The sequence below is a fragment of the Notamacropus eugenii genome, chromosome 2 (assembly GCF_028372415.1).
Source record: "Notamacropus eugenii isolate mMacEug1 chromosome 2, mMacEug1.pri_v2, whole genome shotgun sequence".
Taxonomy (NCBI): Eukaryota; Metazoa; Chordata; class Mammalia; order Diprotodontia; family Macropodidae; genus Notamacropus; species Notamacropus eugenii.
In genome coordinates, this window is record NC_092873.1 from 59,025,863 (window position 1) to 59,168,752 (window position 142,890).

Genomic DNA, 142,890 nt, shown 5'->3' on the forward strand with positions numbered 1-142,890 from the left:
GACCTTTAAACTAAAAAAGATACATGAGGGAGAAGACTGTCTTGTCAATCTCCAGAAATAGATGCTATAGAGAGTAGCCTTAAAGAATGAAGAAGAGAAGTTAAGCCATGTGGAGATTCACAGGAGACAAAATCTGATAAAAGAGCCAATAGTAGCCCTTGGCCTGGAGTGTCAACATACAAATGCCCAAAGCTGGGCAACAAACAACAATAATTTGGGCTTCCATCAGAAGAGGACAAATTTGACCCCACTGGGATCACTGAGGATTGGAGGAATAAAATCTTTCACTCAATCATGACTTTGGTTGGATAAATGTTATTCAAGAGAAATAGAATAGGATTTCTAAGCAAGATGACTGCCAGAAGAGCTGCAGTTTCTTCATACCTACTCCTTTAAAAACTTGAAATTTGTACCAGATTGAATAATGATCAAGAAATTCAATGAGATAATACAGTAAGCAAGTTCTTCCACCCCAGAATTGTGTGTGTGTGCACACGCAAGTGCACACACACACACACACACACACACACACACAGAAGTCTTTGGGCAACAAAAAAGGGATCATCAAATCCAGCTCTATTGCAGGTAATCAACCCAGGACTCAACAAGAGACTGTATGGAAACATGTTTAACCTTTAAAGCTTTATGTCTGAAAGTAGCAACAGTGGAAGGTTTCCTCAATAAGTCCCTAGGATGGTTAAAAAAAAGTCCTAGGAAGCACTAGAAGCTGACAGTGACCAGTTTGGTGTGGTGCTGGGAAACCCAAGGTTCAAGGGTTCTGAAGTACCTTGCCCTCTATCCTGAGATGCCTTAGAGAGCCCTGCAGTTCCAGAACTGTGAATCTCAAAGATCCAAGGTATCCTAACCCTGGGAGGTAGAAGCCAAGGAGAGACCAAACTGAGCCACACAAAAGGGCAGCAGGGAGCATAGCTTGGCTCTGGTATGAAGTCCCAACTCAGGAACTAAAGTTGGAGAGCTGAACATGTCAAAGAAGACTCTAAGCAATATTTTAAAAAATGCTAGATTTTCCAAAAGGAAGAAAGAATAATCCAATAACAACTCAAAAAAAGAATTACCAAATAACTCCAAAAAACAAAAAAGCAAAAACTTAGGAAAATGATATTTCACAAGGACAACCCAAGAAAAAATGAGGCAAGAAGAAAATGAAATTTAGAAAGAAGCTCTGGAGGAAAGAAATGGAGAAAGAATGAATAGTGTAGAAGCAAAAGTAGTAAAAAAAAAAAAACAACACTCTGAGAAATGGTCTAATGCATAAAGAAGAGGGTGGAATCTCATTGACAGTCTCTTCTCCTATCCCTGGGGAGAAGATGGCAAGAAAGGGATTGGATAATAATATAGTCAGATGGGTTTAAAATTGATCCAATGGCCAGATTTTTTAAAAAGGTCTATTTAAAGATCAAAGGAATTGAAGAGGCTGCCAGTACAGTGCTTCTATCCTTGGCCCTGGGGGCTCCAACCATCTTGAGCTATGTTAGAAGGGCCCAGCTTCCAGGAATGAGGGGATGCCAGCCTCTCTGTACTCTGGCCTTGTCATTTATATGACTCTGTTTAGTTCTGGGTGCCAAAGTTTAGGAAAGACATTGATAAGCTGGAGAGTGTGCAGAGCAGGGCAGCCAGACTGGCAAGGGACTATGGGGTCATGACATATGAGAACAGTTGAAGGACATAGATTTATTGATCCTGGAGAAAAGAAGTGGGAAGAAGGAGGGGAGGAATGGGCAGGAGGCGGGAGGTGACACATGAGCAGTGTTTAAGGATTTGAAGAACTGTCATATAGAGGACAGATTAGACTTGCTTTGTTTGGCTGCAGGGGCCAGATCCAGGGGAAATTAGGGGAGAGAGAGGTGAAAAGAGGTCAATTTATTCAGATTCCAATGAGAACTGTTAGAGAGTAGAGTAGATTACCTTGAAAGGTTTGGGGTCCCCTTCTTAGAGGCCTTCAAGTGGAGAGGCCAGATAACCAATTCTTGGATATGTTATGATGGTGATTCCTTTGTGTGTAGGCTGGTCTAGATGGCTACTGAGGTCCCTTTTGTCTTTTAAATTTTATATTTCAGTGATAGAACAATAAGCCAAATTAAATAAGATAAAATATAATAGGGATAGCGTCAGCTTCAACATATGGGTTCAAAAAAGTCAACTTCACAATTACAAGACAGAGAAAGTATAAATATGAAAAAGGGCTGGGGGTTCTAGTGGACTGCAAGCTCAGCATGAATCATCCCTATGACATTTGTAGATCTGACCAAGGCTTTTGACACTGTTAGTCATGAGGGCTTATGGAAAATTATGTCAAAATTTGGTTGCCCAGAAAAGCTCATCAATATTGTATGTCAATTTCATGATGGCATGTTTGCCTGGGTTCTGGATAATGGACAAAGCTCTCATGCCTTCCCAGTCACTAATGGAGTGAAACAGGGCTGTGTCCTTGCTCCCATGCTTTTTAGCATGATGTTTTCAGCCATGTTGACAAATGCTTTCAGTGAGGATGAGCAAGTTATCAAGGTCAACTACCATATGGATGGCAAGTTCTTCAATTTGAAAAGGCTACAAGCCAAGACCAAAGTGGAGGAAGTGTTGGTGCATGATTTTCTGTTTGCAGATTTTCAGAGGCTGTTTGCAGCCTCTGAAGCTGAGATGCCACAAGGTATGGATCAATTCTCTGCTGCCTGTGCTAATTTTGGCCTAATAATTAACACCAAAAAAACACAGCTGCTCCTTCAGCTACCACCACATATGTGGAACCATCAATTACAACAAATGGAGAAATTTTGAATGCTGTGAATAAGTTCACTTACCTTGGTAGTGTACTACTTTCCAGGGATGTACACATTGACAATGAGGTTGATGCACACATTGCCAGAGCTAGCTCAGCATTTGGGAGGCTCCGAAGAAAAGTTTGGGAGAGAAGTGGTATTAGACTGAATACCAAACTGAAGGTCTGCAGAGCTGTTGTGCTGACCTCATTGTTGTATGCCTGTGAAGCATGGACAGTCTACCAGTGCCACGCCAGGAAACTGAATCGTTTCCATTTGAACTGTCTTAGGAAGATTTTGAGGATCACCTGGCAGGATAAGGTACCAGATACTGAAGTCCTTGCTCTAGTTGAACTGCCAAGTATTCAAACAATGCTTCAGAGAGCACAACTCCGATGGCCTGGCCACATTGCTCGAATGCCAAATGTACGCTTGCCAAAAAGACTATTTTAGGGAGAACTTGCATGGGGCAGGTGATCACATGGCCAGAAGAAATGATACAAGGACACTCTCAAGAACTTTGGATTTGACTGTGCAACATGGAAGACACTGGCACAGGACCGCTCAGCATGGTGTGCCCACAACAGAAAAGGTGCTATGCTCTTGGAGCAAAGCGGAATTGAGACAGCACAAAGTAAATGCAGGATGTGCAAATTTGGGATATCCACTCCAAATATTCACATAGACTATCTGTGCCCAACCTGTGGTAGAGCATTCCAAACTCATATTGGTCTGATCAGCCACAGTCGGACACACTGAAATTTCACTTTACAGTAGTGATCTCATTTTGGTCCTCTTCGAAGACGAAGGACAGCAATCAACCATGATGTGACAGCCAAAAAAAGAAAATGAAAAACTAAGCAGCACTGAAAGAAGCCTAGTGTCCAGAATGAAGGAGTTGATAAGCTTTGTGTACTCTGCCCTGGTCAGACCACACTGGGAGTAGCATTACCAGTGCTTAGTGCCACATTTTAGGAACCACAAATGGGGGAGGTTAGAGGAAGATGAGGTAAGACCACAATAGTGAGAGGCCTGAAGGTTATGCTATATGAGGATCAGGGGAGAGAACTGGGAATGTTTAACCTGGAAAAAAGAAGACTTAATTGCACGTAATAGTTGTTCTCAAGCATTTGAAGTATTAGCACACAGCAGAAGGATTAGACTTGTTTGGCTTTGCCCTTGAGGAAAGAACCAGGATTGAAGGGTTGACGTTGTTGAGAGGCTTGGGGTCAGGCAAAGTCACCTAACAGTGACACTCTCTGGGCTGGAGCCTCCTCATGGAGGGAGCCTCCTTGTGATAGCTGCCTCCTTACTTCTAAACTTAAAGCAAAAGATCATTTGCTTGAGATGCTGCAGTGAGAAATGATATTCACGTACTGGTGGCACTAGATGACTTCAATGGTCTCGTCCAAATTTTAGGTTCTGTGGTACTAATAACTGCACCCTGAATTCCTGGTAGTCTGTGGTTTGCAGAATTATGCTATAATTAGAGCCCTGACTCACCTCACTTCTCCCAAAGATGATGATAATAATAATAACTCTTATTTTTAGAGCACTTTGCAAATTAGTTGTAGGTGTCATTATCAATCCTATTTTACTGATGAAGGAATTAAGGCTGAGAGAGGTGACTTGCCCAGGATCACACAACTAGTTGGTTTCCAAAATAGGACTGTAACTCAAACCTGGCACTACGCCTCCAAAAATATTTGGTTTTAACCTTTGTGTCTGAGACTCTCTATAATACAAAGATCCCAGGTCTAGTTGGGTAGGAAGGTGGGTAGTTTCTTACTCTTTTGGCTAATGTTCCCCAGCTTGGAAATTTGGGGAAACAACTACACAAAACTACCCCCCAGCACAGTTGACAATGACAGAATGAATTAGACAAGAAAGAGTTCTTTAAAGAAGAGTTCTTTGGAAAATAAAGAACCTTGGGGATATTTGGCAACTGTCCCCCAAAGATTAGTGGGAGGAGTCCTCGTTCACACTGATGACTAGACAGATAATGAGAAAATATAAGTAAAATGCTGGGTAAACTAGGAATTGCTACATATGTGTTATCAGCCATCATTGCCATCATAAGTAGCGGTGGTGGCAGTCAAAGAAGTAGCAGGAGGCAGAATTCCCATCTGGCAGTATCTCCTGTAGTTCCTTAGAATTAGATGTCACTGACATGGCTCCTAGTCTAGTTCCCCAGAGCCCTCAGCGGGTGGCAGCTGTGCTGCTCTCAGAAATAGCAACAGGTCCCTGACAATTCTCACCATGAACCTCAGACGTTGCTCAGAGATTGGAAATTTTATAAATGGAATCGACAACCAGGTGCCCAGCCACTACGGTTCCTTTGGTCACAGAGGTGCGACCTGTGGTCACCCTCATCATTGAAGGGCAGGAGGAGATACAGTTCTTGGCTGATGCCTTGGGGGACTGCCTTGTATGAAGAGTTCCCCACAAAAGTGCCAATGGGGCATCCCCTGGGTATCAGATCAAGTGGTTTCGGTTGCTGCTGTTTGGTCCTCTGAATTATGTCTGACTCCTCGTGACCCTGTTTGGGTTTTCTTGACAGAGATACTGGAGTGGTTTGCCATTTAATTAGGACTGAACAACAATTTAATTAGACTGAAAACAGCTGAAGATGCTTGAACATTTAATGAAAACAGCACCACGTGCATGTAGACAGCAGTCGGAAATGTTCACATTCACTGACTCATTGGAGTTTCCCAAGGACCTTATAAGGTAGAGGCCATAGACATCATTAGCTTCATTTCACAGAGAAGGCAACTCTCAGAACTGTTAGGTGACCTGCCCAAGGTCACGCAGAGATAAGGGCCAGACATGGGATTTGAACTCTGGTCTCTGATGACTACATATCTGGCTCTTTCTGCTGCATGTGTGTTCATCCTTCGTTGCCAAAGAAGACCACGCCATCAGACAAATGATGACATGACTTGCACTTGACTTTGTTTTGAGTGAGGGAGGGCTGTGCAGGTCACCAGCCTCACTTCCCCTCCAGAGCCATCTGAATCCAGTGACCAGATATTCATCAGGATGACTGGAGATGACCCAGGATGAGGCAGTTGGGGTTAAGTGACTTGCCCAAGGTCACACAAGCTGCCCCTTCTGCTGTACTTCTTGCATTTCATTTATTTACTTAGGCCTTGGCTTATGCTTTCATTGGTGTGAAGAGCTCCCAGGGAGGAGACTCCCTCCCCCAATGCAGGTGGACATCTGTCCTGCAACTTACCCTCCAAGAGGCTTACTTGGTCACATGGTTTTTAAAAATTAATTAATTTTTAGTTTTAAACACTCACTTTTATAAGATTTTGAGTTCTAAAATTTTCCCCCTTCCCAAGAGAGCATGCAGTTTGATATAGGCTTTTGCAGGCTCACACAATAGTGTGTGTCAGAGGTGGGCTTGAACACAGGACTTTCTGATTTCAAGACTATCTTTCTATCTACCATATTGGGTTATTTCTCATATTTTAAAAGGTGGAGTGCACATTCTACCAGCATCAGCAAGGGTCCCTTGGATATGATCATAACTAGGGTGGGACAACTGATGCTCTGCCTCAGGACACAGAAATTTCCAAGGCACTGATGGTGCTTGCAATCCTCCAGCAGCACAGAACTGAGTTCAGTACCTTCGTAGCCCAGGTGAGTTCATTCCCTGCCCTATCCCACCCCACCTTCCTCTCTCACCCCCTCCAGTAGGCACCAAGCTGCAGCCTTGCAGTAAGCCCATTGAGATATACTTCAGGTGGCTCTCACTTCCCTATGCCAAGCCTTTGATCCACAATTGGCTTTTTTGTTCTTGAGATTTTCCAGTTCTTTGTTTAGAACGTACTTTCCAGGAATCCTGGTGCTTTGCCAAATTATAATGAAATGGTCATAGCAACGCTGATGGAGGGACTTATTAAAGGGTCTGGGGGGAGCAGTTGCCTAAATAAGCTTCTCGTTGAATGGGAGCATAAGGGACTGCAGGATCAGGAAGAGCCCTGAGGCAGGAAGAAGCTGAGGAAAGCAAAATGGTCAACTGGGCAACCCTTGACCTTTGTTCTAGCTCCTCCTGTCCTTGTTGGGAGGAGGCGATGAGGCAGTAGAAAGAACACTGGATTTAAAGTCAGAGGGTCTAGGTTCAAATCCCAGCTCTGCCACTTGCTAGCTGTGTGACTTTGATCAAATCATGTCCTCTCTCTGGGTCTCAGTTTCTCCATCTGTAAAATAAGGGGATCCTTCTCTTCCATCTGCATTCACACCTTGCAAATGAGCAAACATTGGGCATCAGGGCTTGATTTATTGATCTTTAGATAGACTTCTAGAAATCTATTTCTAGACTTTAGAAACTGATAGAGAATGTATTACTAATGCAGCTAAAATATGCAGTTTCTCCTCAACCCACCAAGAATCAGTTATTAAACGTTTACCAGCACATGCCTGTTTTCATCTTTAAGTCTATGACCCTGTGTCTGGGACACTTCTCAGGTGCTGAAGGGTCTAAGGCTTTGTTAGCTGTGCCCTTCACTGCCCACTTTTATTTCTTATTTGTTTTTGTTGAGGCAGTCGATGTGAAGGGACTTGCTGGGTATCACAGCTAGTAAGTGTCTGAAGTTGAATTTGAACTCAGGTCCTCCTGACTCCAGGACCATGGCTCTGTGCACTAGGGCACCACCTAGCGGCCCCACTGCCAACTTTTCCAGTCTTAATCATCATTTCCCTCCTCCCATCCATTATCTTGGTAGAACTGGCTTTCTCGCTGTTCCACACCTATACAATTCATCTCCTCTCTCCTTGACCCTCCTCCCCCAGCTTCTCTCTCTCAGCTTCCAACAAAGCTCACCTTAAGCACTGCCTCCTCCAGGAAGCCTTTCGTCATCTCTCCAGTTTTGAATGGCCTCCCCTGCCCCACCCTGAAATTACTCGTGCCCTGATTTAGTATGTTTTTGTATATGTACAGGGGCACGGAGGTGGTGCCATAGTGCATAGAGCACTGGACATGGAGTCAAGAAAGTCTCAGTTCAAATCCACACTCAGATACTTGCTAACAGAATGACTCTGAGCAAGTCGCTTCATTCTGTTTGCCTGTTTCCTTACTGTCAAATGAGCTGCAGAACTGTAATCTCCCCAATGGTAGTATTCCCTGGGTGTCTTCTCATTGGTTCCTTTCCACATTCTTCTATAAAATATTGACCTAATGGGGGACGAGCTTCTTCTATTACAGGCCAAAGGGTCTGAGGCAGGATTCAAACCCACTCCTGTATGCCCTGAACCCCCTAGTCACATAATGAGCATAGCAATACACCCTCCTAGATGGAGGATCAAGGCCTAGAGCAGGAAGAGACCTCCAATGTCATTTAGTCTAACCCCTTTATTTTACATATGAAGAAACTGAGACTGAGAGAGGAGAAGGGGCTTGGTCTAGATCACACCTGGAGAAAGTAGCAGAGCCAGGATTTGAACTTGGGCCATTCAGGGTCACTATCTGCTCTCTCTCACTCTCACTGTATGACAGACCCACAAGCAGGCCCCTTCCTTTCTCTCTGGGCCTCAGTTGCCTCATCTGTAAAATGAGAGAACTAGACCAGGTGGGCTCTATGATCTCCAGCTCCTGTGACCCTTAGCTCTTAAGAGCCAAGATTCCACTGAATCCACCCAAACCATGTGTTATAAAAGTATCCCCTTCCCCCCTGACAAAAAAGGTGAAGTATTCCAGCCCTAGCTCCCTGGCAGGGCGCTGCACATACTGCTTTAGTGACTCAATGGCTGGTTAGCAAGTTCACGAAGCGAGCCAGACAATATCTAGGCAACCAGGACAACAATTCCCAAACAAAGTTATATAGACTGAGGACACAAAAAAAGTGTTGGAACTGGCTTAGGGCCGAGAACAGAAAGTCACTCTCCCAGTCCCCGCCCAGGCTTTCCAGACTCTTGGATTTTACTCCTTGCACTTCCCACTTTTTGACTTCAAAAACTTTCTGCAGCCCCAGTCTTTTGGGAGAAAGACATGCATTCTGAGCAGAATGGAGGGGGTGCTTCAGAATCCCATTGGAGGGAAGGGATTCAGGAGCATCAGCTTGGTCCAGCAGGAAGTGGCTAGTGTGAGTTAGGAGGCCCCCTCTGGATCCAGATGATAATGAGCTCTAAATATCAAGCTTTGGAGTTGGAATTTCACACTGGGAGGATATAGGGAGCCACAGAATGCTCCTGAAGAAGGCTGGGGTCACACGCTCAAATTCGTGCTCTAGAAAACTTACTTTGGCAGCTGTGGGAAAGATGGTTTAGAAAGAGGGACAATAGATATGGGGCAAAAATTAGCAGACTCCAGGTGAGAGGGGATGATGACCTCAATAGGTCATCAAGCAGAGAGAAGAGGGCTCACAGACAGATGTTGAGGAGGAAGAATCCACAAGATGAAAAATTGATTCATTGAGGGGAGGGAGAAAATGAGAGGTCAAGGATGCTGTTAAGGCCACCCATCTGGGTGACTGGGATAACGGTGGTACTCTAGACAGAACAAGGAAAGTCTGGGACATTCCTGGGTATAGGAGAAGATCTGACCAGCTGCATTTGGGGTCTGTGTGCTTTAGACAGCTTCCTGGAGGAGGCAGTGCTTAAGGTGAGCTTTGCTGGAAGCTGAGAGAGAGAAGCTGGGGGAGGAGGGTCAAGGAGAGAGGAGATGAATTGTATAGGTGTGGAACAGTGAGAAAGCCAGTTCTACCAAGGAGGCCAGGAGACAGGCCTCCAGGTTCAGGAGCTCAGGAGGTGAGGACTGTCATGGGCATGGAAAGAATGTCTGAGCCCAGGGGGTTGGGCAAGATCACAGAGGGAAGGGGTGGGACCGAGAGGAGCAGAGGGCCCTGGAGTGACTCCACCCCTAGCTGCCAGCAGGCCACTGTGAAGAAGCACTACTCTGGAGATGACAGCTGGCCAGGCCATACCAGAGCCGGAAGCCAGGTTACAAAGGCTCAGGAAAGGAGTGGGAAAAGGGGAAATGGAGAAATGGAAATGCTTTTTCTAAGAGAACAGAAAAGTACCTTGTCCTGGGTCACACTGCTCCTTATGGGAAAAACTACGGCTAGGGTCTTAGACTTCAAACCCAGTGATCTTGGGCTTAGATCAAAGAGCTGACACAAGGTGTCACATCCTGGACTCAGAGTCAGGAACACATGAGTGCCAATCCTGCTTTAGACCCTTAGGAGTTGGTTAACTCTAGGCAAGTCACTTAAATGCTGTTTGCCTCAGTTACTTCATCTGTAGAACAGGGATAAAAATCGTGCCCATCTTGCAGGGTTGCTGTGAGGATCAAATGAAATGACAATTGTAAAGTGCTTAGCACAAGGCTTGGCACATGGTAAGAGCTATTTAAGTGCTAGTTATTTTTATTATTACTATTTCAGCGCTGAGTCAACACAGGGGCTCGTCTGCAAAGGCGGAGGCAAATGTGTCAGCAGAAGGAGGGCACTGTCGTTACTGGAGGGGGCCCAGCTCCAGGCACGCTCTGGGAGCCATATAATCAAAAAGATTTACAACAGGAATTCTGATCTCTCTCTCTCTGTCTCTGTATCTCTCCGTCTTTCTCTTTCTCTTTCTCTGTCTCTCTCTTTCTCTCTCTCTCAGTCATGCTATCCTCTGGCCACTTGGGGAGGCCTATGGCCCCCCTCCTCAGACTCATGTTTTTTAATGCATAAAATATACAGGATTGCAAAAAAATTATTCATATTGGAAAATAGTTATTAAAACATATATATTTTTTAAAAGCAAGTTCATGGACCCCAAATTAGAAAACCCTGATTAATAGTGAGAGTGATTCTCAGCATGGTAGAAACCCTTGATCACTGGTGCAATAAAAGGTCACAGAGTCACAGTCAACTGGTCCCAGTGCCTCTGTAAACAACCTCACCTCCCTTTTCTCTCTTTATTGGAACATTCTCTTTGTGTCTTTAGAGTTTCATTCTTGAGGGCTTCACATCCCTACTGGATGACTTTCCTGGTAGAATCTGAAGCTGAGACTTCTGCCCTATCCTTTCTTTCTCCACTCCTGGCAGGTCTAGGAGGAGGCTGGAGAGATTCATGGGATACATAAGGCTCAGCCTGGGGGGGGGGGGGCAGTGGAGGGGGAGCCTCTATAAAATGAGAGAGTTAGATTAAGTCACCTTCAAGGTCTTTCTCAAACTATGATCCTTTTGTTGCATTATATTATGGATTCCACAGGGTCTTGGGGATGGACCTAGTTACCTGGAGTTGTTTATATGGGAAATGAAAGTTTGTATTCTGAAAAACCAGCTTACCAATGAATAGCTATAATTCCCTTTGTCCACTGAGAACACCCTCCACACTGAAGAACTGGCTGTGAATATCTGGCCCATCTGCTCCTTTATCCCATCCAATAAACATTTAATAAATATCTACTGCCTACAGGGCAATGTACTGTTTTGCGGATAGAAAGACAACATTCACACCATCCTTCATACTCATTTAGGGCCTATGGTCCATGGGCCACAGGCTTTGAATAGGATTCCCCTAAATTGGTAGCATTCCATCTCCCACACCCAAAAGAATAATTACTTTGAAGTTTTTCTATTTTCTCTACTTATCTGTATATATCTTTCTCCCCCCCACTCCCCCATAGCCTAGAGTAAGCTGCTTGAGGACAGGGACTGTTCCATTTATGTATGCCTAGTATCCCAAATGCCTGGTGCAAAGCCTGACACATAGTAGGCTGCTTAATAAAATGCTTGTTGATATTCCCAAAGGGCTATAAAACTGTGAATACCCTTTGATCCAGCAATACCACTTCTAGGTCTGTATCTCAAAGAGATCATAAAAACGGGAAAAAGACCGTTATAGCAGTTCTTTTTGCAGTGACCAAGAATTGGAAATTGAGGGGAAGTCTATCCATTGGGGAATGGCTAAACAAGTTGTGGTATATGAATGTAATAGAATACTATTGTGCTATAAGAAATGACAAATAGGGCAGACCAGAAAAACCTAGAAAGACTTGAATGAACTGACACTGAGTGAAGTGAGCAGAACCAGGAGAACACTGTACACAGTAACGGCCACATTGTGTGATGACTAGCTTTGATGGATTTAGCTCTTCTCAGCAATGAAAGCATATAAGACAACTCCAAAAGACTCATGATGGAAAATGTTATCCACATTCAGAGAAGGCACTATGGAGTCTGAATGCACATCGAAGCAGACTATTTTCTCTCTCTCTCTTTTTCTCTTGTGGTTTTTTCCCTTTGTTTTGATTCTTTTTTCACTACATGACTAATGTGGAAATGTGTTTAATATGATTGTACGTGTATAGCCTTAATCAGATTATATGCCATCTTGGGGAAGGGGGAGGGGAAAAATTTGGAACTCAAAATCTTATAAAAATGAATGTGGAAACTAAAATTAATTAATTGAAAGAAAAAAATGCTTGTTGAATTAAATGGAAGTGAGTCATCTCTGAGCCAGAGAAGGCTACTAAGACCAACCTTCCCCTCCAAAAAAAAGGTGGCGGGAGGGGAGGAAGGGGAGGAAGCAAAAAATAATGGAAAGAAATCTTGAGTCTGTGTACGTGGGGATGCAGCCAAGTGTCTGAATCTCCTTCATCAGCATTCTGGAATTCTTTTCAGTCATGTTAAGTACAGAATTTTTTGAATGTCATTTAAGCCAGGAAGCTAGAAAGTGCCATCCTTTTATGTCATAGGACAGTAAATACAGTTTCTTAGCTACAAGGTAAACCAAAGCTTTGGTTACTCCAGGGAAAAGTAACAGAAAAGGTCAGATAGGTAGAGATTTAATTTTAGGGTTTTTTTTATTGGATTATAGTGAAGACTGGTCCTTCAAGAAGTTGGCTTTCCCACTGCCTAGAAGCAACTTTCTTCCTTGTCTTTTTTTTTTAATACACAGACACACACATTTTAAATAAATATGTAATGGAAATAGAATTGTGTGAGTGTATACGTATATACACACATATAGGTATGTGTATGTGTGTATATGTGTAAATACACATATATGTATGTATGTATGTATGTATATGCCTCCTCAATAAAAATAGTTGATTTATTCCAAGCCCAAGGTTTTATTTGTTTGTTTTCGATGGAGAGGAGAGGAGGTGAAGGTGAACTGGACAACTTGAAGTCATATACAGGACTGGCCAGGGTTATTTGGGGAGACAACCTCAACTGGGCCCTGTTTCTCATGCTCTTTGCCAGAGGCCTTTGGTCCCCAACATCTCTATACTTCGTGTTTCACCCAGAAGTCATTTTTTTGCTCTTTAAAAGTCTAAATAAAATTTCAAAATGAAGGTTATGTAAAAACAAAAAATATCAAAAAATTTAAGAAATATATTCAGTCTGAACAAAATGCCTGTGAGGAGTCTTTGAAGCCCCCTTTCCTCTTGATAGGGAAGAATTATAGTCAATATACTAATGTAATTAATTGCATTAATAAAAAGAGTCAGTCCTTGTGCCTTCAGGGAATGACCCAACCCATATAGGGAGAGGAGCCCAGGAAAGGGAGCTTTGTTCTGGGGAGATGAAAGGAGAAGAAATAGGCAAATGGTAAGATGGAATGGGAAGGTGACACCCAATCTGGGATCTAGAGGCAGCCAGGGGAGAGAGAGGGCTAAGTGGGTGGTGAGATGCTTCAGGGACTTACCCAAGGTCCCCCAGGTAGTAGGAAGTGGAAGACCAGAATGTAAGTTTAGATCCTACGATCTAAGGAGGCGTTTCAACTCAGATTTCCCTGACCCCCAATTCAGAAATCTATCCACTATGCTAATTAGAAATGAAAATTCTTGCAACTGGTACCAAAAGAGGAACAAGAAATACTGGAAATAAGCTCTGTTACCATGTTGCAAATCTTCTGATCAAAATGAAAATGAAAATTGTAGCCATGGAAATGGAGAAGGTACAATTATAGTGGAGAGGGTTAGGTGGCACAGTGCATAGAGTGCTGAGTCTGGGGTTAGGAAGACATCTTCATGAGTCCAAATCTGGCCTCAGAAACTTACTGTCTGTGTGAGCCTAGGCAAGTCATTTAACTCCATTTACCTCAGTTTCCTCATCTGTAAAGAATGGCAAAGCACTCCAGTATCTTTGCCAAGAAAACCCCAAATGGGGTCACAAAGAGTAGGGAATGACTGAAACGACAATTATGGCCGAAACAAGTTGGAAAGAGATTGAAACAAGTGAGTGGGAGAAGGAAGAGCCCTCTGTGTTTACCTCGTTTCCAGGTCCAGGTTAAACACAACAAGAAGTCATTCCATGTAGGTAATACAAGTGCCTTTGGGTGTAGGCTGAATGAGGCTGTGCCTGAGTTTGTGAACGGGTTCAGCTGCTTCAGGGTACTGGTGGAGCACTGTAGGTGTTGGAGGAAGAGGATGGAGGGACAAGCCTACTGGCATGTTGGGAGAGCAAATACTGGAGGCATTACACCAAAGGAGGTTGGGAAGTCGCCTAAATTTGCCTCTGTCTTCAGAGGCAAACCCAAGGAATTCCTCAGAAAGCACCTAGCTCCCATGGAAATACCAGAGAGATTGCTAATGGCCTAGGGCTAGTAGATGGGGCTCAGCCTGCCATCAGATGATTGATGCCAAAGTCCCTAAGCTTCCAGGCCTTTCCCTCCCAATTGTCCTGCCTGGGCAACCTGGAAGAGGAGGACCAAAGGAGCAGCTGTCCCACCTTTATCACTGCTATTGATCTTGTTCAAGTTACACTGGCCTCCTTGGATTCCAGGTCCCACCTCCAAGTCTTTGCATGGGCTGCCTGTCCTCCATGCTTGGAATGTACTGCTTCCTTACCTCCACCTCTTGACTGGCTTCGCTCAAAGCTCAGTTCAAGGCTCACCTCCTACTTGAGGCCTGTCCTTACCTTACCAGTGGGTGCCTATCCCTCTTCACTCTTTTAAATCACCCTGAATTTACTTTCATTTTTGTTTTGGAGGTTTTTTAGGGAGGCAGTTAGGGTTAAGTGACTTGCCCAGGGTCACATAGCTAGTGAGTCTGAGGTCAGTTTTGAACCCAGATCCTCCTGACTCCAGGAGGGGTGCTCTATCCACTGCACCACCTAGCTGCCTCACTATTAAGTGCCAAGCACTGAGCATTGAGGCTACAGTCACAGAAGCAGGACAGTCCTTGTCCTCAAGGAGCTCACATCCCACACATAGAGGAGGGGTGGGCGAAGTTTTGGTCTTAGATGTCCCAGGGATGATGACTGGAGAAGCAGAACAGGGGTGCACAGGGATTGGAGTGTTTACTGATTCTCAGAGTGAGAAGTGGAAGTGGGTGAAAGTCAAGCTCCCAAGTTATAGGCTAGCCAAGGAAGGGGGGAAAGGGAAGGAAGCTCAGAGGCCAGGGACTTCGCCTCTCCCAGACATAGGCTCTAGAGCCCTGGTCTGGAAGGTGGAGCAGTGGCAGCAGAGAAGGAAGAGGCTCTCTACAAGAGGAAGGAGGCTGAAATAGCAGAGAAGTAGATATGGGCACCCACACTGGGAGCTGTCCAAAAGCAAAGGGGCTGTATTGAGAGGTGGGAGGTTCTTCCTTTCTAGAGGTCTTGGAGGAATGAATGAATCAATCAATTTATTATATGCCAGACACTGGGGCAACAAAAACTAGCATACAAGACAGTTACATTCTCATAGGAGGAGACAACCCGCATAAAGCAAAACCTGGACAAGCACTGGGAAGAGGGTTTAGAGGGGATTCTCACTCAGGGAGGCATCATCTTAGTTGGTTTCCATGGTCTGCTCAGTCTCTCGGATTCTGGGATATGCTTTATCCCTCCAAGTTAATTACTAACTTCTTGAAGGTAGAAGGTCAGTATCTATTTGCCTTCAATGTCCAACTCTAACGACCCAGGAAAGAGTCCTGCACACAGTAGGCACTTGGTCTTAGGCAGAATGGTTCTGTTGTCTACTCTATTTCCTTCAGGTCAGCCTCTGATCATCCTCAAGCACCTGTGTTTGGGCCCATGTCCATTCCAATGTCCCTGTTGGTTACTTCTCTCCAGCTTGATTTCTTTGACTCACCACTCGCCCTTCAAGAAGAATGTCTCCAGGGTCATTCTGGCCCATTGGAATCTCTTCCTCTTTGGGGCGGTCAGTCCTTTGTATCTGAAACAAAATCTTTATCATTTTCTTATATTTGGTCTTATTTTTCCCCATCAAGAATGTAAACCCCTTAAAATAGGAAAGATTACCCAAGGATACCACCCCAAAGAGGTTCAAGAAAGAGGAAAAGGGCCCATAGGTACAAAAATATTCATGGCAGCAGTTTTTTGGAGGTAGTAAATAATGAGGAAGAGAGTATGTCCTTCAGTTGGGGAACAGTGGAACAAATTAGGACATATAAATGTAATAGGATATTTTGTAGCATAAGAAATGACAGATTCAGAGAAAGCAAGGAAGTCTTCACTGAACTGATGTGAAGTGTAGTGAGCAGAACCAGGAGAGTGATTTCTCCAAGAACAGTGCTACTGTAAAGGAAGACAACTTCAGAACTTGGATCAATGAATGTACAGCTCTTGAGGACCAGTGACGAAGCCAGCCATCCACCCATAGACAGAGGGTGGTGTTGGATGAGACACATAGTTTCACACAGGCTAATATGCATGGCTGTTGTGAATGAGCATTAAGATAATTTGGTACAAGAAAGGGTTTGTTTGTTTTGGAGGGAGGATGGAGGAGAGAGGGAATGATGATAGTGATACCAAGAAAAGTCAGTGAAGTTTTCTTAAAAATACACAAAACACAAAAAGGTTCAGAGGGAAAAACAGGCCAGAGCAAGTCAAGTCAAAAAGCATTCGTCAAACACCTACTATATACCAGAGGATGCGCTGAGCACTGAAGAGCTTCACAGCTCATATGTTGAATTTAGCCAGCACTTAAAAAAACTCCAAGCTGTCCACAGAGATATCCCCTGCTTCACACATAGGCGTCTTGGGATGTGGAAATGTTCATACTTGGGGGTGGAATAGGAAAGGCTAATAAAAAAAAGATCAGGGATTCCTCCCCCTCCCCCTCCCCCTTTGTATTTCTCAGGTCTCCTGATGGAGTCTTGCATATAGCAGAAGATCCTTGGTTTATTTAACTGATCCTAGGGAGGGAATGGCTCTGAGCTGAAAGGAGCCAGATGGATCCTCAGAGGACCTCAGACGTCATTTGCTCCAACCTCCACCTGGGCAAGTATCCCACTCTTACATTCCACAGGCATTTACTGAGCACCTACTGTGTGCTTGGTTGTGTGTGATGAGCTGGGCATATAAAGGCAAACTGATACACAGTCCCTGCTCTTGAGGAGCTTACATTCTCTTGGAGGAAGAAACAATGTCTGTGTAAATAATGAAATACAAATAAATGCAAAGTCATTAGGGGGACTGAAGGGATGCTAGTAACTGGGAGGTGGGGCAAGATCAGGGAAAATGATTATCCAGACTCTGCTTGAAGACCTACTGGGGAGTTGCCGGGGGAGGGGGACAAGGACCCATCACTCTCTCCCTCCCTCTTTTCCTCCCTCCTTCCTTCTCCCTCCTCTCTTTCTCTCTCTCTCCCTCCATTTCTTCTCTCTGTCTCTGTCTCTCTCTCTGTCTCTGTTTCTGTCTCCCTCTCTCTCTCTCTCTCTCTCTCTCTCTCTCTCTCTCTCTTCTCTCTCTCTCTCTCTCTCTCTCTCTCTCTCTCTCTCTCTCTCTCTCTCCCCCCTCTCCTATTAATTGGACTGCTTTGTTTTCTTTCTATTCACAGAACCTAACACAATGTCTTGCACTTAGTAGGTGCTTAGGCAACATAGGTCAATCAAATTGAATACTTTGGGACATTGCAAGAGAGATTCTTCTTCAGGTATAGTTAATTAGGATTTTATGACTTCTGAGGTGTCTTTTAGCTCTCAGACGGTAAAAAATCATTTTCCTGCTAGAACCCAGAGGAGTGTACCTAGCCCTTGCCTTGGAGTCCACAGAGGCTATATTAGAATCAGGGTGCCACCTAAATTGCCATTTGTGCAAGCCCAGTGAGTCACTCCAAGTCTGTGAGCTTTAGTTTCCTCATCTGTAAAATGGGCATAATATTCATACTTGCCAGGAGGCTGTGAGAAAAGCGCTGTTGTGTCAAAGGAGATGGAACCAATGATTTCAATGATTCAGGAAAGAGTGGACGAGAGGAGATTCCCTTTCCTCAGGCAAATAAGCACCTTCCCATAGACACATCAGCTGAAAAAGTTGCCTCAAGCACCGTGAGGCTTTCCTAAAGTCACGTGACCAGAATGTGGCCAAGGAAGAATTTGAACCCTGCCTTCCTAGCTCCCAGTGCAGCTTCCTGGCCACTGCCTCTCCTGATAGGAATGTGGGTTGCTGTTATTATTATATTTCCTATATTATTTATTATATATCTGTGATCTTATTATATATCATATATAATTATTGTTATTAACTGGGTGCCTGGTCTGTAGGGTCATATACTCAGTGAGATGCTGTCAGGAGGCCAGGGCTGGAATCCTGTCTACTTTTGGTGTCCTTCCTCCTCCGCAAGATGGGGATAGTTGTACATACATTATGTACATATATTTGTATACGTGTATGTAGGTACATGGGACAGCTAAGTGGTGCCTGGAGTCAGGAAGACTCATTTCCCTGAGTTCAAATTCGGCCTCAGACACTTACTAGCTGTGTGACCCTGGACAAGTCATTTCAGCCTGTTTCCTCAGTTTCCTCATCTGTAACATGAGCTGGAGAAGGAAATGGCAAGCCACTCCAGGATCTCTGCCAAGAAAATGGGTCACAGAGGGCTGTGCCTGAAACACTCAAAAATGCATGTATATGCACATATTTGTGTATATACATATCCACCGTATACATGAACATGTATGTGTATATTCTAGCTTGCATATACACGTAGTGTGTGGGATGAGTATATGTAATGTATATACGTCTACATTCTCGTCCTCACAAACGCACACAAAAATCTCCGTATGTCTCTATTAGGTTATCGTCCCGCATCGCGCAAGGTCTGTACGTGCATGCCTTTATGTATATGCTTACGATGCGCAGATGCGCCCAGGTCAATGACAGGATAGCGCTACAATGTATCCCAACTCTCGAGTCGGGGCTGGGGTGGGGGCAGGGTCGGGTTGAGCTCCCGTCCCCGCCCGCCCCCGGGAGTCAATCTGAAGGAAGGCCGGCGGGTTCCTGCTCCGCGCTGGCGAAGGCGGCTCAATCCTCTGCCTGCCTCTTCTCAGCCCACGCCGAGCTCTAACCTGCTTCCAAACCGCAGCCTCCGTCACACTGACGTCAATGGAGCCGGGCGCGTCCCCAGTGGGTGTATGTGGGCGCTAGTCCTCGGCTTTCCCCCTCCCTTCTCCATTCCTTGCCACCCCCCCACTCCTGAATGGATTGGTCCACTCCGCTCCCCGCTTCCCCGGTAACGCCGAAGGCTCTTGAATGAAGCCAGCCCAGGGAGCGGAAGTGGAAGAAACCATCTGGGAGGCTCCGGGGGTCCCCCGCGCGTTCATTGAAGGGCTCCGCGTCGGAGTGAACATGGTGTTCCATGTGCGTCTTATGTAAAACGAGCGACAGGTGGCTCAGCCAGTGGGCTCGCGGCACCGGCCGAGGCCCCCGCCCCGCTATGCAGATGAGCCGGGGCTGCCTCCAATGCCGGGGCGCGGGGGGCGGGCCCGGCGCGTGCGGTCACGTTTTCCACTATGTGACAGCCGCCCGGCCTCGTAGCGCTAGCGAGCGGCGGCCGCGTCGCGTCCTGTAGGTCCCCAGCTCGGCCTCCGCCTCCGCCTCGGCGTTGGCCGCTCGCCTCCCGCCGTTCGGCCCGGACCCGGCTCCTGCTCTTGCGCCAGCGGGTTGGGGAGCGTTGTGGCCGCGCTGCTGCCGCCGCCGCCCGGGGAGCCGCGGTGAGTGCGGGTGGGGAGAGGGGCCTGGAGGGTCGGGGGGGAGGGGCGCGCCGTGGGGAGGGCATGGAGTGGGGAGTCTGGCCCGGTGACGTCACCGCCCCGCGAGCTCCCGCCGGGTGCAGCGCTTTGGGGGGCGATGGCGCGGACGTGGGACGCTTGGCTCCCCTCTCCCCGGAGGCTGGCAGCTCCCCGAGGACAGGCTTTGTCTCCCAGCTGCGGGCACACAGCAGGCGCTTAATTCGTGCTTGCTGCGGGATTGATAGATGCGTACTTGTTGCTTCCTCCATCCTCCTGCAGAGTGCCCCCCCGGGGGGCAGGCCGTGCGGTCCGACCTTGCAGTCAGGAAGGTCCGCCTTCGCTTACAGCCCCAGACGAACAACGACCCTGGGCAAGTCATTGAACCTCTAAGCCTCAGTTTCCTCTTGTGTAAAATGGGGTGAACCCAAAGGAGAATCTATGTACAAGCCATAACGCTGTGTTTAAATGCTAGCCATCACTGTTGTGCGTAGCGCAGCACACAGCTGGAGCTTAATACGTGTTTGATTGGGGTCCGGGGTGTGTGTATGGAGTCAGGGGACCTGGGTGCGAGTCTCACCTCTCTCATGCTCCCTACCGCTATGCCTGGCGGCAGTTTGGAAGAGTGGCGAAAGCCCCTGGGTTCGAACGGGCCGCGAGCCCCCCGGCCCCTGGACAGGGAGCCCCTCGGGGCCGTTCCTGGTCTGAGCCTTCCCGGGCTCGTGGTAAGGATCAGACGAGACGAGGCCCGTGTAAGGTGCTCGCCAGACGTGGCCGGCGTGGGGGGGCGGGGAGCGAGGGGAGCTCTTAACCGGAGCCTGACGGCCTCAGTCCGTGGAAACAGCGCCTCCCCGGGGGCAGAGAAAGCGGTGCACTCGGGTGCTTATGCAAGCTCCCCTTGCCGTGGAATCGATTGGCACGGACACGCTAACAGTCCGACTGCGTAACCGAAATTCATAGTATAACTGTTATTTTACTCACCCGCGTTTTAAAGAGGAAGGAACCAGGATCCACGAAGGCTGCATGACTTGCCTTCTCCACGCCTCAAGAAAATGAGGAGGTTGGACTAGTCCTTCGGGGAAGACGACCAAGGGACCAGGAGGTTGTGACTTGCTCAGAGTCACAGGCTGGGGAGGCAGAACCCAGGCCAGCTTGGAAGGCCAGTGGTAAAAGTGAAAATCAGGGTTCATGGTTGCTGTGACAGAAGCAGGTGTATCTTGCAGACACAGGCAAGAACCATCTTGAGAGCTGATTCATCCTGGACCTGTTTCCTTAAGGTCCTTTCAGCTGCTGGCCTCAGTTTCCTTATCTGTAAAATGAGAGAGAGGGAAATGGCAAAGCACTCCAGTATCTCTGCCAAGGATACCCCAGATGGGGTCACAAAAAGTCAGACACAACTGACCAGCAACACCAAGCTGGAGCTGGGTTTGGGAGACAGGAGGTGAATGTGATTTAACCCTGGGGACCCTGATCACTAAGCTGGCTCAGAGGGAGGAGGGTGAGACCCTCTGGCATGAAGAAAAGAGTTCAGGGCTTGTGTTGTAGGCTTGTTTGCTTTGGCCCAGAGATGTATTCATGGCTGGAAATTGGGGTGTCCATCTAGGAACCCCAAACTTTGTGGGTAAAAGTGAATTATGAGTTTAGTTAAGATCCCAAGTCACAGAATCTTTTAAAACACCAATTTGTACACCAGAAAGGGTATGCAGAACAGAGGGCTCAATGGTTCAGTGGTTCTTTAATTCTCTGGATAGGGAGGTGTGGTCATTATCTTTCTGGAACTCTCTCAGGGCACTGACTTTGACCGGTTTCTTTTGTCTCTCTTCAGTGGACAGAACATTGAACAGTGCCTCTTGGTGGTCTGAAAACCCATGGCCAGTGTTACTTTCCTTGAATGCATTTGTGTGGCCATATCTTAAGATCATTGGGTGGCCTAAATTTATTAAGTTTAATTAAGTTGATAGATTCTGGCAAAATGACTGTTCTTAGAGTGATTTCTTGTTGAAGATGTCCCCCCCCCCCGCAACTGACACAGCAGACTGCTAAGAACAGTAATGTTCACCTCACTGATCGGCAACCAGTCAGTCCATCTAGAAACTTCACCTCCTTGGAATGAAGACTTGTGGCCCAGGAAGTGCTTGGAGGAGCTTCCTGAGGAACAGAATGGACTTTGCCAAGGGCAGTGCCATGGCAAGCAGTTCATTCGCTGGAAGTGGTTTCTTGACTCTGAACTGGTTTAATTCTTCTCTTATGTGCAGTTTTGACAGGTAATCTGACCGACTCCTGCTTCTCTTCCCATTTATTTCATCATGTTTCCCTTAACACTCTCTGTCTTTCCTGCCAAACTGACCCACTCCCCATTCTCTGACCCCAAAATCTCATCTTCTGTCTGCCTGCCTATGCCCCATACGGTACCTCCTGCCTGTTCAGCCATGACTCCTCATTGCTTGCTGCCTGCCTGCATGAAGGGCAGAGCTAGTACAAGGGCCTTCTTCTGGAAGGTGCCCACAGGACTGAATTCTTTTTGGGGTGAGCTTAAGATGCCGATGTAGATTTCCCCTCCCCAGTGGGCAAAAGGGGACCTCTTACAGAACTCTGCCCCTCCAGAGGGCCTCAGATCCTCCCTATGGGTTCTGGAGGCAGCTTCTGCAAAATGCCCCAGAACCCAAGGGCCACCTAGAATGTGCTCTGTCCCTCCCTGGGCCCCTTGACCTTTCCACTTCCTTAGCTTCCCTCTAGGATCAGTCACCTCTGATTGGAGAAGTTTTCAGCATTCTGTAGCTATCGGACCCTCTTCTTCCTCAGATGATCTTGTGTCTAAGTTTATGTATGCACATGTGAACATACATACCATTTCCTCCTCAGATTATCTTGCATGCATGTATGCATATATATTGTATGCACACTCAGGCACATGTATGCATACCATTTCCTCCTCAGATCATCTTGTGCTTGCATTTAGGTTTCTGTATGTGTGTGTATATATACACACACACCATTTCCTCAGATCATCCTGTGTGCATGTGTCTATACACACACAAGCACATGTGCACATACCATTTTCTCAGCTTATTTTGTGTGTTCCTCCTCAAGTTTTCATGCATGTATATGTATGTGTACATACATGCACACACCATTTCCCCCTCAGACTATCTTGTGCATATAAGTATGTGTACATACATGAACACACATGCATGCACCATTTCCTTCTCGGGTTATTTTGTGAGTCTTTCTCTGTGTGTATTCATACGTGTACACACATGAACATAATACAGTTTCCTCCTTGAATTTTCTTGCCTGCATGTATATGTATACACATTCACATACACACACACACACACACACACCATTTCTTTGCAGCAGAATGTCACTTTCCTGACAGCAGAGATGCCTTTTCCTTTTTTTATGTGTGACTGATGGGGGTGGGAGGGTGGCTACCTGAGGACAAACTGGTGGTTCTAGACGTTCCTGAAGGGGCTGCAGGAGCAACAGCACCCTCCCCCCAACTCTGGTCTCAGGCCTGCCCCACAGGGAGGGCCTGGGTGTGTGAACTGATCTGTGCACTGCGAGATTTGGCCATTAGGTGGCACCACAGTCATGCCTCCTACCCAATGGGTTGGTCAGAGGATGCCCAGGGTGCTTGTGCTGACTGGCTTCCCCCAAGGCTGCAGTACCCCCCAGTTCCCCAGAATGGTCCCCCTTACAAGCTCTTAGACCACTACTCCCCACACCGAGGGAGGGGTCCCCAAATCGGACCCTGCAGACCCTGCCCTCCAGTACTGGAACAGCTTGCTTCTCTGGGTCCTAAGCCCACAACACATTAGAAATGGGCAGTCTGGGTGGGCTGTTATGGGTCGGCATGTAGAGAGCAACTGGAATAACCCAAAGAGAAGTGAGAAGACCGTTTTTACAGCCCTCAAAATCATTGCAATCCAGGGGCCTCCTGGCCCTGTGCTCATCCCCTATCTCATCACTTAGTCATCTCTGGTCTACAGGGATTTATTAGGTGCCTACTGTGTGTCCAGCACTGAGCTCAGTCCAAGGACAGAAGGAAAGGCAACCCCCTCTCCCCCAGGTTCTTGTTGCCCTTAGGGAGGTCTTCTTACTGGGGAGCAGTGGACTAGTGACTATACATAGAAGATGCTGGCCTCAGCAACAGAAGCCTGGGAGGCCAAGATGCCTGCAGGCTCATTTAGTGCAGCCTCCTCCAGTTACAGGAGAACCAGGCCCCATGCCAGATCCCCCCACCATCCCCACAGTAAGGGGGCTGCGCTAGGAAGGCTGGTTAGCGGGCTCCCTAACTGCTTGGGTGCAGAGCCCCAGCATTGTCTGTGAAGGCTGCCCTGGCGCCGGGGAGCCTGGGAACAGAGCATGCGCAGACCCCGCTTTCCCTGGCCGCCCCTGGCTGCTCCCCTGGCTGCTTGGGTTCAGGGGTGTTGAGAGTTTTCTTGGTTACGCCTGTTGCGGGTTGCCATGGGGAGGCTCTGTTTGTTTATTTCCATGGGGTGCAGAAGGCCTCCTGCTCCGTGCTTTATGTACTCTTCCTCTGATCGCAGCTTGGCCTGGCCCCATATCCAGGCTCCTGCATAGTGCCTGGAGGCCTTCCTCCTCCCCTGACCACCACCTCCTGTAGAAGAGACAAGAAGAGATGGGAGTTGGAGGGAGAGCTACTGAGATGGGGGGGGGGGCCCACCCATTTAAGCAGCTCTAGAATGTTACTCTTGCTTACTCACTCTTCAGAAAATAGAAGTATTTTATTGATGCCTTGGGTAATTTCATCAGGATTTTTCTGTGGAGTAGGAGCCTCCCCTGCCCTCCCCCCACCCCATTGCCCCCTTGAGACAAAACCCAAACTAACTGGATGCAGTCCCAGGGCCTGGGCAAAGTTGGCAGCCTCCTTCTCTGAGAGGCCCCATCTCTCTTAAGCCCTTCTAGGGGCTGACTTGCCCAGCACTCTTTCCTCATTTATCTTGTTTGACTGTCTTGGTTCTCCTTATTTTACCACACATTTTATACAAACTCATCCCCGTTACTCTAAGCTCCTCAGCCATTTCTAATGGCACACTAATATTCCCTTCCATTCTGTAAGATGGGTTGTTTTTATTTTTTATGCATTCCCCAATTGATGAGACCCACATTATTTCCAGTTCTTTGCCACCACAAAGAATGCTGCTGTGAATATTTTGATCAGATCTTGGTTTTGACATCTGTTTGCTTTTTTAATAGCAGGTGATACCGCCTTTGATATCTTCTTATAGAGTCCTAGACAGTAACTCAAGTTAGTCCAAAGTAGACTGTTTCAGCCCAAATGTATGTTACTTGGAATGAACACATTTTCATTATGGTTTGTCATAGCTGCTTTACCTTCTATTTGGAAAAGACTTTTCCTCAAAATAAGATGGTCTTGGTCAGTGGGTACTCATAAGATACCTCTCTGTTGAAAAAAATAAAACTCCTGTTGGGAGGTTAGAACCAACCCTATGTTGATAGGACCTGCCTGGTGGCATTAGCACCAAAGATCTTAATGGCGGCAGAGGTCTGAGCAGCTTCTAGAGGCTTCTTGGTAATGTCTCCTGAGGATTCTGTCAGTTTCTGTGGGTTCAGCCTCCTTCTCCTGCTGCTGCCAGTTGCTGGTCACACACCCGCAGCTGCCTGTAGGGTTCCTGCAAGCACCTCACATCCAGCCTGTCCACAGCAGGCTTCTGTCTCCATCTCCAAGTCTGCTGAGGTTCCATAACTCCAGAGATGTCCTAGGCTTGCCTTCTCCTTCCCCTCCTCCAGGCAGTTCCACTATCATCATTATGTCCCTTGGATCTGTCCCCTTTCCAGGCACAATATGAGGACAGACACAGGCCCTCATCAGCCCCTCTTCTTTAATCTACCATTGTAGCCTTCTTATTTGTCTCCTTGTTTTCATTCTCTCCAGTCCACCCTCCTCACAACTACCAAGACTCATGTTCCACAGGTACAGACAGATCTGACTGAGTCACTTTCCTGCTCAAAAACCTTCTGAGGCTCCCCATTCCCATCATTATCATTGCTTAGCCTGGAGAAGATAATGCTAAGCGTAGACAGTGACTGTCTTTGAGTATTTAAGGGACCCTTATGTAGCAGTCAGGTCTAGGGACCATCGGTCAGTGCTTCCACATAATGGCTCCCTCCCTCTGTCCTGGGATAGTTGTGAGAATCCGATGAGGGACTGTGCGTAGAGCATTTTCCAAGCCATAAAACCTGGGATGAATGTTTACTACTCTTATCGTTCTCACTATTATTTGGGCATTAGTGGGGAAGTGGGACTTACTGCAAGATTATCTAATTCTAAACTCACCTTGTTAATTTGTCAGTGTGAAAATATTCTGTATACTTTGATTAGGACATAAAATGATCACATTAGGTATATGAAATTTAAAGTACTGCCTACTTGTACATGGATTGCAAACTTACTAATTGGATTGCTTTTATAATTTTAAGTTTTGAGGCAGAAGGAAAATTGTCTAGTTTTGCTCCACTGTCTTTCTCTTTGGGACCTTTTCTTTCCTCTGCTAGATCCTTTAAATTTCAGGAAGGGTCATTGAATCCTAGAAGTTGGCAGGTAGGGCTTGAAAGGGAGGGAGCATTTGGATAGGCCTGAGAGAGATCAGATGGTATATGTGGCAAAGTCCTTTTAAGAACTTTGAGAGGAGAGAGAGATGAACAAAAGGGTTATTTTCCCTTGGGTTATGAAAGGGGAGAAAATAGCATTGGTTCCCAGTGAGCCCCAAAGCCACTTTGGTTTCAAATCTGCAATACGTTCTCCTCATTGGCTTAGAGTAGACTGGCCTGGGACTAAGGCAGTGTCCGGGAGACCTGAGAACAAGCTGCTGTTCCTGTGCCAACATTCTGGGTGGTGATGATGACAGGGCAGGACCTTCAAGGGGATCTCTTTCATTTCCCTCTTTCTGCCTCGTTTGTGGACAGCAGCCTCCAAGTGCTGTATTAGAGTCTGAAAAAGCTGCTACTTTGTTTCTTTTTCAGTGTGGAGCAGTCAGAAGGTTATATGGAGGAGGGGAAGGTCCGGAGCCACAAGTGTTGGTGGGAGCAGCTTTGGTGTGCTCAGCTGCTTTTGTTTTCTCTCTAGAGCAGGGCTGGCAGGATTCTTAGTGTGTTCTGGGGAAGCCTAGGGACCTCTTCTCAGAATCATGTTTCTAAGTTAATAAAATAAAATACACAGGATTGCCAAAGCAACCAATTCTACTGATATCCGGCGATCACAAGATTAATGACAACCAGGCCATCTCCCCAGGTTAAAGCCACCATGAACATCTTCATGACCTGCATGCCTCCACCGTGCCATGCCCTTTGTCCTTCCTCCACCTTCTGACAATCTGGATTTAGGCCTGGGATTTTAAAAACTGCTGTGTGGAGCAGTTGCAAGCAGATTTAGAAAAGGAAGCAGTGTGGCTTGTCTTCGAATCTGATGTTAATTGTGCTAAATGTTTCCACATAAAACGTCTTTAATTACTCCTGGAAGAATTCAGATGTTTTCTCCTGGATGAATACTCCAACTTGTTAGAGAAAATAGGATGATTTTAAGCAGAGGCTGGAAGCTGAACCTGCCGTCCAGAGGACACCGGGGAAGCCCCAAATACAGAAAGGCCATTCAAAACCCAAGATGAGATTCAGGCCTTGGTGCTTGGAGAGAGAACTCCCTAGTTTGAAACAGCCACAAAGTTACTTGTGGCTGCTTTTCAGGAAAGAAGCAGGGTAGGACGCAGAGCAGACTCCTGGCTTAGAGTCACCCCCTCCTTTGACCCAGTTTGAATCTTCACTTTCACACCTAGGAAAGCTGTGATTGATCATTAACAGTCATTGACATCCTCCTGCCTCCTTCCCCACCTACCCTCCCTCTCAGTATCAGATCTCTCATACCCATCCCCTTTGCTCCCCTCACATGGATGCCACTCTTTATCTGGTCCATCTCTCAGTGGCCCTGTCTCTGGATCCCCGGCCTCCAAGCTGCCCTCTCCAGGGTGGTTTGTGAAGCACACACCTGGCTATATCACTCTCTTCCTCAGTAAATCTCAGTATCCCTACAGAGCTTGTGTGGCTTCTTCAAGAACATCTGTTACCTTTCCTTTTTGGACAGTTACTAAACTGGTGGGTGAGGGGAATGAAAGAGCTTGCTCCCCTGGGTTGAGGCAGAGCTTTTGATAACACCTCTTGCTCTTCTGGTGGATAGCATGGAGAAAAGTTGATTCTGTCATAGCTCCCAGAGATTGACAGCTTAAGCTCAATCACCACAAACTAGCTTGTGTTGTTTGTAAATGCGCAGAGTAGAGCTGAAAAGAATCAAGTCATGGTGTTAGAAGAAGCCTTAAATGGGGATCAGGCAGCCCAGCCTTTTGGTTGGACAGGTAGGGAAACTGAGGTCCCCAAAGGTTAAAGGTTAGCACCAACATGGGTCTGGACCACCAGGCCCAGGTTTGTGTCACTCTAGCTCCTGGCCTTTCTTGGTTGTTTCTGAAGTCTTCTGGGGCAGTGGCAGAAGCCAAGCCTTGCTTTGTTTGGCATCTCCCAGAATGTCGAGGAAAGTCTTTCTGACACAAGGGCCTATAAAAGCTTGTTAAAGGAAAAAATTCTCATTGAAGTTTCGCATTTTTCTTTCAGGTGGATCTATATCAGTTTTGACCTTTGGACCTTCAAACCCAGAATTGTACTGGTGACTTATTAAAACATTCCTTGTCATTTTCTCCAAGGTGGTAAGTTTATTTTTCTATTATTGATTAGTGATAACTTTTTAAAAAAATTTCCATTATATAAACTTTAAGGGGCATACCTCTGTTATCTCAAAAGTGCTAACAGCCTTTTGCTTTTCATCTGCTTACTTGGCTTGCTTTGGGCCTGGGGTCAGGGCTCTTCTATGACCTGGGCTTAGCAGGATGCCAGGGAATCATTGAAAGGTCAAATCACTTGTCTGGTGTCACCAAGCCATGGTGCCTCTCATTGTCAGATTAATAATAATACAAGTAGTAATGACCATCCTCATCAGTATAACTCACATTTATGGGGCATTTTCCTTTATTCCCAACAACCTTGTAACAGAGGAAGCATGAGGGTTTTTGTTTTACAAATTAGAAAACTGAGACTCTGAAAGAGTGAGAGCCACACCCAGCATCACCAGCATGGGAAGGTAGGGCAGAGTTTGCCCTCAGAACCCCTTTCTTCATGTTTTTGGCTGCTCCTCCTTGGTATTTTCTCTGCCTTCCCAAGAGGATTACTCATCATACAGTCCTGGGGAGATTTAGGAGTGTGGTAGAGTAGGAAGGTCACTCTGCCCTTTTAGTGCAGGAAACAGTAAGTTTAATGAGAAGCCAGAAACAAATCTGGGAACCAGCAGGTGATATGTCCTGTGCGGTTGGCAAAGCTCTGCTTTCTTGCCATTCTCTCATTTGAGCCTCAGAACAGCCTTTGGTGGGCAGTAGTAGAAATATCATCACAGATGAGAACGTGGAGCCTCATTTTACATTGACAAAATGCAGGCTCAGCCTCCACGCAGCTAAGTCCACACAGATGGTAAATTGCAGGGTTGGGCCCAAATCCAGGTCTTCTGACCACACTAAGTGCTTTCTCCTCCACTTTCCCTCCCAGTCTTTCTTTTTTATCAAGAAACTGCCACAAATTTCTGGGCTCACTGTTTGGGACCTTAGTTTCAAGAAGGCTCCTTCCTCATGGGGAAGTTCAGTTCCCCTGACCTCTTTGAGGGGCAATGGGAGAAATTGAGAGGAGGGTAGAGACAGTACCACCTTCAGACCAGCAGCGCCATCTTCCCAGTGCTTGCTTTGGGCAGAACACAGGGCTGGCAGAAAGAGAACAGTACCATGCTTGGTAAGACATGGTGTGTGCCTTCCTGGATTTTACAGGGGGCTGTGGTGCACAAATCCCTCTTCCATGTACACAGCAATGTAGAAGGGCCATGGAAAAGTGTAAAGCCAGCCACAGCTTAAGTGCAAAGGATAGGACCAATTGGTAGAAGGACTGAACTGGAGCTAAGACCAGAGGTACGGACCTTGATGTGTGCACCAGTCATTTTGGAAAGTACTTCCTACATCTTCTCATCTGTGGTCCTGGGCAGTCATTGCCCATGTGTGGCTGAGAAAGGATACTTGACTTGCCCACAGTTGCAGAGCTAAAGGGGGAAAGAGCAGGAATTCAAACCTAAATCCACTGGTATTTCTACTGTGCCCCAGTTTCCAGAACTTCCAGTCTAAAAGTTTGTGCCTAGAATCTTCTCCTAATTTTGTTTGTGCCTTTAGACACTCATGTTGCTTGTGTGTGCACTGGCCCCTGGAAGAGTTGGCCACAGCCATGGCCACTTGATCAGCTCATTTCTGATATTCCAGTGTTTGGCTTTCCACTCGAATTGGTATGGAGGGATGCCTCATTGTGTTGGACTGTTCAAATGATCAGCTGCTCAACAAGCATTGATTGTAGCATTTTGGTAAGAAAGAAATCAAAACTAAGAAAACTATTCCTAATTGAATCATGACCTGCCTGCATGGTGCATCATACTGTGAAGATCCAGATAAAAGAGTCCCAGGTGCTATGACCATGTCAGGAAAAGTCCTGGCAAGTTAAAACAGATAAAGTTTGAGCACTGTACAATGGCACTGTGAGAATATAGACAAGGCTTTAATTTATTAAGAATTTTTTTATCTCTTTAAACTTGCTTTTAATGACTATTTAAAATATTATCTGTGGACTTTTTCTCAGACAGACTACCAGGGATGAATATCTCTGTAGTTCTCTAGACTAGGTTTTGGAAAGCAAGCAGCCTGTTTGCCAGGATTACACATTTCTCATTGGAGCAAAGCAACTTTCACAAGTTTCATCATGCAGGAGAAAAGCTTCCAAAGTCAATTTCCCTGCTACATGGTGACACCTTACTTGTCAATTCCACAAACATCTGGAAAGCATCTTCAGTATTCTAGGAGCTGGCTTACCAAGACAGCCCTCCTCAGGAGGCCCACAGCAGCTCAGACAAGGCACTGGAAGGCGCTGCCAGGACGAGGCCAGCTCTTCTCTATCTGCTGAGACCAGGAGTCAGTGTCATCTGTGGAGCTGGCAGCCAATGACCTAGAGAAAAACAAAAGTGCCTCTCAGCCTTGGTGAGTACCCCTCCACTCTAGACCTACCAGGAGTAGAAATTGGGGAAGAAAGAACTGAGAAGCACCAGGGGTTTAGACCATCTCTCAACATGAACTTAGCTTTGGACGCACGCAGTAGACAAGCCTGGTCTTCTGAACTGTGATCCAGTACATGCTCCTGGGGGAAGTGAATTGGTGCAGTTGGGATATTCTTGGCATAAATGAACTTGAACCAGGTGACAGCCGGAGATGGAAATGGATGGCCCAGGCTCTTCTCAGAGAGGCAGAGAAGAAGCCATGGTACATCCCAAGGCAACAAGACATGTGACTCTGTAGGATGTTGCTTCACCTCATGGAGCTATATGCAATAGAAGTTTCTGCAGAAAGACCCCCTTGAAAATAAGTTCAGCGTCTATACTGTCTTCCGTTGTAGAGGATGGAGAGAGAGAGAGAGAGAGAGAGAGAGAGAGAGAGAGAGAGAGAGAGAGAGAGAGGGAGGGAGGGAGGGAGGGAGAGAGGGAGGGAGGCGGAGGGAGAAACGGAGGGAGGGAGGGAGAGAGGGAGGGAGGGAGGGAGGGAGAGAGAGAGAGAGAGAGAGAGAGAGTGAGAAATCCTATGAAAAACTTGATAAGACCCTGCAAATTAAATCAACAGGAAGGTGGATATAAGCAAAGTCAAGGGAAAGCAGGCTGGAAAATACTGTGCAAGAGGGATGAATCTGAGAGTTCGAAGACACTGTAGCCAAAAGCCTCAGCCATGTCCACCACAAAGCTTCCCTCTGCTCCAAGAATCGGAGGGCAGGCAGTCCCTGGGGATGGTGAGCATGGGTGAAATGACCAACAAGTGAAATTGTATTTTAATCCACAAGGAATAGACTTTGTTAGGGTAAAGATTAAAATTTATACAGAGCTACAAGAAAGCATAAAGATGAGAAAAAGTTAGGGGATGCAATGAAAGTGGGTCCAACTTGACCTATTTGAACAAATTATTAATGCCAAAAAGTGGGAAGTGAATGAAGGAAAGAACCTTGACACCAATTTTAATCTTTCTGACCTGGAATGCTTTCACTCCTGACCTTTGCCTACCATACTCAGCTCTCCTCCCTCCCCTCACAGTGTCTGCCTCCCTAAAATTACTTAGTTATTTGGTATAAGTTTTCCATACAATTGTCCATGAATCAAAGGTCTGGTCACTTTTCATTTGTGGAAAGAAAGTGGTTCATTTTTGTCTTTGTATTTCTGACCCCTAGCCCAGTGCCTGGCATCCAGGAAGATTTCAGTAAGTGCTGTTTGATTGAGGAGGAGGGATTTCCCACAGGGGCTAAGGTCATCTGGGTACCCAGGCATCCACCTGACTTAGGCTCCTCAATGAGATCCAACATCACCCTAAAGACTTTTGGCCCAACTACACCGGAGAGATTGAGGCTGAAGAATGATGTTGTCTAGACCATGACAGGCTGTTGTATGGACAGCTTGTAGCATGCATGTGTGCAGCATATGTCTTGGACAGATACTTTTACTTTATTTAGCTAATGTTAAAGTGAACAGACTTTTAGCAATTATTGATCACCTGTTACATTTTATAAGGGTAAATAATTAAATACATGTTAATATTAAAGTTTAATAAAATCTAAAGGAATAAACATTACCTATGTGCAATTCAGTTATTAAAGAACTCACAAAAACATTTTGATACACTATATATAAGTTAATAAAGAGACACAATCACTTTTCATTCTGTTCTTTCAAAAGCTCATTTTCCATTTTGCAGGAGAAGAACCTGAAACTCTAAGATCACCCACAGTCATTAACTACATAGCCTGGGTATGAACTTGGGCCTCCTGACTTCAGGCTGATTGGGTTTTCCATTATACCATCAATGTCAGAAGGTCATGAGAGAAACGATTACTTCTCTCTTAACAACAAATTACTGAAATAGGACTAAGGTTTTCCCCCTTTTCTATTTCGTCTTTCAGTCCCTGTAGGTTATTCAGGCAGCCTTTGAAGTGCAGGGCTGATAATGAGATGGAAAACTTAGATCTGATCAAAAAGGAATTCCAGTTTAGGTGAATTGTTGTGTTTGAGTCAAGTGGGTCTGGGGGGAAGTGGATTCCCTGTTTTGTCTAGATCACTCTGGATGGAGTAGTAGGGGCCAATAGAGAAGTTCTTTGATCAAGACTGAGTGATCAGAGTCACATCCACAGGCCCTCATTAGAATAAGCCCAACTTTCATTATAATATTCATTCTCTCATTACTTGTTAACCAATCAGAGTTGATTTCCACCCTCAGCAACACCCACTCTTCCAAGGGCATTTAAGTGTTGAGTAGGTTCCATGAGGGTGCTTTGGTTAAGGAGAGACAACCAAATAACCGTTCAGTAGCATAATCAATAAAATGATTAATTACTTAGAAACTGTCTGTTGAACTTTTTATATGACATAGACAAGCTAAAAATGCCCTCCCTGCAACCAGTTGTTTTACCTAATGTGAGAAGGTGGCATCCTAAGTAGACAAGGAGAATCAGATTGGAAAGATGTTGTTACACTCACATCGGCAGCACCAAATGCCAGATTTGGGCCACCTATGTAGAAATGGGAATCAGTGATGGCAGACGCTCCAGTGTTTTTGTGTTTGCAGTACAGTCTATTTGATCATGTCTCTGGATGAGGAGACAGGACGTGTCCTTAGCCAGCTGACCTGACTGTCCAGACCACACCTCTGTCTTGGACCCTCTTCTCTGTCTCTAATTTTTCCCATCATCTCTTTACAGATGCCTCCCAAAGTATATCTCCATCCCTAATCTCTCCTCCCGAACTACAATCCCAAATGAACAGCTGACTGCCTCTTGGACATCTCTGGATTGCACAGGCATCTCAAGACTAGCATGTCCACAGCAGAATTCACTGTATCTCTCCCCAGACCTCTCTGCCCTCCAGCTTCCAGCTCCTTCCCAGATTCACTGCCTTACAGTCAGACACCCCCATGTCCAGTCGGTTGCCATGCTGTTGACTCTGCATTCACAGTGCCTCTCTTGACATCTAGCCCCTTCTCTCCACCTCTCCAGCCTCCAGCCTGATTTGGACTTTACCACTTGTCACACCTGTGGCCTCTAGTGCCATCCTTCCCATCTGCCACATGATGGGCAAAGTGATACCAACAGCCCAAAGCTGACCATGTCAGCCCATTATCCAAACATTCTGTCATCCCATGTTGCCTTTAGAATGAAATACACAACCCTAAGCTTGGTGTTTAAAGTTCTCCACAGTGTGGCTCCCACTTTCCTGTTTAGACATGTTTCCCATTTCTGCACACACATCTCCATTCCGATGAATCCCCTCAGGGTTGGTCCCCTGTATACCTTAGAACCTTTGACTCAGTGGTTCTTCTGTGTCTAGAAGATGCCCCCTCCTCTGCTGTGCCTTGTAGGATCCTGAGCTTCCTTCCTCACAGCGAAGATGTCACCTCCTGCAGGAAACCTTTCCCTGAGATGCCTGCTGAATTATCAACTCTCTCTTGTGTTTCCCTGCCTGTGCGTTGCATCCCTTTAGCTCCTTGAGCTCCTTGATGTTATGTTGGCATCTCTTTCTGTCTCTCACGTCCAACACTGTGTCTTGTTCATTATGGGGTCTTAGTAAATGCTTGTTTTAGTTGCAATGAATTGCTCTTCCAGTAATGGTAGTAGTGCCAGTGCATCTGCAAACTTTCACGGAACATCCCTTTCCTCAGGGCACACATCAAGGAGGTAGCCAGTTCTGGATCAGTGAGCGGTGGGCTGCTGTGACTCACCTTAGCCTCAGTGGCACCCCACTCCAGCTGGTTGTAGCCTTAGCAAAGCCACGGCACATATTGACTTGTGTCTCCAGCTGAAACCACTGGTTGGCCTGAATTTGGAGTGTCATATTTTTGCGTTTCCTTAAGTGGCAACTAGTAAGTACTCTGTCTAAGCATAGGTCAGAATTTACCCACTGGGTGGCGAGCCCCTTAAAGACCAGAGAGAGCAAGAGCACATACTGGGGACTGAGTGAAGGGTTGTTGAATTGAGATAGAATTCTTTTTGCCCTCCAGATGATCCATTAAATGATCAAGAGAGTCGTTATTTTACAAACTTGCACTTTTAATGCAGTGCCAAGGTAGCATTTGGTGCTGGTAGATCAGTAACCAAGGGCTCCACGTCTGTTGGGTGGGGGGTTTTTGGTTGTCTTGGGTTGTTACAGGTACAGAATTCACCAGGCTTGTTTAGGGTCACACAGCCAGGTGTCCAAGGTTGCGTTACTGTCTTTAAACCCAATGCTCTTTCCAAATGACTGAAGTCCACAAGGATTCTTTGCTACAAAGCAAAGCTTGGTCACAGGTGATCCTTCCTAAAGTCTGGCCATGGGCTCACCAGATCCCCACATTCACTTCATTGTTAGTGCCCATTGTTAGCTCCGTTGGCAGAAGGGCTAAAGGAAGGGACACTGGGTTGCAGATGTTAACTCAAGAGTCCCCACCTCTCCCAGGTTGGCCTTTTCAAAGGGGTCACTGAGTCAGCTCTGCCCTGATGGCAATCGCAATGGCTCAAAACAGGAAAAAGTCCTCTGTAGGGCCTATAACCGAAGGTCCCTCTTCTGTAACGAGACTTGTTCAGTCTACCTCCAGAGGACTGTGAGGACTCACAAAGGGTGGTGCAGTGCCCAGACCACTGGGCTTGGAGTGAGGAAGCCCTGAGTTCCAATCCATCCTCAAACCCTTACTAACTGAGTGACCCTGAACAAGTCACTTCACCTTGTTTGCCTTAGTTTCTTCAAGTATAAGATGGGGATAATAATAGCACCTGTCTGAAAGAGTTGTTTCAAGGATCTAATGAGATATTTGTAAAGTATGCCATGCACATAGTAAGCACTATGGAAGTGTTAGTTATTATCATGATAATTATTATTGATAGATATTTTAATAGAAAGTTTAGGGTCACCTATAGCAGTGAGTCTAATTTCTAGGTAAGAAAAGTTCTTTTCATTTAAAATACATTTTTCTTCCTTTAAAGTTGACTTGATTTCCCCTGTTGGTGTTCTGGTGGCCAAGAAACTGCTGTTGAGGATTATATTCTTTTGCTTTTCAGCTTTTTCACAGATTTTCTTTGCTGGCTTTGGTGGCTAAATGTAAGGAGAAAAACTGTTGTTGCCAAGAAACTGACTTTTTAAAAACACATAGTATGCACCTGTGAGGCGACTGACCAGTTTGGGAACAGAATTGAAGAAGGGGATAATTGGCTAAATATGACTGACATTTTTCATTAGTTTATTGAGAATATAGTGTATATTTTTAAATTTCAGTTTTGAATTTAAAAGTTTATTTTCTCCCCTTTTTCTCATGACAAAAGTTTCAGTCTTGATAGCATTTCAGATTATAGATCGCATTCTCTTTTTTGAGAACCTATTTAATTGATACTGTTTGACTGTCCTAGAAGTTTCATTCATAGCTCTTAAGTTTTTACAGTTTTTGTTGAATAACTTAATGTCCCTCTGTTTAAGTTTCCTATCTACCCCTCTTTCATTTCCATTTTTAGCTGGTTGCAGTTCAGAGTTTCTGAACTCATCTCGTTGATTGGTTGATTGGATGAAAATTCAGTCAGCATTATTAAATCTCTCAGTCACCATTGTTTTTGTGAATAAAGATTATAACCCCCTCCACCACCCAGGCAGATACTTTTGGTGTCAGTGATGAGCTAATTAGCCAGGCGGTAAAGGACTAGAATTCATATTCTTTAGTAAACATAGATCTTGTACAAATAAGAGAATGATGATAGCCTTGTGACTAAACTATGATTAGTTTCCTTTAATGAAATGTATTTCTGTATATAAAAATTTATGTATGATTTAAACATATATTTATAAATAGTTAACCTATATAATATATTGTCATATTATATATGTATTGTATTTTGATATTATTTTGTTTACATATAATTTTATTATATTTTTTATTATTTGTTTATTTTTATATTATGTTTATATTATATATATTTTTTTAATAATGAAATGAAAAGTATTTTAAGCAGTCTCCATTTTTTTCACTCAATAGTAGTTAGACATTCACTAATTTATTCATTCATTCCTTGAAAAACCATGTTTTCCTTTTCAGCTGGCTTACTTCAGGAAGACAGAATGAATGAGTGTTCTGAAGTGGCTTCTGACCATTGTAGTGGAACCGAAGGTCAGAGGAAGCCAAGGCCTAATGCGGCCGCCCTCCAAGACATCGAAATGAGCAGTGGATCAAGTGGAAATGAAATTAATGAGAATGACTTCAGTGGGCGGGAGTCTCCTGGCAATGACTCTGATGAAAATGGGAAAGATTCTGCCATGTTGGTGGAGAGCTCCGAGAGCCATAAGAGGTCTGGTTCTTGGTTTCAGGGCCCTTCTCGCACCCCAGACCCCAGCTGGCAGAAGCAGGAGGAGGCCACTGCTTCCTGTTCTCCTCTCCAAACGTGACACCAGATGTTGGAGTCCAGAGTCATGCCCTTCTCTCCCCCCGCCCCCAGCTCCGTGGTATGTCCCATCTGCTCTGACCCTTAGACCCACTGCCCCCTTTCCAGGGGTCGTTGGTCAGAGAACATCTCCTTGCCATTGCTGACACAGGCCACGTGGGCCATTACCATGTGCCAGCCCTGCCACTCTCTAAGAACCTCTTCATTTTTCTCTCTGCCATGAAAATAAATATTTCCTTATGTCTTGTTTCCCCATATAGAATGGGAGTTTCCTCTCTAGCTTTTCAGTTTGTAGCCAGTGCTTAGCACATATTAGGCACTTAATAAGTGTTTTTCCATTCCATTGAAGATCAGATAGATACCTCATTTTACAAAGGGGGAAAATGAGGCCCAGAAACTAACTGGCTTACCCAAAGTCCACCCTCACCCCTAATTATTGACTTTTTGAGTGTATTTCTCTGATGTGAGTTGTTAGCCTGTTTGAGGAGGGACAAATATGGGAAAAGGCATGTGATTTGTTCTGAATTCCTGTTTCTTGTCCCAGCAGTTCAAATGCTTTTAGCCTGATGATTGTAAACTCTGACCGTAATCTGTCTACCAGTGGATGCAGGTAAATCTAATTATTTGAATGTTCTCCACTTGGCTCCTTAAAATATTTCAAAGCAGAAAATTATCCCTGGGAGCTGTTTGGGGTTTGGTTTAGGGGAATGATGTTGGCCATGTCTTCCCCTAGATATGCTGAGCTGACCTCTCCTGTCATTCCTGTGCATTCTGATGTGGCAGCCTGGTGGGGGCGGGGGGGGGGGGCGCTTCTCTCCTAGGGAGCCAGCCACCACTGGATGTTGTTCTTTCTGAACTTGTTCTTGATGTCGCCCCTTCCTCTTGGCCTCTGCTTCTGGCACCCTGGTCCAGCTGCTTGTTGTGCTATGTCCATTGGAGGCCTTTCTCACAGGGTCCTGTTCTTCATGCCTTTATGGCCCCCTAAACAAGAGTAGGTTCTTAATCTTGAGCAGTTGGAGCATTCTGTAGCATGGACCTCTCTTCTTTGACCCCTACCTCCTCCCCTTTTCCCTTGGTGTCCTTTGAGTTTCCAGTTGTTACCCCTTTTGAGAAGTTCTTCCCAGCTGATCCAGTTGAATTGAACAGCAGTCAGAAAGTCCCCTGGCTTCCCTGGGGGGCCACAGCAGGAACACATCCTTCAGTAGGGGTGGCTTCCCAGAGAGTCTTGGCGGGGTTGGGTCTACAAGACCTGAGCCAGGAAAACTTGCTGAAGAGAGAGGGAAGAGAACCCAGTGGGACAGTTTCCATTGCTGTCTGGGCTCAGGGCTTCACATTGCTTTTCCTTAGAAAGGGAATGGAAAGAAATGAGCCTCTGTTTACCTCTTTCTTTAACTTTCATAGCAGTGAGCAGTCAGCCAAAGCCAAGACTCAGAAAGAATTGATCAAAACGTTGAAGGAACTGAAAGGCCACCTACCTCTGGACAGGAAGACCAAAGGCAAGTCCAGCATGTTGGCGACCTTGAAGTATGCCCTGCGCAGCATTAAACAAATCAAAGGTATTTTTATGTTCTTGGGATGTGTGTGTGTGTTTGTGTGTGTGTGTTTGTGTGTGTTGCAGGGGGAATATCTCCCGAATGAGAGTTTGGTTGTAAACAAAAACATAGGGATCTGAAGGGTGAGGCAGTCTCAAATAGTTGACTCTTAAGTCCATGATAAGAAAACAATCAGACTACAAGATTTCTTTTAGAAACGCACAAAGGCCGGTAGCCTCAGCCTGCTCTTCTGATCCTTCAGGAGGAGTCTGTAGTGCTCAGAATGGGAATTGGTGCTTAATAAATGCATTTCCATTCCATTGAAGATCCTGTGTGTAATAACCAGGGGGATAATGTAAAAACCAGAATTATTGAAGACTGATACGTTGGCCTTCGGCCTTTTATGCTCATTTCAACGATACGGTGGGGTGTCCTCCTGTGCAAAATGGGAATGGTGCGGCCTTTCCTCCCTCCCCACCTCCCAGGGGTGGGGGGAGGGGACGATCATGCAAAGCAGTTGGTCCCAGTACCATGGAAATGTGCTGGTGCTGGTGTTGTTAGTGTTGTTTCTTAGGTTTTCAGCAGCTAGGCTTCAAACAAAGTCTCTGAGTAATGTCATTAATCAAAAAGATAGTTCAGCAGAGCACTCTGTCCTGTTAGTTCCGCTTTGCTGAGCATTGTCCTCTGGGCGAAGGAAGACGTGCCTGTGCCTCTCGGAGGCTCCTTGGTGGCCGTGAGCTCATCCTTGTGCCGTTTATTGTTGCAAGTCCTTGGCTAATTCTCCTTTCTTTCCATTTAAAAGTGGGTGAGTAATTAAGGTAAAGATTTCAACCAGAGAGACTGAGAAAAACAGCCAAATAGAAAACGTCTCTTCCAAAACACTTCTGTTGGCCTTTCTAGCTAAAATGTTCTTGGTCTGCCCATGGCCAGGACAGTCAGGAGCCCAGGAGCTCTCTCTCTTCTCTTCAGAATGTTGCATTCCTCTAACACTTAATACCTAATGACATTTTCAGTGAGGATCTTGGCTTGTTGTGGTTTGTTTTTTTTTTAAATAAACTTTCTTTTCCTTTCAGCCAATGAAGAGTATTATCAGCTCTTAATGACCAGTGACAACCATTCAGCTGATCTGGATGTGCCTTCTTACACAGTCCAGGAGATTGAGACCCTGACGTCAGAATACATCATGAAGAATGTGGTGAGTGTCACATTATGGCGGCATCATTAGGAATTGGGACCCATTATTTGACTTGGGAGATTGGACGGTCCCCTGAGCCCAGCCTCCTTTATGATAGAACAGTGATAAATTGAGGGAAGTTCAGGCTTTGTCTAGTATGATTTCAGGCTTTTACTCAGATTAAAATGAAAGAATAAAACATGCACCAGAGTGTTCCCCCTCAGCCCCCCAGCCATGCTTCATGGAAGTGGGGAGGTGAACACGGCTTCCAGCTCTGGCAGGTCCTTAGCAGGCTCAGAAGACTCTAAGCGAGAACCTGCTGAGGTGTCTGCCCCTAGAGGACCAGAGGAGCCCCCCGAAGCATCTCAGGAAGAGCTGCTGAGGAAAATGCGGAGAAGGCTGCAGTCTTGATCCTCAGGAGGTGCCCACATAGAAGTATCAGTACAGAATATGTCTCTGAGGGCTCATCAGCCAGTTACCTCCAGAGGAAGGGAAGTGACTTACCCAGGGTCATGGGGCAGCTCAGGAGAGAACCAGTTCTCAGGGTCCTCCTGAGATGTCTCTGCCCCTTCACTGGCCCTAACCTGTGGCTCTAACAACTGGAGCATCAGTTGATGAAGTGACACATTTCTGACATTGCCCCTAATTTTTAGTGTGACATCAAATGATCTAGAACAGAGAAGGGCATGAGAAGGGCATTAGAAACCTTTTGGTCCAACTGAGACCCAGGGAGCTCAGCTTGCAGAGAGTGAGGCTGAGACTCTGTCCTGAGACTGCATGGCCTCCAAAACGCCCCCATACTGCCACATGCCAGTGGGGCTGCGGCTTGGCCATGACCATGTGTCCCAGCAGGGCCTGCAGCTCACTGCCCCAGACTGCAGTTCTGAGACTCGCTTGACTCATTCCTTGTTTTTCTGAACACAGCACTGTGCTCATCTTGTTTCTTTTTAGGATATGTTTGCTATGGCTGTTTCCTTGGTTACTGGAAAGATCGTATATGTCTCTGATCAGGCCACATCAATTCTTCCCTGTAAGAAAGACACATTTCACAATGCCAAGTTTGTGGAGTTCCTGGCGCCCCATGACGTGAGCGTGTTTCACGGCTCTACAGCCCCATCCCGCCTCCCAGCTTGGCGCGTTTGCCGCAGAGCTGGTACGTGCTGAGTCTCACTGAGGTTGTAGCCGATCAGCAGGCAGTTGACCCCAGTTGCTCCTGCGGACCCTCTGCTGTGCCTGCCTTGAGTGGGAGGCATTTCTTCTTGAATCTTTGAAAGTCATGAGGGAAGTCAGTGGTCCAATGACCCCTTAGGCAGCTCAGGTCAGGGATCACAGAGGAGACAGACTACTAGCACAGGTCACTTCTCTGACAGAAATGATGTTCGAAGATTGGTGCTCTGAGGAGGAAAAAGCTGAGTTCTGCCTTAGAGAGTGAATGTCACAGCCCAGGGATGCTTGGAGGGAGGGAGCAGGCAGTACCCAAGAACAGATGACCCCAGGTAGAATGGGATGAAGGCAAAGTGCTCCCCAAAAATATGGGGAGAGGCATGAAAACACAAGGTGGGATGGGGGTTGGAAAACATTTCATGGGGAACAGTCACGTGGAGTTAAGCCTGAAGGAGGAATCTCTGAGGTTCATTGATTAGGGTCAGGGCTACAGCTGTGGGGGAGGACTGAGTGGGATACAGGAAGAAAGAATGACTGTCTTTCCCACAAACTCGACTACGGAGAGGAAGGATGATGAATGAATTGCATTTTTGAAACACCCCTGTGTTGTGAGTTTAGAGCTAACATTCTGGGGACAAAGCAAAGTGAGACAGGCCCTGCCTACAGGGAGCTCACAGTCTGATTAGGGAAAACCCCAAAGCGGGGAGAAGTCCAACGTGGCATCAGAAGGGGTTCTATGTTCCCTTTGATCTTCAGTGTCTGGGCTTTGGGAGGAGGGAGAATGAAATGAGGGGGAGCCCTGGAAAGCCTGACTGGTGGGGAGATGGGAACAGACGGGGACCCTCAAATGCCACACGGAAGAATCTGGAGTCTCCGAGGGATTAACTCACTGTTTCTGGTAGTGCTGCTCAGGGCAGCCAAGGATGCTCCAGACTCTCCCCAGGAATGAATTGTGCCTTTTTAGAAATACTTGACTTTGCCTCAATCTAGTCACTGGATCATCATCTGGCAGATCAGAGTTTCCTTTGGAACAAGGTGACTCAGAGGGGAAGTTAAGGTTGTACTGGGTGACTTTAACTAAGAAGAATAAGCTGAGGGAGGGAGGAAAGAAATGGACGGAGTCTTTTCACCAGATTCACTCCAGGCAAAAACAAGCCACACAAGACCAGGAGAAACAAGGTTCGAGGGCATCAAGATTAAATCCCTTTAGATATACACCAAGGGCCTGAAAAGTCTGTGGGGCAGTTGGATTTTAGGTAAAACGGTGGTGGTAGCGGGCAGATGTGCCACAGCCTCCCGGTATCTTGGGCTTCAGGGCCTTTCTCCTTCCCTCTTGGGAGACCTAAGCCTGGCTTGAAGAGCTGGTCCTTCTCCTTCTCAATGTGAAGACTCTCCGTCCTTCCTTAGATTTGAGTGTGCAGTTGGGTTATCATCTCATCTGGGAAGGCAGTGTGGGATTTGAATCTCAGAATGTCACTTAGCTCCTTCTCAGAAATCTTCGCTGGCTTCCCCATTTCGTAGCTAAATCCCTTAGTCTGGATTCCTGTTGCCTTCAGGACAAAATGCCCATGCCTTAGCCTGGCATTCAGAGCCCTCCATCCTCTGGAGCCACCCTAGCTTTGCCAGCTTGTTACCTGTCACTCCTTTTATGGACTTGATCCAGGCCGGCCCAGCTGGGCTCCTAACACTGCTGAGTTGGACCTGCTATCTCCCACCCCCATGTAAGCCATGTCCTCAGACCCCTCATCTTCAGGTCCCTGGTTTGGGTATCCCCCTTCTCTAGGAATCCTTCCTGGGTACCTGGGCTCTCAAAGGGCTCTCAGAGCTTCCTCCTTCCGTAGTTAATTATCAGGGTACAGGATGCATCCCCAGAACGTAAGCATTGGCACCCCCATTGCCTTGCCCTACATATTATCCTTGATTGCTGGTTGTGGAATTGATGTGGCGAGCAGTGCCATCTGAAGGCCATAGCCTGTTTGTGTGCCAGTGTGGGAGGCAGCCCAGCCCATAGAAAGAGACAGCCCCAGCCCATAGAAAGAGAAAGCAAAGTGCCCCTGAGCCCCAGAATCTAAGGCCCTGCCCCTCACCTTCCTGAGGAAATATCTCCTCACGTCCACTAGGCCAAAACTAACCTGAATAGTTCCCGTTTAATGTATGTGAGTTTTATATCCCCCAATAAGACTGCAATTGTTATTTAACTCATGACTGGGTGTAAGCTAAGGGCAGCTGCTTGGGGCCTAGATCTGTCTCTGGCTCCTAGACTGCCCCCCAGAACAGTGTGAGGACTTGGTGGTAGAGGGATGCATGAGAAACTCATTCCCTCACTGTAAATACAGGAGCTGGAAAGGATCCAGTCCCCTCATTTGTCAGTGGAGGAAACTGAGGCCCAGTGTGAAGTGATTTGAGTTTAAGTCCCCCAGGGAACTAGAGGGGAAACTAGAGTTTGAATTTGAACTTGAGGCTTCATGGTCCCTCCTGCAGGGTTCTGTTATGGGCGGCTCCACAACTCTGCCTCTTCCTCATGAGGGGTTATTGAACAGTGATCATTGTCTCAGGGAAAAAGCCCAAGGTTGAATGGAAGCTGTGATAAGAATGGTCCAGGACAACAGCAGCCGCTCCATGGATGTGGCACCTTCCCTCCAGCAGGCCTGTGAGGCAGGTGTTACTGAGGGGTTAAGATGATCCCAGGGCCACACAGCAAGCCAGGGTCAAGCCCAAGTCACGGGGAGAAAGGACTGAGGTGGGGAGAGAATGTAGAAATGTGACTTATGAACATCTAAAAAAGGTTTGGGAGAAACCTGGGAGCCTCCATGGGCTATGTGCCACAACTGTGTGCCCCCCTCAGGAGGCTCTGCTTGTCCCTACCCAGGAAGACAGGAGGCATCCGTGTGACACCTGGCCATTGGACACTTTGTTGGGCTGTACTCAGGGAATCTTTTTATTTGTAGACACACCCAGGAGTAGGTCATAAACTTAACGTTTCTGTTGTATGTTTCAGTGAAAACTGTTTTTCAAACCCAAATTCTTCATTTGTTTTTAACTAGGTGTGTGACTTCAGAATTTTTTTTTTATCATTTGTAGATTCTTCCACCCAGGATTACATGGAAGAGAAGTCTTTTTTCTGTCGTATCGGGTAAGACTGAATGTGGCTTTCTAGACTAAAAGAGATGAAAATGAAAGGGCTGTGTCACACGTACTTGATAAGAACATTCACAGTCAGGGGTCAGAATGGGTGGGGAACCTGAGGCCTGGAGTCTGAATGTGGCCATCTAGGTCCTCAAGGTGACCTTTGGACAGAATCCAAGTTTTCATTGTTCTGTAAAATTTGGATTCAGTTGGAAGGCCACCTTGAAGGATCACATGTTTCCTCCAGGTCACAGGTTCCCCACCCTTGGGTTATTTATTTCCCAGTTCCTCTCAGGAACCAGCTGGTTCTGAAAGTGCCCCCAAATATGGAATTCACTGTGATGTCCAAATTAATATGGGCACAGAATACTTTGGGGTTTAAAGTAATTGACAGATTATTTTAAAATGGTGCTCTGAGCTGGGAGGTGGAACAGAACCAAGGGAAATATACTCTGAGAAGGAAAGGCCTTGGGGCCTGGGGGAAGCCTATGTTTGTGCCCAAGGCCTCAGGCAGCACCTGGACCATGTGCTAACTAGTGTCCAGAGGCGGTCAGATGCATCAGCAGAGGGCGCCTCCTTCCTCGAGAATCCTGGGACACACAGTTCATGTGTTTGAACCCCAATAGCCACGTGTAGAAAGGGTTTGGGTACATAGATTTCTTGTTTACTGTTTTAGTGGGTAAGAGTGTTGTCACTCATCTGTTTAATCACAAAACCCCTGTTTCTGTTGTGAGTCACTTAGTGTGGGAAATGTTAAGAATTTGGGCTGGGCAAGAGTCATTGTCTGTAAAAGTCTTGGCCTTTTCAGCCTCTCAGGTAGCTGTAAACTCACAGGTTTGCTTTATGGACAAATGCACTTCTGTAAAGTTAATGACATTTTTACAAATCAGATCATCCTTTAAATACTTGAGGTGAGTGCTCTTAAAGTTCTATGTAAAGAAAGCCCATGATGCAGCTTCCTGTACAGCCATGATTTGGTCCTGATTTCATCTTTTATCAGTGAATTTGGATAGAATGGATGCTTCTTGAAAGGCAAGATTTGTTGAGTTTTTGTCTCTGTTCCCCAGCACCTGGCCCAGGGCCTGGCTCACAGTTGCACTTAACAAATGCGGGCATTTTTGCTTGGGTTCTAATGGAGGCAAGAGTCACTCTGGCTTCAAATTGGGTTGGGGGAGGAAATAGGGTATGACTGCATCTTGGACAGCTCCAGGCGCTGGACCATGGTCATGTTCATGGGCTTTCTTTGTGCGTTGCCTTCTCCAGCCTATAGCAGATTGAGAATGATTTAAGTCAAGACTAGGCCATCCTCCCAAGCATCACTGGCTGCCTTTTTGGTGGCAGCATGTGTCAGAAGTGGGGAGCACCCACTGGGAGACCTGGGCTTTACATTCTTATAAACCTGTTTGGCGGCCTGACATGGGCATATGTGCCGCTCTTCACAAAGGTGGATGGAGACTCTGGCAGGGCAGTCTGAGCGAGCATCTCTGCTGTGCACCTGGCTGCATTTCTATGTAGTGGTGCTGGGAGCAGAGAGAGCCGTGGCTTGGGGCTTCTCCCCCATCTTCCTCCCTTTGGTTCTCTGTGCCCTTCTGCTCAGTACCATTTCTGCGTCATCACAAGATAGAGGCCTGAAAAGCTTTGTGGGCCACAGCCACACCTGTCTTTCACTCCCAGCAGGGCTATTCATAAAGTATTCCCTGCTATTCCAAGACTTAGTCCTAAGATATTTTGGAACAAGCTTGGTTCCATCTTCATCCCCCAAAGCTCCCGGCTGCCAGCCTGCAGGCCCCAGACTCAGTTCCCAGACCCTGGGGGGGGGGGGGGGGGAGGGGCTACAGGAGGGAGCCAGAAACAAGGTGGGTTGGGGGTTTCCCATGTTTCACTGAACTGCAGTCATCCTGTCGAACCAATTCTAAGAATGAGCAGCATCCAGATTTTAGGGTTGTAACCAGGCTGGGAGTGCTCCACCTGCTTCACAGATTGACTCTCATGAAGTCTATTCCATAGTAACATAGTGCCCTCATCCAGAGAGTGGGTCAGTGTGGAAGTGGATTGGGTCATTGGACAGAGCCCTGGAGTCCCCTCTGACCTTTGCTACCTCTGTGACCTTAGGCATCTCCCTGAGGCCCTTCCTGGGGCCTCAGTTTCCCTCTCTGTAAAATGAGAGGGTTGGATTTAGTGACTTCTATGATTCCTTCTAGTTCTAAACCAGTGTTCCCATGACCCTGTAATCCTGTCCTCTGAGGTCTCCCCTCTACCCCAGCTGGATGCAGCCACCTCAGTCCCTGCCTGTCCCTTGAGCTCTGGCTCAACACTGAGAATTGCCTCTTGGACCTCGAACACAAATGTCCACAACAGGTTCGAGCCTGCCTCCCTGTTGCCTCGGTGAGTGGCATTACTTTTCTGCGCATTGCCCACCGCTGTAATCCACATCTCATTCTCCTCTGTGGGCAAAGGGATGTGGGCCCTGCCCTCTCTCTCGTTTCTGTCTTCTTGTTTTCACCACTGTGTCCCCTCAGACTGACTTGCCTCATAACTGGGCTCCTTACCTGCAGCCTCTCTCCAGACATAATACATTGTCAGTCATCTTTCTAATGCATCGTCCCTGCTTTGAGACTGTCAGTGGTTCCCCACTACTCACCTATCAGATCAAATAGAACTTCTTTACTCTGACATTCAAGGCCTTTTTCCACCATCTTGCTGCAGATGACCTTCCCAGCTGTATTTCATGCTCCTCCCTGTGAGGCCAAATTGGCCATTGGTCATCTCAGGGCATTTGCTTTACCTGAAATGGACTCTCTCCACATCTCTAGAGGCCCATTATAGTCCTTTCCTTCAGGAGCCTACTCAGGACTACCTCTCACATAGCAGATACTGGACAAATGTGGCTAAAGCAGCATCTCTAATGTCAGGGGAAGGGAAGCCTTTAGACGGCTTCTAGACCTTTAGCAAGATGAGCTTTTTTAATTGTGAGAAGTTGTGTGACTGGATGTGTGTGTGTGTGTGTGTGTGTGTGTGTGTGCGTGCCCTGTTTCATGGAAGCCTGTGACATTAGCATAGACCATACCAGGCACTTAGTCTTTGGCTTCCACCTAGGGTTGGCATGGTTCGATTGAGACATAGATAGGGAGCTCCAAATAGAGTAGCTTTCCTAGCACTGGAAACTGTTGGAGAAAATGTTTAAAAGCCCCAAATTCTTGTAGCCTCATGCTTAGTGAATGGTTCTCATCAGCCCCATGGAGCTTTCTGAACTGGTGTCATGTTGAGATTCTAAAACTGTCTTGAAAATAGACCAATGGATTTTTTTCATGAAAATGATTTTGCCTTTTCACCAAGGATTGAGCCAGAGATTGGGACTGTTTTAGGCCTCCAATCTCTGGCTCTCATGCCCAATTAAAAAGCAAAAATCAGTTGGCTGAGTCAGACTTGCTTTCAGAAGGATAGCCTTAGGATTCTAAATTAGCGTGACATATGGCTGGTAAAAAGCATTAGTTCATCATGGTGCTTGGAGCATTTTTGTCTTTTTAGCAGTTTCTGAGCCTAAGAAAGTTATTCTGCTTTTGCAATCCTTGTCAGTCCTTGTCCTGACACCCCAGCAGGTATTGTCACACCAAGTTGCCTTCATTAAAGCCCCAAATATGATCTTCCCCTCTTCAGGGCTGGGGAACCCGCAGCATCCAGCTTCCCATGGCTTCCCTTCCACAAGAAGGGACAACAGCAGGGTCCATCTGGCTTCTCTTCAGCCTCTGTTTACAATGTGCTTCTAATAGCTGAGGCTGCCCGAGGATTTTTCTTGAGGGACTAAGCGCCAGTGACAAAGTGACCAAAGTGGGAGCATCACTGTTCTTTCTCCTGCCTCTTTCTCATTGGAGCTTGAGCTCCCCATGGCTGTGCTCGTGGGGAGATGCTCCACAGGTGCCTTCATGCTGCATCTCAACCATACGAGGTCCAGAGCCCCTTCCTAGCATGAGGACTCTGGTGGGCTGCAGGATGGACAGCCAAGGGCTGGTTTCTTTAGAATTCCTTGGATAGTTGAAGGCGTGTACATCATCCGTACTGAGGCACTCTGGGATACCTTCACTAGCTCAGTGAACAGAGAATCATTTCAGTGGAGCTGGGAGGGGCCAGTGTCCCTTTGAGTTCCTGTTTAAGTACCAGTGTTCTCCGGAGGGATAATGCCCTAAGCTCCCCTCCAGCATTAAAATAGTGGGATTCTATAATCAGTGCCTTCACTAAAACACACCTCTAATTGTTCAGGATGGTTTGGAGATGACCCTGAGTTCTCCAAAGCCTGATCTCTGGTAGAGTCTACCAAACCAAAGAGGCTTTGAGTTGGACCCAGGGCTGGGCTGGAGACCTCTCTCAGGACTAGTCTCCCTAAAGTGGGGCATGATGGGATGCGTTTAGGACCACAGAAATGCTCTGGGCTCTCACCTTGATACTGGCCCAGTTGCTTGTCATGTCTATCAGTGGATATTTCTTGCTTCCAATGAACTCCCTGGGCTTTGCAGAGTCAGAGAAGACGTAGACCTTGATAGAGGTGAAGGGCTTGAAAACAAGAGAGTGGGAAGATGGAGTGACACAGGGCCCAGTGCTGACTGGAGAATCTGCCATCTGAAGCTGGATGGCAGCCAGGGGTGACATGTTCTATCACAATCCAGGCTCTTCAGAAGAGGGCCCAGAGAAGTGAGCGGGTCATTGTTTCTGTTTATTCCAGGTCTGTGCAGTCTCTTGTTTCACTCTTCTTTTGTGATTTTGGATTTTTAGTGGTGGCAGAGATCATGAAAACATCACCCGCTACCACCCATTCCGAATGACTCCGTACCTTCTCCGAGTACAAGAGGAGCGCAGCGCGGAAACTCAGCTTTGCTGTGTCTTGCTTGCAGAGAAGGTACACTCTGGTTACGAAGGTAACTGACCTAATAATACCAGGAATTTGTCTTGGATGATACTGCTTGACACCAGTTTGCCAGTGGGTTTTTAGTTAAACCGTGTTTAATCTTTTTTTTCTTTGAGGATAGCTGTACCCTGAAGTGACAAAGCAAGGGTTCCACTTTGCTCTAGCCCATGGTCTTTAGAGGCCCCTTGTCCTCAGGTGTACGAATGTGTAAAAATGTCACGTTTCTGCCACCAAAAGGCAAGGTCTTGTAGTCTCCCAACTCCCAGATGATCAGTTGGTATTTTGCAAAGATTGGCCCTCTCAGCTAACTTTGAATGTCCTTTTCAGTTTTGGGGGGGCCTTTCTTGGCGATGAGAATTCTCTTTTACAATTCGATTGCTTGTTAGTAGCTTTCCCCACGGTAGCAGCCTTAAGTTTAACCAGCCTCCCAAGGCTGCCTGAGGTTTCCAGCCTCTTTCAGAGCTGTAATTCCCTAAGTTTTCCAAGTAATTTGCAGAAAGCAGCATATGTTGTTCTGACCTTCAGGATCACTAAATTTCAAGAACAGGTTTGTTGAGCAATGTTTATTTATTTTTGGAGCATTTTTTTTAACATTGCACTTTTAGGATGGTTAAAGTTGGACACAATTTATTGACAAATGTATAGAAACAATTGAAGAGAAATTTAGCAGACATGTCGATGTAGCTTCCCCTTATTCTTTGTTAGGGAGGAAGGGTGGTGTCGTGGGGTCCAAGTCCCATCTCTGCTACACACTGACTGTGTGGGCCTGGCGGCTGCCCCAGCAACCCTGGAAGTTGTGCCTGTCAGTTTGGCCGGCAGAGGGAGCTCCTTGTGTCCAGTTCTCTGGGGCAGTCAGAGAGCTAGCCCAGAAACAAGACGCTGTTTTCTTTAGCTGCTCATGAGTCCTGCTAACTGCAGTGGGGTTTTGCAGCAGCTGTATGTCTGTACTAAATTCATCTGGCACTCATACGAAGCTTTCACATAAACTGTACTTTCAGCACCCAGGATTCCGCCAGATAAGAGAATATTTACAACAACGCACACCCCAAATTGTTTGTTTCAAGATGTAGATGAAAGGTGAGCTTTTAAAGTAACTCCTCTCTATCTTTCCTCTAACCTTGCTGTTCGTGCCCAAGTCAGCAAAAATCTGACAGTCTTCATATGCTTAATAAAATTGATGCTGGGCCAGACCATCCTTAGGCTAAAGACTACCTGAGGATGCCTGTCACAGGCTCAAATGGAGCACCCTAGTCATAGAATTATAGCCTTGTGAAAGGTGAGCTCAGTAGATCTAACTCCTTCCTCTGACAGATGAAGAAACCGAAACCCAAGGAATGTCATGTGTACCTAAATTTGTGTCTGTGTGACATACATATGTATAAAATCTCCCTTCATCCACATCCACATATATCTATGTACATGTGTATGTCGATATACACATATACATTTTTATACATAGGCAGCTAGGTGGCACAGTGGTTAGACCAGTGGTCCTGCACTCTGGGAGACCCGACTTCAGATTTGGTCTCCAGGGATAATAGCAGTACGTAGGGCAGCTGTCGGGCATCACATTACACAGAGCTCCAGGCCTAGAGTCAGGAAGATTCCTTTTTATTCACATCTGGCCTTAGACACTTGTTAGGTAGAACCTGGGCAAGTTTCACTTCACCTTGTTGGCTTCAGTTTCCTCATCTGTCAAATGGGCTGGAGAAGGAAATGGCAAATCACTCCAGTATCTCTGCCAAGAAAACCCCAAATGGAGTCATGAAGAATTGGACATAAGTGAAACATTACCTATCTTCCAGGGTCTGTGAAGATCAAATGGAATAGCATTTGTAAAGTGCTTCTTTGCACAGTGCCTGGCACATAGGAAGCATTCTATAAATATTTGCTGTTATTATTACATATGTACATACGTAGATGAATATATGTATTTGTAATTTAACTTCTTATAGAAATACTCTGGGAAATGTTGTGTTGGCATTATGTGAAATGACTCTCCTGACATTCTTGTTATAAAACTATGTTAAATGGACAAGAAGAATTCAGCCTAAAGTGGAATTTGTTAAATGAGACTTTAGAGAGCATGTGCCCTCTCGATGTTGTGAGCGGGACTTGTTCAGTCTTCCCAATCTCCTTCATTTGGCTTTCAGAGCGGTTCCTCTCTTGGGCTACCTACCTCAGGACCTGATTGGCACTCCCCTCCTGCTGCATCTTCACCCACATGACAGACCTCTCATGCTGGCTATTCACAAAAAAAGCAAGTCATCCTTTTTAATGTAATGGAAGCGACTTTAAGGCATCGGGAGATTTGATGACCTAGAAGTGCTCCTTTTGAGAAAACCAGCCTTGGGTAGAGTTCTTAAATGTAAATGAGACACACAAAAAGAACATAAGAAAGGCTTATGAACAGACTTGAGTGTCTGGGAAGGACGAGCACCTCTGATTTAGGTCCTGTTTTTCTGGAATCTCTCTTGGCTTTAGTAGACTTAGCTGGCCAGAAGAGAAATGTCTCAGAGCAGAGGCAAGAGGGAAGAAGAAAGTGTTTCTTAGCAAAAATCAGTGAGTTGTTTTAAAGGAAAGAAATGTCATGGCAGAATTTGATAGAGGAAAAGCAAGTTTACCAATCAGAATTGTAAAAGTATGCTATAGAATGGCAGAGAAAGCAAAACCTGCCAACTTGCTGTATGCAAGAAACACACTGAGTATGGAAAGATCCACTCGGTGTTAGAAGGAGCAGATGCACGATAACTTACTCTGCTGTAGCTAAATCCAGAAAGCCAGTTAGAGCCATCACATCTGACAAGGTAATGAAAAGACAGTAATCAGGAGTGATGAGCAAAAAATGGTAATATCATCCTGAAAGGGACCAGGCATAATGAAGCCATCAAAATTCAATATGTCTGTACCAAGTGGCAGAGCAGAAGTACTTAAAGGAAAAGTTAACGAGATGGTAGGAACATCTAGAGAGTGAAACAGTCACTGTGGGTGACTTGAGATTTAGACACATATACCAGAAAGGCAAGATTACAGCCAGAGATATGGGTAGAATGTTAGAAAAGCTGGGCATGGTGGACCTTTGGCTCTTGTCTAGTGGGAATATTAAAGAATAAACCCATTTTTTCCACATTGCTCAACACCTTTATAAAAATCATTTGGACCTTTGTATTTATTCACTTATTAAGGTTGTTGAAAGCTTCTTTGAAATTGGGCTTTCAGATCAATTTCCTTTTTCCAAGTAAATGCCTTCATTCCCTACCACAAATAATTAGTAGCTGACTGTTGTTGAGTTCATTCTTTGTTTTCAAAGAAGACCACGCCATCAGACAAATGATGACATGACTTGCACTTGACTGTTTTGAGTGAGGGAGGGCTGGGCAGGTCACCAGCCTCACTTCTCCTTCCAGAGCCATCTGAATCCAGTGATTCATCAGGATGACTGGGGATGGCCCAGGATGCAATGGGAGACCTTGGCCTCTTATGTAACTACTGAAGTATATCATGGGGACAGCATAGTGAGAACAGTGGAAAGATAATTATTGAGATAAACACTCTAACCATTCGTGAAATTAGTCCACAGAAAAACTTAGTGACTCTGATTAATACAGTTCCAAAAGACTCTTGATGAAAAATGCTATCCACCTCCAGAGAGAGAAGTGATAGGCTGTAAGGGCAGACTGAAGCAGATCTTTTCATTTCTTTTATTAAAGTAAAATTTGGGGGATTTTAAAACAGTAAGTTTTGAAAGTAGTGTAAAAAAAGTAACGTGAAGGTTTTCTCAATTTGTTATTAAAATGCTAATAATTTTTCTGTACATCTGAAATATTTAAGAATGAATCTTTAAATATACCTTGCAGGTTTGGTGGGCCTTTTTTGTTTTGTTTTGCTTTGTTGCTGTTAACATTGGTTAATCTTTATTCAAATGTAGAATTAATAGATATTTCTAAATCTTACAGTCCTACAGTATGGTGGACAGCCTTTTGACTACTCACCAATCAGATTCTGCACTAGAAATGGAGAGTACATAACAATGGACACCAGCTGGTCCAGTTTCATCAATCCTTGGAACAGAAAAGTTTCTTTTATAATTGGAAGACATAAAGTGAGGACGTAAGTGAACTACAGCCGTATTTTCTCCATAATTCCCTGACTTTGAGCCCCCATTGTCCCCACACACTGACTTAGCCATATGACAGGAATAAGAGTTGGGCACAGAGAACAGATGTCAGAGTAGCAGAATGGTAGCCCTGGATGGTCGCCCTGGATGGTCTCGGGTCTGAGGGAGTGAGAGGACAAGACTTGTGAAGTGCTGAACACTCCAGAGGGAGGGAAGGAAGAGCAGGGATGACACAGGGATGATACTTAGGTTCTTTGACCCTGTAGAGTGAGAACTAGGTAATTTAGACCCCATTTCCTAATCTTATTGTTTTCAAGTTCTCTTAGTTTAGAATTGGAGATAGAGTCACGTTTGGTTGTAGTAGCCTGCTTTCAGCTCGGTCAAACAGGCCTTTATTATAGTGCACTTGCAGACCTGGGCACTTCCCAAGGTGTTAGGCTACACCTTTTGTGTTGGTGCTTCCAGGTGTACCCCCATTCTGAGGAGCTGGGGCAGAGGTCTTTGTTGAGGTAATGGATGACAGCAGAGGTGAAAGTGTGGCTTGTTTGAGAGAATCCTGGAGTTAGATAAAGCCCCACTATAAGCTATATGCCAAGGAAGGCAGTAGGGATGACAGCCACTGGGAGGCCCACTTGTTCATGTTCACACTTGGTCATTGGAATACATTTGTGCATAAAATCAATGGAACCATTGCTAAGCCTCTGAACTAGCCCAATGAACTACATCACTGATGATGTAGTTAAATATATAAAGTAACCCCCACCCCCCCAGTAGATTGTAGGCTTCTTAAAAAACAAAGTCTGTGTCACTATATCTGTCTTTGTATCTCCAACCCTGAGCACATGCTCTGTACACAATAGTCACTTATTTAATGCCCATTGCTTTGAGAGCCTTTTTGAGCTGCCCAAGTAGAAGAAGCCAGAGAAGGCTCCCTTTTGGCTGGGGAGTGTTGGGCAGAGGGGAAGAGGGGAAACTCCAGTGCTGGCCAGACCTTTTCCAGAGGCAGGGCCTTGGGCAGCACTGGCCCCTCCCTCCTTGGCTCAGACTATTTGTGAGCCCAGTGTTGATGAACTAAGGGATGTTGATCTTCTCACAGTTGATCTCAATGAATTTGTTCAGGGGGCCTTTGAATGAAGATGTCTTTGCTGTTCATTCCTGCACAGAAGAGAAAACCCCTCATCCCAGTGTTCAGGAGATCACAGAGCAGATATACAGGCTGTTACTGCAGGTGGGTTCTTTGCTCTTGACTTTATACATTTGTCACCATGGGCATTGAGGCCTGAGGTCACAAAACAGGAGCAGCAGAGTGTCCTTTTAGTATAAATAACCAGTGGTTTAAGACACATGTGAAGGGGTACCGTACATCAGCCCAGTGGAACAGCGGGAGACACTTGGAAATTGACCCAGACCTAGGCAGAGCAGCCTTAAATTCTGGGCATCTTGGATGGGAAATCTGAGCTCCTGAGAAAGCCCCTAAAAGATCCTTCACAAGTTCTACTCTGGTAGTTGTACCAACTGCAGATGGATGGTCATGCCATCTCTGCCCCTCTTTCAGTTGGTCAGCAAGCATTTATTAAGTACTTACCATGGCCAGGAGCTATGCCAAGTGCCAGACTGGCATTTGGGGGATAGGCCCTTTTTATCCCTTTCTATAGAGTAAATTTGTATCAGCAATATGACTTGAGTTTTTTAATTAAACCTTGTCTACAAATCCAGATATAAGTTTGTTGTTGTAGTCTGACATCCTATACCTAAGCAAAATGAAACTTTTCAAAATTGAATTTTATTTGTTATGAATAAAAAATCTATTTTCTTTCCATTATCCCTCCATCCATTGGAAAAAGAAAGAAAGAAAACTGATGTGATAAATAGTAACACCAATGCAATACCCACAGTAGTGGCTATGGATATGCATGTGAACTTCTAGGGTAAATTCACAAAATATAAACTCTCTTCCTCAAAGATGAAACCAACATATTGATTCAGATACCAGAAAGCCAAATCCATCATAGTAACAAAGAAATCTCTATACGTTTTCAATGCAGGGAGCACAACCATCCCCAGGCCTTCCCTCCACCAGGCCTCCCCACAAACAAGCTCCCTTAGGCAAAGTCACTTTGTCTCTCACTCATGCTAGCTGCTCTGCCTGCTCTCTCCTCTTCCTGCTCCACCCATTCAGCAAGCTTCTTCTACCACAGGCTCCATGTGACTCAAGCTGTGGGCTGGGCCAAAGCTCAAAGCAGATCACAGGGGCCTATTAAGGGGCAGGGAAGATCTTCAAATTCCCTTACCATTACATAAAAATGCATAATTAAGCAAAGCAAGTTTACATATTGGCCACATACAAAACATATGCAACAATTTTTTTATTCTTTAGCTTATTCATCTCTTTAGCTCAGCTTCCTTTTTTTCATTACCTGCATATCTTTAAAAAAAACTTTTAAAATTAAGTTTTGTATCTTCAAGGCATAAAAATCTTTCTGTGTTCCCACCCCACCTCCCTCCACTCCCAGTTGAAAAAGAAAGAAAAACAAAACCCCTTTTACAAACCTTTACACTCAAAGAAAACAATTGGCCATGTCCAAAAAAAAATGGCTAAATCCTCACCAATCCTCACCTCACTGACAGGAAGTAGTCACCATATGCATTCATGGGTCCTGTGGAAATGTGATTGACTATCAGGATACTGAGAGTTCAGAGGACTTTCCCTTCTTTGTTTGTCTGTACCATTTTATTGTTGTATGAATTGTCTACCTGGTTCTTCTCCCTTCGCTTGCCATCACATGGGACAAGTCTTGCCATGTTTCTCTCCCACTGACCGTTTCTTGGCTATAGTATGGAAACAATCCATTCCATTGATAGAGCAGGTCAAACTGATCAGTTCCCACAACAAAGGGCTGCACTAAATGTTTCTGTACACCTGGATCCTTATCATTCTTTGACCTGGTGGTCTCATCACTGGGTTTATTTTACAGTTTACTCATTCGAGGTCATAGTTGTTTTAAAATGCTTCCCAAGAACAGCCAGGTCAATTCACAACTCTCCCAACCTTGCGCCAGTGTGGCCCTTCTAACATTCTCAGTATCTTTTGTGGTCACCTCTGCCCATCTGAGGGTATGAAATGGAATGTCAGAGTTGTTTTAATTAGCATCTCTCTAGTTATTAGTGATTTAGACTATTTCCTCATATGTCTGTTCATCACTTGAATTCCTCCCAGAAAACGCCTGTTCATCTTCTTGGACCATTTTCAGTTGGGAAATTGACTCTTACTCTCCTAAATTTAAGTCATTTTCTTATGTATCTTTTGGAAATGAGACTCTTACCAGAGAAACTAGACACAAAGATTTGTTCTCCAGTTGCTGTTTCCCTTCTAATCCTAGCTATAATGGATTTTTTAAAGAAAAGCTCTTTACTTTGATGTAGTCAGAATTCTCTCTTTGATCTTAAGTGATCTTCTCTCTCTAGACTGGTTGTGAGCTCTTTCCTAGCCATAGATCTGAAAGGTAATCCTTTTCCTTGTCTCCCTAATTTGTTCATGATGTTGCCTTTTTTGTCTACTAGGTCCTATGTCCATGGGGGCAAGAGGGAGTACAGCACAGGATGTGAGATATTGGTCTATATCTAGTTTATAAAAGGAGTCTTGAGACATACTTCCCGATGGCCATACTCATTTTCGATTATATTGATGACTCAGAAGCTCTTACCTTCTCACTACTTAGACTTTATCTAGCTTGTTAAACAATCAGTCTTTAAATGATCCTTTATTTTGTTTCCAAAACCAAAACCATCTCAGTTTACAGGCTGTGTGACTGTTCTTTGGCCAGTATGTTTTTACTTATCTCAGGTCCCTTTTTTTGGTTAAAACTGATACAGCTGTTCTGGAAAAATAGTCTATAATTAGGCACAAAGGACCCAAAATGATTTGTGTCCTTAGACTCAGAGGCTCTGCTGCTGAGACCTGGTGCCCCAGAAGGCTCTTAATAGCGGACAAAAAGAATCCAGCAGAATTGGCCCAGTGTGTGCCCAATGACTGGGGAATGTATTTATGAATGGGATTATTAGCTGGGTGCTAAGTCATAATGGAGGTGAAGTGGAGGAAGGACACTGGGTGCATTGACCACTGAAGTGTAAAGAAAGTCAGCCTAGAGAGACAGCCAGTCTCTGCCCATCTTCAGTGGTCATGATGAACATGCTGCACAGCTCTCCATCTCTTTCCCAAGAGTCCCTGCAAACACAGGCACCAGAGAGCACCTCAGGGAAATGGATTCCAAAATGGTAGAAGAGCTAACTCCAAGAGTTAATAGGTCTGCATCAGCTTGATGTAACACAGATGGCACTGGATTTGGTTTGAATTCTGTCTTTCTCACTCCTTCCCCTCTTTGGGCTAAGCCCAGTTCCTCACCTGTAAAATCTGGAGACTGAACTATGTCAGCTCTGAGGTCCTTCCTATCTCTAAATTGATGGTCCTGTGATTCCCGCAGTCCGGGGTTCAGTTCCCAGCACTGAGCTTTAAGAGGGACATTGATTGTCTGAACAGCCTCAAGGAGAGCAGCCATGTGGGGAGGGCCCTGGAGTCTGTGTGATATGAGGATAGGGGGCCATCAGATCTGTCTTTAGGTATCTGAAGGGCTTCCATGTTCTGTTTGGCGCCAGAGAGCATAACAAGGAACAGTGGGCATGGGAAAGAGGAAAATGTAGACTTGATGACATGAAAAACCTCCTCAAAGGGAGCTGGTGATGAGTGAAATGGGCTGTCGAGGCAGGGAGTGAGCTCCTCATCTTGGGGGGGGGGGGTGTCTCCAGGAAGAAGAGGAAGAGTAATCCCCACTGTGCTCCAGGTGTATATTTTCATAAAGAGGCTTGTCCATTGTAGGAGAGTGTACTGTCCAAATGGGATCTGTTAATACAGTTTTTAAAAATTAGTCAGGTGAGCCTGCGTTTCTTTTCAGCCCGTGCACAACAGCGGCTCCAGCGGCTACGGCAGCCTGGGCAGTAACGGCTCCCATGAGCATCTCATGAGTCAGACGTCTTCCAGTGACAGCAACGGTCACCTCCACGAGGACTTGCGGAAAAGGAGGCCTGTAGGTTGGGTTTTCATTTATCCCTTTTATTCCCAAGAAATGAGGGGCACTGATGGAGGAGGAAGGTATAAGGATATTCCTTCCTCAATGTCAGACTGCTACAATCCCTACTCTTTTGTCTGATTGCTCTCTAAATTCCTCATTTGAGACTTCTTTAAAATTGATTCAGTTAAAGCAAATAAAAACTAATGTTATGTAAAGGTCTCAATTTAAAAATGGGCAAATCTCAGACAAGGCTGGGACTTGACCACATGACTTATGGGAAAAAAGTGGCATCGGATGGGGCCAGCACACACCAGTGTCACGCAGCCACCTTCCTACACGGTCTCTGCCAGCGGCCCTCACTGGGGGACTTGGATCAAGCCCCCTGGCTTTTCTCATGTTCAGAATGAGTGGGGCTGGGAACCCTGGTGACCACAGCATGGCAGAAGTACAGAAGGTCACCCCTAGCTTCTCCGACACAGGAGTCTCCAGAGCGCTGGGCCCAGTTTCATGCTGGGGGGACTGGTTTTCTGCCTTTGTGCTATGATTCCGTTGAGTTTAGGTGACCTAGAGGGGCAGCGTCTCATGAACACTACTTTTGTTGTTTCCTTCAAGAATGCCCGGAAGGGGATTGGTAAAGATGCCCAGAAGGTAACAGGCAAAAGCGCCATTCCATTGGAGAGTGAAGACATGAGGAAGCCAGCTTCAGGTAGGGAGCCTCCTGCCATGGTGAGGGGCTGACCAGAGGGGCAACCCTTAGTGCTGTCTGAGACAGCCAGATGTTAGGGATGGAAGCCTCGAGAACCTCTGCTGGGGGGAGGGGGAAGGATGCTCACCTGGATGGTTGTGATTAAATTGACCTCCCCAGACATCATGCTTTGCTTCTGCTGCTGCTCTGAGGACCCAGATGCTTTGGCATGTTGATCTTGCTTGGTTTTGAGAGGTCTCTGGTCTCTGTTCTTACTGTTGGCCTCTGGAGGCCAATGCAACCACTGTTAGTGGCTTCCTAGAGCTGGCAGCCCTTCCCCGTTCTAGCATCTGGTGGCCTCAAGCCTCAGAGTGCTGCATCTGAAATGGGGGGAATGGGAAGAAAGACCTGTGAGGGCATTAGGAGCTCTGCCACTGTGGGGTATGGAGTGGGGAGCTCTGAGAGCTAACTGGAGGTGCTATATGAAACTTGGAGCTCAGAAGAAAAGTCAGGTCAGCAGTCAGTGCTCCTGAAATGCTCTGCATGAAGCTGGTTCTTAATGCCAAGAAAGGAATGAGATTTCCAGGGGCAGAACAAGGCCAGAGTTTATGGAGCCCCTGATTACAAGGAGGAGAGTAGAGTGGAGAAAAGACTCCTGATTGCATCTTCATGTGGAATTAAAACATTGGAGTCTTATTAACTTAACCGAGTGTTATTCTTTTGAGACAGGTGACAAATGGACAAACCATTTTGCTATTTTTACAGAAAGTCAGACTCATTTGATTGGTCAAACCAAAACTGTATTGGCTCCTGAGAAGGACAGTGGAGGCCCTGGCTTGCCAAAAAATGTGATGACAGAGGAGCTGGCCTGTAGGAACCAATCTGCGTACTCCTACCAGCAGATAAGCTGCTTGGACAGCGTTATCAGGTACCCAGCCTCCTTAGGTCATTTCTCATTAGTCCTGTGATGAGGCCGACTCTTCATTTAAGACTTTCCAACCTTTGTCCCCCCCACCCCAGGTACTTGGAGAGCTGCAGTGTGGCTGGGCCCCTGAAGCGGAAGTGTGAGTCCCTGCCTGGTGTGGCAGATGATCAGAAACCTGTGGCAGAGTCAGGACCACCACCAGCAACAGGTGATCCCAGCTTGGGCTCTTAGCTGGGCCTTTTTTGAGTTTGGCCAAGTAACTACTTATTTTGAAATTCTTGGCAAGAGAACCTTTTTTTCTTTTTGCCATAGAGAGATCCTAGTCAGCTTCTTAATGGACCTGGGGAGGTATGTGCTGACTTTTTTAAAAGTCTAAAACATGGTTGAAATAACTTCCTCAGAGCAAAGAGGAGGCTTTTAGATTTAGAGGTGGAAGGGACTGTGGAGACCAGGCCCCTCCTTTGGCATCTGCTCAAATGCAGACAGATGGAACTCGAACCCGGGTCTGCTCACTCTATTTCTGCTTTTCCCTGCTCTGGAGTGTGCGGAGTGATGTGCATTTGGGGCCAATGGCAGGAGCCCCTCACTGATTCAGGGAGCTGCCAGAGGCTCAGATTCCCATCAGCTGTGCGTACTGTGCCCGAGTCCCCAAAGTATGAGGTGCGGAGAAGTCTGTTCCTACCGCCATCTCCCTACCTTTGCACATACTGCCCGCCCTCCTCATCACTGCCTTTTAAAATCCCCCTCAGATACCACCTTCTCAGGGCCTTCTGTGCCGCTGCCAATAGGTGGTGCCTCCTTCCATGCCTCCCTCCCATCACCTTGTACTGATCTTGTATACACTTAGATACAGATGTCTTCTCCCCTGCTGAGGGTGGAAATTACTCATCTTTGTGTTTCTGTCCTTGGCACATAGTATGTGGTTACTAAAAGCTTCCTTGTTGATAGAATCCACATTTGGAAGTGCTCTAGAGGTCTTACAGAGCTACCATTTCCATGACATCAGAGGACTCATTTATGATACTTAAATTTAGTATAAATCATATTAAAGAGTTTGCAGAGTGCTTGTTAAGTGTTGTAAAGCCATCGCCAGCATGAGCAAATGGCACATTGTGGAAAAAAGGGGAAAACTCTTGTTGTAGCAAGAACCTGCAATAGGCCCTTTCCTTATGGGTGAGAAAAGAAGAAACTGCTGCTTCTTCAAGACTGAGCAGATCTGGGAGGAGCCAAGATGGCGGAGTAGAAAGACACACATATGCTAGCTCCAAACCCACAGCCCATAAATTACCTGTAAAAAAGAACTCCCAACAAGTTCTGGAGCAGCAGAAGCCACAGAACAATGCAATGGAGGAGATTTCTGTTCCACAGAGAATTGAAAAACTGACCCAAAAGGTCCGTCTGCGCACCAGACCTGGAGCAGAGCCCAGCCCTGCCTTGGCCGCGTGGCACCAAGAGGAGCAGATCTGAGCAGGCTTCAGGGACGGAATCTCCAGTAGCTGCGCAGGTCCCTCCACCCACAGGAGCTGGGGGTGAGTGAGGGAGTCTCTTTGGGTGGCTGAGAGGGGAGTGGGGTGTCCCCATAACTCAGGCTCCCTCGGGAGGCAGCAGCAGAGGTGGCAGCAGATAGGAACTCCCAAAGCAGGCAGGAGCTTGGATCCATTGTTGAAGATCTCCTCGTAAACCCCCTGAGGGAACTGAGCCCAGTGTGGTGGCCCTGCCCCAACCCGAGCAGCTGAACTTAATCTCACACTGAACAGCAGCCCTGCCCCCACCCAAAGCTCTGAGGCTGGGGAGCAGCATTTGAATCTCAGACCCCAAGCACTGGCTGGGAGGATCTGGAGGCCAGGTGGATGTGAAGAGGAAGCTCAGAAGTCAAGTCACTGGCTGGGAAAATGCCCAGAAAAGGGAAAAAAAATAAGACCATAGAAGGTTACTATCTTGGTGAACAGATATCTCCTCCCTTCCTTTCTGATGAGGAAGAACAAGGTTTACCATCAAGGAAAGACACAGAAGTCAAGACTTCTGTATCCCACACATCCAGAATAAATATTCAATGGGCTCAGGCCATGGAAGAGCTCAAAAAGGATTTTGAAAAATCAAGTTAGAGAGGTGGAGGAAAAACTGGGAGGAGAAATGAGAGAGATGCAAGAAAAGCATGAAAAGCAGGTCAACACCTTGCTGAAGGAGACCCAAAAAAATGCTGAAGAAAATAACACCTCGAAAAATAGGATAACTCAATTGGCAAAAGAGGTTCAAAAAGCCAATGAGGAGAAGAAGGCTTTCAAAAGCAGAATTAGCCAAATGGAAAAGGAGGTTCAAAAGCTCACTGAGGAAAATAGTTCTTTCAAAATTAGAATGGAACAGATGGAGGCTAATGACTTGACGAGAAACCAAGAAATCACAAAACAAAACCAAAAGAATGAAAAAATGGAAGATAATGTGAAATATCTCATTGGAAAAACAACTGACCTGGAAAATAGATCCAGGAGAGACAATTTAAAAATTATGGGACTACCTGAAAGCCATGATCAAAGAAAGAGCCTAGACATCATCTTTCATGAAATTATCAAGGAAAACTGCCCTGACATTCTAGAACCAGAGGGCAAAATAAGTATTCAAGGAATCCACTGATCACCGCCTGAAAGAGATCCAAAAAGAGAAACTCCTAGGAACATTGTGGCCAAATTCCAGAGTTCCCAGGTCAAGGAGAAAATATTGCAAGCAGCTAGAAAGAAACAATTCAAGTATTGTGGAAATACAATCAGGATAACACAAGATCTAGCAGCTTCTACATTAAAGGATCAAAGGGCGTGGAATAGGATATTCCAGAAGTCAAAGGAACTAGGACTAAAACCAAGAATCACATACCCAGCAAAACTGAGTATAATACTTCAGGGAAAACAATGGTCTTTCAATGAAATCGAAGACTTTCAAGCATCCTTGATGAAAAGACCAGAGTTGAAAAGATAATTTGACTTTCAAACACAAGAATGAAGAGAAGCATGAAAAGGTAAACAGCAAAGAGAAGTCATAAGGGACTTACTAAAGTTGAACTGTTTACATTCCTACATGAAAAGACAATATTTGTAACTCTTGAAACTATTCAGTATCTGGGTACTGGGTGGGATTACACACACACACATGCACACATACACACACACTCACACACACGCACACACAGAGAGCACAGAGTGAATTGAATAGGATGGGATCATATCTTAAAAAAATGAAATTAAGTGGTGAGAGAGAAATATATTGGGAGGAGAAAGGGAGAAATGGAATGGGGCAAATTATCTCTCATAAAAGAGGCAAGCAAAAGACTTTTTAATGGAGGGAAAAAGAGGGGAGGTGAGAGAAAAACATGACGTTTACTCTCATCACATTCCACTAAAGGAAGGAATAAAATGCACACTCATTTTGGTATGAAAACGTATCTTACAATACAGAAAAGTGGGGGAGAAGGGGATAAGCAGGGTGGGGGTTGTGAGGGAAGGGAGGGCAATGGGAGGAGGGAGCAATTTGAAGTCAACACTCTTGGGGAGGGACAGGATCAAAAGAGAATAGAAGTAATGGGCGGCAGGATAGGATAGAGGGAAATATAGTTAGTCTCACACAACACAACTATTATGGAAGTCATTTGCAAAACTACACAGATATGGCCTATATTGAATTGCCTGCCTTCCAAAGGGAATGGGTGGGGAGGGAGGGATGAAGAGAAGTTGGAACTCAAAGTTTTAGGAACAACTGTTGAGTATTGTTCTTGCATACAACGAGGAAATAAGAAATACAGGTAATGGGGTATAGAAAGTTATCAGGCCCTACAGGACAAAAGAGAAGATGGGGACAAGGGAAGGGAGGGATGATAGAAGAGAGGACAGATTGGTGATAGGGGCAATTAGAATGCTCGGTGTTTTGGGGTGGGAGGAGGGAAGAAATGGGGAGAAAATTTGGAACCCAAAATTTTGTGGAAATGAATGTTAAAAGTTAAATAAATTAAAAAAAAAAAAAAGACTGAGCAGATTTTCCCAGCCCAATAGAGATGATTTAGCACCCCATGCGAGGATGGAATCCACTGTCAGAAGCCAAGTGCTTCCTTTCCTTTTCCCTGAGTGGAGCAGTGCATCCCCAGGGTTGAGCTCATGGGGCCGCGCAGCCCCCTCTGCAGACAGGAAGGGGTCCACTCTGTGGTTGTGACTGCTGAATGGATTGGCCATTTGGGTGGAGTGGAATGTGCTGACTACTCTGGGGTTTCCTTGTCACCCAGTTTCCATTTTTGTACTTTTTCTTGTTCCTTCTAAAGAGGAGACACCAGTGGTGAAAGTTCCCTTAAGTCCTGCTGTCGCCATCTTGAAGCCATCCAAAGCAAATGGCCGCCCGGCTGTCGGTGCCCACTTGACCCCCTTGGCTCTCCCTGGCAAGGCTGAGAGTGTGGTCTCCTTCACCAGTCAGTGCAGCTACAGCAGCACCCTGGTCCACGTCGGCGACAAGAAGCTGCAGCCTGAGTCAGGTGGGTTTGCCTCTGCCTGGGTCCCCTTCTCGAGGCAGGTTAGGTGACCACTTGAGGTTCCCTTGACTGTCTGAATGGACTGCGTGGCATGAGGGGCATTTTTATTCCATTTAAAAGCAAATGATAGAAAGCAGGCCAGTGTGAAGGCTTTGGTTTCCCCCAGAACAGTTCCCAGGACAGTGACAGGTTGGGCCCACTCCACTGACCAACTGTAGCTACCATCCTGTTGTGTGATGGATCTTAAAATCACTGTCTCTGGGGTCTTGAATCACCAGCAAAATATTAAATAGTGCTCAGTAAACGCATTTGAAGATTTTTCCACCACCAAGTTTAAAGCAGATCCAAGTCATCTAGCTCATCAAGGTTTTGCTCTGATATGAACATTTACTGAGTCATTTAAAAAGTCAAAAATGGGAGCATAGACATCCTTGTGTGCTGTGGACCTCATGAGCCAACATCACAGGAAAGAATGCAGAATCCCCTAGCTCTGTGTGGCGCCACGCCAAAGACAGAGCGTGGACAATGGCATCTGAGCCCTGTGTTTGTCTTCCTGTTCTCTCAGAGATGATAGAAGACCCTGCGAGTGGTGTGGAGTCACTGGACAGTGCAGCTGCCCCGTCCTCTCACTGCGACTCCAGCCTGGAGAAGGGGCCCCCCAAGAAGGTGGGCCTCACCAAAGAGGTGCTCGCAGTGCACACGCAGAGAGAAGAGCAGAGCTTCTTGCACAAATTTAAGGAAACAAGAAGACTCAGCACATTTCAGTCTCGCTGCCATTATTACTTGCAGGAGAGATCCAAGGGGCGGTCTGGAGAACGTGGTAAGTGAAGGACCTCCTGGGGCATCGCTGCTGCCCTTGCTTTAAAAGTAACATCTTACTTTGTCTTGAGTTTCTGTTTCATCTACCTTTCCCACTGTTTACCTCCCTTGGCCCTCTGCCAGAGATCAGTGCCCTGCAACAAAAACTAAAACCAGGGAGTGTCCAAGAGGCCAGTGCTTCCTGGGCCTTCTGCACCCATTGTCCTTCACCGCAGGACAGAGCAGAGGGAAGGGTTTGGTGGTTAAAATTCCACAGCATTCACTTTGGCGTGTTTTATTTTGGCTGTTGTTTCTGTTCACACTGTTGTGGGGTGTGTGTGTGTGTGTGTGTGTGTGTGTGTGTGTGTGTGTGTGTGTGTGTGTGTGTGTGTGTCTGTGTGTCTGTGTGTCTGTGTGTCTGTGTGTGTGTCTCTGTGTGTGTGTGTGTGTGTGTGTGTGTGTGTGTGTGTTCCCATATTAGAGTCCAGCCCATTCTGGGTAAGTCAAATCCTTTGCTGGGCAGGTTCTGCAGGTATTGGAACTGCTGGTCCAGAGAATGAAGGTGACCCCCAGAGCTCCCCATCTCATCCTCTTGCCTTCTCCTTCAGAGCAGTCGCCACTTATAGAAACCCTTGACTTGATGTACAGCTTTTAACTGTTCACAAGATTCCTGCCAACTTCAGCTCCCCCTGAAGGCTGGGATGCTTCCTGTACACTGGCCTCCTGTTGACTCCCAGAGAGGATTGAGTGGAAGGGACTCAGTATGCAAGGTGGGTCACTAAACAAAATCTAATTCAGGTCATTTTTGCATTATTTTAGTTGTTCGAGGACCCAGAAATAGTATTTCTGGAATGGATTCATCTTGGAAAAAAAGTGGAAAGAACCGAAAACAGAAGTCCAAGCGAATTAAGCCACAGGAATCATCAGATAGCACAACTTCGGGCACACACATCCCTCCACGGTCACTGCTGGTTGGCCTGAATTCTACGGCATGGTCACCATCGGATACTTCCCAGGCCAGCTGTCCGCCAGCCTCATTCCCTTCGGTGGTGCCCGCGTACTCTCTACCTGTTTTTCCATCACCAGGAATTGTCCCTGCCTCTGGAGAGGGATCGTCAGCCTCCCAAGCTCATGGACATGATTCGGGGAACTCTCAGCATTACATTTCCTTGCAGCCGCCAGCATTCACGGCCCCCCTGACCCCGGTAATGGCCGTCGTGTTACCCAATTACACATTCCCTACGATGAACCCTACTGGGCACCCACCGTTCTACCCTGGCCAAAGTAACTGTTCCCAGCATCCCGCGTGTGCTTCCCAGATGGTGTTTGCAGCCCAACCTGACTTCCCTGTTCAGACTTCTTGCTCATCTCAGACATTCTGCCCAGCACAGTCCTATAATTACCAGCCAAGTGAAAGGGAAAGGCCTCCTGCCTCCGGGGGCCCTGAAGGGCCATCGAGATCCATGACACCCCAGTCAACAGGAAGACAGGACCAAGCATCGCCACCGCTGTTCCAGTCACGCTGTAGTTCCCCCTTACAGCTCAATCTGCTCCAGCTGGAAGAAATGCCCAAGACTTCGGAAAGCACAATGGCTGCTGTTGCTGCATCACTGGCAGGACATGGCCTGTTGAGTGAAGGATCAAACAATAAAACGGTTGAGTTTGATGACGGCAAAAGAGCAGTGCCTCACAGAGTAAGCAATGAGTCTGTCTCCTAAAGAGCTGGGAACGGGTCTGAGTGCTAGGAGTCAGGGCCCTGTCCAAACTGCTTTTCAGCAGCTCTTGACAAGCCCATCAGTAAGGCCAGAGATAAAGCCTGGAAATCTGTGCTTTTGGATTCCATTCCAGCAAATTAGAATATTCTAAGCATTTCATTTTTGTCTTTTCAAAAAGAGCCTAGAATTCAGTGTTACTCAGGGAGGATAAAATACAATTTTAGAGTAACAACTTCAGTTCATTTGAAAGATGAGCTTTCAAACCTATGGGAAAGACAGTGGTCGTCAGTAGGGACTTTGGCAGGGCTATGAGAATGATCAGCTCTGTGCCTAAGAAAGCTTAGTGGGTAGTAGGGATTGGAGCAGGCAGTGTCCTTGAGGTGGCAAACCCATGGTGGTGGTGGTGGGGGCTGTCATCCCAGCCCAGGGGTTGCTGCAGTGACGGGGACATTGTGAAGAGAAGGGCAGAGGCAAGTCTAAGAGATCAGAGGGCCTGGAAGCCACCAGCAAGAGTAGAGAAGGTGAGAGTCAGAGATGACACTGGGACCTGCAGCATGAGTGACTAAAGGGCTAGTGAGGAGAGTCCTGGATTTGGGCCAGAGGACCTGGGTTCAGGTTAGCTCTGCAACAAAACTGCCTCTGTGACCTGGAACGAGTCCCCTTCTAGGATTCAGTTTCTTCATTGACACATGACTAGACCCCTTGTGAGGACCCTTCCAGCCCCAAATCTAGGATCCTCTTAACTGAAAAGAATAGCCAAGTCCACAGCCAAAGGTCTCCCATTGCCCACAGAACCTCAATAGCAGCTGGCTTTGTTCCCTTCTCTTGGGAAATGCTCCATTAATAACTGCTCTACTAAGAAATATCTTGGAGCTGTGCCTTCATTAGACCAACTTCTTAAGGCTTTAAAAACAAGGCAGCATTCATCAATCAGTCAACAAGCTTTTACTGAGAGTCCTATGAGCTAGGCACCATGCTGACCACTAGAGACACAAAGAGTGTAAGCTTCCCTCATGGAGTTTGTGTTCCAGTGACACAGAGAAGTTAATACAAAGTAAGTACAAATGAAATCGGGTCTGTACTGACTTGACTTCTTTTTACTTAGTCTTAGGAAATAGTGCCTCCAACTTGATACCTTTACTGTTTCAGAGGAAGGGAGACAGTGCTGAGCATTTCCCTTCACATAAACAGTCTTATTCTCTGTTTCTCAAGATTGACTCACCAATGGATGCCCACAACAGCGATGTGCTTTCTATGTCCAGTGACTTACTTGAGATTTTGCTGGCAGAAGATGGAGGCTCGGCCACTGGGTCAGCCTCCTCAGGGAGTGGTGTATCAGCTGCCTCTGAATCCCTGGGGTCTGGATCTCTTGGCTGTGGCACATCCAGAACTGGCACCGGTGAGTCATGCTGATGGAAATACTATCATTTTCTGAAAACACAGGACCTTTTGGACCTGCAGTTATTTCAGCCATTGTCCATTCTCTGTCCAGGTTCACAGTCTCTGCTGGTCTCTTTTTAACCTTACTGCAGCTAGTAATTCTTAGGGTTTTTAAAAACTGATCTATTTTGTTTTGACACAACAATACCTTTCTGATTAACAACCCCAGCATACCTTCTGCAAAAAACCAGGGGAGCAAAGCCGGTGCAGGTAGTGATTAAGGCAAGTAACCCTTAAGGCTTTCTTCCCTTGTGATTTTCCATTTTTTAATGGAAAGGGAAAAAGCGTGATTTTAATATCAAGTTTAATCATTGGTTCCCTAATAGCACCCAAGGTCAGATATAAGCCCCTTCACAATCTGGCCCCAGCCATCTCTGCAGTACCTCTCTGCATTGTCCTCTTGGTGTGCTCTGAGACCCAGCCTAACTGACCTGTGCTCCTCATACACAATGGACCATCTCCCATCTCCATGCCTTTGCCCTGGCTGTCCTTCAGCTGCTCCTTCCCCCTCTCTCTCTCAGAGTCCCTCTCCTCGTTTATGAGACACAGCTTAAGAAGCACCTTCTGCTTGGGCCTGGCGGTACATGCCTGGCATCCCTTCAAAGGAGGAGGCTGAGGCTGTCAGGTCTCTTGAGTTCAGAAGTTTGAGCGACAGCAGAGCTAAGACCTAGCCAGTCTACACCAATATGCTGAGCCCCTGGGGACAGGTCAAAGCTTGAGGGCTGATGAGCAGCGGGACTCAGCCTGTGAGTGGCCACTGGGTGAGATGGGGAGGCCTGGGCTTTAAAAAAAAATAGGAAGAGGAGGAGGAGGAGGAGGACCACCTTGTGCACATAGCCTTTCCTGATCCCCCTCCTTCCCTACCTTGGGCTGAGCCTCCCGCCATCTAGTCCTTGACAACTTCTATCTGTGTAGGTCCTGATTTCCCTTTAGAAGGCGCAGCGCCTAGAGAGCAGGGCCTGGTTTAAGGTTGTCTTTGTGTCTCCTATCCCTGGCACCCAGAGGTGCCTAATAACTGCTCACTGCCTGATGGAGCCTGCCCATTTCAGGCCAGCCAAGGGGCCCTTGGGGAGGTGGCAGGGAAGTCCTTGTGGGACTGACTGTGCTTGGACTCATCTACAACACAAATGAGGGAGAGGAGGCTGAAGGGGAAGCTTGTTCATGGTGGCCATTTGGAATCACCTTCAGAATCCTTAGAAATAGTAGCAAAATGCAGAGGGAGGGGAGGGTGCAGGGGTGGGGGTGGGCGATGGCCATCCTATAGAAATCTTGCCTTTGGATTATCCAGGTAATTTAAGAATTAAAAATAAACAAAAAATCATCTCTATTACTTCAGGCATTACTCCAAACAGCTGACCCTTCCTTTTCTTTTTCCTTCTCAAATCCTAAGAGATGTGGCGGGTTTTGTGACATGCGGGTTTTCTCTGGTTGTGCAGGCAGCAGTGAGACGAGCCACACGAGCAAATACTTTGGAAGCGTCGATTCCTCGGAAGACAGTCATCGGGCCAAAGTTGACGCCGGCCTCCCGGGCAGTGGGCACTTCCTCAAATGCGTCCTGCAGGACCCAGTCTGGCTGCTGATGGCAAACACCAATAATGACGTCATGATGACCTATCAGCTGCCTGCCCGGTGAGCATTGGGCTTCAGTAGTGGGGCCGTAGAGTGGTGAGAGAGCTCCCGCAAAGCCGGCAAGAGCAGGTCTCATCTCCTGCCTTTGATGCCCACTGACTGGGCGGCCCCGGGTATGGCAAGGCAGGACCTGGACATGCCCTGTACATATGAAGTCACAGACTCCCTACATAATTATCCAAACTCTTAGAATTGGTCATCTTTCAGAAAAACTAAGGAGATCCCAATGATGTCTGCTTTTCCCTAAAAGCTTTAGCCCTAACCTTAACGCTCTCTGGATGCCTCCTGCTGAGTTCTTGCAGGAGCCTCCTCAAGGACCTTCCTGCCTCTAGGCTCTCCTCCTGCCAGCCTGCCCTTCATTCTGCTCCCAAGAGATCCTCCTACAGCACTGGTCACCCCTGTGGCTCTCTCTCACTTCTGGGATCCAAGAGAAGCCTCTGTCTGGCTTGGAGCCCTCCCCAGCCTGGCCCCAGCCTCAGCATCCCCCCGTCCCCTCCCTGTCTTCCCACAGGCCCCTCAATGCCCATCTCTAGCTGTGCTGCCCCTCCAGTGCTCCTGCATTGGATCCTCCTTGTGCTCTGTTGCCTTCCCTCTCTGTGCTGTATGCACACATTCGTATGGTCTCTCCCAAGGGTGCCAGCACCCTTGGTTAGCTGGCAGCTGTTGTGTTAGAACATCTGCTTTGACCTGTGCTCCCAGAGAACTTTGCATAAGTGGACAGCCCATGGCATCCTCCCAAGCAGTGACTCTGGGAGGCAGGCAGCACGCTTTCCCAGAGTTGCTAGCAAGTGCTTATCCTCAAGTCCAGTGTCATCTTTGCACAGTTCCAAGCCCATTGTCCCAAACCCAGGGGAAGCATTTTAAGCAATGCAGGAAATTGAGGCTCACTCTTTTTATCACATCTCCTTGTCCTTAAAGGAATGAGCTTCATCATGTTGAGAGACTAGGGATATCAAGAAGAAGTGGGGCCCAGTGCCAAGCTGTGTCAGGGGCAATGTCTGCCAGTTGGTCAGTCAGTCCGTCCATGCAGGAGTTTGGGTCAGGGGCGATTTCTGTGGGCCAGGCTTGAGCAAGGGAAACTTGGTCTAGAGCTGAGCTTCCTGGGCAGGCTGGGAGCCTAAGGAGGGGAGGGGTCCCTAATCAGAATCATGTTTGTAAATGTGCACACGTTGGACTTGACCTTACAAAGGGAACCCATTCTCTTGAAATACAGCAGTTGTCATTTGAAAAAGAAAAAGAATTCTTGGAACCCCTGGCTAAGAGCTCTTGCTACAGAAAAACGCTCTGTGGGGTTTGATCCTTTTCAAGTCAATAACAATGTCACTAGTCTGCTATGAAATGAAAAGCTCTCCAGACTCAACTTCCCCTCCCATCTCTCAGTCAGCATTTATTAGTTTATTTAAGGAGGGAAATGAAAGTCACCACTCTCCTAATTGGCATGATCTGCCAGGCGGATTATTAGGGAGACCTTGGATTTTATGGGAAGGCTGAAGGAAAGGGCATTCAAGGTGACCATGCCCGAGGCCCAGAGGAGTGGGCAGGGCTGGGCTGCCCTGGCCTGAGAAATGTCTACATCTTTTGTTAAGAAATCTAGAAGCTGTTCTGAAGGAAGATCGGGAAAGGTTGAAGGTCATGCAGAAACTGCAGCCCAAGTTCACAGACGAGCAGAAGCGAGAACTGCATGCGGTCCACACGTGGATGCCCAGGGGAGGCCTGCCCAGAGCGCTCGACGTGGTGGTAAGTGGACCGCCTAAGGGCCAGCCAGACTCTCATCGTGTGTGACAGAGGCCACAAGGGGCACACACAGCACCGGGCCAAGTGTGGCCTCCCATATTTCCTAGCGGTGGAAATCAGGGGGGTGAGCAGAGCATTATGACCAGAGAGAGGCTCAGAGTGTGGGCACACAGAAAGATTCGTGGCTTCCAGCTAGACCAAAAAGGAGGAGGGAGATGTCATTGGGTGGGGAGGAGGTATCGAGTCAGGACAGGCCAGTCACCAAAGTGGGACGGGGTAGGGCAGGACCCTGGGGGGCTAGCAAGGCTGGCAGCCTGAGACCAAGCCAGAGCTTGCTGGGAGGCCTTGAATGCCAAGGAAAGACCAAGACAAGAGGAAGCAGCTAGAAGGTTTTCTTTGATTTCATCAACAGGAAGGGACCTCTTCAGGGGAAGGTTCGTTCTCTGATGCAAGTGAGCTATTCCTCTGTGACTTCCCACCTTAGAGTATTACCTGGGGTCCTCAGACCCTTCACTCACGACCACACTGCCAGTGTGTCAGAAGGAGGATTTGAACCCAGGTCTCCCTGCTCCCCAGACTAGCTCTTTATCCACTGCATCCTCTGTAGAGGGAGCCACTCGGTGGCCAGGACCTTCCTCTCTAGAAGTCCCGGGGCTGGGAGTGGGAGCAGTGTAGGGGGAGAGGAGGGAGCCTTCTCTGCCTCTGGCCCCAAGCACAAGCACCCAGAGGGCTTAGGACTCTGCTTTCCTCAGACCCACATGACCCAAAGCTGGAGAATAAGGAATCTATCCAGTGACAACAGTCACCTGATCCCTCATGTGACTTTAGGTAGCATTTCTCCTGTCCCTTTCATGTCAGCCAATCTTTTCAAGTCCAGTGCAGGGAAAATGAGGGGGCTGAGCTAATTCAGAAAATTACAGTCTAAGGTCCATCATGATCATCCAGTCTTCCCTAGACCTGAACAGGAATTCCCCCTGCCCCATCCCTGACAAGAGGCATCCCTCCTCCTCTTAAATACCTCCAATGAGGGGGAGCTCATCACCTTATGGGGTAACCTCAGCTGTTAGGAGTCACAGCTTTGCCCTAGACCACTTTTCCTGCTGCTCTTGGCCCCCAGGGGCCATGCAGGACACATCCCCAGTCCCCCTTCCAGGTGATACCTGGAGTCTAGGCTTCTCTCCATGAAGGTCCTTCAGTGAACCTCGAAGGTTCTGCCTTCTTTGTTCAGCCTGACTTTGTGTGGGGTTTTCTCCAGACCCTTTATGATGCCAGTCACTTCTCTGGATATGCTCCTTCCTGCAGTGAAGCCCACAGAACCCCACAAGGTCTGAGCAGGCAGACGACAGTGGGGCACTGAGGCCCAGGACCTGCCAGCTCATCCAACTGGGGTAGGGGACAAGACTTCACCCAGAGAATCACGAGGGACAGGAGAAGACAGGACTTTCCCCAGCCCTGGCCAGACTATGGCATCGGACCAGGCGAGGATGGCCTCTCACTGGCTACCTTGCTTCTCAGATCCTCGAGGGTGGACTCTGCCCCCTCCTCCCACCCCTAGCATGCCCCTCTCAGAACTGAGCCTCAGCAGGGACCAGGAAAGGCCATCCAGTCTGCTTAAAATCTCTGATGCCCAGGGATCTTTTGTGTCGGCTGCTGGCCTTTGATTCTAGGACCTGTCTCAGGCATCCCAGTCATCTGCCACCACCTCCTACTGTATATGTGTTTGTGTATGTGTGTATGCATGTGTACATGCATGTATGTGTGTGCATGTACACAAGACAGTTACCATGTCCAGCCTTGTGTTGGAGACATCTGTCAGCCAGGGGAGGCTCTCTGAGGGCAGAGCCTGGTTCTTTGTCTCTCAAGCCTCCCACACATTGTGAGCACACGTTTGTGGGGTGTGCAATCTTTTCTCTTTGCAAAGCTGTCTGAAGCGGGTCAAGTCTGGGATGGGTAGGGCGAGGCCTAGAATCCCAATGACTACACTCAGGCCAGGCTATCGAAGTCTGGCAGTCTGCCACTACACTGATAGGAAGTTAGACCCAGCTGAAGTATGGGGCCAAGGGGTGCTGTAACCCCTTCAGGGCAAGGCAAAGCTCAAAATGCGGAGGGAAAAGGTGAGGAGCCCAGGTAAATTGATGACTGATCTGGGGCAGTGTGCGCAGGTCTGGCCTGGATGCGAGGGCCCTGGGTGAGTGGCCTCTGAAGCACTGCATGACCTCTCCAGGCCAACGCCCACGTGAATCTAGCACGTGTCTATCTGCTCACTGGCTCTGTCCCCTTCCTTGCTTTTCTAGATGTGCCCTGACTGTGAGGACAGCCAGAGAGACCGCGTCGATGGGCCATATGACGAGGACCTTCCAGCGATGGAACTCAGTGAAATGATGACCACCCAGGGCGAGAAGGGTGTCCAGCCCACACCTCGAGGGACCAAAGAGGAGACCTAGCCCCGCATCAGCACACCCAGGCACCTGCTGGCCAGTGGGCTGCTCGAAGGTGCTTGAGAGACTTAAGACAGCTTCAGACTTGGTTCGAGTGAAATAACTTATTCATGTCGACTTTTTTGTTTTAGAAAAAAAGACACTTGTCTGAAGGAATCAGTGTCAAAACTGGTGAGACTCACCACACCTGGTGAGATTCGCTGTGCTGCCTACAGTCTGAGGGAAGGGAGGGGTTTCACGTTTTCCAGCTTTAATTCAGCAGATGTACAGTAACTGCAGAGGGGCTGACGCTGCTCACACGGGCTCCTCTTTTCCTAGGCGAATGTGTAACCCACCCTGTATCTGAGGAGAGTTTCGGGGACTCCTCTCTCTCCCTGTTTGTGATGATTTGACATCCCTCAGAGGACATGTTGCAGACCCAGTGGGAGGTCATTCAAAGCTTGCTGTGGAAAAATGATTACCTTGTTAATATTCAAGAAAATTGTTCCGGGCTGTCGAAACACCCAGCCCCCAGTTCTGTCTTTATTTATTGAGCTTCTTTCTGTCTAAATTACAATTTAGTCATAGTGTAAAAAAAAAAAGTTTTTAAAAAATAGGGAAGCCAGGGAGAGCAGATCAGACCTCTTCTCACCTTCCTGGCAGCTGCCTGGGCTTCAGGGGCTTGATAGAGGACATCGTGGTGGCCAGGGTTGGGGGTGGTAGCTCTGGGGTCTGCTCCTGTTGGGGAAAGCATTATAATAGACAGACAAAAAAAGATGAGATCTGTGATGAGTCTGGTAAAATACTTGTTCATGCTTTTAGTGAAGGTGATGGTGTACGATACGTTACATGAGAAAAAGTCACAGGTGGCCTCACCCTGCCATGGACACGTATGGAATTGTTTTGGATCCAGCTCTGGCAGGGTCAGCACTTACAGTGGGATACAGGAAGCAGAGCCAGGGTCCGGCTGATGGCTTGGGGCTTGCCCACTGTGTGCTGACTGGTCTCCTCCATCCTGATTCCGCAATATCAGTTGTTGTTGGTACTGTGACTATCACTTTGCTTCAGGAGTAGGATTATCATTCTTCAGTCTCTTGTTCTTGTCAGGCAGCCATTCTCTTCATGTACTTGACCCTGCAGAACCTGCTGACATTGAGAATTAATTGCGGAAATACTGTGGAACCAAAAATTCTCCAGACCCTTTGTCCTGTGACCACAAAGCCCTATTTGCACAGTGGCCTGGCCAGCCCTGTCAGGTTCCCAGCACTGGTTCCTAGGCCCTACATCAGACCTAAAGCCTTTCTAGGCCTGCAGATTGCTTTGAGCTCAAGGAGGCCTAGAGAGACCCAGATATTTGATTGACACTCTGTGAAACTTGGGAAGTATCTGAGAACTCAGATAGTTTGGAACACCAATAATATCTGCTTGTTTGGTGGGAAATTATTATCATTGACAAAATGATGAACTTTAAATTGGACTCTGGCTCGGAGAAATGTATGAGGAAGGGTTTCTATTGTTTTTTTCTCCTCAATAGCCTTTTAATTAAAAAAAAACAACTACCTTCATGGTTATGAAGACCATTAAGTTGTTTTTTTAATCTCATATTGAAGGTCCTCCTTACAGTAAATTCAACTTTAGTCTTACTTTAAAAAACAATCATCAGCTGCCAGATCAGAAATAGAAATATTCCCATCCTTTAATGCCTAAGGCAGGGCTTGCCTTGGAATTTCAGCAACTTTCTGTGTCTCCCTCTCAAGATGAATGTCAGACAGTATTCTAAGACTACACTATACACACACACACACACGCACACACACACGCATGCACACGCACGCATGTGCGCTTTCCAGAGGATTTCCCCAATCTCACTGTTACGGGGTGGTTTCTCATCTGCTTTTTTGTATCATTTTCTCCAGACAGTGAATGTTTTTTGCCTTTCTGCTTTAACAAAGTGTCTGAGATTGGAACTTTTCAGGTCATTTTGTGGCTGTCTTTCTACAGTGTCAATAATTAAGCTTGGCCTTTTTTTCTGTGAAGCGGACAGACAGACAGCCGGATGTACACACAGACCAGCTGTCAGGAAATGTCCGCCACCGTTTGAAAGCTGAGCCTTTGTACAAGGTTTTTAAAAGTGTATGTAGGTCATTATTTAAACTTCATGTGATGCCTTGTTTCAGATTCTTCGTGGACAAGCAACTTGTTCACATGCAAGGATTCTGAGTTCACTGTTCGTGGCTACTTTTTATGACTTTTTTTGCCTTTTAGAAAATTGGCTAAATAAAGTAAATATATTTTTGTTTGTCTCATTTTCTTGGGTCTGTGACACCATGTCCACCACAAAGCAGCTCAGAAAGGAACAAATTAAATGGGAGACTCATCCGTAGTTTCCCTGGAAACAGGATTAGGAATGTTCTTTTTTTCTTTTAAAAGAGAAAATATTCTGCCTTGCTCTGCATTCCAGTTCCATAGTTCTTTCTCTGGATGTGGAGAGCATTTTGCATCAGGAGTCCTTTAGGAATGTTTTAGGTCCCTGCATTACTGTGAAGAGTTTAGGCTGTCAGAAACAGTCCTCACACACTGTGGTTGTTGCTGTGTACAGTGTTCTCCTGGTTCTGTTCACTTCACTGAGTATCAGTTCATATGAGTCTTTTCAGGTTTTTCTGAAGTTTACCTGTTCATCATTTCTTGTAGTGCAATAGTATTCCACTACATTCATACACCACAATTTGTTCAGTCATTCCCCAATGGATGGCATTCCCTCGATTTCCAGTTCTTGACCATCACAAAAAGATCTGCTATTAATATTTTTGTACATGTGGGACCTTTTCCCATTTTTAAAATCTCTTTGGGATACAGTCCTAAATGTGATATTGCTGGGTGATTGGGAATATTCTTAAAAGCAACTTTATTTTTAAGAAAAATTCCCTGGCACTGGACTCTTTTCCAGGAAAGCCTGGGAAAGCAGCAGTTTGGAACTCCTCATACGGCTCTTTAACCTGGTCATCCTCAACCCCAAGCCTGGGGAGCTGGAGGTACTTAACACTTTGTCTGGAAAAAGAGCCTGGGTTTACTAGCGGCCTGCAAGCTCAGTATGTTGTAACACATACTGCAATATGGAAAGCAAGATGATTTGAGGCTGTATTATTAGGAGAAGGTTGCATTGATCCTAGGAATAAAGAGAAGACAGTCCCTCCACATTCTGTCTTTAGTACACCACATCCCTGGAGTATTGTCAGTGTATTTTGGAAAGGATTTCAATAAGCTAAAGAGAAAGGCACTGATGATGAGATGACAAAGGGCCTCAAGTCCAGGTCACAGGAGAATCAGCTGAAGGAACTGGGGGAGTGTGGGCTGCAGAAGGAAAGGTCCAAGGACTATCACAGCTGTCCTCAAGTAGCTGGAAGACTGTCCTGCAAAGGAGAGATTAGATCTTTGGCAGCTTGACCTGGGGTATGAGCTCTAGCTGGTCCTACCAAACTGGGTCGACTTCAGGGACAGGCCTGGCAATGGACTGAGTGCCTCTTGTCTAAGAGCACACCCAACTCAGCTCACAGAAGCCCATCCCTGGGGAGTGGGGTAGGAGGCAAATGGAACTGGATATTTTAACCAAGTTTGCCTGTTCAGCCTTAGAAAGGGGGGTTGGGAACCAGATCAGTGGGAGAAGCACCCACACAGGCAATTTACAAGAGATCTCTTAGGCCCCTAAGACCTGGGAAGAGTGATAGAAGCCCCCTGGTCCGACCCAAGGCCCAGGAGGTCATAGGATCATAGATCTAAAGCAGGAAGGGCTTGAGGCCTGGCCCCTGATTACCCAGGTGGGATGTTGTGATCAGAGCCTGGGGCCCCCTGAGGCCAAATCGAGCATTTTCCCATCCCATCCCTCTCTCTCCTTCAATTCTTGATTCCACCACTGGTGCCTAGGCCCAAAGAGCACAGTTTTGATTCAAAACAAACAAACACCTTCCCAGGGGGCCAACCCTCTGTGTCTTCACTAAGAGATGGCTACCAGAACATCTCTGTCACCTCGTTGGCACAGATGGAGGGGCCTGCCCGGTTTATGGTGTTTACCGTACCCATTAAGACTGAGAGCTATGTGTTTCCGGGTGGAGGCCCATCGGAGGAGTCCCTGGCAAGATCAAAGCTCGGTAGGCTACAGGACAATCCACTTACCCCAGGGCCCTTTGAACAGGGTTGTGGGACCTCAGGGACAAATGGCAGAAAGTCTCCAGAGGCTGAGACTAGGGGAGGGGAAGGCAGCCACAGGAAACTGTCTGTGGCCGCAGAGAACGTTTGGATCCAATCAGAATGTCAGGGCTAGAAGAGGCATGAGCTCCTAAATCCTAGCATCATTGATTTGGAGCTAAAGGGGACCATGGAGGTCATTGAGTCAATCAATGCAGCTTCTTTCCCTTTACAGCTGAGCTAAGGCACAGAATGGTGAGATGATTTGCCTAAGAACACACAGCTAAAAAATTGTCTGATATCAAGCCTAATGCCCTTCCCACCACCCCACACTTACCCCATTCTGCTCCTTTGAGATGGATCATCTTACACATGTGTCCTGGGTCCCTTTGGCAGCCATTCAATGGACCCCCCCTTAGGATCACATATTTAACTGGATAAATTAGTACGTAAGATGACAAAGGAATTAAAATGTGCCTGTTTTCCTATCCAGCTTCATAGGCCCCCCCTGAAATCAATCCACAGACCCCTTGGAGTCCATGGGCCCCAGGTCTACAATGAGACTCCTGCTGTGTGACAAGGCGCTGAACGAAGGAATCTCAGGACTACGCTTGTCCCCAAAAATAGGGTGGTCAACACAGGTGTAGGATGATGGCAGCACAGATCCCGAAGCCAATGAGCTGCCTCCCCCTCCCTAGTCTGCTTCAAGCAAAGGACCCTTACTAGCACAGCACAGCAAAAGCCTCTTAGGCAGGAGCTGGTTCCAACTCTTAAGATTCAGGGTCCGAGACAATGATACTGTTCAGCTAGCTAACTGCCTCTGCAGGGACCCCTATGGAGCTGGGTGTGCTTGCCAGTCTGGAGGCTCCCAGGGGCAGGGGATGGGGGTGAGGAGACTTGAGGAAGCAGCCAAACCACCAAGACAAGTGAATATCGAATGTTGGTTTAAGAGGGAAGCAAGCAGCTGAAGAACTCAAATATCACAAAAACCCCCACCATCTTCAAATAAGCCATAGGGACTGTGGGCTGAGCCTTGTCACTTACAGAGCATTTCATGAGCACAGTCTCCACCACATCATGAATGAATGAACCTCATGAGGGATCTTGTCCCCAAAGACAAGATGGGGAAATATAAGTACCCCTCCTCATTTTACCAAAGAAGAAACGGAGGCCTACATAGGCAAAGTCACTTGTACAAAATTCCATAGCTAATTAGTGCCAAAGGCTGCATTCAAACCCAGGTCTTTTGACTCTGGACCTAGTGTCTGGTCTCACCCTACACCTTGGGCACCTAGAGATCCATTGGAAAGAACCCTGAATTATGGTTTATTCAGAGAATCATGCACATTATAGATAAAAGGGCTGCTAGGTGGTGCCACAGTACATAGAGCACTGCCGTCTCCCAGACTCATCTTCTCAAGTTCAAATCCAGCCTCAGACACTTCCTAGCTGTGTGACCCCAGACAAGTTACTTTGCCCTGTTTGCCTCAGTTTCCTCATCTATCAAATGAGCAGGAGAAGAAAATGGCAAACCACTCCAGCATCTCTGCCAAGAAAATGAGTTCATGAAGAGCCAGACATGACTGAAAAATGACTAACAAAAGAGATTAGCTAGGCCAGTCCTTCTTGTGACAGATATGGTAACTGAGGCTCAGAAAAGAAAAGTCAGATGCTGAAGCCAACAAGCACCTACTATGTGCCAGGCATTGTGCTAAGCACTAGGGATTCCATAAAGGCACAGACAATCCCTGCTCTCAAGTGTGAACAAGGTGTGTTCTGGGTAAACTGGGCTCATGACTGAAGAACACTCTCCCTGCCAGGGGAGCAGCTCAGGAGTCATGAAACCCCTGACACCTTCTCCCCCAGCAGGACAGTCACCAGGGCCTGAGGAAAGTGATGCAGAGAGCACATCCCCTTGCCTCTGTCCTTCAGAAGAGAGGAAATGACAGAAAGAGAAAAGAGAGGAGGGTGGGGGTCTAGGAGACACAATGCCAAATACTCCATCAGACAAGATGACCACATTGGTCATCTTTGCTTACATGTTTTGGGATGGAAGAGGAAGGGAAGCTGTTCCTGTAAATGACTGAAATGTGAAAAAAAAGGTACCACTAAAGCAGTGGGAGAGAAAATTACTCACTCTAGTGGCTGAAGGCTTAAGGCAACTTCCAAGAGTTGGAAGGGACCTACCTTGTAGGAATTTGGGATCCCCTTCCCTTGTTCCTCCACCAGAAAAGGCTTGTCAACTGACCTATTAACAAATGGTTATTAAGCACCTACTATATGTGCACCCTCTAAATTTCTCACTCACTGGCAAAGTCCTGATTGTCCCATATTTGTTATAGTTCTGGCAGCTGGGTCAGATTATAATCTGCAATAATCATGAGCACCTTTGGGACTCCAGAGAGAGTGTTAGATTTGGAATCAAAGGACTTTGGTTCAAATCTGGCTCCTCTACTTACACATGTGACTTAAAGTAAGTCCCTTCATCTGTCCAGGCCTCAGTTTCTTCATCTGTAAAAGGAAAGAGTTAGTCTAGATGGCCTCTGAGGTCTCTTCCAACTTTTAAGTTCAATGATCCTTTAATATGTCATTATTTATGAAAGACTGGAGTCCTGCTTACGACAACACCATTAATTGCAACAAAATGGCAGCTCTGCAATAGCAATATCGAATCCTGAGTCATTGAGTCATTGTACGTCACAAAATATTTCACCACCTCCCTGTCAAACACAGGTGTGGTTTGACCTGCCCTGATCAGCCACACTTGAAAGATGAACCATTTGTAAGATTAACGTCTAAGATCCCACACTCATCCCTATCTTGAACGGAGCGTGGAGGGGTGTTTTAGAGAGATTCTTCAAGAGACATGCAATTCTCCCCACCAAATGATGTCTTTTAGGGAAATTGCTTTGTTAATCCAGAATGTAAATCATCGTATTTTCGTAAATATTAAGCAGCTTGGAAGCATTGACGCGAAGCTACATCTGGTAGCCAGGGATTGATCCTGATATTGAAAAGACAGACCTTCTAATAATAGAGTGGTTTCCTATTCTCATTTATTTTTCTTTATTCTTCTTAATCTTTTTTATTAACTGTCAAATTGCTTAGTAGGTATTAAGAAATACTAAATGTTTATTAATTTTTCTTTTTATCATCATATAATGTCCTTTTGTCTGATTTTTTTTCTAATCTGAATGCTATTTTCTTTCATTACTGCTCCTGCTTTTTAAAAAAAACTTGTTATATGACAAACAACCTCTTAATTTTCATCTTTTTTCTGTACATTGAAACTATTTCCTATAAGGATCATTAAAAAAAAGATGGTAAGGGAGTGTGGCACACTTCAGTCAGCACAGAATAAGCCATCAAAAGCAGATGCTTTTCCATGAACGCTTTCATCGAGAACTGATGGTGACTTTTCAGGACCATTTCAGAGGAAGAACTCCTTCTGGTGCAGACTCTCTCTTGCAGGGGCTTGCTCCTAGTTCCATTTTCAACCCCTGATGCCAGGATCACTGCTGTATGCCAGTGACCAGACAGATGAGTTTATTGCAATGAAGCTGGATTTGTCTCGGTTGAGTGGAAGATATTTAGGGACAGGGTTGTAATTTGATCATCTCACTCCCATCACCTTCAAAGAACTTGCTAGACTAGAAGGAGGCAGACTGTCAGAAGATCTTGGCCAAGGAAATTCACTCATTGCTCAGCATGTCATTCTGTGTTCATCTCCAATAATCGATCCTGCTGAACTTTTGATGGGGAAATATCCCAAGCCTTGTCTTACTGTGTCCATCCAGACAAATCTGAGGACTTACAAGATGAGCAATAATGTCCTCTCTTTATTAATAATGTCCTCTCAATAATGATGTGTCCTCTCATTCTCGTTATCATTTCTATCACAAATGTCAGTCTTTGCTAGTAACTGTGGAGCTGAACCAAGGAGGACCTTTGTTTGAAGTATGTCAAGTCAAGCAAGGTCCAGAAAGCAGATAGGTCAGCATTATTGACATCACTGTATTGGTCAAGTATAGAAACTTCCCTCTGAAGGTGATTTCACAAACGTGGAGTGATCAGTCACTTGTCTGATAGGGATTCCTTATGTTAAATTGTTGACTCTGCCCTCTGCCAATTCTCCAGAGCCCCAGAGCTAAAGGAGCAGTGATTCTTTGGATGCTACTGCTACTGAAGGAGACTGACCTAGTGTGTCCGTATCTCCCTTGCCAGTTAAAAAGATAAGCCTTGTAAAATGTTATCTCTAGATTCCTTTCCCACCTTCACTGTGGTTAAAAGAGTATGAGGTTTGGAAGTAGGAGTGTTCCATATGCTGAAATGGGCTATTATAGAATACTACTGTGGTTGTGTCATTTTTTTTGAATGATGAATAGTGACCAATATTCCTACTAATGACTAAATACCTCACAAGATTATCATGAAGACTGAATAATATAATGGATACTAAACACTCTGGAAACCTTACAGCACTGTGTGAAAGCTAGTTATCTGTCTGTCTAGCCTTCTGTCTATCTCTATCCTTCTATCCATCTATACTTCTGCTATCTATCTATATCCATTTGTCTATCTATCTATCCATCCTTCTATCTATCCATCTGTCTATCCTTCTGCTATATCTATATCTATCTAGCCATCTATCTATCCATCCTTCTATCCATCTTTCTATCTATCCATCTCTGTCTGTCTATCATCTTTCTATCCATTTATCTATCTATCTATCTCTGTTTAACTATTCATCTGTCTATTCTTCTGATTATCCATCTATCTACACTTCTGTCTATCTATCTACCTGTCACCTCCGCTTCTTTCTTAGTTTGTGGGCTAGCCCTTCTGCGTATGGACTCTGCTGTATTCCAGAGGATTATGATTTTTCCATTTGCTACTTTGTAATCCAATAATACGATCTCTTTCTTGTGTAGCCCTGGGTTCCTGGGCTCTCAGCCCAGATAGTGTTGCTATGGAGATGAGAGATTCAAGCACACACCATCTACCATCTGAGTTCACCAGTTGATGACATCATTTGAATTTGGTTTTCAGGGACTATGTGTGTGTGTGTTGGGGGGAAAATTCTGGGGGAGGGAAGTCAGAAGAAGAGTTCTTTGTCCGTGTGGTGCCATGCAGGTTGGCTAGGGTGAGCAGTGTCCCTGCTTTCCAAGGTAGGGGTGGGGCTACTGTTGCTGTCCAGAGTGGTTCAAATTGTGAAGTGCCTTTAAGACAACTTCAAGCCAAGGACAATTGGTGAGACCAAGCACTAACTAAGAGACAAACAAGATGTCGTGGGATATCTCCCTATTCCTGAGTCTCTTTGGGGTGAGGGAGCAATACCTTAGCACCTGCCCGACTCCTCCAAGGTCTATCTTCCCTCCTTTTCCATGAAAGGGGAGAAGTGAAGAGAAGTTAGTTAATTCAGTCTTTGCAGCACCAGTCTCAGGCTCTTTAGCCAAAGGATTGTTCCAGACACTGGAGGCAGGAAGACCCGAGTTTCAATCTAGCCTCAAACACTGACTAACTTTATGACCCTGGACAAGTCACTTAATCTCTATCTGCTTCAGTTTCCTTGATGGTAAATAATAGTACTTACCTCCCAGAATTTCTGTGAGTTTCAAACAAGGTAATACTTATCAAGGGGTTGGCACAGTGTCTGACACCTCCCTACATGATGGTCATTTCCTTCTACTGCACATTGCTTCAAGGGTGAGGAGAGGGGGCCCAGGCAGTGACAGGAATGGAGTTGTGTCCTGCACTTCCCCCTTCTTTCAGGTGGCAAAGGTGACTGTGATCCCACATGCTTTGTCTTCACTGATTTGACCAAGCATCCAAATCCAGCTCCAACCAGAAGCCAAAATGAAAGGGCTGAAGCTGTTTTCAGGCCTCCAAGGCAGCATCCAAAGGGACAAAGTGAACAAATTCCCATCCTCAGCAGCAGTCTCTTCAGAGGGCTGGCAGCTAACCAGAACCAGACCCTGGAAGAGGACTCAATCCTGTGACCAGAGTTGACTTTCAGGATCCTGCTCACTGAGGCACTCAATGGCCAGCCGCTGGAGTGAAATTCATGAAAGAAACAAGTCCCTCCTGAGAAGAGTGTTCTCTAAGGCCAGGTATTAGGTGAGATTCTCAAACCACAGAGGCAGGAAAAAGGAAACATCCCACTCAAAATGTGCTCCACAGCTCAGAAAAAGAAGTAGAGAAAAGGGCATTAATGGACAGAAAAGAAAGAAAGGCAGAAAGAAACGCAGACAAGTCGGATGTCTTGGAAAGTTACATGTTCAATTTATTACACATTTAAAAGAAATGCATATGTATGCACTCACTATGCGTCATATGTATGCATAGTGAGTGCAGTTGCAGGTACAAATCTCTCTCTCTATTTTACTTCATATGAGAAAATGCTCATTTTATTCAGCTGCTTAAGTTCAGAATAAAAAATAACTTTTTAGAGAATATAATCCCCTTGAGGGCAGGGAATGTCTTTGATGTTAGGTGTGTATCCTCAGCACCTAGCACAATGCTTGGCACATAGTTGAACAGTTTTCATTCACTCATTCATTGCATAACTCATCCTAGGATTTCCTACCTCCTTGCCTTTGCTCATCACACTCACCCTCTCCTCTTGGAATGCTCACATGCACACATACCAGCTTCCTCAGATCCTACCCAATTTCAAGGCTTGGCTCAGGTCCCATCTCCTCCAGGGAACCTTTCCTGAAGAGGAAAGGCAGAAGAGTTCTGCTCTCCTGCTTCCGTCAAAGTCCTGGCTGTTTCTTTCTTTCTTTTTTTTTTCTGGCTGTTTCTCTCATTGGTACCTACCACATCCTACTTTGTATTATAGGGGTGTGTGAGCCATTTGTCTTTCCAGATAGACTCTGACCTGCCAAAGGGCAAGGATGGCTTCAGTCCTGAATAGATCATCAGCCCTGAAAAAGACTGTAGGGTTCCTCAGATGAACTAGGGGCTAGAGCTAGAGCCTAGAAGACATGAATTCGAATCTCACTGTAGACAAAACATATGCCAAGTCTTAGCTGCCAATCAGATGGAAAGGTCCCATGGTCCCCAGGGAATATTGCCAAAGCAGACCCTCAGGCCTCTTCTTTCATGTCATTTCCTTTGGTAAAAGTCTATTTCTGAGGCTGAAAGAGTTGACAGAACCAAGGACTATGGTAGCAAAAACATAAAAGTTAAAAGACACTAGGCAAATCGATTTACCACTATCAGCCTCAGTTTCCTCAGCTGTATAATGGGAATAATAATACCTTGAGAAGGAGTGTGGATAGAGAACAAGCAAAATGTAACATCAGGTCCTCCTTCTGACACATCCTGGCTGTATGACCCTGGACCAGTCACTTAACTGTCTGGGCCTCAGGATCAATCCACAAGATCATGGATCTGGAGCTGAAAGGGGTCATCTACCTCACCTTTCTCACTGTACAGACATGTAATTAATGTGTGACCCTGGGCAAGTCTTGGGTGCCCAGGTCTGCATTGGTAGGGGAGTCTCCATAAGAGAAGTACCTAAGCTGATGAAAATGCAAGTCTGAACCCCAAATAGCATCAGTCATATCAGCACTAGCCACCCCACATACACACTTTCCCTGACTGCAACAATCCTGTCAAATAAATAGTGCCCATTTTCCAGGTGAGAAAACCGAGGCTCGCAGAGGTGTGGGACTTGCCCAGAGTCCCATAGCTACATTGGGGCTGGGGGTGGAGAGCAGGGCTTGGCCCTGCTTTGTGGTACAGGGAGGAAAGGAAGAGATGGGGGAACTCAAGGGTCCTTCAAAGGGGTTCAGTCAGTTCATGAAGGCGTTTTACTGTCCCCTGAAATGGTTCTTAACAGGAGAAAAGGGGTCCACAGACGATCAATATCAAGGGGACCATGAACTTGTATGGGGGGGGTGGAGACTGACATTGTTCTTTTCACTAACCTCTGAGATTTTAGGAGTTCCTTTCATTAGGAACTCAGGACCCAAACCATAAACAGGAGCAGTACCTGGGACTTGGTCACCAATAGAAATCACAGTTCTTTTCGTATTCTATTACAGTTGTTGCACATGTCTCAAAATATCATTAACACTAATGGAGGAAGGGAGGGAGAGGACCAAGCATCTATTAAGCACCTACTATGTGCCAGGCACAAATAAGAGTTGGATTACCTCATTGGATTCCCTGCAACAACCCTGGGAGGTAGATGTCATTGCTGTTCCCATTTTACAGCTGAGGAAACTAAGGTAGACAGTGTCTAAGACCAGAGTCACACAGCGAGTAAATGTCTGTAGCGAGATTTGAACTCGCGTTTTGCAGACTTCAGGCCCCACACTGCTCCACTGAGCTGAGGGCTCACCACTACCTAGTTTCTTCATCTGTAAAATGAAAGGGATGGATTATTTGACCTTCGGAAATTCCCTTCCGAAGAGGAATCTGTGTGTTGGGCATCCTCCCTGCCTTAGAGATGTCCCAGCCCAGCGGGTTAAGTGCTCTGGGGAAGGAGGGAGAAGGGAGGAGGGAGGCAGGCTGAAGGCCAGGTCCCATCTCGGATCTGAGACAATGAATCCACCTGGAGCTCCCTCCCTGCTTTGGTTCACTACAGAAAAGGAGCAGATGGGCCGCCTGGCGACTGACCCACAGAAGGGCTGGGCTGAGCTGGGTTGGGCTTGCTGGGTTGGCTTCCCCTCCCTCCTCATCCTCTCCATCCCACCCCTACAGTGAGGAAGACAACAAAAAAACGCTTGGGTGCCCCTCCCTACACAAAGGCCCCAGGCCCAGACAAAGAGGCCGGGGCAGGGAACACCTGTCGCTAGCTCTGGCTCACTCTGCTCTCCCCAGGCAGCCCCCCTTGTTTCCCCCCTTGCTTCCCCCCCGCCCGCCACACTGTCGGGCTGCCTGCAGCTGCCAACTGTCAGCTGCATCAAATTACTGGCCTCAGGCTCTCCTGGGGTAGGAGAGTGCCCAGCACGGGGAGGGGGAGGGACAGAAGCTGGGGCAGGACCAGTGATGCCTTCAGCTGGTGCCTTCCCCTCCCTCCCCACCCCTCGCCTGTTCAAGGCAGCCTCAGCCCAGAGTCCTAAGCATCTTCTCTCAGCCTGGTATTTTCTCAATCGAACCCATCATTTCCAGTCGAGTGCACCCTCTGCATATGATGCATCCCCTCGATTCCAAATATCTCCACTCAGCCCAGAACACCTTCTCTCCGTCCAGAGCATCCTTCAATCAAGCCAAAGCAAAACATCCTCTCCTAGGCCCAGTGATATGCCCAGGAATGCAAGCTGGAGGAAACAGGACTGGGATCCTGAGCTAGAGAAAGGAAGACTGCCAAGGCAACAGACTTTCACTCTCTTCCAGGAGTTCTACTCAATGGACTTAATGCTAGTTAAATGGATTGAAGTCTAAACCTATGTAGGATGTGACAGAAAGCACAGGATCCAAATTCAGAGTTTACCTCTGCTACTTACTAGCTGTAATACTTTGGGCAACACACTCCCCTTCTCTAGATTTCATTTTCCTTACTTAGGAGACAGGAGGTCAGATAAGTATAGATTAAGCTAGTTTTTGATAAACTCAAGAACACCGGGGAAATGAGGTCTTTGTTCAGCAAGAATGAATGAGAAAGTGGAGCCACAGTTTGACATAAAAGAGGTTTAGATTATACCACACACTACAGTAAATTCCAAACGGATAAATGATCAAAGTATAAGAAACTACACCATTCAAAAATGAAAGAGGAATCTTTATATCTGTGGATAGGGGATGAATTTGTAACCAGACATGGCAGAGAAACATTATAAAAGACAAAATGGGTTAATTTGATAGTATAAAAATTTTTTTAAAGGGTTTTTACACAAATAAAAGCAATGTAACTAGATTCTCTTAATAGAGAAATGGTCAAAGAATAACAACAGGCAACTGGCACTGGAGTTAGAGAACCTGGGTTCAAATCCCACCTCTGAAATTTACAATCTGTGTGACCTTGGGTAAGCCACTTAACCAACCTGGGCTTCAGTGTCCCCTTCTATAAAATGAGGGGGTTCAACTAAATGGTCTTTGAGGTCCCTTCCAGTTATAAATTTATGATCCCATGACTTGATAATCACCTGCAAAAATACTCAGAATTGTTAATAATCAGAGAAATGCAAATTCAAAGCACTCTGATGTATCACCTTACACTTAATAAATTGAAAAATATGAGAAAAGACCCTCTAAAAAGTTCAGTAAGAAAACAGGCATGTTAATTCATTGCTGATGGAGCTTCTAGGTCACACCTAGAAGTAAAAGGCAGAAATTGCAATAAGGTAAATTTAGGCTTGTTATCACAAAGAACTTCCTAACAATTCTATCCACCCAAATATGGAGCAGAGGAAGCTGGGGGTGCCTCCTTCTTGGGTCAGGGAGAGACAGAACTAGATGACCTTCAGCTCTGAGATTCTGTGACCTCAAAGGGCCTTTCCAGCTCTGACTTTCTATGTCTTTACAGGGTGCGTTTGATCCAATATGAGCTTGAGGTGATGGTGGGGAGCTGAGTCCATACTCAGTCAAAGGAAGAAAGGATCTCATGTGCTGCTGAAGCTGCTTAATTTTCCTATATAGGGAGGACAATGATTTCATCAAGAGCCAGAAGTAGGAGAAATGTTGCCAGCCCCACCTCATCCCTCTTTGTCTTTCTAAGTGATTGTCACTCCTGCAGTGATTTACTTGGACCACAGTTGAAATTATGGAGATTGAAAATAATTGAAAGGGATTTTCTTAGCCTAATTTAAAGAGTAGAGTGAATTCAAGGAACCAATGTAAGAAACAAACAGTTCAAAAGACAAGCAATGCCTTAGGTGCACCAGGCTGACTGACAGGGTCTGAATCATAAAAGAGCTGAGATAGCTGCTCTGGCTATGGGTAAAAGAGGCAACGTACCCCTCCCCAATGGAAGCTGATATAGTCTAAAAGAGTCGATATACCCTTGCTCCACAGGGAAGAGATGGCATAGCAGTTATTATCCAGGGGAGCCACAGGAGGTAGCAGAGAGCAATCCAGTTCAGCTATTGGTAAATTGATAACAATGCAGTGATGAACCAGAAGATGGAGGAAGGGCCTAGTCATGAATATGCTTGCCACTCACAGCTCAGTCCAGGACCATAGATTTATACCTGAAAGGGACTTAAGAGGTCAAATAATCCAAACTCTTTATTTTGCAGAAGCCAAGTGACTTCTCCAGAGTTACTCAGGTTGATAAATAGCAGGTGCAGGATTTGAATCCAAGTTTTCTGATGTTAGATCCAGACTTGTTTTCCTTCTTTCTCACTGAGCCATCCTGCCTCTTATCACCAACATAGTCTGGTGGCTCCTTGAGGAGAATGGCAAATGTCAACCCTGGAGGCTGTAGCTCCACTCTTCAAAACCAAGCCTGGAGCCTGGAGAAGTGAAGCCCCTTGGCTCTGCACTCGGAACCTCCCTCTGCTTCTCTTTTGTAACCAACTCAGCATTCTCTTTTTTAGGGCTTGGCTACTCCCCTGTTCTACTCCCCACTCCTGAGATGTCCCTGGCCATAATTCACTTCCCTGGCCACCACCTCTCTCCATGTTACCCATTAGAATATAGTCGTCTAGAGGGCAGGCATGGAGTTTTTATAACTGGATCCCCAAAGCTTAGATAGTGCTTGGCATGTAACAATGAGTACTTAACGATGCTTTTCATTAGTGCATTTGTTCAGGAAAGTGCTGCGCTTGAGATGGAACCCTAGGAGTTGGATTTGTCTTGGTTTTACATTCCCTAGGAATGTAAACCCTCGCCTTCCAATATCAGGAGAGGATCTAGGGATGAGTGCTTATTTTCCTTGTCTTTTGTTAAGCTGTCAGTTGAATGTCTTTTGCTTTGAAGTTAGGTGTCTTTTAAGTGATTTAGGGAAAGAAACATTGATTGGGGCCCTGTGTGAATTGTGATTTTGAATGAAGGCTGACCAAAAGAATGCCTTAAACCTAGGGTAGCTTTGGGGGCCCCAGATCATATGGACAAAATTGTCTTCCCTCCTCAGTACTGACTATTGGAGGAAATGGAAGCCTGCCTACCACTCCCACAGAGTGGGCAGAGGAGCCTTTTAAACCCCAGTATGTTAGCTGGCACCAGTCTCTCTAGCACATCTAGAAGTGCTCTCCTCAGCATTCAGGCTGGCACCCACCACCACCCCTGCTCAGAACCCCAAGACAGGAGGGAAGCGTCTGAGCCCTCATCTGCCAGAAAAGTAAGTTGCAGATGTAGGGAGACTCAACAGCTGCTGTCTGAGGTCCCTACTCCCAGATCTATGGGCTGGCTTTTTGTGGATCACAAAGGTAAAAAGGAAACGTCTTTATTTATGCTGGAGGAGCTTCGATTCTACCTTTGGAGTTAGAGTGATAGGGAAAGATAGTTTGTTTTACCGGATCTACTCATGAATAATTGTGGGAAAAGGTAGTTTGTCTTACTGGGCCCACCTGTGAGTTACATTGCTAGGCATAGAGCATATATTGCATAGGCATGCTTGGGCTGGGGAGTAAACTGAAGCTAGGGAGAAATGTGATCTTGGAGCTGGGATCCAAGCACAAGCACCCCATGATTCCATCAAGAGCACCTGGGTTCGAATCCCAGTTGAGTAACTTGTACCTCAGTGACCTTGGACCTGTGAAATGTGGAAGTTGAACTAGGTAGCTTCTAGGGTCCCTGCCAGCTTAAGAGCGAGGGATCCACTCAGAAAGGAGGAAGAGGAGGAGACCTGGTGGGAAAGCGAGCAGGATCTTCGGTCCCGAGTGTTCAGAGACCACAGAGCCGGGGAGCCCAAGCCCGGCAGCATTTTACACCTAGATGAGGGACCGAGCGCTCCTCCTTCAAACTGCAAGCGACTTGTCCTCAGTCAATCCAGCAGTTACTTAGTCACGGACACCTGAACCCAGGACCTCTGACTCCAGAGCCAGGGCTCTCCCAGTTGTCTCTAAAACTACCTCAGCAGGAGGTCCCAGAGCAGGGCGAGAACCAGCTTCAGTCCCCCAGCCGCCTCCCGCGGCCGGCCGCTCCCGGGTCGCTGCTCAGGGACCAAACAAAGAAAAGTGTCGATTCCCATTGGTCCTCCAGACCTCCCCAGGTTCCCGCAGTCCATTGAGATGCAAATAAGAGTATATAAATACTGGGAAGGGGGGCAATAGGGCCCAGGAGTTGGGAGGGCGGGGCGGGTGTCCCAGTACTTTGAGGGGCGCATTCTAGCTACTCCCTTTTTCTCTCCTTTCCAAGTCACAGCTGCCTGCCCCCCCTCCTCTCTCTTGCCCATCCCTCCTTCCTCTTTCCCCCTCCGCCTCTGGCTCCTCCAGCAAGTCCCACCTCCCTTCCTCTCTCTCCTTTTGCTCCTCCCCCTTTCCCTCCTTCTCCTCCTCGCTCACCCCCCTCCCCTTTCTCGTCCTGCCTCCTCTCCCTTCCTGCCTCCCGCCCCGCTCCTCCTTGCCCCCTCCCCCTCTTCCTTTCCTCTTCTCGCTCCTCCTTCCTCCCCTGCCCCCCAGGATTCCCCTTTCGAACCCCCTTCTCCCCGCCCAGATCTCCGCCTCTCCAGGTCTCCGCCCCACCCCCAGGCCCATCCCCACTGCCCCAGGCGCCCGCGAGCAGAGCTCGGGCTCTCACCACAAAAGCCTCCTGGGCTCGGGGAGGGTTCCGGTCTGTCCGTTCCTCTTCATTCCGTCGGTCTCGCCCGCCGCCCGGCTGCCAGTCATGGCCCCGTCTTTCCGGCCCAGCCGAAGCCGCTCCGGGAGGGAGGAGGATGATTTCTGGGAGGCGAAAGGAGACCGAAAGGTGACGGGACCCCCACCCCCAACCCGCCGGACTGGAAGGGCGCTTGGAGATCCTCCTGGGTAGTCCCCACTTGCGGTCCTGGAACCTGCTCGGGGCACACTGCAGAGGCGGGATTCGAACCGTGGCCCTCTGAACCCAGAAACAACCGGGTTGGGAGCAGGGGATTCCTCAACCCCAAACTCGGGGTGCGGGGGGCTTCACTGCGTCTCCCCCTCCCTTTTTCCCTCCAGGCCAGGAAGCCGCTGGTAGAGAAGAAGCGGAGAGCTCGGATAAACGAGAGTCTACAAGAGCTTCGCTTGATCCTGGCTGACGCCGAGGTAACCAGCCCAGGGGTGGCCCAGAGGAGCCCCAAGGAGCGGCAGATGGCCTAGGGAGAGGGGGGAGAGACCAAGACACAGAGACTGCCCCTGTCCCGGCCCATTTCCGTCACCTTCTGCTTACCTGATTCCCTCCCTTTTCTCTGGCCCGGGTTAGTTTCAGATGAAGATGGAGAATGCAGAGGTTCTGGAGCTCACTGTGAAGCGGGTGCAAGGAGTCCTTCAGAGCAGGTCTCTGGGTGAGTGAGCCCCCAGCCCCGCCTCTCCTACCCCTGCTTCTCCTCCCTCTGCTACCCTTCCGGCTTTCACTACACTTGGGAGGACTCCCCTTCCCTGTCCCTCGAAGTCCCCACTTTATCCCTACTCCAGAGGGTAAGCTCACCTACTCCTTGGAGCCTAGGACTGTGCTGCCCAGGTACACCCAGGCACGTCGGCCAAGACCCTCGCCTCCCCCTGTTCCACCTGTTCTACAGTCAGTGAAGGAGCTTGAGTGCCAGGCTCTGCTATAGGCGCTGGAATCCCCGGGATTTCCAGCTCATATTACCTTGCTTTCCCTTCTGATGTGTGAATTCTGATTTCTGCTCAAATGTAAGTTTTTAAGGGCAGGACAGGTTTTGCCCTCTTGGCCCTCAAGAAATGCTTGTCCGTTGATTGGTTGATTGATCCATCAATTGGCGGGTTACTTAGTTACTTACTTATTTCAGATCATAGATTTGGAACTCGACAGGCGGATGGAGACGCTCTAGTGCCATGGCTCCTATTGGCAGGCTGGGAAAACCTTAGCGACCCCACGAAAAATGCATATGACTACAATTATGTTGAAGTACAGTTAACAAAATGTTATTTTAAAAAACCAAGTTGACAGATCCTAAGCAAAGAGCTGATGACCTAGCCCAGCCCCTGCCTTCATTTTCCTTAACCAGGCAGGTTACTGTTACTTGCTAGAGGTTATAAGATCTCACATCTAACTGGAAAGGACCTCAGAGGCCACTTGGTCCAGACTTCTCTCTCACCTCCATCTTCAGAAGCCCAGAGAGGAATAACATCCAAAATTACAGAGCTGTTGAGGGGCAGAATCCAGATGTGGCCCTGGGTCATCTGACTCCAACTCTTTTCCCACTGGACTATGGACAGACCTTCCTAACTCCTTTTCCTTCCTTCCAAAGGCTAAGCCTCTTTTCCCCCAACCCCTATCCCCAAGGCTTTAGAGAATAGTGAGTTGCTCCTCAGTGGCGGTCTCCAAGCAAAAGCTGGAGGACCACTTGTTAGGGATGATGTAGCAGGCAAGCTTTAGGGGGTCTGTCTTCCCACTGAGCCCCACTCGATAATCCTCCTTACTCAGCACCGTAGAATGCCAAGCTCCCTCCAGGTTGAGCTCAGGAGCCATGTACTGCCAGTGTTTCCCTCACCCCAGCCCTGCCCCACCTTTGTACATTTCTTTTGTGGGTCTTAAGTTTAGATCTGTTTTTCTATGCATGTCATGTTCTTGATAGATTGTAAACTACCTAAGAGCAGGCAGGCATGGTGTTGCCTGTGACCTTGTACGTCTAGGAGCTGGCCTGGAGTAGGTACCTATAAAAGCTTGTTAGTTGATTGAGTCTGTCGGGCACTGATAGAGAAAACCCCAAGATTTGCTGGGCAGGATGGCTGCTCCTTGAATATAAAGCATAATTTTACTTCTGTCTTTGCACCCCAATAGCCTGGTACAGTCCCTTGTATGTAGTGTAGGGGGGTGCTTAATGGAGACTTGCTAGCAGACTGAGTCTGAAAGCTTCTACCCCCTTCCCTTCCACCATGGCCCTTGGCCAATCAGTGGGGGAAGGACCTTTCTGCCTTCTCGTGGAGGGAGGGAGGCTGTGTGTGTGTGTGTGTGTGTGTGTGTGTGTGTGCGCGCGCGCACGCGCGCACTCCCCACCTGTCTTTCTTACTGTCTAAGCCTACCCTTCTCCTGTGCCTGGCTGCAGAATCGGACAAACTCCACCGGGAGGCCAGTGAGCGCTTTGCAGCCGGCTACATTCAGTGCATGCACGAGGTGCATACCTTCGTCTCCACCTGCCCAGGCATTGATGCCGCCATCGCTGCTGAGCTCCTCAACCACCTGCTGGAATCCATGCCTCTCAACGAGGGCGCCAGCTTCCAAGCCTTGCTCGGAGACGTTCTGGGAGAGGCTGCGGCAGCCGGACCTGGGGGCAGCCTGTGGCCTGGGGGAGAGGGCCTGGGCTCCCCTGGGCGTTCCTTGTCCCCACTACCCAGCCCTCTGTCCTTGTCACCTAGTGAGGACGTTTGTTCTGATCTAGAAGAGGCCTCGGAGGTAGAACTGAGCCAAGTGGCCCAGGAAGGGCTGGACGCTGCCCTCTGCATCCCCAGCGGCCTGGCTTCCTCTGCTGTTTCCAAGTGCATGTGGAGACCTTGGTGATAAGCTGAGGGAGGGGAGCTCCCTGAGCTGCCTCATGGGTGCAAGGGGGATGGGACGCACCTGGCTGGCTCCCCTTCCCTCTTCTTTCCCTCCCACTACTCCTCCTTCCTTTCCCTGGCCTCCTGCTACAGGTCCAGGCTGGATACATTGCCTGATCCTAGATCTGTGTGTCTCTCTGTCTGTCTGTCTGTCCAGGGTCTGAGACTGCAGACATGCAGAGTAGGTGGCCAAAGGGCTGACAGTCCCACACAACTGAACTTCCCCTATGCCCTTTGTGTGTTGGGGGGATTTCATTTTATATATTTTTCTTTAGCTTTTCTTGGTTCCACCTTTTCTCTCAGGGGAATAGGGGACCAGTAGCAGCCCAGGAAAGGACCCAGTTTAAAGTTAGTTCCCACCACCACCACCCCAAAGCCAAGGGCTAGGAGTGTGCTACCTTCTTCTGCTTGTGATAGGGTGTCAGGCAAGGGGCTGTGGTCTGGGGTGACGAGGGAAACTTAGAAACCTGTAAACTGACTTAATTTTATACATCACCCAAGTGTCCTAGAGAGGGAAGCACACAAAATCCCAGCCAGTGCTTGATATTTACTTACTAGTCACTCATTTAGTCAGTCAACAAACAGTATCTATTCTGTGCTGAGTCAAGGGAGGTAGAGGGTAATGGCAAAGGTCCTGCCCTCTAGGCACTTATAGTCTAATGATGGATGGGGTCCTATGCTCTTTTTTGCTGTCATTAGTGAAGGAGGAGGCTAGAGAAAGCAGAAAAGGAAAGGAGGAGACACACAATGCCACCCCCCCAGGGCAGAGGGTCTGGTGAGAAAAGAGTCTTCTGAGTGGTTTGCATTTGGCAGACTTGGAAATCGTATATCTTAGGGTACTACCAACTTTAAAACATTTTTCTTTTAATAAAAAAACAGTTGGAGCTTATAAGCTTTGGGAGTGTGGTTGGTCCTGTTAAGAAGTTCCTGGATTCATTATTGAATATGTGTCTTTTGTTGAGGAAACACTGAGAGACTCAGCACTTATTTCCTACACAAGGGATGTTGTGAATATATTGGAACAAATGTTATCTTTTTGAAATTTTAATACTCAGAGTTAGCTCAGAGAAAACAATGTCTTATTGGAGGCAGATCCTGGGGAGGAGGCATTCATAGGGCCTCAAACTGTAACAGAATCCCCCTCAACCTTACTTAGTAGCAGGGTCCAGCACTTCCACCTTTGTTTTGGGATGCCCAGGAAGACCCAGACTCTGCTTTGAAACTCACTGCATTCCGTGCCTATCTCTACACTTTTCTTGAGATACTGTAGAGGCCCAGAGGACTGTGTGTGTCTCTTTGTGCAAGGATTCTGGGGGTTTGCCCTCTAGGACACAGGTAGGAAGCAGGGATGGACTAACTAAAGGAGAGAGGTTTTGAGGATTCAATGGAGTCCTGCCATTGCAAATCTCTCCAAAGAAAGGCTTGAACATCAACCAGGGCTCAAACGTGGAGGACCGGAGACATCTATGGCACATCTAGGGGTGCTTGGTTTGTTGTTACCCAACATCTCCAGCTCTGAGACAACTGTCTTATGGGTCATAAGTTGGTATTGTGAAAGAGACTCTGGAATAATAAAATGAATATGGAATTTATTAAACCTTTTGGGTTTGGATTCTTTTTTTAAAAAGGTCGCTCTCAGGCCCTCCTCATTCCCCCTCCCCCTATCTTATGGTTGCCCAAAGGGCTGTCTAGCTGTGCTGAATTCTCTTAAGGAAAGGAGTGGGGGATGGACGGGGGCCAGGTTCCCCTTAAACAAGTGAGATTTGATGGAGAACCCTTTTACTTTAGAGAGGATGGTGGAGTTTGATGTGCAAATTAAGTGGGACTTTGAAGGTTTCCTGCCCCTGATCAGAACTCAAGCCTGGTGGGACCCATGGATACTTGATCCCCTTTCACCTTTTGATCTTTAGGGATCCTCCCATACCACCCTTTGTTTTACACATTAAGAAACTGAGGCCTCAGAAGGGAGGTGACCTATACAACATCACAGAGGTAGAGATAGGAGAAGATGCCAGGTCTTCTGACCCCAGGCCCAGAGTTTTTTCTAATATTCCAAGAAAGGGCCATGGGAAGGAGGGATGGGGCAGCTTGAATTCTGACCAGTGGTTCTGTGATCTCATCAGTCTCTTCCTCTGTAAAGAGGGGGATGGGGAGTTGCCCTCAGTGGCCTCTAGGGTCCTAATTCTAAATCAAAGAATCAACCTGGAGTACATGGAACCCTTAAGGAATCTGTTAACTGGGATGGGAAAAATGATTTTCACTAATGTTTAATTGAAATTGAGCATTTCCTTCAATTATTCAAAAACATGATTCTGAGAAGGGATGTATAGGCTTCCCCAGATGTCTGACCAACAAGTATTGATTAAGCACCTACTACGTGCCAGACATTGTGCTAAGCATCAGGGAGATAAGAAAAGGCCAAAAAATGGGAGACAACATTCCTACAACTATGTAAACAAGCTATCAACTGGATCATTTGGAAGCAGCTCTAGGAAAAGGACTAAGATGAAGGAGGGATGGGAAATGGGGGTGGGGCTGTGTGTGAGGGGATAGGACTGGAGTTGTATGTGAGGGGGTGGGGGATGGGGTTGTGTGTGTGTGTGGAGGGGGGTGACTGGTACTACAAAGAGGTCAGACTACCCAAGGGATCCAGAACAGACAAGTTTAAGTATTCCCACAGTGAATTGATGGTATCTGGTCCTAAGTGAGTCTTGTTCGTGTTTAAAGAGGTTCGATGGCTCAAAAATGAGGTGGGGACCTAGTTATCCCTTCCCCAACAACTTGGCTCTGCCCCATACTTACTGTCTGAGGTGACCTAGGTGGCTAGGTGGCTAGGTCCCTTGTCTTCTGGACCTCAGTGGTGTCATCTGCAAAATGAAGGGGTTGGATTAGATGACCAAGAAGACCTCATCCAGTTCCAAGTCTGTGGCCCTGCGACCTCAGGTGTGGTGGTGGAGTTTTTACAGTGAGGTGGAAGAACCTAATTTGTATTTGTTCCATGGTAGAGATTCTCTAAGGGGTGGGGGCAGAGCAAATGAAACAGACACTCAAAAAGGATCTACAAAACAACACAGAAAGAAACAAAAATCATTTCAAAAGTGAACACAGACAAGGCAATTGTATCACTCTCATTTGAAATTTTATAGACACTTTCTAAAAACTAAGAGAAAGCTGAGTTTCATGTCCAACCTTCTTTTTGCTTCATTGTATACTGAAATGTCTATGCTTGGGTGGTTAAGTTTATAATCTCTTTTTTCAGAAGAATAAATAGAAGTTTTACTGGGCAGGTTGGTCTCAGGATATGGGTGGTGAGAAGAGGGGAAGAGGGGATTGGGGGAGCAGTGTGGAATGGGGTCTGGAGGGCCTTTCCTGGGGCTGATCTGAAGGACTAGGGTCATCTGTCCCCCAGGACTGAACCCGCTGATGATCCTTCTATTCTTACTTAAGGGAAGGACCAGCTCTTTCTCCAGTCCAGGGACAAACTGAACAATAAATGATCTCCCACTCTCCTTTAATTCCTGTCTCCCAATCCCAGCTCAGGTTTCCAGCCCCACATCTCTGAAGACCACTGCTTGACTCACCATTTCTAGTTGAAAGAATTAAACACTTTGAATTTGAGGGTGGGGTTGGATGTATGTGTATGTGTGCTTATGCCCATGGAATTACAAAGCCGTAATAATAAGGATAATTAAAGCTAATAGTTATATTGTGCCTACTATGTGCCAGGTATTGTGTTAAATGCTTTACAAATATCATCTCATCCAAGTCTCACAACAACCCTGGGAGGTATTATTATCCCTATTTTACAGATGAGGAAACTGAGATAGAGGTAAGTGACTTGCCCAAGATCTTACAGCCTCATGTGAGGCTGGATTTGAGCTCAGGTCTTTCTGCCCAAGGCCCAGTGCTCTATCCATTTTGACACCTAGCTGCTGGTCCCAGTCAGATTTTTAGCTCTTCCTCCCAGTGTGACTTCAGGCAAATCACTTTCCCTTTTCTCACCTTCAGGTGTTTAATCTATAAAATGAGGGAGTTGAGTTCTAGTGCTTCCGTGGTTCCTCTCAGCTCTAACTGCATGGTCCTTGCGTCTCTGCAGCCCTTTGAAATCACCATCCCCACTGTAAAAACAAAGGGATTGCATTCCGGGAAGATGCAAAAGACGTCCCTGAGGAGGCAGCCCTGGGGCTGCTGGGCTTTCCAGCATGGACAGGATTTCAGGGGAGCCAGTGAGGGAACTTCTTACCGTGCACTCTTTTTCTTCTCCGCTAGACCCTAAAGGCCTTGAGAGCAGAAAGCTTCTCTGGGACCCCCTGATTTGACGCCATGGGGTGAATGTAGACTCTAGATTCTGAGGTCCCATGTTCAAATTTCACCACTGCCATTTAGAAACAGGTCCTTAGGCAAGTTATTTAACCCCCTGCTGAATATCAGCAGTTGCATGAAAAGATCCTCACCCCATCCTACCTGGACGCTCCTTTGTAATGTTAACTCAAGGGCAAAGTGGACCTTGGGCTGCCAAAAGGGGCCCCTTTCTGAATGTGATTGGGCCTTCCTTAAAGTCCAGCAAAGGACTGGGGGTAGAGCCTTGTTGGCCCTCAGGAGGGTGGCAGAGGGAGAGACCTCTGACTTCCCTCCCCTTCCTGGCTGCCATCGTGACCATCAGATCTGAGGCCCTCCCACATCTTGAGGGCAGCCCAGCGGGAGAGAATAGGGGTGGAGGTGTGTGAGATTCTGTCCCAAGGCTGGCCTGTGAGGTGGGGGAGGGAGAAGGTGAACAAGGATCCCCATGGAGAGGAAGGGCAATAGATATATGGTCATTGCCTAAACACTGAGGAAGGAGTCCCAGGTCCCTCGTTTTATTTTTTTCTGAGTCCCTCATTTTCAGTTTCCTTGATACAGACAAAATGGAGTAAGGGAAAGTGTGATGAACTTTGACTCAAAGTACATGGGTTCAAATCCTGATTTTACTTTTTATTCTGTGACCTTTGTCAAGTCTTTTTCCCTTTCCTAGGCCTCAGTTTCCCCCTTCTAAACTGAGAGGATTGGTCTAGAACATCAGTTCCCAAAATGTGGTCCATGGACCCTTGGGAGTTCCCTGACACCTTTCAAGGGTTTCTTGACGTCAACACTATTCTCATTAACAATACGAAGACAGTATTTGCCCATCAAAATACTCGTCTCTTTGCCAATTGCAGATCTGTAGAAGACCATGAGTTCTTCATAGATTTCAACCAAAACAACAAATTAAAACAGAGTGAATGCAGAAGCATATCAGAGAATCCACCTGTCTCCTGTTAAGGCAGATATTAAAGTGATTTGCAATGATGCATAAAACATTTCCTCTCTGTTTATGAAGTCATTTGTTTTGGAAAATCTAGTTATTTATCATAAAAATAAATTATTTATGTTAACATACAATGGTTTCATTATTATAATTTTCAATCAGTATTTTAAAATGTAAGTGTTTTAGCTTCTGATATGATAAATATCAGTAGTTATAACCCACATAAACAGAAACTCCTGGGGATCCTTAATAATTTTTTAGAAGGTAAAGGGGACCTTTGAGAATTATTTTATTAGATGATATCTATGGTCCCTTCTAACTCTCATGCATATTTAGCTTTGCATATTTTTAGCTGGAAGGGGAAACTCAGGTTCAGAGAATGGAAGGGACTTATCTAAAGTCATTCAGGTAATAAGTACCAAAGAAAGAATTTGAACTCAGTGCCTCTGAGTCCTCATTCAGACTTGCTTCCACCGAGCCACTTGGAGTTCTTTGAGAGCGTATTTGATTTCTGAAAAAAAAAAAAGTCATTTTGAACCAAGTCTGATTGTCAGAATGCGGATGAAGCTTATCATGTATTTTAGGGGATAGAGCAATAGACTTGGAGTCAGAAAGACCTGGGTTTGAGTGCAGCCTTATATACTTCCTGTTTATATGATCCTGGGATTTGAACTCAATTTTCTTGTAGAAGAACAAGAGCATCCACCTCTCAGGGTGACTGGAAGGAACGAATGGGCTACCATGTAAATAACATGGTCAGCAAACTTTAAAAGCCCTATATTAACATCATTATTGATCATCATTATTGATAATATCGTTATTAAGCATCATCATTAATAACCGAATTATTGTAGATGTTATGAATCTGTCCAACATTTTAATATGAATATCATTTATACTATAAGAAATAACAGCCTAGTAAGAACAATGACTAGACATAAGACAAAAAAATTGCCAAATAGAAGACAAAGTTGGAATAACGACAGAGTGGGATGTCCCCCCTGCCATTTTGGTTCTAAGGACCAGAGAATGACATAGCGGCCCCTCCCCTCAGCATAGAAGTGGAAGAGTCTACAGGGAAAGGAGAGGAAAGATACAGTATCAGGTCTCCATATGGCTGTTGGCACTTAATAGTTTTTTCTTTTGCATGAGACAGAAAGGCATCTGAACACTGGTCACCGTAGTGTTCAATGGTGAAGCTGAGAGGTGGTGGCCCATAGGTGGGAAATGTGGTATACTTTGTCAGAAAGGGCCTAGAGGGTGGTCAGTTTCACTCACTGAACTACTTTGTTACAAGAGATGGTTTTATGGCCCCTGAGGAAGGAAGGGGGATGACTCTGGGAAGTGACAACAATGTATCAAAAAGGGCATCCATGTAACACTTTTCTTTGTTACAAGTATACTGAGCATGCTGGGGGATGGTGCGGCTGTCTTATCAAAATAGAGATTCAGTTCTTTGGGGACAAACTGGAAAAACTGTGATATGAAAATCCCATTTTGAAACAAATGAGGACTTCCCTTGAAGTCTGGAGTCTACCTTTCCGGGGGTTGGGGGCAGGAATGGGATTCCTAAAACTGTCTCTGAGACCTGCCCCCACCCATGTTATTAGCTTAGGTGTTTAGCAAGGTATTTAAGTTATTAGTTATTAAGTCTTTAAGTTATTAGCCCCACACCACATTCCACCTGTGTGACCTTGGACAAGTCTCAACCTCCCAGGCCTCAGTTTCACCTCTGTAAAAGTAAAGGCCTTGGACGAGGTGGCTACTAAGGTCCCATTCAGTTATGTGAAGGGAACACAGCACTCCCTGGACTTACAGATGTCTAGAAAAGGAAAAAACAACAGCCCTTCTTCTGCCTTTCTGACTCCCATCCCCCAGCCTCCATGCTTTGTAGTCTGCCCAGGTGTGTGCATGTGTGGCCTTGTTCCTTCCCCAAACAAGAGCCTCCTTTGATGGAGGCATCTGGGCCCCAGTCACTGAGGCTGGGCAAGAAGGTGTCAGTTCTGACAAGGGGCTGCTAAAGGCAGGAAGCCCCCCCAGCCTGGCCAGGCCAGCTGTCCTGGGAGCCCTACCCTCCAGCTACTCATGCTCTTTGATGTGGCCCAGAGGCTGAGCCTGGCCCTAGGGACTGTGTGGGATCCTAGATGCTGACTGGGAAGGGAACTGAAAATTCACCCTTCTCACTTGACAGAGGAGGAAACTGAGGCTCAAGCAGCAGTGACTTGCTAGTAACTTGCTAGAGGTCAAAGAGATGGATAGTATCAGAGCCAGGTGTTCTGACCCCATTCTGCTGTTTTTCCGTACTGTGTCACAGCTGGTTCAGAAGGCTTTGAAGGCCAGATTAGGAAACATATCACAGACTTCAGGCTATCTTACTTGACACCTACTACATTTTACTTAGACATTTGCTATGTGCCCCTGGATAAGCCACTCCACCTCTGCCTGCCTCAGTTTCCTCAACTGTAAAATGAGGATAGTAATAGCACCTACCTCTCAGGGTTGTGTGGATCCAATGAGATACTATTGAAAAAGTGCTTGATAAATGTCTGTTTTCTTCCTTCTTTCAGCTCCCCCACCCTCAGTATCTGTGAGGCAGGTCTTCTCCTACGTTAGAAAAGATCACTGGCTGGTGAGTAAAAGGACTTGGTTGGAAACGCCACCTCTGACTGGCACTAGTAATGTACTCTGGCCTTGTGGGCCAGGACCTTAATAGGCTGGGGGTGCTTTGAACTAACCCCTTACAACTTACAACAACCGGGGCAACAGGGGAAGCTGCAAAGGGGTAGATTGAGACTGGATTTTATAAAACACCTCAAACAAGAACCACCCTTCCAGCCAATGAAGGCTGCTGAAAGTGGAATGGAGGAGGAAGTGGTGGTTCCCTCTTCCAAGTCTCTAACTCCCTGGTTTGGTTATCCCACGACCCCAGGAGGTCAGAGGTAACCCAGCCAACTCCCTTTGTTTTGAAGACAAGGCAGGAGAGGAACTGACTTAGACCATGTCACGCAGTTAGTATGTGGCAGTCAGGATTTGAGCTTGTCCCCTGACCACAGAACCAGCTTTGGACTGGTTAAGGCCCAGGCCTTTCCTTTGAGAAACTCAGTAAAGTCTTTGGAGTAATTAGGATGCTCTGAGGCACCCTTGGAGAGGGAAGAAGGAGGAGGGTGTTGGCCACATGTATGCCAAGGGGAGAAGTCCTTTCTGGATTACTCCATTTTTCCAGCACGATGCTTTTATTAAACAGCTGTGAATATCTTTCATGGCTCACAGTGTAGGTAGGAGAAGCCATTTTCAAAGGACCCACACCCCAAAGTCCCAGGAGTGGGATTTGCATACAGTCATTTAGCGGCATAAAACACACCCAAGGAGAGCAACCTTGGAGGATGGAAGTTATGTTGATTGTTTTTCTTCTGCCACAATTTACCCTGATCTGGGGACCCCTTGCTCAGTGGATGAGATTTGCTTTATGAGCGATGGAAGAAAGTACCATCCCTCGGATACAGAGAGAAATATCTAGTACTTTCTAGAAGGCATAGTCAGGACCATCCTCTATGCAACAGGGTGTATCTCCCATGCCTGGTGAGCCCGAGCTACTGGCAAGGTAGAATTGGGCTGGGGAGGGGGATCAGAGTGAGCAAGAAGAGGGAGACAATGGCAGGGTCTGAGCTCTACTCGACTGGGCTGAAGTGTCCTCAGGCAGGCCCAGACCTGGTAGCTCCGGCCTTGGTATGGAGAAACATCTTGCCCAAAGCAAGGGGAGAGTCCAGCCTGGGTTGAGCATCTTCCCAGGTAGATTCCTGGGATAGAGATGATTAAGGAAATAGATCCCCAGCACCTTTTCCATCCATTCCCAGAGGAGCATCAGGCCATGGACCTCATGCATAGACTGAATTTAGCCTAGCCTTCAGACTCTATCCCCTCACCTTGGAGTCTGTGCCCTCAGAGGACATAAAGGAAGAGAACTGAATACAAAGCGCAGGGCAGCCCCAAGAGGAACAGACCCAGACTCAAGAGCCTTGGCCCAAGCTATAGTCCTGGCTCTGCCATAAATGGGTTCAGGGATGGGCTTTTGGGAATCTCAGTTTCCCCATCTGATAAATGGGGATAATGATACCTTCACTACCAACCTACCTAAAGAGACTGTAAGCATCTAAGAAGATACCAAGTATGAAACCATTTCCAAAAAAAGAAATGTAGCTTTAAGAAACACAAAGCCCTGTATTTATAACTCAGATGAATTTGGTGTGTAAATGTGGATAGGGGTTGGGGCTTGGATTCAGGAAGATGCAGCCTCTCTGCGGGATTTTGGGCTGTAAAATAAGAGGGTGGTATCTGCCCTCCAAGGTTCATTCTGGCTTTAAGCCTGAGTTCTTGGGATTATAACTGTGTGTACAGTACCTGGCACACAGTAGGTGTTTGTAGACAGGCCGGATGGCAGGGGAAAACTGAAGCAGCAAAGGTGCCCAATGAGTTGATCTGTACTGGCTCTCTACTGCCACCTAGTGCTCAAAGGTTGAATGAGGTAACCATTCAAGGAGCACAGAGGAGTCCAGGAGGGAAGTCCAACCAGCTGCCCTTTGCCTAGTCCGGCCCTGGGCTTCATGGGAACCATGGCGGGGGCAGGGAGAATTTGTGGCTTTCTAGGTCCGTGGGTACGGCCTTTTGACCGAGTCCAAGTTTTACAGAACAAATTCTTTTATTAAGGGGATTTCTTCTGTGAAGTTTGGAGGGCTGCACTTGAGGACCTAGAGGGTCATATGCTGCAGGCTCCCCATCCCTGATTTGGACCAAACCTCTCTTTTGACAGATGAACAAACTGAGTCCCTGAGAAAGGTAGAAACTTGGGATCATAACAACTAGAAGGAACCTTAACGGCCAACAAGTCTGTTCCTCTCATTTTACAGATAAGGAAACTGAGGCACAGAAGAGAAGCGACTTATCCAAGAAGGTCACACTAGGAATCAATGGCAGAGCTAGGGTCTTTCTGACTATTTGCCCAGCACTATGACTGCTCAAGATTCAGCCGAATTATAAGAATAAAGCCAAGTCTCATCCCAGATATTGTATGTGGGTGATTCAGCCCCAGCCAGCAGTCACAGTTCCAGTATCTCCCATCAGCCCAGACCCAAGATAGTCTTCATGTTTGGTAAGAGCCTCCCCACTCACCATGGAGGCTTCACCCTCTCTTTTGGAATCTTTGAGGAGGTCTCACAGCCTTTGCCAATAAGTAGGCCAATCTCCATTGCTCCAGAGAAAACGGAGGAAAACGTCCCACCAGACCTGGGAAAACATGCTCAAGCAGAAGGGTAGCTGAGGGTAGGGGATTCATCCAACCAATCAATTAATTCATCAACCTTTATTAAGCACTTACTATGTACCAGATACTGTGCCTACTATATGCCAAGCAAAAGGCCTCTCTACCTCTTTCAGTTGGTCCAAACAGTTGTTAATCCTTTCCCAATCTTTCTCAACTGCTGGCAGAAACACAATCTTTTACAAAAGATTTCTTTTTTTATTATGAATTTAACAAATTGGAAAATTTCAATATACAAGTAGAGAAAGGAGAATTGTATGGGAAACTGTAAAGCTGGGTTACAAACAATCTGAAACAATGTCATCACCAAGGACTCTGAGGTATTCTGGGGAGGAGACCAGTATGAACCTCCCCCCAGCCCAATTATCTTTGTACCTGCAGATCCCAAGGAACAGGAGGAAGTCATCTGCCTCCCAGGGTCAGTTGGTGAGCTGACTCTACATGAGCTAGTGTGTGGCTGGAGAGAGGCAGTATAGAGACACTCTTCTAGAAGGTTGGGTTGCAGCTGAAGGCTCCTCAACAGATGAGGAAACTGAGGCTTGACCCAGAGAATTATTGTGCCTTTGGATCTACTGCTGATTCACAATAAGGTAACTGAAAGTAAGGAAAAGGAAAAAGTTAAAGGATTACAAGGATAATTATGAGCTCAATTCTTCAAAGCTGAGAAGTTACAACCATCTTTAAAAAGGAGAGCCATGGAATTTGTTATTCAAATTCAATTTAATTTGAACCCATTATTTTCTCTGTCTCTGTCTCTCCATTCTTAATAATAAATGCCCAGGACCATTTGATGATAACTGAAGAAACATTTTTGGCCCAAACAGAGAGGTTTACAAGGATAATCCGAAACACTTGCTTTGGTTAGATCAGCACCCCTCCACAGCCCTGAAGAATGAATGGAATTCAAAAGATTGAGATTGTTGGGGGATAATTTACCCATAGTTCCAGTTCACAATCTATTAAGCACTATTAGACATGACCACCAGAGCTCAAAGCCCTTGCACACCCCAAATGGACAAGATTCATGATCATAATGAAAGCCCAGATCACAGAGCAAAGTCCTGTCATCAGTATAACTGGAGTTTGGTTCCCTTGACTGGAATTAATACTCCCATTAAAACTTGGCTATTTTCCCCACTGCAAAGTTCAAATCTCTTTCTTTGCCGCATACCTAAGCATATTGAAGTATCATACTCAGGCATAGGGACTATTACTTAAAAAATCTATCCAGAATAATGCCTAGTAATATACAAGTGGAAGAAGGATTATTCCTAATCAGTGATCCTCCAGAGGCTCACATCTGTGGATGACACCATGCTAAAGGCAGTGTTAAGGCCCAGAACATCACCACACTCGCTGAGACCTATACACAAACAAACAAACAAATGAAGGAATGAATGAATGTAAATAAATAAATGAATGAGTAAACGCTCATAAAATAAATAAAAAACCATATAGGAAAAGGGACACAGTTAAAAGCACCTATTTCAGCCTCTGATAAGTACTTGGAAGGCCAGTCTATATCTGAGACAGGCCCTGTGGACAGTGAGGGGAAGGTCCATCAGGCTATATTTAATCTGAGAAACTGGCCACTACTTTTTGCAATCTCTAAGTTTCTCTTTAGCACAAAACCCCATCCTTTTAACATCCGTGTTCTTCGGTGATATGCATGGTTATAGACTTCGGAATTTCAAATATTAAAAACTTTTATTGGTTAAAATTTTCCAACTTGCTACTTAATACCAAAGTTCAGGAATTAATTGTTTAATATCAGATCAGGGTAGCTGCATCTTGAACTAAGGGAATGTCGTTGTTCAATCTTTTCAGTCATGTCCAACTCTTTGTGACCCCATTTGAGGCTTTCTTAGAATGGAATACTACAACTCCTTAAAATAAATAGGGCACGAAGAAAAGTGAGATCAGCAGCCTTTATCTCTTAATAGTAAGTGTTTAGTTCCTGAAATAAACATTTTAAGAGATATTATTGTAGGAAGGTCTCATTTATAAAGAACAAAATTACATTTTGTTGTTTGTCTAATTCTGTAGGAAGGAAGGCATTTTTACATCATCTGAGTTCTTTTTTTAGATGTAGATTTTGTTTTCACTTTAATAAGTTTTATGGTTTGAGTCAGAACATTTTCTATTACATCAAATGTGAAAAGAGCTGAATGGAGGAACTAATGAAGGAGCAGGGAAAAAGTAATGTAATTTTTATAAAGACTTTTTTTTAAACTTCAAATGAAATATACTTCAGGTCAGGTGGGTAGCAGAGTGGATAGAGTGCTGGGCTTGGAGTCAGGAAGACACATCTTTTGGACTTAAAATCTAACCTCAGACACTAACTAGAATCTGGGTGACCACAGGCAAGTCACTTAACCCTGTTTGCCTCAGTTTCCTCACCTGTCAAATGAGCTGGAAAAGGAAATATTTTCCAAGAAAACCCCAAATGGAGTCACAAAGAGTCAGACACAACTTAAAGTGACTGAACAACAAATATGCCAGATCAAAAACAGGCTTTCAGAACCTGAAAAGTATGGGAAAACTTTTCCATTTTCCTGAAGTTCTATTTTGGGAGTCCCATTAGGAACATTAGAAATCTCTCCACCAGCTGTTACAGAGCAAAGATTTTCTGGACTGTGTGATTCTGTAACATAAGAAAATGGCTCTCATTTGTCAGATTCAATTCAACCCATTACAATGACTCCACTGTGCAGCAGGACCACCTTTGTTATTCAATAGAAAACATTTTCTTTTTAGTCTTTAAATTATGGGCAACTTACCGTGGCCTCTTGGTACAGAACTTGAAAGAAATAAACCATTTCCTTGAATGAAATTAAGCAAAAATCTTACTTAAATTTAAAATGATAGTCAATGTGGTGGATGCTGTATTTCTTTTCTTTTGGTATGTGATGCTTCCTGGGGAATACATCTCGACTCTGGGTTTTTGGAAACTATGGAAAAGAATAGTGAAAATTTGGGAAACTGTGAGATTTTTCAGAATGATAAAATTTTTCAGTATAAAATATTGTCAAAATTGTCTATTTGAACATCTAGTATTCCTACAACAAATGCATCATACGGATATTCCAGAGAACATGCAAAGGGAATAATAATGTTGAAAATGGTAATTTACAATCCGAGAAATCAGTTGAGAAGTTTACTTTTCTAAGGTTTAGCATCATATTTTGTATGAAAATAGGTAATATTTAAATATGGGGCTGCTAGTGTTGTTCAATCATGTCTAACTCTATGACCCCTTTGGAGGTTTTCTTGGCAAAGATGCTGGAGTGGTTTCCATTTCCTTCTCCAGCCAATTTTACAGATGAGGAAACTGAGGCAAATGAGATTAAGTAACATGTCTAAGGTCACATTGCTAGTCAGTGTTTGAGGCCAGATTTGAACTCAGGAAGATGAGTCTTCCTGATGTCAGACTGACATTCTATCTACTGCATCACCTAACAGCCCATGTAAGTTTTGTGCTGCTACCAGTTCATCAATAAAAGGGATGAGGGCACTGGATTTGAAGTCAGAGGTCTGGGTTCAAATTCCACCTTTGCCATTTGCTACTTCTATGACCTTGGGCAAGTCATTTCCCTCCTGGGCCTCAGTTTCCTCATCTATAAAATGAGGGGGCTGGATTAGGTGACCTCTGAAGTCTTTCCAACTTTTGATCTGGAATCTTATGATTTAGAGATAGAAAGGCTACCTAGTCCAGACCCTTCATTCTACAAATGAGGAAACTGGGGTCCTGCAAAGTCAAATGACTTACTGAAGATAACACTAGCAGTAATCTTCAGTCAGGATTTGAATCCAGGTCATGGATCAAGAGCTGAAAGGGACTCCAGAGCCTTCTACAAGGCAAAACTCCTCAGGATGTTCTCCTAGGGGACTAGCCCATCCCTCAATTGATCAATCAGATACTGTTATTAAGTACCTACTCTATGTCACCCCCAAGGAGGTTTTCTACTCCCTTCCATGAATCTTCACTTCCTCTGACACAACAGTGACTTTCTCAACTCTTGGAAAGTAAAGCAGGTTTGGAGGCGAGCCCTGGGCGTGCAGGGCAAACGTCAGCCATGTCCTTGCTTCTCACAAGGGAAGGGGAAGGAACTACCCAGAGCCAGTGATATGCTGCAGCCAGCTTCCATGGGCTCTAGGGAGGTGAGTTAAATTTTCAGTGTTATATTCACACCTCCAAAACTGGCAAACCTATAGATCAGGGCTTGGTTTATTGTTTTATGGATTGTTTAGACTTAAGAAAGTGAAGAAAATGGTAACAATGTAAATTAAAAAGTGTATTGTGCTATGAACTAGGTTGTTAAACACTTTTACGGCTTTCAGGGGCCCCTCCCTATCCCTGCTCAACACACCCGATCGCAAGCCCTAAGTGAGCACTAGGGCTGCTAACTAAGTGTTCACACCTCCCAAAGGCAGCTCTTAACCATTGCTTCACAGGAACACGTCTAAGCTTTGGGCCATAGCCCTGGAAAGGCCCTGAGTTAGGAGAATGGCAGTGCTGGGAGGGGCCTTAGGACCCAGAATAGCAGGAGGAGGGGCCTTATAACCCAGAATGGCCTGAGGAGGTGTCTTGGAACACAAAGGCAATGCTGGGAAGGCCCTTAGAGCTCGGGCTTTAACCCTGGAAGCCTTCTGCCCTTCTTCTGGTGTCCTCCCAGGGGCGGATACCCCGAGCCGCTTCTCTGCTGGCCAAGGGCCCAAGGCGGTGAAAGGCCAGGTCACACCCCAGGGCCCAATCCTGACTGTCCCTGGGGAGCTGCTCCGCCTCCTCAGCCCGGTCCTCCTTGGCACTGGGAAGTCCGAGCCTACTGCAGTCCAGGGCTGCCCAGCCTGGCTCTCCCTCTAGCCCCTGGTTGGTGGGCCCTGTCCCTCACCGTGGGGACAGGGGATGGATGGGGAGGCAGGCTGCACACTGGGAGCGCCCCGCGGCCTCGGGGAATCTCTCCGTCCCATACTTCCTTCATCCCAGCCAACAATGCCCTGCCTCCCCACTCCTCCCCGTTCTGAGCCTGAAATTAGCATGTGAACAAAGTCAGGCCTCCCGGCCCCTTTCCCAGGCGCACTGCCCGGCTGGGGCTCGTGGCAGTCCACCCAGGCAGGCGCACCCCCATCCCACCCCTGGTCACAAACCGCGACAGATGTCCCGCCGGCTGAGGCTGCGGGACGACAGGGGCCTTTTGTGTGGCTACAATGAAGGAGGCCGGCCGGGACGCGCCGGCAGTCCCTGTCCTCTGGCGCAGCTGCCCGCTGGACCCCCCTCCGACCCCCAACCAAGGATGGGCCTGCCAACCAGCCGCCCTCCTTCCTCTCCTATTAGTCCCCTACCTCCCCTTTCCCCCCTCCTCTCCCTTCCTCCACCCTCTGTCCCTATTCCTCTCTCTTCTGTTTCCCCCTTCCTCCCCTCCTGCTGCCCCCTCCCTCGCCCCGTTTCCATCCACAAACACTGTCCCCGTTCCCCCCCCCCCCCCCCCCCAGGAAATCCTTGTTTCCCACTAAGTGGGGTGGAGGTAGGGGTGGAGATGTATTCTGTGCGTGTCTGGGTCTGTCTGCGTGAAGCTTGCACAGAGAGCCTCCAGGCAGACCTATAATCTTCACAACATCCTGGATGGGGGAGGTGGGCCTGTAAAATCTCTATTTTGGCAACTGGGGAAACAGAGGCCAAAGATTTTGAGCGAGAAGTTTCCCTAGAAGTCATGTAGTCCAACGCCCTCGTTTACAGAGGAGAAAACTGAAGCCTAGAGAGAGAAAGCAACTTCCTCAATTGGTCAGGAAGGTGGAGAGTGTCCGAAATAGGACCCATGAAGGGCCAGATGTCACTGGGCAACATTAAATTCACCGAGGTCCCCTATGGAGCAAACACCTCAGTGATCCTGGAACTCATTTTATGCCGCTTGGGAAAAGAGGGGGCAAATCTCTTCCTGGGCCAGCAGGTGGCAGCAGTGAGACAGCCTGTCTATGTGGGGGAGGGGGGCAGAATTCGGCTCTACCTGCCAAGTCTGGGGGAGGGGGCTTTCCTGTAACCCGGAGGAAAGACCCTTGGCTTATATTGTTCCTCCCTGTCCTCTCCAAACACATGTACGCATTCCCTCCTAGGAAGTACAACGGATACAGAGTATGGAGTAGGAAAGTTCTGTGCTCAAACCTACCTCAGACAATTTTTGAAAACCTGCCCAATTCTGATGAATTGTGTTGTGTTTTCAAATAGGGCTAGCATTTTTGCTTTGCCTTCTTTTCAGGAACCACCTTCCTTCCCCCAGTTCCATAGAAGTGTCTGTGTCTGAGGCTCTGACTGCTTGCTGCTCTGGGGACATATTTTGGTAGTGTGATATCATCAGATAGGACTGGCATCTTTCAAGTTCAGGCAAAGGAGAGAGAGAATGAATTCTAGAATCCCAGCATCAAAGCAACTCCATGGGCATCTAACCCAATATACTTCTATGGATGGGTAGCTCACATGTTCAGAGGCAGCACGTTTCTCTCCAACTAGAGTCTGTTCGGAGTGAGAAGTGACCTTGGAGTTGGGAAGGCCCCAATTGGAGCCCTAACCCCGACACATCATGTCTGTGGCCAAAGTTACTTAACCTCTCCTCAGGGCCCCAGACTCTAAATCCATTCTCCATCTCCGCTCCACTCCCTCTGGTGGAGGAAGCTCTTCCTGGTCAATTCTCTGCACTTCCCTTTGAGTTTACATTCCAACAGGGAATAAACAACCACCACCAAATGATTCAGGCCACTTGTCCCTGAGGTTCTCTCTGGTTTGTCCTACTCTTTGGGGGCGCCCTCTGGGTAAGAGCTCTAATGTTAGTAAACTTGTTCTTAGCTTAGACCATTGCCCCTAACCTATAGGTCAGTCCTGGTGTCCTCCCCGAGCTTCCTGGGGACACCTCCAGTTGCTCAGCCCTTCTGTACCTCAAATTCCCCAGATGGGAAACAAAACTAGTGATTATTCCCACAAAAACAGTCCCATAAGCACCTTTCTAGCTCCCTAGGGACCAGCATCCCTCCAGAACCTGCACTGGCCACCTCAGAGTCAGCTGGAATAACTCCCTCTCCCACAAGGCACCAGATATTGTGACTTCCACTGGAGTGGTCCAGGGTGAGTGAGGAGCACTGGCTTTAGTGTCAGAGGTCCCCGTTCTATTCTTTAAGACCTGTGTTACCTTGGCAAGTCCCTTCATTTCCCTGGATCTCAGTTTCCACATATGTAAAAAAATAAAAATAAAAACAAAATGTGGGAATTGAAGAGGATTATAGAATCTTAATCTTAGAGCTGAAAGGACTTTTTGTGGTTGTTTCAATTGTATCTGACCCTGGGTAGGGTTTTTCTGGAGAGATACTGGAATGATTTGCCATTTCCTCCTCCAACTCATTTTACAGATGAGGAAACTGAGACAAACAAGGTTAAGTGACTTGTCCCCCAGACACACTGCTAGTGAGTATCTGAAGTCAGATTTGAACTCAGGGAGACTCCAGTGCTTGGGCTTTGTGCACTATGGTGCCACCTAAATGCTCATAGGACGACCTAGTCCAGCTCCTTCATTTTACATGTGAGGAAAATGGCATCCATTTTACAGATGAGCAAAACGAGGCTCAAAAGGACCGAGTGATTTGCCCAAGGTCATCCAGATAGTGGGCCAAGTCGTCTGACTCTAACCCTAGCACACTTTCCAGTATACCAACACTTGGTGTGGTGCCTATCACACAGTCTGGCTCCCAAGGTCCCTTCCAACTTGGAAGTGAAGCCTCTGAGTCTGAGCATCCCTCCTCCTATCACTCCCTCCCCCTGCCCATCACCACTTAGTCTGAGGGCTCATTGTTCCCCCAGACCATTGCACTAATTTTCCAGCTGGGTCTCCACCTTCCAATGCTTCCTCTACACAGCAGCAAAATAAGTTTCGTAAAGCACAAGACTGACTTGACACTCCCCTGCCCAAGAAACTTCAGTAGCTCCTTATTACTTATTATATTATGGGGCAGATAGGTGGTGCAGTGGATAGAGCACCAGTGCAGGAGTCAGGAGAACCCAAGTTCAAATCTTACCTCAGACACTTGACACTCACTAGCTGTGTGACCTTGGGCAAGTCACTCACTTAGCCTCAATTGCCTCATCCTGGGTCATTTCCAGTCATCCTGATGAATATCTGGTCACTGGATTCAGATGGCTCTGGAGGAGAAGTGAGGCTGGTGACCTGCACAGCCCTCCCTCACTCAAAACAAAGTCAAGTGCAAGTCATGTCATCATTTCTCTGATGGTATGGTCTTCTTTGGCAGCGAAGGATGAACACACACGCATTATATTATAAAAATAATGGCAGGTAGGCACAGTGGATAGAGTGCTGGGCCTGAAGTCCAGAAGATCTGAGTTCAAATGCAACCTCAGACACTTACTAGCTGTATGACCCTAAAAGCATGTCACTTAACTCTATTTGACTCAGTTTCCTTATCTGTCAAGTGAGCAGCAGAAGAAAAGGCAAACCACTCCAGTATCTTTGCCAAGCAAACCCCAAAAGGGTCATGAAGAGTTGGATATGACTGAAAGACGACAAAATAACAAACAGCAAAATTATAAAAATAAAAAATCTACTTAGCATAAAAGGCCTCCCCTTATATTCCATCTTACTACACCCTGGTCTCCCCAGAGCCATCTCCTGGCTCTAGGCTTTTGCTTAGGTTGCCCTCAGGCTGAGTTGACTCTCTCTGCATTGACCCATGGAATCCTTCCAGGTTCAGCTCCTTGGAAGGCTCCAAGCTGGAGCCATTGTGTGGTGGTGCCCTCTTCCTTCTCAAATGATCATGTAGAGAGTCACCTTTTCCCTTGCTGTCACACCCCACCCCCACCCCACTGCCCTGTGGAGCTCAAACTTTTTCAGAACAGGAATTTATGCTCTTTTGGTTTAATTTTGTTGTTGTGTCTTCATCACCTTGAACAGTGCCCAGCACGTTGGTTTTTTTGGTGCTAGGTTGAGACTTCGAACTTCATCTGTTTGGGGACCTCTTGGTATGGAAATTCCCTCCACCAATACAAACCAACAACTTGTCTTTAACACAGGCTTTGAGAGTGACTTGGTTCACGAAAAAGTGAAGTGATTTGCCCAGAGACACTCAAATGGTGGATGTCGGAGTGGATGACTCCAAGTCTTCCTGATCTACTACCAGCTCTCTGCCTTATACATGGGTGGTGCTCATGAAATGCCTGGAGGATTGGATTGGTCTCTTTCTTTCCTTCCTCCTTCCCTCCCTCCTTTATTTTCCTTTCTATTTTCCATTGCCTATACACTTTCATTTCCTTTTTCTTCCTCGCTCTCTCCTTTCTTTTCCTTTTGTTTTTATTTTTGTACATTTCTCTCTATAGGTCTTTCTTTGTTTCCTCTGTTTTCTTCCTTCTCTTCTATTCTTTCTACTTTTCTGCATTTCTCTCTATATTTCTTTTCCTTTCTTTTCTTCTTTCTTTCAGATACCTTTCTGTCTTTCTCACTTCTCTTCTCTTTCCTTCTTTTCTCTCTTTTCTGCTTCTTTCTCGCACTCTCTCTTCCTGTCCCCCTCCTTATTTGCCCATATTTAGCACCCCTTAGGAAGAAAATAACTTTTAGCATCTGCCCCTACCTTTTTGAAAGCCAGAAATAAAGGCTTCTTGAAAGGGAGGGCCAGTGTGGCAGCTGTTGGCCGACTGCCTCGAGGGCAGATGGCCCTCTCAGACAAAGTCCCTTTCGGGCTCCCCCAGCCTCCAGCCCTCGCTGGCGGAGGCCACACAACCGCAGGCCGAGTGCCCGCGCTGGGAAAGCTCCACGAGACAAAAGAGCGTAGGCAAACAAACCTAATAGCCGTGAACAATCTCCTCACCAGGAGGAATGGGCTGGGAGCTTGGGAGGGCCAGCTTGAGGGGGATGGGGGTGGGCAGGGGATACAGGGGTGGGGGTTGGGGGTGGGGAGGGAAACTAAGTGAGTGTGTGTTTGTGTGCGTGTGTGTGAGAGACAGAGACAGACAGAGAGACAGAGACAGAGAGACAGACAGAAACAGCCAGAGAAAAGTGAGAGGCAGAGACAGGGAGAGACAAAGACATTAAGAGAGTGAGGCAGAGACAGAGACAGAAGAAAGGGAGAGCGAAGACAGAGAAGAGGGACAGAGGCAGAAGCAGAGACAGAAACAGACAGGAGGAAGGCAGGGAGAAGAGAGAGAGAGAGAGAGAGAGAGAAACAGAGACAGAGAGACAGAGACAGACATGAGAAAGGGAGAGTGAAGAGATAGAGACAAAGAGAGAGCAAAGTGAGAGAAGGAGGGAGAGAAGGAGGGAGAGAGAGAGAGAGAGAGAGAGAGAGAGAGAGAGAGAGAGAGAGAGAGAGAGAGAGATTTCTAGTTCTTTTCTCCTGTTATGTGGGAAATATCAGTTTACTATAGGCCCTGTACACACAGGGACAGCTTGGTGACCTTTGCGATCACTACCTCCCCACCCACGATACCCTACCCTCTTCCTCTTCCTGCATTCCTTACTTGCCTGTTTTGGGTGCCAATCCACCCCAAAGAAGGGTAGGCTTTGGTTTTCCTTTTCCCGGTCCAAAGGGGAGAAGCCAGTTGCCATACTGGGACAGAAGCCATATGGCCACAGAGACACACGGTGAATAGGGAGGAACGGGACAGGATATGTTGGCCACCTAACCTCAGGCCTTCTCCATCTTTGAGATTAACCAAATCTTTCTCTTTTTGTCTTTGTACCCCCAGTGCCTAGCACTGTGCCCAGGCCACAGGAGGCTCCTAATAAATGGTTGTCAAAAGGGATACCTGATGCAGAGTTGTGATTTCATGTATATATTTCTCTTTTCTTATTCTTTGTATATGGAAATGTGCATATTTGCTGCTGATGGTCAAGTTCAGAATAATAAACAATAAAATACTTTCAAAATGTTGATTGATTTTCCAGAAGCTCAGAGGGATGCTCAGAGCTGGGAGGGAACCTCATGAGTACCCACCTGTTTCAACTGGCCCCTGAACAAGAATCCTCTCCATAGCCCTTCAGACAAGTGGTCCTTCAGTCTCTTTTGAAAGACTGGCAGTGGGGCTGGAGGAGGGATGGGGAGCCCACCATCTCCCCTGGCTTGATTCCAAGATATATAAGGAACTGATTCAAATCTATAAGAACAAAAACCAATCCCCCACCCCTGCCACGGATAAATGGTCAGATGATGTGAACAGGCAATTCCCAAAAGAATTATTAAAAGACATATAAATATTCTCCAAATGACAAATTATTAGAGAAACAAAAGTTAAAGCAGCTCTGGTTTCTACCTGTTGCCTATCAGAACAGGAAAGATGACAAGGAAAGGAAAAATGGTGATTGTTGGTGAGGCAATGGGAAGGCAGATACATTAATACACTCTCAGTGGGGCTATGAAGTAATCCAGTCACCATGGGAAATCATTTGGAATTGTACATGAACTCTGACCCAATGAGGTCACTACTTGTTCTATACCCCGAGCGGATCCAAGAACACAGAAAAGGACGAATGTACACCAAAAATGTCTAGAGGCACTCCTCCCATTGTAGCAAAGAACTAGAAACAGAGGGGATGCCCATCAACTGGAGAATGGTGGAACAAACTATATATAGCAAGTGAATTTTATGAAATATTATTGTTCCGTAAGAAAGGATGAAAGAGACATTTTCAGATAAACCTGGAAGACTTGAATGAACTGCTATTGAGCAAAGTGAGTAGGAGAAAAATTGATAAAATAAAACACCACCTTTGTAAGGAAGGACCCTCCTGAAAGACTTAAGAACTCTGATCCACACAATGAGTACTGGTCCACAACTCCATCGAAGCAAGCTACCTCCCTGGGGACAGAGATGGGATGGACCCAAAGTGCTAAAGATGATAAACGTTCTAGACATGACCGCATGCGCTCTCCTTTTGTTGAACAGTGTTTCTTTGTTGAAATGGTTTTCCTTTTCTTTTTAAAGTGGAGGAGAAAGGGATGAGAGCTATGATAATGTTGTGAGAAAAAAAGATGCCATTGAAGTATTTAAAAGAAAATGGGGGAAGGAGAACAAGAGGAACTTCAGAGGGAAACACAAGAGGAGAATTTGGAAAGTGACACGTTGAACTGATGATGTACTTTCTAAAAGGGCAAAAATCTATGTAATTTAGAGGATTTGTAATTTCATGGGTAATACTTTACATCTTACTATGTATCTGCAAATGCTAAGTTTTAGATGTTTGTTAAGTACAGAATTTAAAAAGTTCTTTTAAAAAATGAAACAATCATACTCTCAAGGATTTTACACTCTAATGCATAACATTCAATATTGGAATGTGAAGAAATAGGAATGCTATTACATTGTTGGTGGAGCTGAGACTTGGCATGATGTTTTTAGAAAGTAATCTGGCAACATAAAATAAAAGTCACAAAAATTCTTATGTTCTCTCTGTCTCTGTCTCTCCCTGTCTCTGTCTCATAATCCCAAGTACTGTATCCTGAAGATGAACAAAAACATTCATGGCTTTCTTCTTAATAGCAAAAACTGAAACCAACACTTGTTCAACAATGGCCCACAACTGAATAAATTGTAGCATACAATCTACATCAAATACCACTTTCCCATAAAAATTACAAATATGAATTTTTGTTTAATATTTTATTTTATTTTTATTTTTAAAAAAATTTATTTTTGTTTTCAAAACCTTGAATTCCAAATTTTCTCCCTTCCTCCCTCCCTATACCCCCTCATTGAGAAGACAAGCAGTTTGATGTATGTTACATGTGTAGTCATGCAAATGTTTCCATAATGGTCATGTTGTGAAAGAAAACATAGACCAGGAAAAAAACTCAAGAAAAATTAAAAAGTTAAAAAATATTCTTCAATCTGTATTGATGTCATCAGTTCTTTCTCTGTGCGTGGATAGCATTTTTAATCCATAAGTCCTTAAGAGTTATCTTGGATCATTGTACTGCTGAAAAGAGCTAAGTCATTCACAGCTAATCAGCTTACAATATTGCTATTACTTTGTACACAGTATGTTTCACTTTGCATCAGCTCATATAAGTCTTTCCAGGTTTTTCTAGGGCATCCTGCTCATCATTTCTTATATTATAATATTATTCCATCATAATCACAGTACCACAACTTGTTTAGCTATTCCCCAATTGATGAGCATCCCCTCAATTTCCAATTCTTTGCCACCAGAAAAGAGCTGCTATAAATACCTTTGCATATATAAGTTGTTTTTCTGTTTTTAAATTTCTTTTGAGATATAGATCTAGTAGTGGTACTGCTAGGTCAAAGGGTATACCTGGTTTTATAGACCTTTGGGCATATTTCCAATTGTTCCACAGAATGCACCAACAGTGCATTAATGTCTCATTTTCCCCACACACCCTCCAATAGTTGTCATTTTCCTTTTCTTTTCTTTTTTCCATTTTCCTTTCCATTTTTTGGTCATTTTCCTTTCATTAGCCAATCTAATACATATGAGGTAGTACCTCAGAATTGTTTTAATTTGCATTTCTCTAATCCATAGTGAGTTAGAACATTTTTTCATATGACTATAGATAACTTTGATTACATTATCTGAAAATCGTTCATATCTTTTGACCACTTATCAATTGGGGAATGACTTTTACTTTTAGAAATTTGACTAGGTTCTCTACGCATTTGAGAAATGAGACCTTTATAGGAGAAACTTGCTTCAAAATTTTTTTTCACAATTGCTAACTATTTCCCTCTCTTCTATCCCCCCATATTTATTCTATTCTCTCTTTCTATTCACCCTGTCCCTCCTTCCACAAAAGCATTTTACTTCTGACTACCCCCTCCCCCAATCTGCCTTCCCTTCTATTACACACCCTTCCTTCTCTTATCCCCGTCCCCTTCTACCTTCCTGTAGGGTAAGATAGATTTTTATACCCAGCCAGTTGAGTGTGTGTGTTATCGCTTCTTTTAGCCAATTCTGATGAGAGTAGGAGTCACTCACTCCCCCTCACCTCCCTCTTCTTCCCCTCTACTGTAAAAGCTTTTTCTTGCCTCTTTTACATGAGATAATCTACCCCATTCTGCCTCTCTCTTTCCGTTTCTTCCAGTATTTTTCTCTCTCATCCTTTAATTTTATTTTTTTACATATCATTCCCTTCACATTCAACTCACACCTGTGCCCTCTGTCTATATATACTCCTTTTAACTGTTCTAATAATAAGAAATAATAAGAAAGTTCTTATGAGTTACAAGTATCACCTTCCTATGTAGGAATGTAAGCATTCCTTAAGTTTATTGTTTATGTATATTATATTTATGTGTTTAGGAATGTAAACAGTCCCTTATGATTTCCCTTTCCTGTTTATCTTTTTATGCTTCTCTTAAGTCTTGCACTTGAAAGTCAAATTGTTTACTCAGTTCTGGTTTTTTCATCCAGAATGCTTGAAAGTGTTCTATTTCACTGAATATCCATTTTCCCCCCTGTAGGATTATACTCAGTTTTGCTAGGTAGGTGATTCTTGGTTGTAATTCTAGCTCCTTTGTCCTCCAGAATATCATATTCCAAGTCCTCCAGTCCTTTAATCTAGAAGCTGCTAAATCTTGCATTATCCTGGCTGTGGATCCACAATACTTGAATTATTCCTTTCTGGCTGCTTGAAATATTTTCTCCTTGACTTGGGAACTCTGGAATTTGATATAATATTCCTGGGAGTTTTCATTTTGGGATCTCTTTCAGGAGGTGGTCGATGGATTCTTATCATTTCTATTTTACCCTTTGATTCTAGAACATCAGGGCAGTTTTCCTTGATAATTTCTTGAAAGGTGATGTCTAGGCTCTTTTTTTATCATGACTTTCAGGTAGTACAACATTTTAAAAATTATCTCTCATGTATCTATTGTGCAGGTCAGTTGTTTTTCCAGTGAAATATTTCATGTTGTCTTCTATTTTTTTCATTCTTTTGGTTTTGTTTTATTGTTTCTTGATTTCTCATTAAGTCTAATTTTGCTCAGTTTTAATTTTTAAGGAATTATTTTCATTAGTGAGCTTTTGTACCTACTTTTCCATTTGGCCAATTCAGCTTTTTAAGGAGTTTTTTCTTCAGTGAATTTTTGGGTCTCTTTTTCTTTTTGGCCAATTCTACTTTTTAACGCATTCTTCTCTTCATTGGCTTTTTATACCTCTTTTACCATTTAGCTTAGTCTGTTTTTTAAGGTGTTACCATATTTGACCACATAATCATCGTCACTGCATAATTGTTGCAACCTGTTTTTTCCAGTCCAAAAACTGGTTTACAACCTTTCATTGTGTAATTGTTCCATGACATAATTCTGTTCATCATATGGCTTAAAAGGTAAACAGAGAAGTGATGTATTCACTAGTGGCATATGAATACACATTGAGAGCCATAAGCCTAGAATTCTTAATGCACACATATTGTCAATATATGTCTGAAAGCTGATTTGTATGGTTTGTTTAGAGCACTGAAATACTAACAGTATTGTCACAACTCAGTGGAGAGTTGTAGGCACAAGAGGAGCAGGCAGGTAGGTGAAGCTGCCATGAGTAAGGCATGTGATATGGTAAGATTTTCAACTTCCCAATTTTAATGTATATATCTGAGTATTCCATGCATTCTAATCTTACACCAAAGATAGTTTAGTAATAACTGATTTTTAAGTAATACTGGCACAATATTTTACAGCTTCACATAATGGTCACGCTCTATTTTTTGGCAAAAATTTGATATAAAATCTGTGATGATTATGTGGTAAATACAGTATTTTTCTTCAGTATTTTTTATATCTCTTTTACTAAGCTGTTGATTCATTTTTCATGATTTTCTTGCCTTATTCTTATTTCTCTTCCCAATTTTTTCCTTGGTTTTCAGAATCCTTTTTGAGCTCTTCCATAACCTGAGACCAATTCATATTTTTCTTGCAGACTTTGGATGTAGGAACTTTGACTTTGTTATCTTCTGAATGTTTGTTTCACCATAGTCAGAATACCATAGTCATTCTACGGTCAGAATTTTTTTCTGTTATTTGCTTATTTTTCTAGCCTATCACTTAACTCTTTGTTAAATTAGGACTCTGTTTCTAGGGTGGAGGGGGCACTGTCCTAAGTTTCGGGGGTTTTGTGCAGTTATTTCAGAGATGCTTCCAGGGACCCGTAAGTTTTCAGTTCTTGCAAGATGGCATGATCTAAAGAGAGGTGTTTCCTACTCTCCCAAGGTCTGCTCCTGGTTTGCTGGGGCCTGGTCCACACTAGCAAGCCTATACTGAACTGTGTTCCTCTCTCACCCAGTCACTACAGACCTTTCTTGCTGATCTTCTAAGTTGTCTTGGACTGGAAAATTGTTTTACTTCATTTTTTTCTGCATTTTACCACTCTAGAATTTGTTTAGAGTCATTATTTAAAGGTATTTGGAGGGGTTTGGGGGAGAATTCAGGTAAGTCCCTGTTTGAATATTTATTTTGCCTTCTGGTTCTAGAATCTCAGGGCAGTTTTCCTTGATAATTTCATGGAAGATGATGTCTGGGCTCTTCTTTTGATCATGGTTTTCAGGTAGTCCCAGAATTTTTACATTGTCTCTCCTGATTCTATTTTCCAGGTCAGTTGTTTTTCCAATAAGATATTTCACATTATCTTCCATTTTTCAAATCTGCGCGGTATGTTCTGAGATATCTGTCTTTCTCGAAAAGTCCTTAGCGTCCATCCGTACCATTCCAGTTTTGAAAGATCTATTTTCTTCAGTGAGCTTTTGAATCTCCTTTTCCATTTGGTTAATTCTGCTTTTGAAAGCATTCTTCTCCTCATTGACCCCTTGCACCTCCCTTGCCAGCTGAGTTAGGCTAGTTCTCAAGGTGCCAATTTCTTCAAGATTTTTTTGGTTCTCCTTTAGCAGGGAGCTGATCTGCTTTTCATGCTTCTCCCTCATCCGTCTCATTTCCCTTCCCAGTCTTTCCTCCACCTCTCTAACTTGATTTTCAAAATTCCTCTTGAGCTCTTCCATGGCCCGAGCCCATTGGGTGGGCTGGGACACAGAATCCTCGATTTCTGTGTCTTTGCCTGATGGCAAGCATTGTTCCTCCCCATCAGAAAAGAAGGGAGGAAGTGTCTTTTCTCCGATAAAGTACCCTTCAATAGTTTTATTTCTTTTCCCTTTTCTTGGCATTTTCTCCAACCAGTGGCCTGACCTCTGAATGTTCTCCTCACACCCACCTCGCCTCCTGGTCCTCCCAGCCAGCGTTTGGGGACTGAGATTCAAATGCTGCTTCCTGCCTTAGGATTTTTGGCGGGGGCAGGGCTGCTATTCAGTGTGAGAATTAAGTTCAGGTGGTCAGGGGCAGGGCTGCCTCTCAGGCATAGTTCCCTCTGGGGGTTTATGCACAGACCTTCCACAATGGATCCAGGCTCCTGCCCGTTTGGGGAGCCCCCGTCCGCAGCCGCCTCTCAGCCCCCACCTCCTGGGGGGGCCTGAGCCATGGGGGCACCCCACTCCCCTCTCAACCCGCCAAAGAGACTCTCTCACCCACCCCCGTCAGTCACCTGTTGGTGGGGGGGCCCGTGCCACCGCTGAAGATCCCGCCTCCGGAGCCCTCTCAGATCTGTGCCTCTCGGAGCCGTGGTGGCCACCGCCGCCGCCACACGTCCGGGCTGGGCTCCGCGTCTGCAGCGTGACGGACCTTTTGCGAGAGGTTTGCAGGTCCCTCGGTGGGTGGGGGGACCCGCGTGGCCACTGGAGATCCCGTCCCGTCCCCGTAGCCCTCTCGGATCTTCTCCCCTCAGTGTCGCAGCCACGGCAGGGTCACACTCCGCTCCCCGTCCCGGCGCCCAGTCCGCGGGGCGAAGGACCCCCCGCGAGAGGTCCGCAGGTCTCTCCGGAGCAGAAATCTCCCTCGCTCCAATACTCCGTGGTCTCTGGGTGCAGAATTCGCCCTGGCTTGGTCCCCCTCTAGCTGTTCTGTGGTTTGTGGGTTCGGAGCTATGTGTATGTGCGTCTTTCTACTTCGCCATCTTGGCTCCGCCCCTGGTAAGTCCCTGTTTGTACCAAGCCATCTGGCTCTGCCTCTGACAAATATGAATTTAACCCAGGACTCAGGGCTCCCCAAAGCCTTTGTTCACACATAAACTACGTCAAATTTTGGGAGATGAATCCCAAAGACTCATTTTCTGCTTTTAGCTGACTATGCCCCTACTCCAGAGTTTGTCTAGGAAAATATTCAAACACAGATTAGATGAGATATCATTTATATCTAGGTTTCTAGGGATCTGACTCATCAGTAGCCTTATATAATGCTCTATATGTATCTCTCTGACTCTCTGTCTCTATCTTTATCTCTGTCTTTTTTAAAATTTATTTTTTAGTATTTTATTTTTTCACCAGTTACATGTAAAAACAATTTTTAACATTCACTTTAAAACTTTATATCTTTCTGTCTTAGATGCTTTAAGCAGTTAAGTGGCAAAATGTGTAGAGAATTGGACCCGGAGTCAAAGACCTGACTTTAAATCCAGCCTTAGATACTTAGTAGCTGTATGAGTTTGGGTAAGTCACTTGACCTCTATCTGCCTCAGTTTCCACAACTAAAAATGGGAATAATAATAGCATCTGCCTCCCAGGGGTGTTGTGAGAATAGAATGAGATAATAATGAGATAACACAGTGCCTGGCACATAGTAGATGCTATGTGAATGCTTACTCCCTTTCTCTTCCCTCTGTTTCTCCATTATTATACAGTTATAACCAATGGGGTTGCTGTTCTAAGTCTCTTTTTCTTATCTGGTATCATGTTGCAGAAATATGCAAGGGGTAAAGGGGTAGAGAGGGCACATGATTCACAACAAACAGTTACTGTTTTTATTCAGTATATATGCACATGTTTCAATGAGGATGAACATGGCATCAAGGTCAACTACCATACTTACGGTAAGTTCTTCAATTTGAAAAGGATACAAGCCAAGACTAAAGTGGAGGGAGTGTTGGTGCATGATTTTCTGTTTGCAGATGATTGTGCACTCAATGCAGCCTCTGAAGCTGAGATGCATCAAAGTATGGATCAATTCTCTGCTGCCTGTGCTCATTTTGGCCTAATAATTAACACCAAGAAAACACAGGTGCTCCATCAGCCACCACCACACCATCCATACATGGAACCATTGGTTACAACTAATGGAGAAGTTTTGAATGTTGTAGATAAGTTCACTTACGTCGGTAGTGTGCTTTCCAGAGATGTGCACATTGACAATGAGGTTGACACACGCATTGACAGAGTTAGTTCAGCATTTGGGAGGCCCTGAAGAAAAGTATGGGAGAGAAGAGGTATTAGACTGACTACCAGACTGAAGGTCTACAGAGCCATTGTGCTGACCTCATTGTTGTACGCCTGTGAAACATGGACAGTCTACCAGCACCATGCCAGGAAACTGAATCGCTTCCATTTGAACTGTCTTTGGAAGATTCTGAAGATCATCTGGTAGGATAAGGTACCAGACACTGAAGTCCTAGCTTGAGCTGAACTGCCAAGCATTCAGACTATGCTTCAGACAGCTCAACTCCAATAGGCTGGCCACATTGTTTGATTGCAAAATATACGCTTAACAAAAAGACTTTTTTATGGAGAACTTGCATGGGGCAGAAGATCACATGGTGGTCAGAAGAGGAGATACAAGGACACTCTCAAGGTCTCTCTCAAGAACTCTGGATTTGATTGTGCATCATGGGAAACACTGGCACAGGACTGCTCAGTATGGAGTGCCCACATCAGAAAAGGTGCTGTGCTCTGAGCAGAGTAGAATTGAGACAGCACAAAATAAATGTAGGATGCGCAAATTTGGAGCAACTACCCCAAATGTTCACATGTACTATCTGTGCCCAATCTGTGGTAGAGCACTCCAAGCTTGTATTGGTCTGGTCAGCCACAGTCGGACACACTGAAACTTCACTTTATCATGGTGATGTCATTTTGGTCCTCTTTGAAGATGAAGGACAACAACCAACCAACTAACGTGTAGAATCAGTTACTATTTTTTGTTATGAGAATATACATGTGTGTATACATCAATTTATTTGCTTATTTTCAGGATGTTAAGTTTCTGTTAAAAATGTATCATTTTATTTTTCAAATAAAGTGTATTGTTTTATTATTTCATTTTAAAAATAAAATCATATTTTATCATATTAAAGTTTATCATTTAAATATTTTTGAATTTTGAACTTTTAATTTTAAGACAAATTAAACCTCTAAAATGAGCCTTTTAAGTTGGATAGAGGATTTTATGTATATAAATGACATTTTAAAATTCTTTTGAAAATTGAGATAGGTGGCAAAGGAAAATGAGATTTTTGAGAGCAGGGACTGTGTTTTTTGCTTTTCTTTTGTGCTTAGCACAGTTCCTGGCAGCATGGGCATAGAAGCGCTGAAAAAAATACTTGTTGACTGACCTACTGTGGAACTGACAAACCTGGCTTTCCTCCTGCAGCTACCGGTGAGGCAGCCACTGCCGTGTCTACGCTGCCCTCTGGTGGTTGAATCTGAAATGGCAGTTGCTCTCTGCTTTCCCTCCATCTTTCTCACCTGGGACTAAGACGGGGGTGGGAGATTGGGATTTGGGGGTGAGGGAGCTGGGCAGGCTTGTGGAACCCAAGAAAGAGCCCTGCCTCTAAGTAGCTTCTTCCTAGTCTAGAATTCACTTTTAGCTATTCATTTTCCTTTGGATTGAGGCACCATCTTCTTTTAAGATGCAAATATCCAGATTAACCCGTTAAACCAGTTAACAGCCATTGACGTCTTAGATGTGAATACATTTGTCAAATATTCTACTTGGGTGCTGAAAAAAGTGACCAGACAGAAACCAAATGTGACTCGTTGGTCTTGTTTTGCATTTAACTTTCCATTTAAATTATATTTTTCCTGTAGATATCCTTACCAACTACTTTGGTGGCTTCCAGAAGACAGGGCCTTCTTTGCCTCCCTCAAAGATGTGAGTATTGAGCTCTGGGGGTCTCAGTTTCCTTTTCTGTAAAATGAGGGGGAAGGGGCTGAACCACATGACTCCTGAGGTCTCTTCCAGTCCTAGTCCTATCTATGATCCTGTGATCTGTCCATATGTCTACCTTTTCCACGCTCCAGAGCCCAGTACTAGCCTAGGGAGCCTCCCAAATTCCAGGTTCAAAGGCCATCTTGCTTTGAACAAAACCAGGAGGGATTAACATCTTCAGTGGATAACTATAGGGGATGGCCTCTGGAGGCTGGGGAGGGAGGGAGGGAAAGGGGCAGCCAAGTGATGGTGAGCATACCTCTGGAGGACCAAGACTGGCACCTAAGGCTCCTTGTCTCTGAGGCCATCTGCCTACTTATGGCACCATGCTGCCTCAATAAATATCAGATTTAAATGCAATATGAAAGTCAGTCCTTGAAGCCGGTACAGGTATTTCACCTTGATTTCAGTTGAAGGGATCATGTGACCATGTGTGATGGAGAGGCTGATATTGTTTAATGAAAGGGTCTCTGGCTGTAGTGCTAGAAGGCACAATGCTTTGGAATGCTGAGCCAGAACTAAGAGGGTATATGGAGTGACCTTTTCCCTCCTCTCCCTTTCCTGGGCAATATCTCCTCCCTTCTGTGGTGCAATAGATAGAGTGCTGGACCCCAAGTCAGAAAGACCTGAGTTCAAATGTGGCTTCAGGCATTTGCTATGTGGCCCTGGGCAAGTTACTTAAACTCAGTCTGCCTCAGTTTTCCAACTCCAAAATGGGGGTCCTGTTAGCACCTACCTTCCAGGGTTGTTGTGAGGATCAAAGGAGATCATCCTTGTAAAGTGCCTAGCTCAGTGCCCGGCTCATAGTAGATTCTTGTGTCCTTCCTTTCTTTGAACTGCTCCTGAGAGTTGGGATCAGTAGAGGCAGCTTTGTTATCAGCAGCTGTCTCCCACGAGCTCCCATGATGGCCCTGAGGGCAGGGCCTCCTCTATCTTGTTGCGCTTAGTCTTTGCTTATCTTAAGCAATGAACTTCCCAAGATGGAGGTATCCAAGGGAACGTGGGAGTTTGGGAGAGCCAAAGATCCCAGCAAAGGTCCTACTGGTGGGCAGAGCAGTAGCAGTGGTCCCCAGACCAACAGTGACTAAGAGCAGTGGAAATGGAAGCAGACAGGTGCGGAAAGTCATTTCCAAAAGAGAGCAGTAACTTCCTGGAGGGTGACCGCTCTTGTTGGAGAGAAGCACCTCTTAGGAGCTCTAGAATGGCCCCAATCCCCAGCCGGGAACTGCACACAAGGAATCCAAGAAGGGAGAAAATAACTGCCAGGCAGGAGATGGCACCCAGCATCTTGGAGGAAAATACATTGTAACAATTACTTTTATGGCACCTTCTCAGTAAATCCTTTTTTAAAGGCTAATGGAGTCTGACTGACTAATTATTCATGGGGAGCACTCCAGTGGGGGCTCAGAAGATACAATACTACTACTACTACTACTACTACTGAAATAGCTACCATTTATAGAGTGCTTTAGAGTTTGCAAAGTGCTTTACAAATTTTATCTCCTCTGATCCTTACCATAATCTTAGAAAGGAAAGTAGGTGCTCTTATTATCCCCATTTTATAGACATAGGTCAAGTGACTTGCCCAGGGTCACACTGTTGGTAGAGTCTGAGGACTGATTTGAAGCTCTGTGCCCAATGGCAACCCCTAGCTGTCCCAATGGAAGAAGACAATACAAGAAAGGTGGTGAAACGGGGGTGGGGGTGGGGAGGAGCTATGCAACTGGGGGCCATCAGAGTTGAATCCAAATGTGCAACTGATGAAAAGTGAAGAGTTGGCGGGGCTTGGGAGCCCTCTTTAAACAGGGGCTTTGGGAGGAGTTATTTGCTTTGCCCTCTTGCCCTCCAGAAAGCCCAGCCTGTCAGGGCTTCCATTTTAAAGATAATGAAACTGAAGCTTAGATTGAATTAGTCACTTCCTAGTGAGAATGAACATCAGGAAAATGGACCAGAACAGGCAGTGTGTGTGTGTGTGTGTGTGTGTGTGTGTGTATGCACACAGATATATATTATATATATATATATTTCATTGTCCATAAGTGAAAAGGACTGCTTGGCAATGATGGGAAGGGAGTGGAACAGAGAAGCCTTTGGTCCAGTAGTGAGCTCCCTGTTACTGGAGGTCTTCAAGCCAAAGCTGGGGATGGTGTAGAAGGAATTCTTGACTAGGGGGCCTCTGAGGGTGTTCTGTATTAGCACCAACCCTCCATACTTGCCCCACTCCAATGTTAACTTTAGCTCTCCTATTTCCTGTTAGCCTTCCCTTTGACCTCAGTCTTCTCCATACCTTTTCCATATTCCTGGAAAGAGCCTCTGAAGGCAGCAGTGGTCAGGACAAGAAGCTGCCCTTTTTGAAGTTTCAATGATTTCCTTTGTGAAGTTGAGGCCAAGGTGGGGCTCTTGGCTCCTCATGGGGCCTCCCTTAGCTCCTAGGGAGAGAAGTGGGCATCAGGGCACCCCCTCTGCCAGCCTTGCCAGCCCATTCCCTTTAGATCAGTGCGTCTACGTGGCATCTGCCATGAGATCCAGTCCCCCAACCTCCTCCTCATTGTCTGGGCACCCCTAAGGGCCCAACGGAAGCCAGCTGTACACTCAGACTTATGTTCATCAGCAGAGAGGTTCCCACCCAAGCTGGTATGCACCCACTCCTGCACAATGACTCACTAGCTGCTGGTTCCTCTCACCCTCTGGGAGAAGGAGTGGAAAAGGGCCCCTGATTGCTCAACGTCATCCCAGTGAGTCACCTACCAGGTGACCATCTTCAGCTGCAGTGCCATTGCCAAGGCTGAGGCCTCAGGAAGGGTACCCATTGCTCCTGGAACACAGGGGAGACTAGGGGAGAGGGAACAGAAGTATCCCCAGATTTTCCAAATGTATATAGAGAGTTCCCTCAGACCCCCAGGAATCTGAAAGAAAGATGAAGGGAGGGTAGCCTGTGTGGGAAGTGCTGGTGAGGTCATTGGGGAAGGGAGAGTGTGGGGGAAGCCTTACATCACAGTTACTGGGCCTCAGGCTGCTCCCCCACAATTCACCAATATCTTTCCAGAGAGGTCAAGGCTAAACTGCCTTGGGGCCTCAGGCCTTCCACAGACTCTCCTCTCACAGGATATAAAGTCAAACGGGTAACTTTCCTGAGGAAGGCAGGTTAGGCTAGGTTAGGAAAAGGCTAGATCTGGAGCCAGTGAACCTGGGTTCAGATCCTAATTCTGACACTTACTACCTGTGTGACCTTGAGTAAATCTCTTTGGGTCTCCTCTTTTTTAAAATGGACTGGACTCCATGATCCCTAAGTTCTCTTTCAATTTCAGTTCCAGTTCTAGCTCTGTCACTCACTACCTGGAGTACCTTGGGAAGTCACTAATACATGCTGGGCCTCAGTTTCTTTAGTTGTAAAATGGACTAGACAAGAAAAGCCCTTTGGTGTCATTCAGTTGTGTCCAACTCTCCGTGACCTTACTTGGCAGATACTGGAGAGGTTTGCCGTTTCCTTCTCCAACTCATTTTATAGATGAGGAAACGGAGTCGAACAGGGTTAATTGACTTGCCCAGGGTCACACAACTAGTCTGAGGCTAAATTGAACTCAGGAAGATGAGTCTTTTTGACTCCAGCTCCCATTCCTGCCTGACCCACCCCCATCCCCTGACACTCCATGCACTATGACACCACCTAGCTGCCCAGATAACCCCAAGTTACTTCTAACATGATTAAACATCCCACTCTGCTACTTATCACCTGTATGATCTAAGGCAAGTCCCCTCCTTGGGCCTCAGTTTCCTCCTGTGTAAAATAAGAAGATTGGATTAGATGACCTCTTAGATAACCCTTCCAGCTGTATGATTGTGATCCTATGACCTATTACAGCCCTTTCCAGGTCACATGTACTTGTAGTGTGTACATAGAAACACTGAGCCTCCACACCTGGGGAGACCTGGTCACACTATTCCTCAGCAAACAGAACAGTAATGAGCAGCTTTCACATGGGTGTAAAACGTTGTTCCTCCACCACCCTCATTTTATCAGTTCAGCAATGTTTAACCAACTCCACCCACTTTTACCGGTGTGTCACATTCCTATTTCTGCAAAACACACTCAGGAGTTCATGTACAAGGTCAAATGCACCAACATGACAGAAAGGAGGGAGAGAGAGAAGGAGAGAGAGAAGGAGAGAGAGAAGGAGAGAGAGAGAGAGAGAGAGAGAGAGAGAGAGAGAGAGAGAGAGAGAGAGAGAGAGAGAGAAAGGGATGACAGGCAAGGGGAGAGGAGAAAGAGAGAGAATTCTTCCTCCAGAGTCACAGAGATGGAGGAAGATATGAAATACAAGGACAGGGGGAAAAAGAAGACTCTAAGGGAAGAAAAGACAGTAATTGTATTAAGTCACTTCCTTCACCGTTAAGTTTCTTCTAGGACCTGGAAATGTGGTTAGGGTTAATGCCTGAAGCCCCAAAGGGTCAGAGGGTCTTGAGAGGGACAGAAATGACAGTTGGTCTAGATTTTTATAGTTGTGTACCACTAAGGATAACATCTTTTCTAAGTATGGGAAAAAAGAGGTTAATACAACAAACAATTTCTAGAAAATATTCAGTATAGTAGAGGTTGTTCTTTGTTTTTTAACATTATTTATTTATTTTTAACATTCATTTTTTTAAAACTTGAGTTCTGAATTTTCTTCCTCCCTCCCATCTCTGCCCCACCCATTGAGAAGGCAAGAAATGTGATATCAATTACACATGCAAAATCATGCAAAACATTTTCCATATTAGCCATATTGGAAAAAAAAAGTGTAGCTGTGTCTTTCACAATTGATCATCATATACTATTACTGTTACTTTGTACAATGTTCTCCTGGTACTGCTTACTTCACTTTGTATCAGTCCATGTAAGTCTTCCCAGGTTTTCCTGAAACCACCCCACTCATCATTTCCTATGGTACAATAGCACTCCCTAACAATCATATGCCAAAACTTGTTCAGTCATTCCCCAACGGATGCACATCCCCTCAGTTTCCAATTCTTTGCCACAACAAAAAGAGCTGTTACAAATATTTTTTATACTTATATATCCCTTGGTCCTTTTCCTTTTTCTTTGATCTCCTTGCAATACAGACCTAGAAGTGATATTGCTGGGTCAAAGGGTATGCCCAGTTTTATAGAGATGATTCTTTGTAATAAACACCTGGATTTATAGTATACTTCAAGATTAGATTCTAAAATCAAATAAAGTCAAATCTCAGTATAGTCAAATGTTATTAGCCACGGAATTCCTTCCAGTTTCAAAGTATACTTTAAAGCTCAATTTTCAAAACTTATATCTATATGATATTTTCCTACTCCTTTTGATATCAAAACTGTATCTGTTCTTATTGATTTTTTTTGGCAAAGATACTAGAGTAGTTTGACATTTCCTTCTCCAGATCATTTGACAGATGAAGAACTGAGGCAAGCAACTTTAAGTGACTTGCCCAGGGTCACACAATTGGTAAGTGTCTGATTTTTTGTTTTTATATCACCTTCATTTCTGATTATATTTCTCTCTACCCCCTGTTCCCAGATTCTTATAACAAAGAATAAAATAGGAAGAGAGAAAACACAGTTTACCAAACTAACCCACGTATCAATAGCATCTGATAACTTACTCAGTATTCCACACCCAAAGACTCCCACCTCTGTAAAAAAGAGAGGGAAGCACCTGTTTTTCAAATCTTCTCAAGGGCCTGAGAAGCATTGTGGGAAGACCAATGCAAAGTGAAGTAGGAAGAGCCAAGAAAGCAGACAACAACCTAGGGAGTAGCAATATAGAGGTTGTTATAATTATATAGCAATCCGTGGGTTTGTGTTGCTTTGGACACATATGGGCTAGGTGACCCTGGGTGAGTTCCTTAACCTCTCAGTCCTTTCTAGGCAACACTCTAATACCTGACATTGGAGGGAAGCTCCTGGGTTGCATTGGCAGAGGGAGTTTCCTCATTGGGGGGTGGGGGTGAGGGAGGCAGTCCCTATGCCCTGCAGTGCTGGACTCATTGTGTAGACTGTTTTCTTGTTTTTCTGCCTACTTCACCTTGCATTGGTTCACACAAGTTTTCCCATGTTGCTTCTTTGCATTTTTCATACTTATTGTTTCTTACAGTATGGTCATGTTCCATCATATTCATGTAACACAATATGTTCAGCCAATTTCCAATCAACAGATGTCTGCTTTGTTTCCGGCTCTTGGTTAACACAAAAAAATGATGCTATGAACAGTTTGAGGCATATGGAGCCATTCTGTCCATCACTGACCTCCTTGGGGTCTGAGTTTGAAAGGGATCTGTGGTCAAAAGATCCATACATTGAAGTCCATTTCATGCCCCACCCCTTTTTTTAGCATAGTACCATATTGTTTATCAGAGTGGTAACCTAGCCATTTAAGCAAATGAATTCTTCCCATTTTAGAGACACTAATCAAGATAAAGCTTTAATTTATCATTGTTTGTCATGGAATGACTTACCAATGATACTATAACTTGAGTTACAAAATAGCGTCCTTGAAGAGACAACAGATGAGTCCAGTTGAGACTATGGCCAATGGCTTTGTTATTTGTTGTTTAGTCATTTTCAGTCATGATTTTTTTGGCAAAGATACTAGAGTAGTTTGACATTTCCTTCTCCAGATCATTTGACAGATGAAGAAACTGAGGCAAGCAGCTTTAAGTGACTTGCCCAGGGTCACACAATTGGTAAGTGTCTGAGTCTAGATTCAAACTCAGGTCTTCCTAACTCCACGGGCAGTGGATAGAACGCTGAGGCTGGAGTAAGGAAGATTCATCTTCCTGAGTTCAAATCTGGCCTCAGATACTTACTGGCTATGTGACCCTAAATACTTAACCCTGTTTGTCTCAGTTTCCTCGTCTGTCAAATGAGTAGGAGGAGGAAACAGTAAACCACTCCAATATATTTACAAGAACACACCAAATGGGATCACAGAGAATTGGACATGACTAAAAGTGACTGAATAACAACAACAAAAAACTTCCTAACTCCAGGTCTGTCACTCTATCCACTGGGCTACCCTGCTCCTAACCAAGCATGGTGATGAGAACGTTGATGCGGTTACACATAGACTCTTGCTTCCCTCATTCTGGCCCTCTCCCTTCCTTAATGCAGCTGAAGACATTACTATTTCTTTTGTCTGCCACATCCCACTGTTGACTTATCAAGAGCTTCCAGACCCCTGAAATGCCTAGTCACGTCTCTCACGTTGCGTACGCGTGAAGTTCAATTTGTGGATCTACACAGAGAATTGTAGAGTTAGGTCTGTTGTGTTTAATCTTACTCCTTTTACTGCACAGTCTTTTGGGAGCTCAGCTCTGTTATTCAGAGTAGTAGCTGTCTTTCCCAGAATTGAGACTGTCCCCATGTGATAGGGGTGCATTTCTAATTGGCATGCATAGTAGGTACTTAAAAGTTTTCTGACTAATGGACCTTTGCCTTCATTGAAGTCATTGACAAAAAATATTACAGGATTCAACCAAAGGGCCACAGTTGAGGACCCAGAGGGCCTCAATGCCATGGTTCACCACCCCTGGGTCAAGACAATAGAGCAGATCACAGGGACACAACACCACAGACTGCCCTCCAACTATGCATTAATGACTATTTTTTTATTATAGTGATTCAAACAGTTCTGAATGTAACTGTCTGTTGTATCTTACAGCCCCTATCTCTCCTTCTTGGCTGGAGGATAACAAGAAAAACTTTGTATAATGTCTGCCTCAGATATACTGGGTATATTACACACCCCTGCTCTGCTAGCCCAGGAAGCTTGACAAAAAGGGAAGCAAGGTTGCCCCGGCTTGGCCAGCTTCTGATGAAGTCATGCTGGCACCTTATGATAAAGACTTCTCTTTCTAAATCCTCTTGTAAGAAGAGAAGTAATCTGAGCGCAGCTGGAGGGAGCAGGACAAAAGTTACCAGCCCCGCCCTAGGCCTTCTGGGTTACTAAGTGAAGTTTTGGTGATTTGCATGATAAATGTTGGGGGTACATGGAAGTTCCCCTGAACTTATCCAACTCAACCTGACCATCAAGTGGACCTGGGAAGATTCCCACTGAGGGGGAGGAAGAAGGAATACTGAACCTGAGAACATTTGCCTGTGCTAACTGGGTGTTGCTGTGAATCTAACTCACAAAAGAGCTATAAACACTCCATGAGGGAAGAAGCCACTTAACAATGTTGATACAGCGGGAAAGTAGATGGTTCCAGTAGTTCAGCTGAGAAGTAGTTTAGCAGTGAATCTGTGGAGAAGGTAGTCCTGCAGATGAAAATCCAGCTCTATGGGGAGAGCCACGCCTTGGGAGCATAAACTGCCTCAGCAAGCATCCCCACTGTTGTGAGTGCCTGGGCAATTCATGAGGCATGCTCCTGTATGTATGGTAGAGTGTGTGTGTGTGTGTGTGTGTGTGTGTGTGTGTGTGTGTGTGTGTGTGTAGCTTTCTTGATTATTTACCTCATATTCGATTTTAAGTAACATCCTTTGCTTTACTGTGTTTTCTTCTTGTTTTGGGTAGATTCAGTGGAAATGAGAACTCATGATTTATGGATTATGAGAAGGAAGCTGAGTGCTACTCTCATAAGCCATGATTTTAACCACATAATTTTGCCAGGAACTGAAATCATTCCCACTAATCGATAGTTTGCCAATCCTATCCTGCTCCCTTTTCGTGAAAACCAGGATAATTCTTCTCCAACCCTTTAGTGTCTCACCCATTTTCTGTGACTTTTCAAAGATGAAGGTTGTGGCTCAATAACCACCTTTGATAGTTCATTCAACGCCCTGGGCTGTGTTTCATCTGGACTCATTGACCCTTGGCCTCAGGCATCTATAGACAAATGCACAAAGTATGCATGACAAGCAGTGGTCTTGAGATTCTAATCCAAGGAGACTCTTTGGACCCCAGTGGTATTACATGTGTCATGTGGGTGAATCCTCTTCTAGGGACCATTGCTTGGAGCACTAGCTGATAATCTCTATTTGGCCCCAGTCATCATGTGGAATTTAGGGTCTGCTTTCAGTTGTGCAGGACCAAGGGGCTTGTGCTAGAAGGTAATGAAGTCTCATAATTGACCACATGACCATAATAGCTGATGACTTGGGGTTTGCAATGAGAGATAATGAGAAATTCCCTGAGTGGCTGTTGAGCCAGAATTCAGTTAGTATACAAAGAGGGGAGCCTGCCACTCACTCACTCTCTTTCCTTCCTGGAGGCAATTGGTCTGAGCCTCTTCCTGAGAGCTGGATTGGAGAATGGCAGCTATCTTCATTCCCTTACCCAGTCCTGGTGGCCTTGAGCACATGGCCACCTCTGTCTCTTTGTGGAGTTTTTTTCTTTCCTGATCTTTGGCAAACAAATATACTAAGTTGGAAGAGTCCAAGAACCTTGTAAGTTCTGAAAAATCCACAGATCCTAGGAAGGTGCTAAGTAGTACCTTTGATGTTCCTGAAATGGCAATGACTGATGGAAAGAAGGAAAAGAGTGGTGGAAGTGCAGGTCACTGCTGATTTCAACCTATAGAAGGGGAACAGCTCCAGCAAGCCAGTGTCTGGGAGGCCCTGGGCTGGAGGGGTCAAGGAAAGCCTCCTTCAGGAAGCAGGGTTTGAGATAGCCCTGGCCAGAAAGGCAGGAAATTGGGACCAGGACACCTAGAGAGAGAGACATGGAGAAAAGCTAGTTGGAGAAGTGTGGTCATAAGGAAGCTGGCAGTTTTAGGACAAGTATCCTCTTATGCCTGAGAGGAGTGCCATTAAAAAGCCCTTGAGGGGAGCTGCAAGGGGATTCTCTGAAAGGTGAAGGAATTTCCAGAAGCACCAGGAGTTGTGAGTGAGCCCTTTATCATACACATACCTTATGTGTGCTTTCCAAAGTAAGGTAAATTTGTATGGCCAAAAGATGCCGAGTTGACTTGGGTTTTACTGGTTCCTTCCCTCCCCTCTCCTTCCCTTCCCTTCCCTTTTCATCCTTTCCCAAAACCTTAAATCTACTGCACTCTGAAGCTGGGACACCAGTGGGCCCTTGCCTAAGGGCTCTTCTGGACCCTCCTAGCTTTACAATGATTATTAATAGTAACTGTTGCTGTTTCCCACCCAGCCTGATGTCTTCCTTTTTCTTGGCCTCATTAAAAGGGGCCATGCCCTGGCTACTTCTTAAACAGGCCTATTCAACGAATGAGAGTTACCTCACCCTAAATGAGTACCTGCAAAAAACTTGGCCTAAAGGGCCCAAGGTTTCCTGGGTCATCTCCAGTCATCCTGATGAATATCTGGTCACTGGATTCAGATGGCTCTGGAGGAGAAATGAGGCTGGTGACCTGCACAGCCCTCCCTCACTCAAAACAAAGTCAAATGCAAGTCATGTCATCATTTCTCTGATGGCATGGTCTTCTTGGGCAACGAAGGATGAACACAACCTTATGTGTGCTTTACTACCATTGTACTCAGGATCTACTCTTCTTATGTCGTAGTGAGAGAGTGAGCCTCAAGTCTTTGGAGAGAATTTGGTACCAACTGTTCTTGCATCTTAGTAAATGCATTTGCTAAAATCTGAGTCCACTGACTGATTATTAATAGGAAGCACACCAGAGGGGGCTCAGGGCCTAGAATTGTAAAAGGAGCCACTGACAGGGTTGCCTCTAGAATTCAAGGTAGCTGCCACATTCCACTGTACAAGTTCAAGTTTATGGTCCCAGAGATAATGCTATACCTGCCTGTTCTCTTGTCCCTGACCCAGAGCAGCTGGGACCAAATGTTTTTGCCTTAGTAATTTGCTGCCTGGATCTAGTCCCTGAACTAGATTCCCATCCCCACCCACACTAATGTCATGAGAGAGGGAGGCAGAGTCCAGAGAGGTCTCAGGTCCCAACCCATGTTCCGTGCCAGCTGCCTGGTCTTTGACCCAGGCCAGCTGCTCCCCAGCTCCAGATTCCTTCCCTGTGAGTCTCCTCTTCAATAAGTCAGACATGACTGTAAAATGATTCAAGGACAACAAATCTCCTGTAGATTCCTGGCTTTGGCTGAAGTTCTTCTGTCCCAGCTTTGCTCCTTTCTAGGCAGGGATAATGGGCTGGGTCCTAAGGCAAAGCCAAGGTCAAATTCTGGGGGTGGTCCCTTCTTAGCAGACAAGATATCTCCAAAGGGGGTGTCCCTGAAGCTGAGGATGCTTCTTTTCTGGGCTCCACTTCTGCTGCAGCCCTCCTCAACCATGATCTTCAGAAACAATCTGGACCAAAGCTGGGGGGCCAGATCACAGATCCACAGATCCACAGGATTGATAGAGTCACAGGATCACAGATCACAGGATCAGAGATTCAGAGCAAAAAGGGCCTGGAGAAGCCATCTAATCCCACCCCTTTTCCTGTACAAGGACACCAAGGCCCTGGAAGGTTTTATAAGTTGTCCAAGGTTTCCCTGGTAGGCACTACCAGACTTGGACCACCAAAGGAGGGAACTGTGGGAGATCAGTAGTTCCTCCCCTAACTCTTGCACTGGGATTCCAACTCCTCATCCCTCCTCTCTTTTACCTTCCCTCCTCTAATGAGAGCCCTTCCTATTCCTGAACTTTGCTGCTGCCAGCCAAGGTTGGGCTCAGTTCAGGCCAGTTAAATGTCTAAGCAGCTGGAGGCAGGACCCCCTGAGATGCTGCTTCAGGGCTAATCCTCTCTGCCTCCATTACCCCTTTGCATCCCTCTTTCCACTACACTTCCTTGCCCATTCCTTTAGGGCCAGCTGTTGGGTTATAACACTTAATTAATTTAAGAACCTAACTGCATTTTCCCTAAGGGCCTTCTGGAGACAACATCCCAGCCTTCCATAGCTAATACCTTAGTAGGTTTAATGTCAGGACTTTCAGAGCAGGTAAAAGAGGTAAAAGAGGACTCGCCAATGAGCAGCTGCTGGACCATGTATGGGCTGGGTTGGGTTGGGTTTGTTTTGTAGGGGGAGGGTAGTGGATCTCATGAATGCTTCTCAGATGGAAAACTTGACAGTTTAGCCAAGGCCTTCCAGAAGCTGGCTTGTGGAGCTGTTCCCCTTCTACAGGATGTCCTCATTCTGCCCACACCCTGCCAGTACCCACAGCCTCTGCCCAGGAGAGGAGTAAGGAGGAAATGAAAGAGCGGAGGGGAGGCGGGGGGGAGAGAGAAGGCTGAGGCCCAGTCCCCACTCTGAGCTGGAGTCCCTTTGGGTGGTTCTGATCCAAGGGCCAGACCAAAGCTGCCCACCCTCCTTCCCAATCAGTCTGTCCTAGCCCATTGGGTTGAGGTGCTCCTGGCACAATCTTGTGTTCTCTGAAACTGGAGTAGATCAGAGATCACAATCAGAGACAAGAGATCAGATCCAGGGGTGCAGGGACTCCAGCACAGCTGCCCAGACTAATTTAAGGCTCCCTGAACCCCTCTAATAATCCCAGAGATCTCCCAGAACTCAGACTTGTGCTTTCCCTCAGTTAGCTCCTGCCCCTCCCGGGTGGGGCAGCGGTCCCAACCTCCTGCCATCCTTACCAGGGCTATCTCAAGTCTTGCTTCCTGAAGGGGACTTTCCTTGACACTGCCAGCCTATCAAAAGCTTTTCAGAGACTGGTAGAATGTGTGAGCTGCCATGTGCACAGGGTCTAGGAGAGGGCAGATTCCCAGAATTCTGGAACCTCAGAAATAGAGGGGACCTGGAGGCCGGTGGGGTAGACCCATTCCTGAACCAGAATCCCCTCTTTCCCATAATGGTACAGGAGCTGTCCAGCTGCCTGCTCACCTCCAGTGGCTGGAGTCTCCTAGGCAGCCCAGGCCACTTTGGGAATCGAAAAAGTTAGTGGGAACTCTTGCTGCCTCCTGGCAACTCCCACCCTTGGTCCACTTCTGTCTTTTAAGGCAAGGAGAACAAAGTGAGAGGCAGAATGGTACTGAGGGTAAGTTACTTTACTTCCCTGAGCCTCAGTTTCCTTATCTGTAAAATATAGAGGCGACACTGGATGCCTACCAAGGTCAAGGGGCTCAAGCTTGCTCTTTTCTGATCTACATTCTTCTCATATAGTTGTCCCCTCCAATCCCTTCATATCCATTTTATGTATATATATGTATATACTGTCTCAATAGAATAGAAGTGACCTGAGGGCAGGTACTATCTGCTTTTTGTGTCTGTTTCCCCAGGATCTAGCAGTGTCTGGTGCATAGTAGGTACTTAATAAATGTTTTTTTAATTGACCTATTATTTGGGAGACCAGTTTGGAGAATCCTGGAGGTATCCTGGGCTTGCGGTACTAAGAGCCTAAATACTTGGGGGCAGGGTAGAAACAGAAGCCCGGGGGATGATTAAAAGGATAATGACAAGGAAGGATGAGCCCAAGCAGTAGCTCAAAGCTAGTGTGGTATGCTCAAGGAGAATTTAGAGAAAACTGCAAGTATTCCCACATGCCCCTTAGGTGCTGTTTTTCTGGCACATCTGGTACCAGTGTGAATGGATGAAATCCTTTTGATCTGGGCTGCTCCCCTGGGGTTCATGGCTGACTGGATCTATCTAGGGGCATTTGGAGAAGGTTGGTTTATAGGTAGGAGCGGGCAAAGAAAGAGAGATAGAGACTGAGAGGGATGCAGAGACAGAGTCAGAAGCAAACAGAGAGACAGAGACAGAGACAGAAACAACATTAGAAATATCTATAGATAGGTAAGAAAGATAGGGCCAAGGGGAAAAAGGGACACAGAATTAGAAACAGACATACATAACGGAGAAAAAGCAGAAACAGGAAATGGAGAAACAGTTTTAGAGCAGACACCCATGGCAACACTAGAAACAGCGGTGAGGGCCTTTGGAAAAATGCTGACCCCCAAATGAAATCCTCCACTTCCCCATTCCCTCTTTACCTCAAGCAGAGAAAGAGAGAAATGTTTGAGAGCTTGTCTCTTACTAAAAAGAATGAGTTGTAACAAAAAAACTGGGAAGGTGAGTTCCCATTGATTGAATAATCTACCATGGTAGATAAACAGAACAGAATATTATTGTAGCGTTAAAAAGGGTGACCACGACAAATTCAGAGCAAAGTAGGAAGACTGTTATGAACTGAGGTGGAGTGAAGTGAACACAGCTGGAAGAACAAGGATGTTCTGTATATGGACTCAGGAAGACCTGCGTTTGAGTTTCACCCACCTCTTATACTTATGAACCGTGTGACCTTACACAAAACATTTTGTTTCTCAGTGCCTTCATTTCCACATTTGTAAAATGGGGGTGTGTGAATAAAGGTAGCTCTCCCAGGGGTTGCTGTGAGGCTCAAATGAGATAAGGTCTTTAAAGTACTTTACAAACCTTAAATCATTGTAGAAATGTTAACTGTTATCCTCTCTTGTGAGAGGTATAGGGGAGGCATAACTTCTTTCCCCCAAAACTGCAGTAGCACTTCCACCTTGGGCCAAGGTGCAGCTAGATCTTGGGATCAACTAGCTGAACCACTGGTTCTTTCTTCTGCTTTGTAGGTTTTTGTTTTTTGGGGTTTTTTTTTTTGTAGTTTTTTTTTTTGCAGTCTGATCCTAGGTGACTGAATAATGTTCCTAAGATGTACTGAACACGTTCAGTTTGGTAAGCAGGTAGCCTTATGTATGCGAGAGGTTGGGAGTTCTGGAGTCTGTTGATTGAAGCTGACTGGTGTGAGGAGATTTTCTGTGTAAAAGATCATTCCTGACTGATGAGAGGCTGAGCTCAAGCCTTGTCCTGATTTGCCAGAAGGCAAGGACAAGTATTTAATTGGACAGTGCAAAATCAAGGTGAAATGTAACAATGTCTATTCTGCAGTTCCTCCAGCTGCTCTGTGTTCCAGTTTTTATGACTCAACCTCTCACTAGCAGGTAACAATAGTTATAAATTGTAACTATTTGCTTACCTTGTCAATATATCCTGAGTCTTTTGGATCTTTTAGCATTTCTTCTCTTCATAGGAAATAAATATCTCCTGCATACCAGATTTACCTTGTACATTGAATGTTGAACGCTTTTGTATTCCACACCTTTTGGGCAGATGCTATACATGAACCCAACCTAACTTTAAGTAACTTTTCCTTTGGGGAATCCAGGTGGAGGTACAAAGAGTGTGAGAAAAGAATCTTAATGTCTCATATAGGAAGCCATAGTCCTGGAGATTGAACCTGAGTCCAGAACATCAGCCTCCTTAGGTGAGGAGGATGGTGAAGCACCCTCACCTACTAGGCTCAACGTCAGGTTCTACTTGTTAGACTCGTAACAAATAAAAATATTCAAGGAAAACACAACCACCAATTAACTAGATGTGAAAATGTACGTCTGATTCTCCACCTCTAGTTCATCGCTTCTCTGTTAAGAGATGGGAGCCATGCTTCGTCTTAGTCTTTTGGAGTCTTGACTGGTTTCATTCCCAGATCTATATCTCACTTTCCTCACTTCTCTGCTCCATCACCAGCAGCCTTCTTCTCCTGAAGACCTTTCTCCTGGGAGTCCCTTTGGACCCCCATTTCAGGAGGTAGCCAGGCCATAGTCACTTCATCTACAGCTCCCTTCGTCACTCTCCAGACTTTTCTTCCTCACCAGCAGCCTTGCCCCTGTGGTCTGCTCCTCCCCCAGATTGCCAGCTCCCATTTAGGTTTTCTCTTCTTCCATTTCAATGTAAGCTTCTTCTTGAAAGTAGGGACTGCTTTTGTTTTTTGGTTGTGTTGCATTTGTATTTCAAGAGGCTCATTCTCTCCCTCTCCCTCTCTGTTCAGCCTAATTGCCATGGGCTGCCCGGGTCATCTTACCTATCTTCAGGTCTTCGGTGGCCAGCCAGATAAACAAATGAGAGAAAAGACCTCCAGAGTCAAACAGAGGTGTGGGTTTTATTCCGGATACAAGCTACATGTCAGCATGCAGGGCAAGTTCTCCCCGTGGAGCCCCCTTCTCCTTCCCGAGGAGAAAGGAACCCTACCCTCAGGCTTTCCTGTCCCCATTTAAGCTCTCCCAGCTGCATAGTTCACTTGTGGACACCGTGCATGCTCTCAGCCCCTTAGCTAATTAACAAAAATGTGTGCTCAGACCATGGACCAATCTCAAGAGCGGGATGCTCTTTCCAGCAAGTTTCCACCGAGAAGAGGTGGAAAACGAGATAGCTCATGTCTCACTCCTCAATTCCCAGCTGTTCTCTGGGGGGCCTCATGAGAGTTCAGTGGTTTCAAGAAGCCCTCACCTTTACCCGCCCGAGACCATGCACATGAGAACCGAGCCTACCTTAACACCTCTCCCTCTTTCTTCTCTCCCTCTTCCTCTCTTTCTCTCTCTCTCTCTCTCTCTCTCTCTCTCTCTCTCTCTCTTTCTCTCTCT

General features: G+C 46.0%; 2 protein-coding genes and 1 long non-coding RNA gene across 6 annotated transcripts; 2 read left to right on the plus strand and 1 right to left on the minus strand.

The window, feature by feature from the left end:
• The first annotated feature begins 19,438 nt into the window (after nucleotides 1-19,438).
• PER2 (period circadian regulator 2) lies at nucleotides 19,439-76,476 on the plus strand. Of its 4 annotated transcripts, none has more exons than XM_072640506.1 (25): nucleotides 19,454-19,656; nucleotides 28,315-28,406; nucleotides 29,961-30,812; nucleotides 36,912-37,161; nucleotides 37,799-37,864; nucleotides 38,656-38,810; nucleotides 39,860-39,981; nucleotides 40,912-41,113; nucleotides 44,206-44,257; nucleotides 49,018-49,160; nucleotides 50,149-50,227; nucleotides 51,304-51,410; nucleotides 53,107-53,260; nucleotides 54,387-54,495; nucleotides 58,217-58,348; nucleotides 58,946-59,039; nucleotides 59,784-59,946; nucleotides 60,039-60,151; nucleotides 64,244-64,450; nucleotides 65,013-65,267; nucleotides 66,065-66,939; nucleotides 68,173-68,359; nucleotides 69,837-70,029; nucleotides 71,616-71,766; nucleotides 74,058-76,476. In XM_072640506.1, the coding sequence occupies exons 4-25, from the start codon at nucleotides 36,935-36,937 to the stop codon at nucleotides 74,205-74,207; spliced, it is 3,936 nt and encodes a 1,311-aa protein (XP_072496607.1). In that variant the 5' UTR covers nucleotides 19,454-19,656; nucleotides 28,315-28,406; nucleotides 29,961-30,812; nucleotides 36,912-36,934; the 3' UTR covers nucleotides 74,208-76,476. The 4 variants fall into 4 exon arrangements, with proteins under 4 accessions (XP_072496606.1, XP_072496607.1, XP_072496608.1 ...); XM_072640507.1 differs by having other exon boundaries at nucleotides 30,418-30,812; XM_072640505.1 differs by lacking the exon at nucleotides 29,961-30,812 and having other exon boundaries at nucleotides 19,439-19,656.
• Nucleotides 76,477-88,074: 11,598 nt separating this feature from the next.
• Nucleotides 88,075-92,069, minus strand: LOC140525280 (uncharacterized). The gene is made up of 2 exons (XR_011973992.1): nucleotides 91,995-92,069; nucleotides 88,075-91,407 (listed from the first exon to the last, which is right to left on the minus strand). It is a non-coding gene; the product is annotated as an uncharacterized lncRNA (long non-coding RNA).
• On the plus strand, nucleotides 91,939-96,530 carry HES6 (hes family bHLH transcription factor 6). The gene is made up of 4 exons (XM_072640509.1): nucleotides 91,939-92,162; nucleotides 92,393-92,479; nucleotides 92,637-92,718; nucleotides 94,444-96,530. Exons 1-4 carry the CDS (start codon nucleotides 92,082-92,084, stop codon nucleotides 94,893-94,895), a joined length of 702 nt encoding a protein of 233 aa, XP_072496610.1. The 5' UTR covers nucleotides 91,939-92,081; the 3' UTR covers nucleotides 94,896-96,530.
• Nucleotides 96,531-142,890: the final 46,360 nt, after the last annotated feature.

Coding starts and splice junctions, on each gene's coding strand:
- PER2 (XM_072640505.1), top strand. CDS start 36,935: ATGAATGAGTGTTCTGAAGTGGCTTCTGACCATTGTAGTGGAACCGAA. Junction 37,865..38,655: donor CTGTCTACCAGTGGATGCAG/GTAAATCTAATT, acceptor TAACTTTCATAG/CAGTGAGCAGTCAGCCAAAG. Junction 59,040..59,783: donor CATGAGGAAGCCAGCTTCAG/GTAGGGAGCCTC, acceptor CTATTTTTACAG/AAAGTCAGACTCATTTGATT.
- HES6 (XM_072640509.1), top strand. CDS start 92,082: ATGGCCCCGTCTTTCCGGCCCAGCCGAAGCCGCTCCGGGAGGGAGGAG. Junction 92,480..92,636: donor TGATCCTGGCTGACGCCGAG/GTAACCAGCCCA, acceptor GGCCCGGGTTAG/TTTCAGATGAAGATGGAGAA. Junction 92,719..94,443: donor CCTTCAGAGCAGGTCTCTGG/GTGAGTGAGCCC, acceptor GCCTGGCTGCAG/AATCGGACAAACTCCACCGG.